Source organism: Muscardinus avellanarius (assembly GCF_963383645.1).
Source record: "Muscardinus avellanarius genome assembly, chromosome: 14".
Classification (NCBI taxonomy): Eukaryota; Metazoa; Chordata; class Mammalia; order Rodentia; family Gliridae; genus Muscardinus; species Muscardinus avellanarius.
Window position 1 is genome coordinate 57,783,237 of NC_137800.1, and position 144,179 is coordinate 57,927,415.

A 144,179-nucleotide genomic window follows, 5' to 3' on the forward strand; every position below is an offset into this window, starting at 1 on the left:
CATAGTATTCAGGAAATGGCATGGGTATTGCTATTAGCTTTTATCCACGTTTAGTATGGTATTTGGATATATTTGCAAAATTAGTTTGGCCAGAAAATCATATGTAAAATTGTGGCCAAGGAAGTTATGATTTTGAAAGAGATTGCTGCCACTAAACAGAAACCAAGTACTTTCCACAAAGACAATAGGAAATATGCCTTGAGGGCAACTCAATAATCAGCAAGACCCCACCCATTAAAGGATCAACGGTATATAAGTGGAAACTTGTTTGAAAGAGGTCACTTCTCACACAGGGGTGCCTCATAATTTGTTTTTCCAGGAGTTTTTCATCATGTTCAGTTGCTTAGGCATTCATAGACCACTTCACCTCTGGTCCAGGGGGCTTGTCTACTGCTCAATATGGCAACAAACTTTGGCATTGTCCACATGGTACTGGTGGCTTTACAGGGGTGCAGGATGCGGGAGTTAAGGGATCATGGAGACTTCTAGAGAGATTTCAAAGGAAGTCCTGGAAGCCAGGCCATGTGTGTCAGGATTGGGATCCTTCCAGGCAGCCCCTCAGAAGGTGATATGTGAAGTTGTGAGAGTGAAGCTGAAGCTACAATGGAAACCCCAGGAATTAGGTGATGCCGGAAATGTGGAATGTCTGCTGAGGAAAGCTGTAGGCTGTGGATAGAGCCAAGCCAAGAGGGAGGGAGGGAGGAAGAGAGGGAGAGAGAGAGAGGGAGAGAGAGAGAGAGAGAGGGAGAGAGAAAGAGGGAGAGAGAGGGAGAGAGAGAGGGAGAGAGAAAGAGGGAGAGAGAGGAGAGAGAGAGAGAGAGAGAGAGAGAGAGAGAGAGAGAGAGAGAGAGAGAGAGAGAGAGAGAGAATGAGAATTTTGGCTATAACCAGTAAAGCCTTAAGGATGGTAGTGTTGGAAATCAGGTTCTCACTGTACTCCTCACCAGGGTTTGTTGTTGCTGTTGCTGCTTATTGTGGGTTATAGTTGTTTAGGGACTTTTCTAAACTATTTTCATAAAGAACATTGCTTGTTTAGTGGTCACTTGGTCATTTGACAGAAGTTTTCTTAAATGATTGGAGATTCTACTACCAAAAAAAAAAAATTGCTCCTGATTTTTATTGATTGACTCTGGATGTATCTGCAGCACTTGTCTAAGCTGTTTATAGTCTGCCTTGACCTTCACTTCTGCTTGTATAGTGCCTAATGTTTAGCCTGGGGTGAAAGCTTTGTATCTTTTCAGTATTTTCTGAGCTTGTGTATAGTCTTGTGCATGTGTGTGATCTGATAGGTTTCCTAGTATATGCCAGAGTTTTTTTTTAAAGCTTCCTCCAGCCTATTGCTTTCTCAGCTTTTCTATTTTTCTTCCACATATCCCCTCGATTATCCTTGCTTCAGGTAGCTAGAGGTTAGTATATTTGCCTTTATTTATTTATTTTTAAAATTTTATTTTTACTGGTGCATTGTAGTCATACATCTTAATGGGATCAAAGACTTGTATAGACATATATGCACACATCACCCAATTAGCCCTTACCCAATCCCCACCCCACTTCCTTCCCATCCCTCCTTCCCATGCTTTGCTTAGTGATTGAGTTTGACATGTTTGTTTAAGCACATCAAGTGCTTTAGAGAGTTTTACCTCTTCCCCCTCCCATTCCCTCATTTAGGTCACCTTATTTGCTCCTCTATAGGGATTTCCTTCTTTATCTAGAGTTCCTCCTGTTACCCATTTCTCCTTAGTATCATATACTAGGGAAATAATCTGATTTCTTATTTTTTGTGGCTGACTAATCTCACTTAGCATAATGTTCCCCAGTTCCATCCATTTTCCTGTAAATGATGTAACTGTGTTTTTCTTTAAGGCTGAGTTAAATTCCATTGTGTACACATCACACAGTTTTGTAATCCATTCATTGGTTGATGGACATCTTGGCTACTTCCATAGTTTGGCAATGGCGAATTGTGCAGCTATGAACATAGCTACACATGCATTAGTTTAGTAGTTTTGTTTCCTTTCTTTTGGGTAGATACCCAGAAGTAGTATTGCTGGATCAAATGGTAAATTCATTCCCATTCTTCTGAGGATCTTCCATACTGTTTTCCAAAGTGGTTGCACTAATTTGCAATCCCACCAACAAGGTTTTACAGTTCCCACTTCTCCACATCCTCACCAGCATTTGTTGTTGTTTGTGTTTTGAATAATTGCCATCCTAGTTGCAGTTAGGTGGAATCTCAGGGTAGTTTTGATTTGCATCTCTCTGATTTCCAATGATGTTGAGCATTTTTTCATGCATTTATTGGCTTTTTTTGTGGTACTGGGGTTCCTGGAAACCCTTCTACCTCCTAGACCTATTTTTATACATTTTTTATTTGGAAACAGGGTCTCTTAAGCCAGTGTGGCTGGCTTCGAACCTGCACAATCCTCCTGTCTCAGCCTCCCAAGTGTGGGGATTACAAACGTGCGCCACCATGCCTGGCGCTTTTATTGGCTATTTGAATTTCTTATTTCGTGAAGTGTCTATTTAATTCACTTGCCCATTTTTGATTGGGTTCTTTGTTTTCTGAGTGCTGAGTTTCTTGAGTTGTCTGTATATTCTAGATATTAGTCCTCTATCAGAGGAGTAGGTGGCAAAAATCTTCTCCCATTTTGTTGGCCCTTGATTGAGGTTCTTGACAGTTTCCTTTGCTGAACAGAAGATCTTCAGTTTCATGCAATCCCATGTATTGATTCACCTTTTAGTTTGTTGTGCCTTTGGGGTCTTGTTGAGAAAGTGTTTATCTGTGCCTATGTGTTGCAATGTTGGACCTATGCCCTCTTCAAGGAGCCTCAAGGTCTCTGGTCTAATTTCCTAGAATTTGATTCATCTTGAATTGTCTCTTGTGGCTATATTTGCCTTTAAATGCTTCTCACAAATACAGCCTAAGTCATTCCAACCTAGTGAAAGTTTCAACTTTTAAAACAACAAAACATAACAAAAACCAAAAGAAAGGCATTGAGCAAATTTTAGGGGGAGTCTCTAGACAGCTGAGAACACAGGAGTATAGTTACTTGAGAACAAGTTCAATATTCCTTTCCCTGACTTAAGCAAGTCATACCAAGAACATGGGCCATCTTTCTTATGGATGTTAGAGAATTGGTTTGGTGGGGTGGGATTGTAGGTGGTAAGTTCAAGTACCAAAATACTCATAGAAATTCAGCAGCTTTTTCTTTTTTCTTTCTTTTTTTTTTTTTCAGATCTGGGGATGGAACCCAGAGGCATTTGACCTCCAAGCTACAACCCCTGCCCAATTTTTTTCTTTATTTTTTTTCTTTTGGTACTGGGGATTGAACCCAGAAGGCATTCTACCCCCAAGCTACATCCCAGTCCATTTTTTTTTTGGTGGTGGTTCTGGGGATGGAACCCAGCAGCTTTCTACCTCCGGGCTGTTTTCCCAGATCTATTTTATATTTTATTTGGAAACAGGGTCTCACTATATTGCTGAGAGCCTCACTAAGTAGTTGAGGCTGGCTTCCAACCTGTACAATACTCCTGTCTCAGCCTTCCAAGCACTGGGATTACAAGTGTGCGCCACCAGGCCTGGCTTATTCTTTATTTTGAAACAGGGTCTCACTGAGTTGCAGAGAGCCTCACTAAGTAGCTGAAGCTATCCAGGAACCGTGGTCCTCTTGACTCAGCCTCCCAAAGACTAGGATTACAAGCATGTTTCACCATGCCCGGCACCAGCTTTTTCTTAAAGTAATGCCCTATTTTTGTTTTTGTTTTTCTGTGGCCATGGGGGTGAATGGGCCACTTGTTTCTTATCATCTGATAGCTGCCCAGTTGTGTTTATAAGCAGGTGTAGCAAGAGAAGAAGTGTCAGTATGAAAGATGACTCAGACTGAAAATTGGGACAACATTTCAAGTGTATTCATTGACTCAAGGAAGTTATGCGGCCTAGCCCAGATTAAGGGGAAATGAACTCACTTCTTAAAGAAAGATATAGTGAAGTCTTATTTCAAAAGACTTGGGTACAAGAAGGAATGAAAACAATGTAACAATTTTTTTTTTTTGTGGTACTGGGGGTGGAACTCAGAGGCTTTCTATATTCCCAGACATATTTTCTATTTTATTTGGAAACAGGGTCTCACTCAGTTGCTGAGAGCCTCACTAAGTAGCTGAGGCTGGCTTCGAACCTGTGTGATCCTCCTGTCTCAGCATCCCAAGTGCTAGGATTACAAGCGTGCGCCACCACGCCTGGCTTAACAATTTTTTTTAAATCTTTAACATCTACATAATTTGTAAAGCAAAAATTTTTTATGATTTCTAATAAAATAAATTGTTAAAAGATTTAGGCTTTTTGTTCTTTGTTCACATATTGAAATCTGGAGGTATATTGAGTGATATAACTTCACAATAAGTGTTCTTATTACTAGCATCTATGCTATAAAACTTAAAGCAGCAAACATTAATATTCACCTATTCTGACAAGCAGACACCCTACCATGTTATATAAAGCTGTGATAATAGATTATTAAATAGAGTTCAGAATAAACAAATTATAAAACATTTCAAGAATTATTCTATACTGCTTTTCTTTTTCCTAGACAGAATCACCTGCTACAGAATTATTTCCTCTCTATCTAGAAATGCATATTGTGGTGGACAAAGCTTTGGTATGTGGTTTGATTTTAAATATTTGGTGTAAATGCATGATTATCCTTAGCTAGAAGGCAACTAAAAGATTCCAGTCTTGTCTAACAGATAGAGCACATTGTAAAAATGTGAAAACTAAAAAGTAAAAGTCAAAATCACTCTAGTTTATTAAAAATGTTTTATTTTAATTTTTTCAATAAGAATTTTAAAGAGCAAATTGATATTTTGATTTTTCACATCTTTCAGAACTTTTCTAAAATGACATTATTTTTAATTTGTAGTCTCACATTATAATGTAGTTCATAGTGATAGTTGCATACATTCACACAGCTATCTCTCAATATTCTCCCATTCCCCATAAATGATATCAAGAACTAAAATTGGTATTGTCACATATGTACATAACAGGGCACAAGTTCACTAGAGCCAGAGGTTATGACATTCTAAGCTCTGGTCCAGCTGGCTAAGCAGTGATGCCCCAGGGATGTCACTGATGTTTTGTTGGTCACAGTTTTGAAGGGGAGGAAACACTGCATCATTCAGGGTCCACTTGGGAAGGCAATAAAGACAGAAGGACAGACGAACATCTGGTCAAGAACACGTTTCTGTGAGAACTGACAAGACAGCCTGTGTATGTTTAGATTGGCTAATTGGGGTTACTTAAGTGAGCTTTGGAATATAGAGGCTGTCCATTTTTGTTTACCTCTCCTGGGCAGAGGAATACCTGCCCTCAGTGTGAGAGTCTGTTCATTTACTTAACAAATTTATTGAGCATCATTTAAGTACCAGGATAAAGCAGCAAACAAAACACACTTTTTTACTCTCATGAATAATGTCATATAATCAATGTGGTAAGTATTAGATGATAATACTATTAAAAGAGGAACAGATTTTTAAGGGAAAATGATGAAATTTGTTTAGTTTTGGGTCTGAGTTTAGTTTTAAATAAATTGAAGGTTCTGTGGAACACTGAAGTCATTGTGTACTACAGAGTTGATGTATTGAATTTGACATGGTTGCAATCCAGAGTTTATTGAAATTTCAGTACTCCCTTTCTATATAAATATATAAATATATATTTATATATATTTGTGTGTATATATGGTTTTATACAGTAGTATCATATTGGTAGTCTTAAGGTTTATCCAAGCTGTTCCACATATCAACACTTTATCAATGCTTTGGTTCCTTTTTCTTGCTGAATGATATTCCATGGAATAAGTATTCTACTTTGTTTAACCATTTAATCACTAAAGAACTTACTCATTACTTCCAGTTTGCAACTATGAATAAAACTGTTAGGGGTGTTCCTGTACATAAAGTGTGACTATCAGTTTTATTATATTTTTTTGACAGATAGGGTCATATAGTAACTCCATTATTGGTTTGAAGGAAGCTGCCAAACTGTTTTTTTCACAGTGGCTGGACCATTTACATTTGTTTTGACAGTGTGAATGATTTAGTTTATGTTCATTTTCTTTGTTAATGTCATATTTTGAACTATTGGACCTCAAATATGCCTCAAATTTTTGACAATAGGTAGAGAGTAAATCTAATAAATATTACATCTTGTGTTCACGTATAAAATTGTGTCTTTCAGTATCATTACTTGGGCTCTGATAGCATAACAGTAACAAATAAAATCATTGAAATGATCAGCCTTGTAAATTCAGTAAGTATTTTTCTTTTCATATCAGAATTGCTTCATTGTTTTAAATTGTCATTTGCATTAATTTGATGTGGCGCCTCAAGTAATTAAGTCATTCATAAAATTTGAGTTGGGATTTGTGAACAATTTTTAGGTTATTGTAAAATAACATAAAATTAATTTGCTTATATTTATTTCTTCTGTTTTTAGATGTTTAACCAAGTTAAAGTTACTATAGTGCTGTCATCATTGGAGTTGTGGTCAGAGAAAAATAAAATTTCTACTATGGGTGAAGCAGATGAATTATTGCATAGATTTTTAGAATGGAAACAGTTTTATCTTACCCTAAGACCTCATGATGTTGCATATCTATTCATGTAAGAATGATGTTTTAGTATTCCTAGGAAAAAGTAGATATCTGTGATAATGATATAACAGTTTAGGAAAATAACCCATTACTGACTATTCATGTTTTGATTATTAACTATGTGTCTTATTCAGACCTTGTCCTCTCTTTCTGGTTGTCAGGCAATAAAAAAATCATTAACAGTTTTTATAATCTCATTAATCTTTTACACATGAAAGATTGAGGTTTTAAGAGGGTGAGTCATTTCAGGACTTCTGTATCCAGTGTTGTATCTAGGAGTTAAACTCAGTTCCTTAACTCTAGATCCCAGTTCTTAACCACTAGATAAAAAGATGAGACTTGTCCTGTGAAGTTTATATTTTGATTATAAGTTTTAACAAAAGTGTGGTAAAATGGGTTATAGATATTTTATTCTAATAAATTTCCTGCATTATTTTAAAATGTTAGTTTTATAATGTAAATAAAAACAATAATTTATAATTATATTTATAGAAGATTTGTTAGCAACAATTAATAAATGTCTTTATATTTCAGTTAACATGTCAATATTTCCTTTTGCATATGTGAGATTAATTTTTTCCTAATATATCAGCTAGCAATAAAGATTGTTACTCTTTTCACTTTTTAGTTGTCTGATGACATAAATTAATGTCATTACCACCTTTATTTGCTTTTTAAAAATAGTGGATTTGAACATCTTTTCAGGGGTTTGTTAATCATTTGTCTCTTCTCTAATTGCCTCTTCAAGTATTTGATTATATCTTTGTAATTTGTGAGGGTATTTTTTTGTGGTACTGGGGTTCCTGGAAGCCCTTCTACCTCCAGGCTACACTCCCAGACCTATTTTTACATTTTTATTTGGAAACAGGGTGTCCTAAGCCAGCATGCACGGCTGGCTTCGAACCTGCGTGATCCTCCTGTCTCTGCCTCGCAAGCGCGGGGATTACAAGTGTGCACCACCACGCCTGGCTTGTGAGGGTTTTTAAATGTTTAGTTATTAATATTTTGTTTAATTTTTGTACCTATTATTTTTCTGTTTGAAAACATTTTCTTTCATGTAACTGTGTTAATCTTGTATTTTTTAACTTTTGAGTTTTCTTTATGCTGAAAAGTCTCAATGGGCTTGGTGTTACACACCTATAATTCCAGTTACTCAAGAGGCTATGGCAGGAGAATTGGGGCCAGACTAGGAAAAAGTGAGATCCTATCTCAAAATAAATAAACAAACAAATAAATAAATAAATAAATAAATTAATGGGTTGGGGAAGTAGAAGATGCCTTGGCTTCAATCCCTAGTACTGCAAAAACAAACATATTCCCTGTTCTAAATTTTAGTCTGCTAGATTTTTTAGGATTAATAATATTAATGTTTATAAATTGAGTCCAATATATATTCATCTTTTATTTTATTATTGGTGCATTGTAAACATACAATTTAATGGGGTACAAGATGGTAGAGCATACATACACACATCACTCATTTAGCCCTTACCCAATTCCCACTCAATTCCCTCCCTCATGCCTTCTCATATTTGGTTTACTAATTGACTTTGATATGTTTATGAATATGTATCATGTACATTAGGGAATTTTCCTCTTCCTCCCATCCTCCTCATAAATAGGTCACCTTATTTTCTCCTTCTTAGTCTAGAATTCCTCCTATGACCTTTTTCCTCCCTATCTTCTGCATATTGGGGAAAGCATCTGATTTTTTACTCTTTGTGACTGATTAATTTCACTTAGCATAATGCTTTCCAGTTCCATCCATTACCCTGAAAATGACATAATTTTTTTCATGGCTGAGTAAAATTCCATTATGTGCATATACCATAGTTTTGTAATCCATTCATATGTTGATGGACATCTTAGCTGGTTCCATACTTTGGCAGTTGTGAATTGTGTGGCTATGAACACAGATACACATGCATTTGATAGTTTTGTTTCCATTCTTTTGGGTAGATACCCAGAAGAAGTGGTATTGCTTGATCATATGGCAGGTTTGTTCCCATTCTGAGGATCTTCCAGACTGTTTTTCAAAGTGGTTGCACTATTTTGCAATTCCACCAACAATGTATTAGTGTTCCCACTTCTCCACATCCTCTCTAGCATTTGTTGTTGTTTGTGTTTTGAATGATTGCCATTCTAATTGGAGTTAGATAAAATCTCAGGGTAGTTTTGATTTACATCTCTCTGCTAATGATGTTGAGCATTTTTTTTCATCCATTTATTGGCCATTGAATTCTTCTTTCTTGACCTGTCTGGTTCCCTTGCCCATTTTTTGATTGGGTTCTTTGTTTTCTTAGTGCTGTATTTCTAGAGTTCTCAGTATAATCTAGATGTTAGTCTTCTGTCAGAGGAGTAGTTGGCAAAACTTTTCTGTCATTCTGTTGGCTCTCTGTTGAGGTTTTTATAGATTCCATTGCTGCACAGAAGCTCTTGAGTTTAATGCAATCTCACATATTGATTCACCTTTTAGTTTCTTATGCCATTGGGGTCTTGTTGAGAAAGTTTTTACCTGTGCTTTTAGGTTGAAGCACTGGATCTGTGTTCTCTTCAAAGATCTGCAAGGACTCTGGTCTGATTTCCAAGTGTTTCATCCATCTTGAATGGATTCTTGTACAAGGTGAGAAAGTAGGATTTATTTCCATTTTTCAGCATATGGTTAACCAGTTTTGCCAATACCATTTGCTGAAGAGGTTATCTTTTTTCCAGGGCATGTTTTTGGCCCCTTTGTAAAAAAATCATTTGGCTGTAAGTGTGCGGATTTGTTTCTGAGTCTTCTATTTTGCTTCATTGGTTCTATGTGTCTCTGTGCGAGTGCCATGCTGTTTTTGTTACTTTGTAGTATATTTATGTATTATATTGCTTTGTAGTATAGTTTGAAGTCAGGTATTGTGATTCTTCTTGCATGGTTCTTGTTGCTGAGAACTACTTTGGCTATTCTGGTTTTTTTTGTTATTCCAAATGAATTAAGAACTGATTTTTCTGTCTGTGAGAAATGACCTTGATAATTTAATGGGTATTGGATTAAATTTGTAGATCACTTTTGAAAGAATGTCAATTTTGATGATATTTATTCTGTCTATCCAAGAGCATTAAAGATCTTTTCATCTTCTAAGTTATTTTCAATCTCTCTTTTTAAGGCTTTATAATTTTTCTTGAAGAGGACTTTTACCTCCTTGCTTAGGTTTATTCCTAAGTATTTTTTTTGGTGATATCCTGAGTGGAAGTGTTTTCTGGATTTCTTTTTCAGTGGATTTATGGCTTGCAAACAGAAAAGCTTCTTATTTTTTTAAGATTGATTTTGTATCCAGACATTTTGCTGAATTTGTTGATCAGTTCTATAAGCCTTTGGTTGAGTTTGTTGGGTCTTCTAAGTATAACATCATGTAATCTGCAAATAGGGATAGTTTTAGTTCTTGTTTTCCTATTTGTACTCCTTTGATTTCTTTCACTTGCTTTATTACTCTGGTTAGAATCTCAAGTACTATAATGAAAAGAAGTGATGGTAATGAACATTCTTATTTTGTTTCTGTTTTTTTGGGGGGATTCTTGCAGTTTTCCTCCTTTTAATATGATGTTGGCTGTGGGCCAATTGTATATTATCTTTTTGATGTTGAGGTATGTTTCTTCTGTTCTGATTCTCTGAGTCCTTTTTAGAATAAATGGGTGTTGGAATTTGTAAAATAATTTTTCTGCATCTATTGAAATGATAACATGATTTTTGTATTAGGTTTTGTTTATGTGATACATTACATAGATATTTTTTTAAAATGTTGAACCAGGCTTTCATCCCTTGGATGAATGCTAGTGGTCATGGTGTATAATTTTCTTGATGTGGTTTTAAATGTGTTTGCCAGTATTTTGTTTAGCAGTTTTGTGTTTAAGTTAATCAGTGATATAGGCCTAAAGTTTTCTTTTCTTGTGGTGTCTTTATTTGGTTTTGGTATTAATGTGATGTTGGCTTCATGGAATGTATTTGGGAGAGTCCTGTTTCTTTTCATTTAATGGAATAGATTGAGAGCTATAGGGATTAGCTTCCCTATATATGTTTTGTAAAATTTACATGGGAAACCATCTAATTCTGGGCTTTTGTTTAATGGGAGGCTCTTTATTGGTGCTTCAATCTTTTTGATTGCTATTGGTCAGTTTAAATTTTCTGTTTCTTCTTGACTTAGGTTAGGAAAGTTGTATGTAACTAGAAATTTGTCAGTTTCTTCTAAGTTTTCCAGTTTTCTGGGGCATAGTGTTTCAAAGTAGTTTCTGCTAATCTTTTGGATTTCCATGCTGTCAGTAGTAACCTCTCCCTTTTTATCTGTAATTTTAGTAATTCGGATTGATTCTCTTTTTCTTTTGGTTATGTTGGCTAGTGGTTTGTCTTTCTTGTTTATTTATTAGAGAAACCAGCTTTTTGTTTTGTTGATTTTCTTTGTTGGTTTTTTATTCTTTACTTCATTGATTTCTTCTCTGATTTTAATAATTTTTTGTCTCCTACTGGCTTTGGGGTTAGACTATTCCTGTTTTTCAAGGGCTTTGAGTTATATTATTAGGTTTTTTTAATTTGGTGATTTCTTTTCTTCTTATGTGAGCACTCAGTTCTATGCATTTTTTTAAACTTAATAGTGCCTTCAAAGTGTCCCTGAGGTTTTGATATGTTTTGTCTCTGCTTTCATTTGTTTCTAGAAAATTTATTTGGTGGTACTGGGGTCCCTGGAAACCCTTCTACCTCCAGGCTATACTCCCAGACCTATTTTATGTTTTTATTTGGAAATAGGGTCTCTTAAGCCAGTGAGGCTGGCTTTGAACCTGCACGATCCTCCTGTCTCTGCCTCCCAAGCATGGGGATTACAAGTGTGTGCCACCACACCTGGCTGTTCCTAGGAATTTTTAACTTTTACTCCTTACCTGTTCTATGACCACTTTCTTGTTCAGCAGTGTGGTGTTCAGTATCCATGTGTTTATGTGGTTAATCTGGGTCTTTTTTTATAGTGGATTTCATTTCATTTCATTGTTGTCTGAAAAGACATAGGGGAATTATGTCACAGTTTTTGAATTTTCCAGTGCTTACTTTGTGGCCCAGAATGTGGTCTACTTTGTACAAGGTTTCATGAGCAGATGAGTAAAATATGAACTCTGCTGTAGTTGTGTAGAATATTCTGTATGTGTCTAATAGGTCCATTTGGTAGATGATGTTCTTTAGGTCTGAGGCATATTTACTGACCTTTTTTCTTGGAGATTGGTCTAATGGTGTGAGAGGAGTATTGCAGTCTCCCAGTATTATAGTATTGGTATGTATGTGTGACTTAATGTCACAAAGAGTTTGTTTTATGAGAGGGACTGCACCTATGTTTGAGGCATAAATGTTGACTATCATTATTTCCTCTTGCTGGATTGTTCATTTTACCAGTAAACAATGACCTGCTTAGTTTGTTCTGATAAGCTTGGGCTTGGAGACTAGTTTGTCTCATAGTTGCTACTCCTGCTTGTCTTCAAGTTCTATTGGCATGAATTACCTTGCTCCAGCCCTTTACCTTTAGTTTGTTACTATCTTTATTTGTAAAGTGTGTTTCTTGCAGTCAGCAGATAGATGGATTCTGATTTTTAATCTAATTTGCCACCTTATATCTTTTTATTGGAGAGTTGAGGCCATTTATCTTCAGTGTGATTACTGAGAGATGGTTTTTGATTGTTAACATATTGAAATTTAAGTTCTGTTTGAGGTAGTGTTTGTTATTCTTTGGTTGTTTGCTGTGTAGAAATTCTTTTTCCTCTGGTTCTGACGTGTATTACTATTTCTTCTTTGCAGTTAATCTCTGTAAGTATTTTCTCTAGTGCTGGTTTGGAAGACATAAATTCTTTCAGCTTCTGTTTGTCATGGAAGATTTTTATTTTCTTGTCTAATTAGAGAGAGAGTTTTGCTGGGTAGGAAATTTGGGAAAGCAAGTTTTTTTTTCTTTCAGAATTTGGAATATGTTACCATAGGTCCTTCTGACTTTTGTGACTTGGTTTGGGAAGTCTAGAGTAATTATAATTTGTTTGCCTCTGAATTTCACTTGGTTTTTTGCTTTTATCACATTTAAGATTTTCTCCTTGGCCTCTTTGTCATTAAGTTTGACTGTTATGTGGCATGGTGAACCTTTTCTTTGATCTTGTCTAAAGAGGTTCTATAAGTTTCCTGTATTTGTGTATCAAACTCTTTTTTATGTTTAGGTAATTTTCTGATATTACTTTGAAGAAATTGTTGATCTCTTTGGTTTTACCTTTTTAAAAATTTTTAATTGGTGCATTGTATTTATACATTACAATGGGGTAAAAAAACTTGCATAGCCATAAATGCACACATCACCCAGTCAGCCCCCATTCAGTCCCCACCAACTCCCTCCCAATTCCTCCCTCCCATGCTTGGCTTAGTGGTTGACTATGATATGAATAAGTACATCATGTGCTTTAAAGAGTTTCCTACTCCCCTCCTCCTATTCCCGCAGTTACGTTGCCTTATTTGCTCATCTATAGGATCTACTTTTTCACCTGGAATTCTGCCTATGACCCCTTTCACCTTAGCTTTCACATATTAGGGAAAGCATCTGATTCCTTATGTTTTGTGACAGATTAATCTTGCTTAGCATAATGTCCTCAACTTCCATCCATTTTCCTGTGAATGCTGCAATTGTTTATTTTTTAATGGCTGAGTAAAATTCCATTGTGTACATATCCCACAGTTTTGTAATCCATTTATCTGTTGATGGACATCTTGGCTGGTTCCATAGTTTGGCTATGGTGAATTGTGTAGCTATGAACATAGCTACACATGCATTATTTTGGTAGTTTTGTTTCTTTTCTTTTGGTTAGATACCCAGAAGTGGTATTGCTGGATCAAATGGTAAATTTATTGCCATTCTTCTGAGGATTCTTCATACTGTTTTCCAAAGTGGTTGCACAAATTTTTAATCCCACCAACAATGTTTTACAGTTTTCACTTTTCTACATCCTCGCCAGCATTTGTTGTTTTTTGTGTTTTGAATGGTTGTCATTCTAGTTGGGGTAAGGTGAAATCTCAGGGCAATTTTGATTTGCATCTCTCTGATTTCCAATGATGTTGAGCATTTCTTCATGCATTTATTTTCCATTTGAATTTCTTCTTTCATGAAGTGTTTATTTAGTTCACTTCCCCATTTTTTGATTGGATTATTTGTTTTCTATTTTAGTAGTTCTGAATATCAAAAGGAATAATTCATGTAATTTTTTGAGAGTAGTTATTTTATTATATGACTATATGCGCTTTTTCTCAAAGTTGAATAGTAATGGTTATTTGGGAAATAATAGTCATTCCTGTAAGATATTTGAGCTTTGCTACAAGAGAGCAATATATTTTTTAGACATATTAGAACCTTTTTTATTCATCAAACTAGTGAGACCCTATTTCCAAATAAAAATTAAACTGAGCTGGGGTGTATCTCAGATTTAGAATGCCTCTGGCTTCAATCTCCAGTGCTAAAAAACAAAACAAAACAAAAAACCCCTTTTTTCATTGCCATTAAAAAATGTTTTTGGTAAACATATTTGAACCAAGGATTTGGTAATTCCATTAAATGTGATGAAAGCAATGAAGCCAAAAGAAATTTGGATCTGTGGGATATTTGTTCAAAATCAGGAATGAGTATTCCAACTTAGTTAAGAATATCTTCAAAATTTGAAACAATTAAGGGTTTAGAGAGCTACATGACCTTTGTGAAAGATTATACTTCTATTCAGTTCAACTGCTCATTTTTATTGGGTTATTTGTTTTCTGGTGTTTTAAAGTTTTTTTTTAAAAATATGTTCTAGATATTAGCTCTCTATCAGAGGAGTAGCTGGTAAAGGTTTTCAGTGCTCTCTTTAGTCTACTGACTGTTTCTTTTGCTGCATAGAGGTTTTTACACTTGATGCCATTCCATCTTTTGACTCTTGGTTTTATTTTTGAGCTTTATATGTCTTATTGAGAAAATCTATACCAATTAGAGAAATTCAAATCAAGACTACACTAAGATTCCATCTAATTCTAGTTAGAATAACAATAACCACAAATACTAGCAATAATAAATACTTGTGAGGAGGTGGAGAAATAGGAACTCTTATAAACACTTTTATATGAACTATGTTAGTACTAACATTATGGAACTCAGCATGGAGTCTTCTCAAAAGACTAGAAATGGAACCACCACAGATACACCACTTCTTGATATCTTTACAAAAGAACTAAGGTTAGAATACCATAATGACACATACATACCCATATTTATAGCAGCAAAATTTATAGTAGTCAATTATGGAACTGACCTGATGTCTGTTAACAGACAAATGGATAAAGAAAATGTGGTATGCATACACAATAAAATTTTATTCAGAAAGTCAAGGGTTGTCTGTTTTCTCTCATATGTGGAAGCTAGAGAAAAATAGGGAATAAAATTGACTTCAGATAAATGATGAGAGGATGAGTAGAATAGTGGAAAGAGAAGTGAGAAAGGGAAAAGAAGAACTTAGGAAGGAAACAGTTCAAATAATGCTATGTCCATATATGAAGGCATCACTAAATGTGATGGGGAGAATGGAGGAAGACAAAGAATGGGATTCAGAGAAAAATACTCCAAGTGCCATTCGCATGTATGAAGGTATCACTTTGAATCTCACCATGATGTATAGTTAAAATGCACCAATAAAAGTTTATATTACAAGATTTTACCTCAATTTGCTTCAGGATTTTATGCACTAAAACTTAATTTACTAGGAATATTCACCTTTAAGTTCTGCATTAAATTAATTAAACTGTCTTTATTTAGTTATAGGGATTATCCAAGTTATGTGGGAGCAACATTTTATGGAAAAATGTGTTCTACTCATTATTCTTCAGGAATTGTACTGGTATGTAATTACTTAATCTCTTGAAAAAAATTAACATTTGAGATTATCTAAAAAGATAGTGTATATTTTATGCAGTTTATATTTAGAAAAGGCATTTGTCTTTCATTACTACTAAAAATTTGAATTTAATAGAAGGAAGTATATTTTGTAGGACAAGTATCTTGTTATAATTATATACATTTGGATGTTAAAGACACAGGCATGCATCATGACAAATGATCAGTAAAGAGATTTTTATAAGCCACACTATTTTTTTTTGCTTATAGACATAAAATTGGAGAAATACTATTACAGATAAGATAAATTTAAAAATAAAAAGGAGAAAAACTTCTGAAATAACAATTCTTTTACTGGCCAGATCATGGTGGCTCACAATTGTAATCTCAGTATTTTGAAGCCAAGGAGGAGGATATCAGATTCAAAACCAACCTCAGCACGTTGGTGAAAGTCAGCAACCTAATGAGACCCTGTTTTGAAATAAAACAAATAAAAGACCTGAAGGTTTAACTTGAAGGTAGAATGTCCCTGTATTCAATTGCTAGCACTAAACAAGTCTTTTTATTTTAATTGATGTCTAACTTTTTAACCTTGTGTATGTGTGACATTTGAGCCCAGGGGCATTCTATTTTTGAGATATACCCTAAGATATACCCTATCCTATTTATTTTATTTTTGTTTAATTTTGAAACAAAGTCTCACCAATTTCCTTGGGGCCTTGCAAAATTGGTTAGGCTGGCCTCAAATCTGTGATTTTTTTTTGTTTCAGTCTCCTGAATACTGGGATTATAGGTATGCACCCCCCTGCCTGGCCTATTTTATGTTATTAATTCCTCCTTTCTTCTTTATGATTAAGTCATATTGTAGATGTTATTTGTAATAGAATTTTATTGTATGGCAGAACTTGGTTTGCTTTTAAGTCATTGCTGTTATGGTGTTTATTATTTTCTCTCTAAGTGTGACTTAAATCTAGCCCTTGGGATACATGGAGTAGGTTCTTTGATGCTGAACTTTATGCCTAGCACAGTTCAGATAAATTGAACATTACTCCATCCAAGATCAACTTATACTCAAATTTTGGAAGATAATTCAACTTTATATGTAAGAAAAAAATCACTTGACTTGAGGTGGCACATGCTTGTAATCCCAGCACTTGGAAGGCTGAGTCAGGAGGATTGCAGATTTGAGATCAGCCTTAGCAGCATTGTAAAGTCCTTTGCAGCTTAGCAAGACACTGTTTAAAAAACTAGGCCTGAGCTATATCTCAGAGATAGAATGATGCCCCTGGGATCAATATCAAGTACAAAAAGAAAAAAAAGCCACCTTGTTGATAATTGGCCTCAAATAAGGACAGATTGGAAAAGAGGTTCTGAAGATCCACTACTGGATATTTATCCTTGTAGCAAAATTAAGAGAAATAAAACCACTGTGAAAATAAACACCCATGAAGGGCCCTAGCATTAGGTTGCTCCCAGACCCTTTCATACTGCATGGTGTTCACAAGCCTTGAGGAGTATTCTCACAAACTACACCTTATATACTCTGCTGTCTATATCAGTACTGCCTCAATTAACAGAGGGACCACACTCACATGAGTCCAGTAGAGAAAGTGGGCCCCCAGGTTCTGACTCAGAATACACAGAGTCATAATTCAGTAACCACAGCCTAAGAAGCTACATGGAAACTACCATGCAGAGTTGACTTGGAATTAAGCTGAACACTATGCAACAAATAAACATCTCAGAACACAAAACACCCTCCCACATTCAGATAGTAGTAAAGAAAAGAAAACATCAACAGAGCATACAAGATCCCTGGGACAATAGTAAAAGACCAAACTTAAGACTCCCAGGGCCAGAGAAAATAATTAAAGGTATACAACAATTACAGAGAAAATTTCTTTAGTGAAATAATAGCAGACACTCCAAATTCTAGGAAAGAGATGGAAAATCTGGTATTGTGGTTGATTTCAAACTCCAAAAAATATGAACAGAATATAACCTTTCCATAAAGTATAATCACTGTTTTCTTCTACTTCCTTAGAAAGTGTTTTTATTATTCTGAAAGGAACTTTGGAAATGAATAAAAAAAAAACAATGAATGGAAACCCTTCTAGAATTTGGGTTTAGATTATTAAAAATGTCATTGATTTTGATGAAATTAAAATGAGGAATATACATTGACATCTAAATTTAAAAATTTGTAGTTTCTTATACATGCATATTCATATTATTGCAACACAGTTCACAATAGCCAAATGTAGCTCCTCCATTAATCAAACTCAGCCTTCTTCCTCTTCTACCCTTCCTTTCTAGCTTTGACATGGTTTCCCCTTCATTATCTGGAGTCCCTCTGGTATCCCTAATACTCCTAGTTTGGGCATATTAGAAAAACAATATGTCTTTTCTCTTTCTGTGCTTGGATGATCTCACATAACATAATGTTCTCCAGGTCTTTCCATCTTCTTGTGAATGTCATGATTTTGTTCTTTTTTATTGCTGAGTAGAATTTCATTGTGTCTATTTCCCATAATTCTGCAATCCATTCATCTCTTGATGGAGACCTAGGTAGGTTCCATATTTTGGCATATTTATGCTGCTATGAACATGGAAATGAATATGTTACTGTAATTCTCTGGTTTCAATGTCTTTGGAAAGACACCCAGGAGTGGTATAGCCAGATCATATGGTGGATCCATTCTCAGTTTTCTAAGTAATCTCCCCACTAATCTCCATAGTGGCTGAACTAGTTTGCACTCCCACCAACAGTATAAGAGAGTCCCTCTTTCACCATATCCTTGCCAGTATTTGTTGTTATTTGACTTCTTTATGCTTACCACTCTAATTGGAGTTAGATGGAATCTCAGTGTAGTTTTGACTTGCATCTCCCTGGTGGGTAGTGATGTTAAACATTTTTTCATGTACTTGTTGGCCATTTGTATCTCTTCTTTTGTGAAGTGTCTATTCAGTTCAGTAGCCCATTTCTTAATGGGGTTATGGTTTTGCTAGTGTAGAGTCTTTTGAACTCTGTATATTCTGGACATTAGTCCTCTATCAGAGTGGTGGCGGGTAAAGATCACCCATTTTGTAGGCTTTCTATTTAGGTTTTGATGGTTTTTTTTTGATGAGCAAAAGCTTTTTAGTTTAATGCCATTCCACTTATTAATTCTTGCTTTAATTTCCTGCACTTTGGAGGTTTTGTTGAGGAAGTTACTGCCTGTGCCTATGTATTGGAGTGTGAGCCTATGCCTTCCTCTATAGCTTCACAGTCTCTGGTCTAATTTCCAAGTCTTTGATCCATCTCTAGTTGATTCCTGTGCACAGTGAGAAGTGAGGATTTAGTTCCATCTTTCTACAAATAGATAGCCAGTTCTCCCAGCACCATTTGTTGAAAAGGCTGCCATTTCTCTAAGCGTATGAGTTAGGCCCCTTTCTCAAAGATCAGTTGACTATAAGTGTGTGTGTTTATTTCTGTATTTTCTAGTCTATTCTATTGGTATGTATGCCTGTTGTTGTGCCAATACCATGCTGTTTTTACTTCTATATTCATCAAGGATATTGGTCTATGATTTTCTTTTCTTGAGGTATCTTTATTTGGCTCTGATATTAATGTGATACTGACCTCATAGAAGGAATTTGGGAGAATTCCATTTCTTTCAATTTCCCAGAACAAGTTGTGAAATTCTGGGATTAATTCTTTACAGAAGGTTTTGTAGAAAATCCATCAGGGCTAAACCGGGTGTGGTGGCAAATGCTTGTAATCCCCGCGCTTGGGAGGTAGAGACAGGAAGATCACGCAGGTTCAAAGCCAGCTGCGCTGGCTTAAAGAGACCCTGTTTCCAAAAAAAAAAAAATAGGTCTGGGAGTGTAGCCCAGAGGTAGAAGGGCTTCCAGGAACCCCAGGACCACCAAAGAAGAAGAAGAAGAAGAAGAAGAAGAAGAAGAAGAAGAAGAAGAAGAAGAAGAAGAAGAAGAAGAAGAAGAAGAAGAAGAAGAAGAAGGTGATTCATCAGGGCCTGGGCTTTTCTTTGATGGCAGAATTTTTATTGATCTTTTTATTTCTTTTTTTGATATTGTTTGTTCTTGATATGTCCTTTTGGTTCAGTTTTGGTAGGTTATATGTACTTAGAAATCTATCAATTTCTTCCATGTTTTCCAGTATATTGGAGTATACATTTTCAAAATAGTTTTTGATAATCCTTTGAATTTCTCCTCTGTCTGTGGTGATATCTCATATCTGATTTTAATTATTTGATTCTCTCTTTCTTTTGGTTAGGTTGGCTAGGGGTTTGTCCATCTTATTAATTTTTTCAAAGAACCAGCTTTTTGTTTTGTTGATTCTTTGAATTGTTTTTTTGTTTTCTATTTTATTTATTTCTGCTCTGATTTTAACAATTTTCTGCCTCCTGATGGCTTTGGGATTAGACTGTTGCAGTTTTTCGAGGTCCTTGAGATGTGTCATTAGGTTGTTTATTTGGTGACTCTCTGTTCTTCTTATATGGGCACTCAATACTATAACTTTCCTCTTAACACCACCCTCAAAGTGTCCCATAGATATTGGTATGTTGTTTCTCTATTTTCATTTAATTTCAGGAATTTATTTAATTCTCCCTTTATTTCTGATCTTACCCACTCATCTTTCAATAGTGTATCATTCAGTATTTATTTATTTATTTATTTATTTATTTATTTATTTATTTGGGTGGTACTGTGGGTAAAACCCAGGGGTCTTTTCTACCTCTGGGCTATACTTCCAGACCTATTTCATACTTTATTTGGAAACAGGGTCTCACTAAGTTGCTGAGATCCTCACTAAGTAGCTGAGGCTGGGTTTGAACCTGTGCAATTGTCTTGTCTCAGTTTTCCAAGCGCTGGGATTACAAGCATGCACCACCATGCCTGGCTATTCTCCATGTATATAAATAGTTTCTTTTGGTCTTCCTGTTGTTAATTTCTACTTTCATTCCATTGTGGTTTAAAAAGATATCTATTAGGTCCAATTGGTTCCTTTAGTTCTGAAGAGTCTTTACTCATCTTTTTCTTTGAAGATCAATCTAGTGCCATGAGTGCTGTGTTGAAGTACCTCATTATTGTATTTGAGTCTATTTGAGATCTGATGTCCTGGAGGGTTAGTTTTACAAATGTGGGTACACCACATTTGGGAAATAAACATCTACTATTGTTATATCTTCTTGTTGAATTGTTCCTTTTAATAAAAGGAAGTTCCATGCTTTGCCTCTTTTGATGCGTTTTAGCTTAAAGTCTGTTTTGTTGGATATCAGCATTGCTACCCCTGCCCATTATTGGTATTCATTAGTATGACATATCTTTTTTCATCCTTGTACTTTCAGCCCATGAATGTCTTTGGCTGTAAGGTGAGTTTCTTTCAAGCAGCATATATTTGGATTTTGTTTTCAAATCTACATAACCAGTCTATGTCTTTTAATTCATGAGTTACATTTTTTGACATTCAGAGTTGTTATTAAAATATGATATTTGTTTTCTGCCATTTTGTGTTCTATCTTATGTTTGATATAATGTTATTTATTCTTTACTTAGTTCCCCCACTGACCAACTTCATCTCTTTTTGGTACTGAAATTTGCTTCTTTATTTTTAAGGTTTATTTCTTTAAGTACTTTCTTTAGTGTTGGCTTTATATTCACAAATTTTTTGATATTCTGTTTATATTGAAATACTTTTGTTTCTCCATCAATTTTGAATAATATCCTGGCTGGATATAGCAGTTTTTGTTTGAAGTTGTTTTCTTACTGGCTGTAGATTACATTATACCTGTCTCTCTTGGCATTCATGAGTTGGGTTGTAAGGTCTGGGGTGGTTTTTATTGTTTTCCCCCTGTATTTCAACCATTCTTTTGTTCTCACTGCTTTTAAGATTCTTTCCTTAGCTTCTATGTTGGTCATTTTGATTATTACATGGCACGGGGGAGGTCCTTCATTGATCTTGTCATAATGGTGTTCTGTATGTTTTCTGTATTTGTATGTCCCAAATTTCTTTCCATGTTTGGAAAATTTTCTGAAATTATTTCTTTGAAGAGATTATGAATCTCTCTTGTCTATACCTCTATCCCTTCTTTAATGCCTTTTATCTGTAACTTAGGGTGTTTTATTTTGTCTGATATTTGTTGGAATATTAGATTTTGTTGCTGTAGTGACTTCAGTATGCTGTTGACTGTCTTTTCAGTTTTGAATGGACTGTCTTTTAACAGTGATATTCTATTTTTCATTTCATCTAACCTTCCAGAATTTCTTTCTATTGCTGTCTCATTTCATTTATTGACTTTTATTTCATTCCAGACCTCTTTCTGATTCTTTCTTCATGTCTCTATGTTCTCTTTTATTTTTCATACACTTGCTGTGAGGTCTTTTATCATATTGAAGATTAGAATTTGGAATTCTATTTCTTGTATTTTTGTAGGTCAGTATTTGTGATTTCCCTCTTTTCCTCTCTATTCATAGTTCTCATATTTTCACTGTTCATGGGCTTTTTTTATGATGTCATTGAATCTTATTTTTTTGTTTATAATTCTGTGCATACTTTGTCTGATTCAATCTTAGTATTAGGAATTTATAGTTGTCAACAGGTTCCTGCATGGTAAACAGTGCCTTTTTCAATGGTGAGGGTGGGTAAGGAGGGAGGACCTGAGGTGATGGGTACAGGAGTCAGGTAAAGTAGAGAATATGTGTAAGTTGGGTAAGAATTTAAGTATAATAAGTTAGGATCTGGTTGAGAATGAGAGAAGGTTAGATAGTAGGATTCTTGTAGTTATTAGAGTATTTAGGTATGGAGATATAAAATAGCTTGAATATAAAACAAGATACAGTAAGGGAAAAAGTTTTTTTTGTGGTACTGGGGATGGAACCCTTCTACCTCTGGGCTACACTCCCAGACCTACTTTTTATATACTTTATTTGGAAAAGATTCTCTCTCTCTCTCTCTCTCTCTCTCTCTCTCTCTCTCTCTCTCCCTCTCTCTCTTTCTCTCCCTCCCTCCCTCCATCCCTCCCTCCCTCTCTCTCTCTTTCTGGTGATACTGGGGATGGAAACTTTCTACCTCTGGGCTACACTCCCAAACATATTTTATATTTATTTGGAAACAGGGTCTCTTAAGCCAACAAGGCTGGCTTGGAACCTGAGCGATCCTCCTTTCTCTGCCTCTCAAGGGTGATGATTACAAGCGTTTCCCACCATGCCTGGTGGGAAAAAAGGTTTTTTTTTAAATTTTTTATTGGTGCACTGTATTCATACATCATAGTGGGATAAAAACTTCTGTAGACATACATGCACACATCACCCAGTCAGCCCTGACCCGATCCCCACCCCATTCCCTCCCCATCCCTCCTTCCCATGCTTGGCTTAGTGGTTGATATCTAGTATTATAGCAATTTATCCAATATTAACGATGATAATCTCACATAACAGTTTCATTTGTCTGATACCAAGCTTTTGATAACTTAAAGATAACATTTCAATATTTCTTTTTGCTTTCTTTCTTACCAGAGAATTTTTTTCTTTTTTTTAGGTGAAACTATCATATATTTATATATTTATTTTTCAGAAAAAAAATCTATCCTAATATGGAATATGGACTCTAGATACCCAAAACAATCTCAAAAAAGAACAAAGCTAGAAGATATATATTTTCTGATTTCAAACCATATAAAGCTACAATAATTGAATCAGTGTAGTACTGTTCTAAAGGCAGATATATAGACCATTGGAGTTAAATAAAAGCCTAGAGATAAATTCTTCCATATATTGTCAAGTTATTTTTGACAAGGTTTCCATGAACATTTGGTGGAGGAAATAAAAATCTTTTAACTAAATATTGTTGAAATATAATAATTACATGAAAAAGAATAAAATTGGACCCTTACCTAACACCTTATACAAATATTGACTCAAAATAGATAAAAGACCTAAATATAGACCTTAAGATTATAAACTTTTAGAAGAAAATCTGGGTCATAAAACCTCACAACACTGAAATTGGCAGCGATTTCTTGGATATGATTTCAATGGCACAGGCAACAGAAGGGTAAACAAATTCCCTAAAAATAAATTAAAAAATTGTTTATCCAAAGATAATGTAAACAGAGTTAAAAGTTACTGATAGAATGGGATAAAATATTTCCAATTGCTCTATCTGAAGGTATATTAATATTCCAACTGAAATCCTAAAAATTAACAACGATAAAAGCAAACAACACCATTTAGAGATAGGTAAAAGACTAACATAAATAAAGAATCTCCACAGATAACTAATCTTAGTTGTCTGTTGGATGGAAAATCTTGTTTCTCTGGTTGTCGTGTGTGTTACCTATTTCTTCTTTATAGTTAATCTCTTTGAGTGCTTTCTCTAGTTTTGGTTTTGAAGACATAAATTCCTTCAGTTTCTGTTTGTCATGGAAGCTTCTTATTTCCCCATCTAATTTGATAGAAAGTTTTGCTGGGCAGGAAATTTTTGGCTGGAAGTTGTTTTCTTTCAGAGTTTGGAATATGTTACTCCAAGCCCTTCTGGCTCTCATAACTTGGTTTGGGAAGTCTGGAGTGATTCTAATCAGTTTGCCTCTGAATGTCACTTGGCCCTTTATTTTATTTTATTTTATTTTATTTTTATTTTTTTATTTTTTTTAAATTTTATTTTATTGGTGCACTGTATTCATACATCATAGTGGGATACAAACTTTTGTAGACATACATGCACACATCGCCCAGTCAGCCCCCACCCGATCCCCACCCCATTCTCTCCCCATCCCTCCTTCCTATGCTTGGCTTAGTGGTTGACATCTAGTATTATAGCAATTTATCCAAAATTAAAAATGATAATCTCACATAACAGTTTCATTTGTCTGATACCAAGCGTTTGATGATTTAAAGATAGCATTTCAATATTTCTTTTTGCTTTCTTTCTTACTAGAGCATATTTTTTTCTGTTTTTTTAGGTGAAACTATCATATATTTATATATTTATTTTTCAGAAAAAAATCTATCCTAATATGGAATATGAATTCTAGATACCCAAAACGATCTTGAAAAAGAACAAAGCTAGCAGATATATATTTTCTGATTTCAAACCATATAAAGCTACAATAAATGAAACAGTGTAGTACTGTTCTAAAGGCAGATATATAGACCATTGGAGTTAAATACAAGCCTAGAGCTAAATTCTTCCCTATATTGTCAAGTTATTTTTGACAAGGTTTCCACGAACATTTGGTGGTGGAAATAATAATCTTTTAACTAAATATTGTTGAAAAATAATAATTACATGGAAAAGAATAAAATTGGACCTTTACCTAATCCCATATACAAGTATTAACTCAAAATAGATAAAAGACCTAAATATAAATCTTAAGACTATAAACTTTTAGGAGAAAATCTGGGTCATAAAACCTCACAACATTGAAATTGGCAGTGATTTCTTGGATATGATTTCAATGGCACAGGCAACAGAAGAATATACAAACTCCCTAAAAAATAAAAGAAAATATTGTATATCCAAAGACAATGTAAACAGAGTTAAAAGTTACTAATAGAATTGGATAAAATATTTCCAAATGCTATATCTGAAGGTATATTAATATTCCAACTAGAAATCCTAAAAATTAACAACAATAAAGGCAAACAATACAACTTAGAGATAGGTAAAAGACTAACCTAAATAATGAATCTCCACAGATAACCAATCTTAGTTGTCTGTTGGATGGAAACTCTTGTTTCTCTGGTTCTGGTGAGTGTTACCTATTTCTTCTTTGTAGTTAATCTCTTTGAGTATTTTCTCTAGCGCTGGTTTTGAAGACATAAATTCCTTCAGTTTCTGTTTGTCATGGAAGCTTCTTATTTCTCCATCTAATTTGATAGAAAGTTTTGCTGGGTAGGAAATTTTTGGCTGGAAGTTGTTTTCTTTCAGAGTTTGGAATATGTTACTCCAAGCCCTTCTGGCTCTCATGACTTGGTTTGGGAAGTCTGGAGTGATTCTAATTGGTTTGCCTCTGAATGTCAGTTGGCCCTTTGTTTTTGTTGCTTTTAAGATTCTCTGCTTGGCTTCCACAGTGGTCATTTTGACAATTATGTGGCGTGGGGATCCTCTTCTCCGATCCTGTCTAAAGGGAGTTCTATAAGTTTCCTGGATCTGTGTATCAACCTCTTGCTCTATATTTGGAAAATTTTCTGCTATTACTTCCTTGAAGAGATTGTTGATCCCTTTGGTATCACTTTCTTTTCCCTCCTCTATTCCAATTATTCTTAGGTTAGCTCTCTTAAGATGGGCCCATATTTCTTCAATGTCAGATTCCTGCTGTCGGATATTTTTTTCTAGATTAGAAACTATGCATTCATTTTTGGATTGCTCATCTTCTAAGAGCGAGATTCTGTTCCCCATGTGGTCTAATCGGTTGTTTGTGCTTTGAATTGAGGCCTTTACTTCATTAATTGCATCCTTTATCTCTTTTTGGCTCTCTCTGAGTTCTTTTCGAAGCACCTCTATTATTTCTACAGTTATTTTCCTGATTTGATCTTCTAGAAATCTTTGATTTTCTGTTTTATCAGGTTCTGATGTTGTGGGGTTGTGCACATTCATTACTCCAGTGTTATTCCTCTTTCCCATGATTTCGGAGGTTTGTGCCTTCTCTGGGTTCTTCCCTTGGGTCACTATGGCTTCACTTAAGGTGCTCTGGATCTCGAGTCCGTATTATCTCAGACCCCACTACTCCTTTACTGGGTTGTATCACAGAGTCTCCGACCCAGGGAGTCGATAGAGGCTGCTTTAAACTATGGGGGGTGCCAGGTTGCACGTTCTCCTATGGTGTGATATCTCTGCCACCACCATTCCCTCACTGGGTCAAGTCCCAGGAGGCACAATACTGCAATTTTCCTCTGTGGCCCGCAATTTGACTCACTGTTCTTGAGTACGCAGATGTAGCTGTACTGGACTCGGTGAATTCACTGCTGCTGCTGCTGCCGGTGGCAATATGGCGCCTCTGCCACGCCCTCGGCCATGAGGCTGGCGTATTTTTTCTTCTCTGGTTTTGATTTCCACTCTGAATCCCTGTAGCGTGTGCTGAGCTCAGCCACTGGGAGCTTTAAATGCTGTCTGCGCCGAAAGATCCCACCTGGCTGTTCCGCAGCGGCTCACCTGGCTGTTCCGCAGCGGCTCACCTGGTTTGCTGTAGCCGTCCGTTGAGATCGCCGCTGCCGCCGGCAGTATGGCGCTGCTGCCGCGTCCTCGGGCGCGTGTGTCTCCTCTGTGTCCCTGAGTTCTGTTCTCAGTCCGCTTTCTCTCTGGAGCCTGGTGGTTTTTTTTTGTTTTTCTGGTGATGGTGTTTTCTGGCTATGAAAGGCGCTCTTTTTGTGGTAATGGAGATTGGTTGTTAGCGGGACTCTTAAGCCCCGCTTTTCTCGGTCGCCATCTTCCCGGAAGTCTCGGCCCTTTGTTTTTGTTGCCTTTAAGATTCTCTGCTTGGCTTCCACATTGGTCATTTTGACAGTTATGTGGCGTGGGGATCCTCTTCTCCGATCCTGTCTAAAGGGAGTTCTATAAGTTTCCTAGACCTGTGTATTGACCTCTTGTTCTATGTTTGGAAACTTTTCTGCTATTACTTCCTTGAAGAGATTGTTGATCCCTTTGGTTTCACTTTCTTTTCCCTCCTCTATTCCAATTATTCTTAGGTTAGCTCTCTTAAAATGGGCCCATATTTCTTCAATGTCAGATTCATGCTGTCGGATTTTTTTTTCTAGATTAGAAACTGCGTTCATTTTTTGAACGATCATCTTCTAAGAGCAAGATTCTATTCTCCATGTGGTCTAATTGGTTGTTTGTGCTTTGAATTGAGGCCTTTACTTCATTAATTGCATCCTTTATCTCTTTTTGGCTCTCTCTGAGTTCTTTTCGAAGCACTTCTATTATTTCTACAGTTATTTTCCTGATTTTATCTTCTAGAAATCTCTGAATTTCTGTTTTATTGGGTTCTGATGTTGTGGGGTTGTGGGCATTCATTGCTCCATTGTTATTCCTCTTTCGAATTATTTTGGAAGTTTGTGCCTTCTCTGGTTTCTTCCCTTGGGTCACTACGACTTCACTTAAGGTTGTCTGGATCTCAAGTCTGTGGTATCTCAGTCACCACTACTCCTTTACTGGGTTGTATTGCAGAGTCTCAGACCCAGGGAGACAATAGAGGCTGCTTTAAACCATGGGGGGTGCCAGATTGTGCGTTCTCCTATGGTGTGATATCTCTGCCACTGCCTCCCCCCCACTGGGTCAAGTCCCTGGGAGTCAGTACTGGGATTTATCCTCTGGGGCCCACAATTTGACTCACTGTTGTTAAGTACGCAGATGGAGCTGTAGTAGACTCGGTGAAATCGCTGCTGCTGCTGCCGGTGGCAATATGGCGCTGCTGCCATGCCCTCGGCTGTGAGGCTGGCATATTTCTTCTCTGGTTTTGAGCTCCACTCTGAGTCCCTGCAGCGTGTGGTGAGCCCAGCCACTGGGAGCTTTAGATGCTCCCTGTGCTGAAAAATCTGCTGAATCCTGCCGGGCTGATCCGCAGCTCCTCTCTGGAGCCTGGTGCCTGCCGCTCCTCTCTGGAGCCTGGTGGGCTGTTGAGTGCGTTGGTCTGTAGCCATAGCCATCCGGTCAACTCACCACTGCCACCGGCAGTAAGGCGCTGCTGCCGCGTCCTCAGGTGTGAGGCCAGTGTATCTTCTCTGTGGCTCTGAGCTCCGTTCTGAGACCCCCTCCTCTCTGGGGTTGGTGATTTTTTTGTTTCTCTGGTGATGGTGTTTTCTGGCTATGAAAAGCAATGATTTTGTGGTAATAGAGATTGGTTGTTAGCGGGGCTCTTAAGCCCCGCTTTTCTCGATCACCATCTTCCCGGAAGTCTAATTTTTTGTAACTTTTTTTTATCTCTTATGGATGAAATCAACTGCTAAATAAAATTAAACTCCAGCTTTCTTCTCTTGGAATTATTTACTTTTTTTTATCTGAAAAATCTCTTTAGTTGGTTTTAGTTTTTATTTTTAAATGTGTATAATTGAAGAACATTGCTATTTTATTAATAAAAATACTTTTATTTTGCCTCCACACTTAACTGTCAATTTGGCTAGCTATAGAATCCTAATTCTAATTCTCCTGCTTTTATATTTAGAAGATTCATGTGTTGTATTTTTGCCATGTCATTATTAAAGAAGAGGAAGAAAACTGAGAGAATATGTAAGAAAATTTGAATGAGTGAGGAAGGAGAGAAATCAATAAGGAATTCAAACACAATGATAATGTACTAATTGTAAATTAGGTATTCTAGTGAGTGTGTGATTTTTGGAGTTGAGGTGCTCAGGGAGTGATCAGAAACAAAGCAAATGATCAGGGTGTGATATGCAATTAATTAGATGACAGAGGAGTTATAGTTATTTCTAAAATTTTTTATTGGTGTATGGTAGTTGTACATCTTAATGGAGTATAGGATGATAGAGGCACGCATGCACACTTCACACAATTAGCCCTTACCCCATTCCCACCCCATTTCTTCCCACCTCCCTTTTTCTCATGTTTGGCTTATGATTGATTTTGATATGCTTGTTAATATACATTATATACATCAGGGAATTTCACTTTTCTCCCTTCCATCCCCTTCAGTTAGATCACTTTATTTGCTCATCTCTTGTCTCTCAGTTGAGATTCTTAATAGTTTCTTTTGCTGTAAAGAAGCTCTTCAATTTAATGAAATCCCATGTATGGATTCACCTTTTAGTTTCTTGTGCCTTTGGGGTCTTGTTGAGAACGTTTTTTTACCTGTGCCTATGTGTTGAAGTGTTGGACCTATTCCCTCTTCAGAAAACCTCAACATCTATGGGCCTAATTTACAAGTCTTTGATCCATCTTGAATTGACTCATGTGCAGGGTGAGAAAGTGGGGTTTATTTACATTTTTTTCATATGGTTAACCAGTTTTGCCAACAAATTTCCAGTGTGATTGGCAACACCACCAAATAGTTTGCAGTAATTTTCCATTTTTCTTTTGGCTTTTGTAAACAAGTAATGATGCTATGTGCATCATTAATCCTACAATTTTAAGCTTTGGTAGTGGTAGGAGTCTATGAATTTTCTCCAGGGATGTCATATTACTTGTGATTTATCATATGGGAAGCAGTTTGGGCTTTTGCATGGCCCTTCCTATAATAATAATTCTCACTCAATTAGTTAGGGGATTAATTGTGTAGGTTTTCTGGTATTTCTATTTCAGCCATGATTATAGGATTTAGAATAAAATAGGATATTTCTGTTGTTCTTTTGTATTCACTGTTAGACAAACTTGAAACAAGTTTTTGTTGTTCATCTGACTTATATAACCTGCAGTTTTGCAAGTTGATTGCAAAATCTTTATCATAGCTATTGATTCTTTAGTAATTAAGCATTTTGATCTTTCCCAAAACTTGGATTCCACCTGCATCTTATCCTATGCCAGTTTTGGTGATAATTTAAGTAATCATGATGACATTGAATACCATAAATTATCAGTGTTTTATTTCTTCTTTGGAAGAAATTTATGTGTACACCAGTTCAATATGTGATCAGCTGAATCCAAGAATTATTTCTAGAGGATTTTTTTTCTGTTTTCTGTGATTTCTCCTGGTACCAGTCACTGTCCCAACAATGGTCCTAGCAGAAAGCAGAAAAGACACTGTTATTGGTTCATTTAGTTATGTGGTCCACTTTATGATCTGGAAGATTATATTAACTATGCTAAATAAATATAAGAGCTCTTATAAGAAATCAAGTGAATTTAAGATTATGGTTTGTGTAGTCAAATTCTAATGGAAATTTTTTTCATCAAAAATAGCTCTCTTATTTGAGAGTAATGTGTGCATATATACCTGTACCATCTTGTATCCCATTAAGATGTATGACTACAATGCAACAATAAAAATAGCTGTTTTTTCTGGGGGTGGTGGCATAACTTGTAATCCCAGTTACTTGGGAGGCTGCAGCAGGAGGATTGCAGGTTTGTGAGAAGCCTCAGTTACTTAGTGAGGCCCTCCACAACTTAGTGAGATCCTGTTTCAAAATTAGGAGTAAAAATAGGGCTGGAAGTGTGTATCTTGGACGTGGAGGCAGAATGCTCTGGATTCAACCCTGAGTTGTGAAAAAAAATAGCTCTCTTATGTAGTTGTGGTAGCTACCTAAGAAACTTGTTAGGTGTTCAATTGTTAAATTATAGCAAACATTGTCATTGATTCAATATACTTATATCTCAGAAAAATATTGTAAGAACTTTAGTTTCCTAACAGTTCAAGAAACCATATATCTATATCATTAAGTAGTTAATACAAATGCTCAAAATTATTATTATTATTATTTTAATTACCATTCAATGAAATCTCCTTCCTTTGAAATTTTTTGTTGTTATTACAGTATCCCAAGGATATAACTTTGGAGGCTTTTTCAGTTATTATCACCCAGATGCTGGGGCTTGGTCTGGGAATATCATATGATGATCCAGAGAAATGTCAGTGTTCAGAATCCATCTGTGTAATGAATCCAGAAGCCATGTATGTGTATTTTAAAGCAATTCATTTATTGTTTGTGTTTATTTTGTTTTAAATGTAGTATGTAATGGTAATTTCTGAATTTACCAATGTTCCCGAAACAGGCATTGGACAAGAAGTACAGCATGTGTCATTAGTCCTATACAATTTTCTGTTTGTGAAAAGAGCCTATGATAAGTATGGCCTAGCCATTACCAAATAATTACTAAAAGTCAGAAAAGTGAGACTAAGAGCTGGGTAAGGTGGCACACACTTGTAATCCTAGTCCTTAAGAAGCTGAGAGAGAAGGACTGCAAGGACTATGACAGACTCAGCAACCTAAGGAGACTCAGCAACATAGTGAGACCCTGTTTAAAAACAAACAAACAAAAAAATGAAATAGGGTTGGAGATGTGGGTTGTTGGTAGAATGTCCCTGGGTTCAACCCACAGCAACACACACATACACACACACATACACACACATACACTTGTGCTAAGACATTTTTGAAAATGCATTCTTTTTATAGTTGTTCCTAAGTATCACCTAAAGTTTAACTCTTAGGTTCTGTGAATGAAACAAACTCAAACTCATATACTTAAATATACATACATAATTATAAATGATCTCATAAAAGAATATATAATATATATGGCATATTCATATATAGCTATTATATAGTATATATCATACACATAAATAATATATAGCATATGTAATATATGCTATACTATATACACTATGTTCTAAATATTATAAATATTATAATGCATGGCATATTTTGTTATAATGTATAAATAGATAAATTATATATATATACGTGTATAGTATAATACTATAAATAGTGTAATGTATATGTACATTGTAGTACATATAGTGTATATAGTACTTTTTTTTTTGGTACCAGGGATTGAACCCAGGGCATTCTACCTCTGAGCTACATCACCAGCCTGATATTTTATTATTTAGAAATAAAGAATTATTTAGTATCTCACTAAGTTGCAGAGGGCCTCCCTCACAAAGTAGCTGAGGCTGTCTGCAAATCTGTATCCTCTTGTTTTAGCCTCCCAAATGCTGGGATTACAAATGTGCACTACCACACTTGGCTTTATGTAGTACACATATAGAATAGGATACATAGATACAATATGTGTATACATATACATATATATTATATATATCCTATATAGTATGAATATGTATTATATAAATATATAGTATATGAATATATTATCATATATTGATTGTGTTATATCTCTCTATATATTATATGCTATACATATGAACAAAATATGAGAATTAAAATGTTCATTGTCTATTTGGCATATTAATTTCTTATACATTTACTCAATCCCTTTTGCCCTTCTCATATTCCTCTCCACAATTGCTTTCCACTATTCTACTGGTCTCTTTTCTTATTTTTTTAAAGTACTTTTTGTTTCCTATTTTCTTTCTAGAATTCACATATGAAAGAAAACATATGATCCTTAACTTTCTGAGACTGGCTGATCTCACCTAGAAAAATCTTCTCAAATTCCACCTATTTTCTTGCAAATGACATAATTTGTTCTATGTATTTTATGAGCAAAGTTTTGTTGTGCATTGATACCACATTTTTGTTATCTACTCATCTGTTGAGGAACATTCAGTTTGGTTCCATAATTTGGCTATTTTAAATTTAGATGCTAGAAACATGAGTATGCATGTATGACTATAGTATCTTAACTTTAATTCTTTTGGAAAGATGCAGAGGTGTAGTAAAGATGGGTCACATGATAGTTCTATTTTTTTTGTCTTTTGAGAAACCTCCATGCTGATTTCCATGGTGGTTTTACTTATTTATGATTCCAGCAACAGTGTATATATGAGTTACTATTCCCATTTCCCTATATACTTGCAAGGATTTACTATTGCTTGTATTCTAGATGATTGCTATTTCAACTTAAATTAGATGAAATTTTAGTGTGGTTTTTATTTGCATTTGCCTGATTGCTAATAATATTAAAATATTTTTATACATTTATTTATAATTTCTATTTATTTTTTGAGAAGTGTCTATTTATTTAAATTGCCTTTTAAAAAAACATAGATTACTTTTTAGTGTTAATGCTTCAAATTTTTTAATGTATTTTAGTCCTCTATCAAAGAAGTAACTGGCAGTGCCAAAAATAAAATAAAATGAAGGGAATAATGGTAGGCCATGTGGGTACACTAATTCCTTTACACGGGTGGTTCTTCATTAAGCAGCAGCAGCAGCAGCATCTGAGAAGTTATTAGAAATGCACATCCTCAGGCCTCACCGCAGACCCACTGAATCAGAAACTGTGACGGAGAGAGGGCCAGCCATCTGCTTTACCAAGCCCTCCAGGTGATCAGATGGATACCAGTTTGAGAACCACTACCCCTCAGGAAATCCAAATGCTGCTAAAACGATTGACTTCTAGCAAGAAACAAAATAATGGTTCTTCAGTGTGTGGGTTAAAAGCCAAAGTTTAGATCTAGAATGGCAAGAATATTAAGGTAAAACGTTGGAGCTCACCAAGTGCTGTGAGCATGCGTATTCCTGTCACTCTGAACTTCATTACATGTGAGATTACAATGCACCAATAAAAGTATATTTTTAAAAAGAAAAAAAAAGAAGTAACTGGCAAAGATGTTTTACTCAGGGCTCTCTATTCAGATGCATTTCTTTTTATGTGCAATATCTTTTTAATTTGGTGCCATCCCATTTTTTATTTTTTATTTTTATTTTCTGATATTGGAATGTCTTGTTGAAGAAGACTATAAGAGCTTATATGTTGGATAGTTGGTTCTATACTTCCTTATAGTAAATAAACATTTTCTGGTTTAATTTCTAAGTCTGATTCATCTTGAATTGACTTTTGTAAAGGGTGAGAGCTAGAGGTCTAGTTTTATTTTTCTATATTTGGGTATCTAGTTTTCCCAACACCATTTGTTTAAGTCTTTCTTATCCAGTGTATGTTTTGGCACATTTGTCAAGGACCAACAAATAAGTGTGAGAATTTGTATATGTATTTTCTACTCAATTCATTGTTCTATGTGTCTATTTTTGTGCCAGTGTCATTTGGGTTTGCTTACTATATCTCTGAATTTTAATTTAAATTAGTTATTATGATTCTTCCAGCATGGTTCTTACTACTTGGAATTGCTTTGGCTTTTTAAAATCTTTTGTTCTTTTATATAGATTTGGGACTGATTTTATGGCTCTGTGGAGAATAAGATTGGTATTTTGATTGGAATTGCATTGAATATACACATCACTTGTGCTAGTATAGCTATTTACAATATTATTTTGCCAACCTAAGAACATAAGAGATCTTCCTATTTTCTAAGGTGTTCAGGATTCTATCATTTTCATTGTAGTTGTTCCTTACCTCCTTGATTAGATTTATTTTGAAGTACTTTATTTTATTTTGTTATTGTGAATGTAATTGCTTTTTGGGTTTCTTTTTAGTGGGTTTGTGATTCCTGTATAGATCGGCTGATTATTTTTTAAAGTTGATTTTCTATTTGGCTACTCTGCTGAATCTGTTTATCAGTTTTAAAAGTCTTATGGTTGAGTTTTTGAATCTTTGAAGTATATTATCATATCATATGCAAACAGATAATTTTAACCTTTTTTATCTATTTGTATGCCTATAATTTCCTTCTTAAATTTTTTTTTATTGGTGCATTGTAGCCATACATCTTAATGGGATCAAAGACTTGTGTAGACATACATGCACACATCTCCCAATTACCCCTTACCTAATCCCCACTCCATTCCCTCCACATCCCTCCTTCCCATGCTTGGCTTAGTGATTGACTTTGATATGTTTGTTTAAGTACATCATGTGCTTTAGAGAGTTTCCCCTTTCCCCCTCCCATACCCTCAGCTAGGTCACTCTATTTGCTCCTCTATAGGATCTCCTTCATTTAGAGTTCCTCTTGTTACCCATTTTCCCTTAGCATTTGCATATTAGGGAAACATTCAATTTCTTCTTTTTTGTGACTAATCTCACTTAGCATAATGTTCTCCAGTTCTATCCATTTCCCTGTAAATGACATAATCATGTTTTTTTTATGGCTGAGTAAAATTCCATTGTGTATATATTCCAAAGTTTTGTAATCCATTCGTCAGTTGATGGATATCTTGGCTGTTTCCATAGTTTGGCAATGGTGAGTTGTGTAGCTGTGATCATATATACACATGCATTATTTTTGTAGTTTTGTTTCCTTTCTTTTGGGTAGATACCCAGAAGTGGTATTGCTGAATAAAATGGTAAGTTTGTTTCCATTCTTTTTTTTAAATTTTATTTTATTGGTGCACTGTATTCATACATCATAGTGGGATACAAACTTTTGTAGACATACATGCACACATCGCCCAGTCAGCCCCCACCCGATCCCCACCCCATTCTCTCCCCATCTCTCCTTCCCATGCTTGGCTTAGTGGTTGACATCTAGTATTATAGCAATTTATCCAAAATTAAAAATGATAATCTCACATAACAGTTTCATTTGTCTTATACCAAGCGTTTGATGATTTAAAGATAGCATTTCAATATTTCTTTTTGCTTTCTTTCTTACTAGAGCATATTTTTTTCTGTTTTTTTAGGTGAAACTATCATATATTTATATATTTATTTTTCAGAAAAAAATCTATCCTAATATGGAATATGAATTCTAGATACCCAAAACGATCTTGAAAAAGAACAAAGCTAGCAGATATATATTTTCTGATTTCAAACCATATAAAGCTACAATAATTGAAACAGTGTAGTACTGTTCTAAAGGCAGATATATAGACCATTGGAGTTAAATACAAGCCTAGAGCTAAATTCTTCCCTATATTGTCAAGTTATTTTTGACAAGGTTTCCATGAACATTTGGTGGTGGAAATAATAATCTTTTAACTAAATATTGTTGAAAAATAATAATTACATGGAAAAGAATAAAATTGGACCTTTACCTAATCCCATATACAAGTATTAACTCAAAATAGATAAAAGACCTAAATATAAATCTTAAGACTATAAACTTTTAGGAGAAAATCTGGGTCATAAAACCTCACAACATTGAAATTGGCAGTGATTTCTTGGATATGATTTCAATGGCACAGGCAACAGAAGAATATACAAACTCCCTAAAAAATAAAAGAAAATATTGTATATCCAAAGACAATGTAAACAGAGTTAAAAGTTACTAATAGAATTGGATAAAATATTTCCAAATGCTATATCTGAAGGTATATTAATATTCCAACTAGAAATCCTAAAAATTAACAACAATAAAGGCAAACAATACAACTTAGAGATAGGTAAAAGACTAACATAAGTAATGAATCTCCACAGATAACCAATCTTAGTTGACTGTTGGATGGAAACTCTTGTTTCTCTGGTTCTGGTGTGTGTTACCTATTTCTTCTTTGTAGTTAATCTCTTTGAGTATTTTCCCTAGTGCTGGTTTTGAAGACATAAATTCCTTGAGTTTCTGTTTGTCATGGAAGCTTCTTATTTCTCCATCTAATTTGATAGAAAGTTTTGCTGGGTAGGAAATTTTTGGCTGGAAGTTGTTTTCTTTCAGAGTTTGGAATATGTTACTCCAAGCCCTTCTGGCTCTCATGACTTGGTTTGGGAAGTCTGGAGTGATTCTAATTGGTTTGCCTCTGAATGTCAGTTGGCCCTTTGTTTTTGTTGCTTTTAAGATTCTCTGCTTGGCTTCCACATTGGTCATTTTGACAATTATATGGCGTGGGGATCCTCTTCTCCGATCCTGTCTAAAGGGAGTTCTATAAGTTTCCTGGATCTGTGTATCAACCTCTTGCTCTATATTTGGAAAATTTTCTGCTATTACTTCCTTGAAGAGATTGTTGATCCCTTTGGTATCACTTTCTTTTCCCTCATCTATTCCAATTATTCTTAGGTTAGCTCTCTTAAGATGGGCCCATATTTCTTCAATGTCAGATTCCTGCTGTCGGATATTTTTTTCTAGATTAGAAACTATGCATTCATTTTTGGATTGCTCATCTTCTAAGAGCGAGATTCTGTTCCCCATGTGGTCTAATTGGTTGTTTGTGCTTTGAATTGAGGCCTTTACTTCATTAATTGCATCCTTTATCTCTTTTTGGCTCTCTCTGAGTTCTTTTCGAAGCACCTCTATTATTTCTACAGTTATTTTCCTGATTTGATCTTCTAGAAATCTTTGATTTTCTGTTTTATCAGGTTCTGATGTTGTGGGGTTGTGCACATTCATTACTCCAGTGTTATTCCTCTTTCCCATGATTTCAGAGGTTTGTGCCTTCTCTGGGTTCTTCCCTTGGGTCACTATGGCTTCACTTAAGGTGCTCTGGATCTCGAGTCTGTATTATCTCAGACCCCACTACTCCTTTACTGGGTTGTATCACAGAGTCTCCGACCCAGGGAGTCGATAGAGGCTGCTTTAAACTATGGCGGGTGCCAGGTTGCACGTTCTCCTATGGTGTGATATCTCTGCCACCACCACTCCCTCACTGGGTCAAGTCCCAGGAGGCCCAATACTGCGATTTCTCCTCTGTGGCCCGCAATTTGACTCACTGTTCTTGAGTACGCAGATGTAGCTGTACTGGACTCGGTGAATTCACTGCTGCTGCCGCCGACGGTGGCAATATGGCGCCTCTGCCACGCCCTCGGCCATGAGGCTGGAGTATTTTTTCTTCTCTGGTTTTGATTTCCACTCTGAATCCCTGTAGCGTGTGCTGAGCTCAGCCACTGGGAGCTTTAAATGCTGTCTGCGCCGAAAGATCCCACCTGGCTGTTCCGCAGCGGCTCACCTGGCTTGCTGTAGCCGTCCGTTGAGTTCGCCGCTGCCGCCGGCAGTATGGCGCTGCTGCTGCGTCCTCGGGCGCGTGTGTCTCCTCTGTGGCCCTGAGCTCTGTTCTCAGTCTGCTTTCTCTCTGGAGCCTGGTGGGTTTTTTTGTTTTTCTGGTGATGGTGTTTTCTGGCTATGAAAGGCGCTCTTTTTGTGGTAATGGAGATTGGTTGTTAGCGGGACTCTTAAGCCCCGCTTTTCTCGGTCGCCATCTTCCCGGAAGTCTTTTTTTTTTCTTCTGTTTCCATTCTTCTGAAGATCCTCCATACTGTTTTCCAAAGTGGTTGCACTAATTTGCAATCCCACCAACAATGTATTAGAGTTCCCACTTCTTCACATCCTCACCAGCATTTGTTATTGTTTGTGTTTTGAATGATTGCCATTCTTTAAAAAATTTTTTTTATTGGTGCATTTTATTCGTTCATCATAATGGGATAAAAAACTTGTGTAGATATACATGCATACATTGCCCAGTTAGCTCCTACCCAATTTCCACACTATTCCCTCCTCATCCCTCCTTCCCATGCTCAGTTTAGAAATCGACATCGATATGTTTGTTTAATTACATCATGTGCTTTAGAGAGTTTCTTTCTCTCCCCCTCCCATCCCTTCAGTTAAGTTGCCTTATTTGGTCTTCTATAGGATCTCCTTTTTCACCTAGAGTTCTTCCTATGACCCATTTCTCCTTAGGTTTCACATATTAGGGAAAGCATCCAATCTAGAAAAACAGAGAACTAAAAAAACTCAACACTAAAAAAACAAATAATCCAATAAAAATTGGGCAAGTGAACTAAATAAACACTTCCTGAAAGAAGAAATTCAAATGGGCAATAAATCATGAAAAAATGCTCAACATAATTGGCAATTAGAGAGATGCAAATCAAAACTACCCTGAGATTTCACCTAACTCCAACTAGAATGGCTATCATTCTAAACACAAACAACAAAAAATGCTGGTGAGGATGTGAAGTGGAAACTCTAAGAGTTTGTTTTATTAAAATAGCTGCACCTATATTTGGGGCATAAATGTTGATTATCATTACTTTCTTTTGCTGGATTGTTTCTTTTACCAGAAAAAAATGACCTTCTTTGTTTCTTCTAATAAGCTTGGGCTTGACATCTATATATATAACATTATATATATATAATACATAACATAATATATATATAATATATAACATTTATGGCCTCTACTCCATTTTCCTATGGAGCCCTGTTTGCTCTATAAAATCTGAGCATAGTCTTTACTGTCTTCTTTCTAGGCACATTCAGGAAATTTCAGCTTCCTTTCAAAAACCAGTTCCAAAGACTTACAATCCACATGATAAGATTTAGAAAGAACAGTGGCCCCCATCCTTAGTACCAGTTTCTTTCTTGGTCAACATTCTTATTGTTATAATTTAAAATGACTGATCATGCAACTTATAGAAAGGAAGATATTCTTGCTCATGGTTATGGAGATTTAGGAGTTCAGTTCTTATGAGGCCAAGTTTGTGGAGCTCAGGGAGTGGGGGCAGGTAACAGAGAGGAAGGATACAAACATCTATGCACATCATAGAGGCTGGAAGGAGAGAGGAGAGAGGAGAGATAGAGAGATAGAGATAGAGATAGAGAGATAGAGAGATAGAGAGATAGAGAGAGAGAGAGAGAGAGAGAGAGAGAGAGAGAGAGAGAGAGAGAGAGAGAGAAGAGGAAGAGACATCATGTAATCTCCAAGGCCAAAACACCAGGAATCTCTCCTTAGTCAAGCCCCACTTCTGACATTGCTACTTTGTTTCCATGAGGGCTATGAGGATAGGGGGATATTCTAAATAAAAACCATATGCATATTTGGAATCAATGTTGTATCCTTGGAATAACTTCCTTTCTTCCTTCCTTTCTTCTTTTTTTTCTTCTTTGTACCCAGGGTATTCTACCTCTGAGAGACACAGTCATACCTATTTTATTTTATTTGTTTTCATACATTGATGAAGCCTTCTCTATGTTGCTCAGGCTGGCCTCAAGCCTGCAATCCTCCTGTCTTAGCCTCCCAGGTATTAGGATTATTGGTGTGTGCTACCACACATGGGTTTTGAGTGCAAATTTCTAGACATTAATTTATTTTTTAAAGTATGTTAACCAGGGCTATTTTTCTGAAATTTTCTTTTCTTGAGTTATCTTTATTCAGTTTTGGCATCGAGGTAATTCTGGCCCTATAGAATGAGTTCAGAAGTATCTCTTTTTGTAAAATAATTTCAAAAATATTTGGCTTAGTTCTATAAAGTTCCTGTAAACTTCAGCTGGAAATCTGTCTGGCCCAAGGATTTTCTGTTTTTGAAGGCTTTTTATTATTGCATTAGTCTCTTTGGTTGTTGTCAGTCTGTTTAGGTTTTCTATGTGCTCTTGGTTTTATTTAAGTACTTCGTATGTGTCTAGAAATAGGTCAATTTATTTTAGAAATTCCAAATTTTTAAACATTGGTTTTTAAGACACTTTGTATTTATTCTCTGGATTTCCCTATCACCCTTTTTCACCTCTTATAACTTGAGTCATTTCCCTTTTTTTTGTTAGGTTAGCTAAAGGCTTATCAACCTTTATATTTTTTAAAAAAGTAATATTTAAAAAATTGATCTTTTGTATTATTTTTATTCCTTATTAATTAATTTCTGATCTTATTTAAGTTACTTATTCCTTCTACTGTTTTAGGGGTTAATTTATTTTTTTTAGATAATTGAGATACTTCATTTTTTTCTTTGCACATTTCATATAATTTTATTGGTTCAGTATAGTCTCACATCATAATGTAAATCATAGTGAAAATGACATACATACACACAGCATTTGGTAGGCTTTCCCCAACTCCTTTTCCATTCCCTCTTACCCCCATACAGGGTATTGAGTTTGAAATCGGTATTCTCTTATATGTGAATAATACCAATGGAAGTGATTCCTTCAGTGATCCTCTCTCACACCTCTTCCCTTTCACCTACGATACCTTTTCACTCCACTTAAGTTTCTCCTCCATTACCTAAAATCCCTCTAGTATCCCAATTACTTCCTAGCTTCCATATATGAGAGATAACATATGACCCTTTACTTTCTGTGACTGGCTGATCTCACTTACTATAATATTGTCTAGGTAGATACATTTTTTTCCTGCAAATGACATTATTTTGTTCTTTTTTTGCTGAGTAGAATTTCATTGTGTGTATATCCAATAATTTCGTGATTTATTAATCTGTTGATGGACACCTATGTTGGTTTCATAATTTGGTTATTATGAATTATGCTGCTATAAACATGGATATGCTCTGATACTATGAGGTTCTTGTTTCACTTCCTTTGGGAAGATACCCAGGAGTGATATAGCTGGATCATATGGTGGAGCCATTTCCAATTTTCTAAGGAATCTGCACCCTAATCTCCATCTCCATAGTGGCTGCACTAATTTGCAACCTCACAAAGTGTAGAAAATTTTCTATTTTCCCACCTCCTCATCAGCATTTATTGCTATTTTACTTCTTGATGATTGTCATGCTGATTTGGGTTAGATAGAATCTTAGTATAGTATTGATTTGCATCTCCCAGATTGCTATTGGTGTTGAAAAATTTCCAATGTATTTATTGAACATTTGTATTTCTTCTTTTGTGAAGTGTCTATTCAGTTTACTTGTCCATTTTTTTATTGGGTTGTTTGGTTATTTAGTGTTACATTTTTTGTTTTATTTTATTTTCGTGGTACGAGGAATTGAACCCAGAAGCATTCTACCTCCAAGCTACACCTCCAGACTGATTTTATTTCTTATTTATAAACAAGGTCTCACTAGGTTCTGAGAACCTCACTAAATTTCTGAGGCTGTCCTTGAACCTGAGATCTTCCTGTCTCAGCCTTTCAAGTACTAGAATTATGAGTGTGTGCCACCACACCTGGCAGTGTTAAATATTTTAGATATGTTGTGTATTCTAGATATTAGTTCTATATCAGATAAATAGCTGTTAAAGATGGTCTCTCATTCTGTAGGCTTTCTTTTTAGACTCTTGATGGTTTCTTTTGATGAGAAGATTTTTAGCCTAATGCCAATTTATTATTTCTAAATTCTTGAGCTTTGGGGTCTTATTGAGGAAATGTCTACTTGTGACTTTTTGTTGGAGTATTGAACTTATTTATGCCTTCCTATAGTACTTCAAAGTCTCTGACCTAATTTCCAGCTCTTTGATCCATCCTGAATTGAGTCTTATTCAGGATGAGACAAAGGAATTTAATTTAATTTAATTTAAATTTTCTACAAATATCAGTTTTTCCAACACCATTCATTGAAAAGGATCTATCCTCCAGAAGATGATTTTGGTACCTTTGCTGAAAATATTTGGCTATAATAAGAGTGTGGATTTGTTTCTGTATCTTTTCTTCTGTTTTGTCTATGTGTCTGTTTTTGTGCCTGTACCTGATGTTTTTATTACTATAGTCCAGAATTGTGAGGTACATCATCAAGTTGTTGTTTTGGAATCTTTCTGGTTGTTTTAATGTGAGCACTCAGAGCTATAACATTTTCTCTTACAAATAGCTTCAGAGTGCCCCAGAGATTCTGGTGAATTGTGTTTCTATTTTCATTTGATTATTGGAATATTTCAATTTTTACTACTTCTACAATTCATTCTTCACTCAAATATGCATTATTCAATTTAATATATAAATTATGTATTTATATAATTTTTGTGGAAGTCTTTGCTACTGAGTTCCACTTTCAGAATACTATAATCTGAAAAGATGCTAGGAATTATATCAGTTGTTTTTGAATTTGTTACTAGTTGTTTTGTGATGTAGAGTGGTCCATTTTTTAGAATATTTCATAAGCAGTTGAGAAGAAAATCAAGCTTGACAAAATACTATGTTAATGTCTGTCAGTTTCACTTGATTTATAAATTCCTTGGGTATGAAGAGTCCTTACTGTAATTTTTTTTTGGATGACCTATGTAATGTTGATAGAGATGTAGTGAAGGGCCACAGTATTTTGATATTAGAGTCTGAGTCTTAATGTCAAGTAATGTTTGTGTTATGTAAGTTGGCACAATGATGTTTGGCACAAAAATGTTTGCTGTTGCTCTACTTGTGGATTATTCAGAAGTGATCTGTACCTTCTAATAAATTTTGGCTTAAATTCTAATCTGTCAGGTATGAGACTAGCTACCCCTGTTTGTTTTCAGACTCCATTACATAAGTTTTTTTTTTCATTCTTTAACCTGTGAGCATCTTTGCCTATCAGGTAAGTTTCTTGTAAGAAAAATATAATTGTATTTTCATTTTTAATACACTTAGCCAATATATGTCTTTTAGTTGGTGAGCTGAGACCAATTACATTCTGTATTATTCAATATTATTTTGAGATACATCTTCTGACAGCAAGTGTGGTGGCACATGCTTGTAATTCCAGCATTTGAGAGGCTTAGACAAAAGAATCATGGTTCACGAACAGCCTCATTTATTTAGTAATGTCCTTTGAAATTCAGTGAGACCCTGTTTCAAAATAAAAATAAAAAATAGGTCTGGGAATATAGCTTGGATTAGAATGTTCCTGGGTTCCATCCCCAAAACTGCAAAGAGAGAGATAGAAAGATAGAAATAGATAGATATATAGATAGATAGATAATAGATATATAGAGAGATACATCTTCTGATTTATTCAGTTGTAGTTCTTGTTTATTGAGTTGTTCTAATGAAATTCATTTTTTTCTGGATCTGAGTTTTATTATTTTTTTTGTATTTTATTTACTTAAGTGTTTTCTAGTACAGGATTAGTAGTCATGAATTATTTTAGTCTTTTTATCTAGAAATATTTTATTTATCTGTCAAATAAAAAAATGGCTTTGCTGGATATAGAAATAATGGCTAGAATTTATTTTTGTTTAGAGTCTAGAATACATCATTTCAAACCCTCTTGGCTTTTAGTGTTAGAGTTTAAAATATTTAATTTATTTGGGAAAGAATAAAAAACTAAAGAACATCTAGAGGTACAGAAAAACATCTAGAGGTACAGAAAAAAATGGAGAAAAAATAAAGTCAATATGGGAGGGATAGGAGGTAAAACAGATTTTTACTACATATCCAGTCTGACTCATCCTATAAAATATTTTCTATTGTGTCTTTATTACTGTTATATGGATGTAACTATATAAAAATTTTATGAATGTATCTCTGAGGCCTTTAAGGAAGTTCAACACTTAGCTTGATACAATTTGTTTAATAAAAGTTTACTGATATGCCAGACATGGTGGCACCTGCTTGTAATCCCTGCGCTTGGGAGGCTGAGACAGGAGGGTTGCACAGGTTCGAAGCCAGCCTCAGCTACTTAGTGATGCTCTCGGCAACTTAGTGAGACTCTGTTTCCAAATAAAATATAAAATATGTCTGGGAGTATAGCCCAGAGGTAGAAAGCCCCTGGGTTCCACCCTCAGTACCATCAAAAAAATTTTACTCATAATTGTGTATACATTTTGTATTTGAAGTTATATCCACTCAAGTAATTTGCTTAGTTTTAAATTGGGTTATTTTGGGGGTTGTTATTGATTTGTACTTATTTTTTAATTAAGACATGTAAATGACATCATATACTTTCTCAAGAATGAGTGTGCAAATTTATTATGACTGCTAATCTAACATTTTGAAATTAACTTATATAGTATATGTTTTCAGAATTATAATGCCAATGAAATCATATAAATTCACCTTTAGGAAATTCAGTGGAGTAAAGACTTTCAGCAGTTGCAGTTTGAGTGACTTTAAAAGTTTCATTTCAAATGTGGGGGCCAAATGTCTTCAGAATAAACCGCAAATGCAAAGAAATCCAGTTTGTGGCAATAGAAGAGTGGAGGGAAATGAAGCCTGTGATTGTGGTAATGAGCAAGTAAGTCTAATAACTAGTAAAATTACTTAATAAATTTATTTAGTTAATTTCTTTTTTTTAATTTATTTTTTTATTGGTGCATTATATTCATACAACTTATTGGGGTAAAAAACTTGTGTGTATAAACATGTACTCATCGCTGATTTAACCCCTACCCAAATACCACCCCATTCCCTCCCCGTCCCTCCCTTCCTTGCTTGGCTTAGTGATTGACTTCGATATGTTTAAGTACATTGTGTGCTTTAGAGATTTTTCTCTTCCCCCTCCTTTCTCTTCCTTTAGGTTATCTTGTTTGCTCCTCTTTTCTCCCTAACTCTCACATATTAGGGAAAGCATCTGATTTCTTATTTTTTGTGACTGACTAATCTCACTTAGCATAATGTCCTCCAGTTCCATCCATTTCCCTGGAAATGACGTAATTGAGTTTTTTTTGATGGCTGAGTAAAATTCCATTGTGTACATATCCCACAGTTTTGTAATGCATTCATCTGTTGATGGACATCTTGGCTGGTTACATAGTTTGGCTATGGTGAATTGTGCAGCTATGAACATAGATACACATGCATTAGTTTGGTAGTTTGGTTTCTTTTCTTTTGGGTAGATACCCAACAGTGGTATTGCTGGATCAAATGGTAGGTGTGTTCCCATTCTTCTGAGGATTCTCCATACTGTTTTCCAAAGTGGTTGCACTAATTTGCAATCCCACCAACAATGTCTTAGTGTTCCCACTTCTCCACATCCTCGCCAGCATCTGTTGTTGTTTGTGTTTTGAATGATTGCCATTCTAGTTGGAGTTAGGTGAAATCTCAGGGTAGTTTTGATTTGCATCTCTCTGATTGCCAGTGATGTTGAGCATTTTTTCATGCATTTATTGGCCATTTGAATTTCTTCTTTTGTGAAGTGTCTATTTAGTTCATTTGCCCATTTTGTTATTGGATGCTTTGTTTTCTTAGTGTTGAGTTTCCTGAGTTCTCTGTATATTCTAGATATTAGTCCTCTATCGGAGGGGTAGGTGGCAAAAATCTTCTCCCATTCTGTTGGCTCTCGATTGAGGTTCTTGATAGTTTCCTTTGCTGAACAGAAGCTCTTCAGTTTCATGCAATCCCATGTATTGATTCTCCTTTTAATTTGTTGAGCCTTTGGGGTCTTATTGAGGAAATGTTTGTCTGTGCCTATGTGTTGTAGTGTTGGACCTATGCCCTCTTCAAGGAGCTTCAAAGTCTCTGGTTTAATTTCCAAGTCTTTGATCCATCGTGAGTTGACTTTTGTACAGGGTGAAAAAGTGGGATTAACATCCAATTTTCTGCATATGGTTAACCAGTTTTGCCAACACCATTTGTTGAAGAGGCTATCTTTTTTTCCAGTGTATGTTTTTGGCCTCTTTGTCAAAAATCAATTGGCTGAAAGTGTGTGGACTTGTTTCTGGGTCTTCTATTCTGCTCCATTGGTCTATATATCTGTTCTTTAGCCAGTACCATGCTGTTTTTATTACAATGGCTTTGAACTATAGTTTAAAGTCAGGTATTGTGATTCCTCCTGCGTGGTTTTTGTTACTGAGAACTACCTTGGCTATTCTGGGCTTTTTGTTATTCCAGATAAATTTAAGGACTGATTTTTCTATGTTTGTGAGGAATGATCTTGGTAGTTTAATGGGCATTGCATTAAATCTGTAGATCACTTTTGGGAGGATGGCCATTTTAATGATATTTATTCTGCCAATCCATGAACATGGAAGATCTTTCCATCTTCTAAGATCTTCTTCGATTTCTTTTTTCAGTGTTTTAGAATTTTCTTTGTAGAGATCTTTTACCTCCTTGGTCAAATTTATTCCTAGGTATTTTATTTTTTTGTGGGAGATCCTGAGTGGAAGTGTTTTCTGAATTTCTTTTTCAGTGGATTTATGGTTGGTGTACAGGAAAGCTTCTGATTTTTTAAGATTGATTTTGTATCCAGATACTTTGCTGAATTTGTTGATCAGTTCTATAAGCCTTTTGGTTGAGTTTGTTGGGGTTTCTAAATATAGTATCATGTCATCAGCAAATAGTGAAAGCTTAAGTTCTTCTTTTCCTATTTGTACTCCTTTGATTTCCTTTTCTTGCCTTATTGCTCTGGATAGAGTCTCTAGTACTATATTGAAGAGAAGTGGTGATAGTGGACATCCTTGTCTCGTTCCAGTTTTTAGGGGGAATTCTTGAAGTTTTTCCCCATTTAATATGATGCTGGCAGTGGGCTTGTTGTAGATTGCCTTAATAATGTTGAGATATGTTCCTTCTATTCCAATTCTCTGCAGTGTTTTTATCATAAATGGATGTTGAATTTTATCAAATGCTTTTTCAGCATCTATTGAGATGATCATGTGGTTTTTGTCTTTGATTCTGTTTATATGATGAATTACATGGATTGATTTTCGTATATTGAACCAGCCTTGCATCCCTGGGATGAACCCTACCTGGTCGTGATGAATGATTTTCTTGATGTGGTTTTGAATACGTGTTGCTAGTATTTTGTTTAATAGTTTTGCATCCAAGTTCATCAGAGATATAGGTCTGTAGTTTTCCTTCCTTGAACTGTCTTTATTCGGTTTGGGTATTAGTGTGATGTTGGCTTCATAGAATGTATTTGGGAGAGTCCCGGTTTTTTCTATTTCCCGAAATAGTTTGAGTAGTATTGGGATTAGCTCTTCTGTAAAGGTTTTATAGAATTCACTTGAAAAACCATCTGGTCCTGGGCTTTTCTTTGATGGTAAGCTCTTTATTGCTGTTTCAATCTCTTTGATTGTTATTGGTTGGTTTAAGTGTTCTATATCTTCTTGACTCAGTTTAGGAAGGTTGTATTTATCTAGGAAGTTGTCGATTTCCTCCAGATTTTCCATTTTGTTGGAGTATAGTTTTTCAAAGTAGTTCCTGATAATCCTCTGGATTTCTACACTGTCAGTAGTAATGTCTCCTTTTTCATCCCTTATCTTCATAATTTGGGTTGATTCTCTCTCTTTTTTAGTTAGGTTGGCCAGTGGTTTATCAATCTTGTTAATCTTTTCAAGAAACCAGCTTTTGGTTTTGTTGATTTTCTGTATTTTTTTATTCTCTATTTCATTAATTTCTGCTCTAATTTTAATAATTTCCCATCTTCTGCTGGCTTTGGGGTTCAATTGTTCCTGCTTTTCAAGGGCTTTGAGGTGTGTCGTAAGGCTATTTATTTGAAGATTTTCTGTTTTTCTTATGTGAGCACTCAGTGCTATAAATTTTCCTCTTAATACTGCCTTCAAAGTGTCCCAGAGGTTTTGATATGTTCTTTCTTTATTTTCATTTGTTTCTAGAAATTTCTTGATTTCACCTCTTACATCTTCTATGACCCATTCTTCATTCAGAAGTGTGGTGTTCAGCCTCCACATGTTTATGTTGTTTCTTTGGGTCTTCTTATAGTTGATTTCTAGTTTCATTCCATTATGGTCTGAAATGACACAGGGAAGTATGTAACATTTTTTAAATTTGCTAGTGCTCATTTTGTGTCCCAGGATGTGATCTATTTTGGAGAAGGTTCTGTGAGCAGCTGAGAAAAATGTGAACTCTGCTGTAGTTGGGTGAAATATTCTATATGTGTCCAACAGGTCCATTTGGTTAATGGTGTTCTTTAGTTCTGAGACATCTTTACTGACCCTTTGTCTGGAAGATCAGTCTAGTATTGTGAGAGGTGTGTGGAAGTCTCCCAGTATTATTGTGTTGGGATTTATGTGTGACTTCATGTCACAAAGAGTTTGATTTATGAAAGTAGCTGCCCCTATGTTTGGGGCATAGATGTTGATTATTGTTATTTCCTCTTGCTGGACTATTCCTTTTACCAGTAAAATGTGACCTTCTTTGTCTCTCCTAATAAGTTTGGGTTTGAAGTCTAACTTGTCTGATATCACAGTTGCTACTCCTGCTTGTCTTTGAGTACCATTAGCATGGATTACCTTGCTCCAGCCCTTTACCTTGAGTTTGTTCCTATCTTTACTTGTAAGATGTGTTTCTTGTAAGCAGCAGATGGATGGATCTGGCTTTTAATCCATTTTGCCACTTTATGTCTTTTTATTGGGGAGTTGAGGCCGTTTACATTCAGTGTGATTATAGAGAGATAATTTTTAATTTCCAACATGTTAAGATCTTATTTCTGTTTGAGATACTGTTTATTCTTCTTTGCTTAGTTGTCTGCTGGATGGGAATTTTTGTTTCTTTGGTTCTGGCATGTATTACCCATTTCCTCTTTGCAGTTAATCTCCTTGAGTACTTTCTCTAGCGCTGGTTTTGAAGACATAAATTCCTTCAGTTGCTGTTTGTCATGGAAGCTTCTTATTTCCCCATCTAATTTGATGGATAGTTTTGCTGGGTAGGAAATTTTTGGCTGGAAGTTGTTTTCTTTCACAGTTTGGAATATGTTACTCCATGCCCTTCTGGCTTTCATGACTTTGTTTGGGAAGTCTGGAGTGATTCTAATTGGTTTGCCTCTGTATGTCACGTGGCCTTTTGTTTTTGTTGCCTTTAAGATTCTCTCCTTGGCTTCCACATTAGTCATTTTGACAATTATGTGGCATGGGGATCCTCTTCTTTGATCCTGTCTAAAGGGAGTTCTATAAGTTTCCTGGACCTGTGTATCAACCTCTTGCTCTATGTTTGGAAAATTTTCTGCTATTACTTCCTTGAAGAGATTGTTGATCCCTTTGGTTTCACCTTCTTTTCCCTCCTCTATTCCAATTATTCTTAGGTTAGCTCTCTTGAAATGGGCCCATATTTCTTCAATGTCAGATTCCTCCTGTCGGTTTTTTTTTTCTAAATTAGAAACTATGCGTTCATTTTTGGAATCGTCATCTTCAAGAAGCGAGATTCTATTCTCCATGTGGTCTAATCTGTTGTTTATACTTTGAATTGAAGCCTTCACTTCATTAATTGCATCCTTTATCTCTTTTTGACTCTCTCTAAATTCTTTTCGAAAGTCCTCTATTATTTCTAGAGTTATTTTCCTAATTTGATCTTCTAGAGATCTTTGGATTTCTGTGTTATCAGATTTTGATGTTGTGGGGTTGTGGGCATTCATTGCTCCATTGTTATTTCTCTTTCCCATGATTTTGGTAGTTTGTGCCTTCTCTGGGTTCTTCCCTGAGTCACTACGAGTTCACTTAAGATGTTCTGGATCTCGAGTCTGTGGTATCTCAGTCACCACTACTCCTTTTCTGAGTTGTATCACAAAGTCTCAGACCCAGGGAGTCAATTGAGGCTGCTTAGACCATGGGGGGTGCCAAGTTTAGTGTTCTCTAGCGGGGAGTTGTGACTATGGTATGATATCTCTGCCACTGCCACTCCCCCACTGGGCTGCACTGCTAAAATCTCCGACCCAGGGAGACTATCTGCGCAAGTCCCTGGGAGTGCAGTACTGGGATTTCTCCCCTTGGGGCCGCAATTTGACTCACGTTTGTTGAGTGCGCTGATGGAGCTGTAGTGAACTCGGTGGATTCGCTGCTGCCGCCACTGGCAATATGGCACCACTGCCACGCCCTCGGCCGTGATGTGGCCTATTTCTTCTCTGGTTTTGAGCTCCGCTGAGTCCCTGCCAGGTGTGCTGTGCCCAGCCCTTGGGAGCTTTAGATGCTCCTTGCACCGGAGAAACTGCTGACTGCCGCCCGGCTGTTCAGCAGCGGCTTACCTTGGCTGGCTGTCCACCCCTCCTCTCAGGTGTCTGGTGGCTGGTTGTGTGGGTTGGTCTAGGGCCGTCTGGTGAATTCGCCGCTGCCGCCAGCAGTAAGACGCTGCTTCTGCATCCTAGGTCGCGAGACCAGAGTACCTCCTCTCTGAATTTGAGCTCTGTTTTGAGTCTCCCTCCTCTCTGGAGCCTGGTGCTGCTAGGGGAGATGTAAGCTGCGCCGCTCCGGCTGCTCTGCGCTGTGGCTCAGGCTGCTACGCACCACGGGTCTGGCCGCTCTGGCCTCTCCGGCTGCTCTTCACCGCGAATCCGGCTGCTCCGCACTGCGGGTCTGGCCACTCCAGCCGCTCCGGCGGTTCCACGAAGCGGTTCTGGCTGCTCCGGCTGTTCTGGCCGCTCCTCTCCGGCTGCTCTGGCCGCTCCTCTCTGGCTGGTCTGGCCGCTCCGCTCGGCTGCTCCGGCCGCCCCGCTTTGCGCCGTGGCTCTGACTTCTCTGCGCTGTGACTCTGGCTGCTCCGGCTCCTCCGGCCGCTCCGCGCCGCGGCGGGCGCGGCCCTTCGGGCTGTTTTTTTTCTGGTGTCTTGTTTTTCCAGCCCTTTTTCTCTCTCCCTTGTATTTACCGTTTTTATTTCTTTGCTGGTGGTGTTTTCTGGCTCTGAAAGGCACTGGTTTTGTGGTAATAGAGTTCGATTGTTAGCGGGACTTGTAAGTGCCGCTTTCCTCGGTCGCCATCTTACCGGAAGTCCTATTTCTTTTTTATAAGTGTTATGAGTGCCATGCAGAATAGTGACTGTGAGTAAGATGAAGTGCCAAGACATCCTGCTGCCTTGGCATCTATGTGTTGAGAACCCCCACTCCACATAGTTAATCGGCAAAAACGCCCCGAGAAGGAGGTATCGTCTCTGGCCAAAGTACCCCCCACTTTTAGATACCCTTCACTATTATTTCTTTTAACTTTCTACACGAATTGCTCCAGTGATGTGAAATTAGGACTATAAAAAGAAACTGAGTCCGTGGAGATAAACTTTCTAATAATTTTTCTAAACGTTCTTGGCTCTGCTCAACAATAAACTGGCCAGAATTCAGGTACTGTGATAAGCACCCCAGCTGCAGCAATCACAAATGGCCTCTGACCTTCATCACTATCTATCACTCCGGCAAAAGTAGCTCAGTTCAAAATAATTATTCACCCTTGAAATCCTGCCTAGAGACAGAGAAAAACTTTGCGTGTGACCTTAAAGAAACAACTTAGCTGCCCGAATACAATAGACCCAAAGAAAAACACTGTTAACTTTTACCTCAGTGTAAGCACTCCAGGAGATAGAAAAAACTGGCCGCATAGTTAAAAATGAATATTACAAAATAAAGGACAGACATTCTAAATATATATGTATGAAGGAAAAGAAATACCGTAAGAGTAAGAAAAGTATTTTTGCATGAAGAAGAGCTTATCATAAGAAAGTCCCAACTGGGAAAGAAAGGAATTAGAAAGTTAGAAGCAGGTTGCAGAGAGTTTGTGACAGGGAAGTGGATTCTTTTAATAGGCTTGTTGTTTAAAGAAGAGTGCTCAGCAGTTAAGGAAATACATCTGACAATTAGAACAAAGAACCTTGTGGTGTTGTTTGTGATATTCTATCTGCCAAACTGTGTTGTGAGTATGCTTAAGCTTTCAGATTTAAAAAGATGCCAACACTGAATCACCACATCTCCCCGCACTCGCTATATGAACTGAGCCCAAAAGATGGAAAGTTCCAGGAAAAGTTAAAGAAGATTCCCCTGAGAAGCTCCCAAGCCTTGACTATCCTGGGAGGCTGCCACCTGGAGCTGCTTATCTGCAAGACCTTGGAGAGAAACAGAAGTTAATTCTTCAAGGGCCAACAGCCAGCTAAAAGACCTCCCCCCTTTCTCTTAACTTTACTGGTGAAGTGTATAAATTTCTTGGGGTTTTCATAATAAAGTGTCATTGGCTCAAGAAGCCTTTGTCCACTCCAGGTTCCTTTTCCAAAGCGTCGTAACTAAAAACTTAAGGAATTCATAGAGGGGAAAAGAACCGCTGCAGATAAGGATCTGCAGAACGCCGCCTGCCTTTTGACCCATCTTTCTGAGGCCCCCGACCGCTAGTGGACTTGCCCCCCACAGGACTGAACCCGCCGGTAACAATGAAGCACATACACAGAAATGCGGTGTCTATTTGGACTTTTGGACAGTTTTTTTCTAGTTCTGTGAAGAATGCAGTTAGTATTTTGATGATGATTGCATTGAACTTGTTGCTTAATTCTCCTAATATGATTATTTGAACAATACTGATTATCCCAATCCATGCATATAGGAGAAATTTTCATCTTCTACTATTTTCTTTAATTTTTCTTATGTGTTTTGTAATTTTATTGTACAAGCCTTTTGCCTCCTTATTTAGGTTTATTCCGATATACTTTTGAAGATTGTAAATTGAGTGGCTTTCTTGGTTTCTTTTTTAAAATCTATTTTTTTATATCACAACACAATAGATTCCCCCAAATAGTATAGCTTATTCAAAAGTATGCATATTCTAAATTTTAGTGCATATTTCCGGGTTATTTTCCCTAATTTTTAGCAGCTCATACTTAAATAAATTCTGAAAGTGAATTATTATTATTAGTTATGTATACTTCTGGCTTTTAAATTTTGTGCTAATCTAATAGGTAAAATAGGCTATTGTTATTCTTTAAATTGCACTCAGTACTTTTTAAAATTTTGGTAAGAACATTTAACCTGGGATCTAGCTTCCTAATAAAATTTTTGTGCACAATACAGTATTGTTAAATATAGGCATACTGTTAATAAAGCATATCTAGATAGATATAGCTTTGGAAAATGATTCTGTTACAGCATGTTTCTTCTCTAGGAGAATAGCTGCCCATTCTCTGACCTCCATATTTACCTTCCATCACTGTTTATAATTCTTTGCTTTTTCTCTCTTTGAAATTTCAGAAATTATGTTATTTTCTCAACACCATTGAATCCATGTTTCTCTTGGTCAATCACAGTTTTTATGTTGAATGCTTTTTCATGCCATTTCTGAACCCTAGTTTTCTATAATCCTTGAATATTTCACCAATATTCTTTATAAGAAATTGTTTTTATTATTGCACTGCAATTATACATCACATTGAGGCTCAATATGATAAAAAATATACCCACATACAGCTTTTGGTGTATTTCTTTCCACATCTTACTCACCACTCTCCTCATATGTGTTAGTCAAATTTGTATTGATACCTTCACATATTGCCACAGTATTATTTGAACTATTTCCTTTTTCAGTCCTGCCTTGTTTACTCCCATACTGCCTTCTACAATCTTTTACAACTCTACAGTTCTCTCATTCTCTGCATTATTTATGGAAATCAGGAAATACAGAACTCCCATAAAGCCAAGCATTGTATGTTTCCTCATAAAATAAAGGGTCATATGTTTCAGTAGTTTATTATTGTATTATAAAAAGGTTATTGATTTTTCTATGTTAACTTTTATCCTGTTACTTAAAATTTTTTTTAAATCTGTTTTAAAGACTTTTGGTGGAATCTTTAGGCATTTGTATATATAAAGTCATATCACCAGCAAAACCAGGATAATTTGATTTCCTCTGTTTCCTATTAGTATCTATTGTTTCTTTCCCTTGCCTAATTGATCTGGCTTAAGTTTTAAGTACTATATTCAGTGGGAATTGGGTAAGGGCTAAATGAGTGTTGTGGTCATGTATGCCTCTACCATTTTGTACTCCATTAGGATGCATGCCTACAATGCCTCAGTAAAGTTTAAAAAGTACTATATTGAGTAACAGTGGTGAGTCTTATTTAATATTTTATAGAAAATATTTTCAATTGTTTCCATTCAGTGTCATTATGGTTTGAATCTGGAATGTTCTCTATGCTCATGTGTTGAAGTCTTGATGTTCAGAAGTGGGGTTTGGGAAAACTTATTCTACCTTGAAGAAGTTGTTCTTATCAAAGGATAAGTTGATCAGTTGGTTTATAATTGAATGATTTATTGGCAGGTAGTGTGAACTGTTAGTAGATTATTGTGGGAATGTCTTATAAGGGTATATCTTGTCTCTGGTCCCTGAATCTCCCTCTTCCTCGCTGCGAAGTTTAATTCTGCCTTACCCACAGCAAAGGGGCCAACTTTTAAAATTTCTTCTAGATTTTCCAAATATTGGCACATGATTTATCTTACTGTATCTTTTCCCACTGCAAAAGGGCCAAATAACCATGGACTAAAACCTCTGAAACCATGGACCATTGTAAATATTTCCTTCTTTGTATTTGTTTTGTATTTATTTTGTAATTGTAATAAAAACTAACAAAATTATAATGTTGGTATGATATTTGCCATATGTTGAGATATTCTTATTGTTGAGATATCCTTTGCTTAGGTATCTTTCTATACCTAGATTTTTCAAGGCTTTTAATCATGAAGAGATGTTGAATTTAATTGAAGGGCTTCTCTCCATCTATTGAGAAGATAATATAATTTTATCATTGAATATTTATAAAATATATTACATTAATTGATTTGCATGTATTGAACTCCTTTTGTATGCCTAAAATAAAACCATCATGATCATGATGTATAATATTAATATGATGTTGGATTTAATTTGCCAATCAATATTTTATTGAGATTTTTGCATTTATTTTCATCAATAGTATTTGTCTATGTTTTTTTTAAAGTTATTATTATTATTATTTTTTTGGTGGTACTGGGGTTCCTGGAAGCTATTCTACCTCCGGGCTACACTCCCAGACCTATTTTATTTTTGGAAACAGGGTCTCTTATCATTTTTCAAAACATTTTCTAGAGATTCTCTGAATTTAAGTTTCTTCCACAGTATTCTGCTTTTCACCTCTAACTTGATTTATTTGGTTAATTTAGTAAAGGGCTGTAAATTTCACTTATTTTTTCAAAGAACTAACTTTTTTGATATTTTGTATTGTTTAGTGTATTTCATTTTTTTGCTTTGATCTTTAGTATTTATTTCCTTCTACTGATTTTGGATTTTTTAAATTGTGTTTCTAAAATCTTGAGATGTATCATTAGATTATTTGTGTGGTGAATTCTTCCTATTTTTCACGTGTAGGTACTTATAGCTACAAAATTTCTTCCTATAGGTTCTGGTGGGTTGTGTTTTTATCTTCATTTGATTCTAAATTAAAAAAAATTCCCACTGACTTTGTCTATGGCCCAATGCTTTAAAAAGCTGCATTGTTAAATTCTCATGCATTTGTATAATTTCTGAAGTCATGCTTTTGATTTCAAATTTATTTCCATTATAAGCCTATAAATTGCAAGGGATTATTTTGTATTTGTGAAAATTTCCCTTATGACCTAAAATGTAATCTGTTTTGGAGAAAATTATGTACTGATGAAAAGAATTTGTATCTTGCATCTGTTGGATGAAATATAAGTCTATTTGAACTCTAGTATTATTTATTTATTTATTTATTTATTTTTGCTTTAAGCCACATGCAGTTTTATTTTTTATATATTTTTTATTTATATGTGGAACATATTGAAAATTGTATACATTTAGACAGTGCTTGGTTCCCTCTTCTCCCCCTTGTTTCACCTCCCCCCTAACAGTGAGTGTCCAGGTTAACCATGTTATATTCATATTTTTACACATATTTGGCTTTAGCTCCTCCATTGATCAACCTCAGCCTTCTTTTTCTCATATACTTCCATTCTAGCTTTGCTGAGATTTCCCCTTCATTATCTTGTGTCCCCCTGGTATCCTCAATACTTCCTAGTTTGGGTATATTAGAGAAAACATAAGTACTTTCTCTTTCTGTGCTTGGCTGATCTCACTTTCCATCTTCTTGCAAATGACATGACTTTGTTCTTTTTTTATAGCTGAATGGAATTATATTATGTGTATTTCCCATAATTTTGTAATCCATTCATTCATTGATAGAAACCTAGGTTGGTTCCATATTTTGGCTATTACAAATTTTGCTGCTATGAACATGGGCATGCATATGTTACTGTAGTTCTGATTTCAACCCCTTTGGACAAATACCCAGGAGTGGTATAGCAGGATGATATGGTGGATCCATTTCCAGTTTTCTAGGGAATCTCCACACTGATCTCCATAGTGGCTGAACTAGTTTGCACTTCCAGTACTGGGCATGGAACCCAGGGTCATTCTACCTCTGAGCTATACCCCCAACCCTATCTTTCATTCTTTATTTTGAAACAGGGTCTCACTGAGTTGCAAAGGGCCTCACTATTACCTGAAACTGTCCTTGAACCACATTCCTCCTGTCTCAGCCTCCCAAATGCTGGAATTATAAGAGTGAGCCACCATGCCTGGCTCCTCTAGTATAATTTAACACTAATATTTCTTGGTTAATTTTCCATCTGGAAGGTCTATTTATTTTTTAGAGTGGGGTATTTCAGTTATACACTGCTATTTTATTGATAAGTCCTATAGTATCTGTTTTATAGAGTCAGGTGCACCCATTTTCCATGCAATATATTTACAAAAGTCATATGTCCTTGAGAGATTATTTTATTTAATTAGAATACTTTTATTTGGACCAATGGGTGCCCCACCATTGAGTTACCTCTCTAGCCATTTTTACTTTTCATTTTAAGACCAAAGTATTGCTCAGGTGCACTACAGTCTCACATCCATAATGTGAATTATGTTGACAGTGGCATATATTCACACAGTACTTGGTGCCTTCTTTCTCGCTATCCTTTTTCCCTCCGTCCCAATAGTGACTGTCCTAAATATTCACATGTATACACATATTCAAATTTAGCTTTACCATTAATTAACCTCAGCCTTCTTCCTCATATACCCTTTCTTTTGGGCTTTGCTAAGGTTTTTCCTCCATTATCCAGAGTCCCTTTGGTATCTGTAATAGTCCCTAGCTTGAGCATATTAGAGAAAACATATGTCCCTTCTCTTTCTGTGCTTGGCTGATCTCACTTAACATAATATTCTCCAGGTCTTTCACTCTTATCACAAACGACATAATTTTGTTCTTCTTTATTGGTGAGTAGAATTATGTTGTGTGTATTTTCCTGTAATTTTGCAATCCATTCACCTGTTGATGGAGACCTACATTGGTACTATATTTTGGCTATTGCAAATTGTGCTGTCATGCATATGTTACTGTAGTTCTCTGATTTCAACCCCTTTGGAAAGATACTCAGAAATAATATATCCACGTATGGTGGAACCATTCCAAGTTTTCTAAGGAATCTCCACACTTATCTACATAGTGTCTGAACTAGTTTGCACTCCAACCAACAGTGTAAAAGGAAAAGTTTCTATTTCCCCACATCCTCACCAGCATTTGTTGTTATTTGATTTCTTTATGCTTGCCACTCTGATTGTGGATATATGGAATCTAAGTATAATTTTGATTTGCATCTCCCTAATGGCTAATGATGTTGAACATCTTTTTTCTGTGTGTGTGTGTGTGTGTGTGTGTGTGTGTGTGTGTGTGTGGTACTGGGGTTCCTGGAAGCCCTTCTACCTCTGGGCTATGCTCCCAGACCTATTTTTATACTTTATTTGGAAACAGGGTTTCTTTTGTCTCTGCCTCCCAAGCGTGAGGATTACAAGCGTGCACCACCACGCCCGGTGTTAAACATCTTTTAATGTATCTATTGACCATTTGTATCTCTTCTTTTGTGAAGTGTCTATTCAGTTCAGTTGCCCATTTCTTGACTGGGTTATTTGTTTTGCTAGTGTAGAGACTTTTGGGCTCTTTGTGTATTCTGAATATTAGCTCTCTATCAGAGTAGTGGCTGGTAAAGATCTCCCATTCTCTATGCTTTTTCTTTAGGTTCTTGATGGCTTCCTTTGATGAGCAGAAACTTTCTAGTGTGATGCCATCTCACTTGTTAATTCTTGCTTTAATTTCCTGAACTTTTTAGGTCTTGTTGAAAAAGTTACTGCCTCTGTGCTTATATGTTGGAGTGCTGAGGCTATGCCCTCCTCTAATAGCTTCACAGTCTCAGGTCTAATTTCTAAGGCTTTGATCCATCTTGAGTTGATTCCTGTGCATAGTGAGAGGTAAGGATTTAGTTCCATCTTTCTACAAATGGATAGCCCATTCTTCCAGCATCATTTGTCTATTTTTTGACAAGACTGTCTTCAGCACATCAGTTTGGTCCCTTTGTCAAGGTCAATTGACTATAGGTGTGTGGCTGTTTTTGTTTTTGTATCTTCTGTTCCATTGGTCTGTATGCTTGTTGTTGTGCCAATACTATGCCGTTTTTACTACTATTGCTCTGTAGTATAATTTGAAGTCAGGGATTTTGATGCTTCCTGCAAGGTTTATTGCTGAGGATTGCTTTGGCTATTCTGGGCCTTTTTTCCTCCATATAAAATTCATGACTAATTTTTCTAGTTCTATAAAGAATGTCATTCATATTTTGAAGGGAAATACATTGAATCTGTAGATCAATTTTGGCAGAATAAACATTTTGATGATATTTATTCTGCCTATCTATGAGCAAGGGAGATCTATCCATCTTCCAAGGTCTTCTTCAATTTCTTTCTTTTAATGTTTTATAGTTTTTATTGTAGAAGTCTTTTACATCTTCAGTTAGATTTACTCCTAAGTATTTTAGGTTTTGGGTTATAGTGAGTGAAATATTTTTCTTTATTTCGTTCATTGTGGATTCATTGTTGACATATATAAAAGCAACTGATTTCCTTAGATTGATTTTTGTATCCTGCAACCTTGTTCAATTGGTAAATCAGCTCCAGTAGTCTTTTGGTTGAGTTCTTGGGTCATGTATATAAAGAACATGTCATCTGCAAATAAGGACAGTTTTTAATTCCTCTCTTTCTATTTAAATTTCTTTGATTTCCTTCTCTTTTCTTATTGCTGTGGCAAGAGTCTCAAGGACTATATTAAAAAGGAGTAGTAATAGTGGACATCCTTGTCTTATTCATGATTTTAGAGAAAATTCATGTAGTATTTCCCCATTCAATAAGATGTTGGCTTTGGGTTAATTATACATTGCCTTAATAATGTTGAAATACGTTGCTTCTATTCTAATTTTCTGCAGTGTTTTTAACATGAGTGGATGTTGGATTTTGTCAAATGCCTTTTCAGCATCTATTGATATGATCATGTGTTTTTTGTTCCCAGTTCTATATATGTGGTGAATAACATGTATTGATTTACATATGTTGAACCAGCCTTGCTTTTCTGGGATTAAATCAACTTGGTCGTGGTGTGCAATTCTCTTGATATGTATAGCTAGTATTTTGTTTAGAATCTTTGCATCTATGTTCATCAAATATATTGGTGTGTTATTTTCCTTTATTGAGGTATCTTTCTTTATTTGGGAGATCAATTTAATTCTGGCTTTGTAGAGGAAATTTGGGAGAATTCCATCTCTCAATTTCCTGGAACAAGTTATGAAGTATTGGGATTAGTTCTTCACTGAAAGTTTTTTAGAATTCAGCTGGAAACCCATCAGGGCCTGGGCTTTTCTTTGATGGCTGGAGGAAAGCAAAACACAGAAAAATGATGAGAGGAAAAAATAAAAAATAGTATAAAAAGAAACAAGAAAATATAGCAAAGACAAATCATATTAATGCAGTGCATTTTATTTTTTATCTATTCAATAGTGCTTTAAAAATTATTGGTGCATTGTAGTCATATATCTCAATGGAGTACAAGATGGTAGAGGTATACATGCACTCATCACTTATTTAGCCCTTATCTACTTTGCACTCTTAACCAATTCCCACCTGATTTTCTCCTCTTCCCTTCTTCTCAAATTTGGCCTCCTGATTGAATTTGATATGTTTTTGAATGAACATCATGTACATTAAAGAATATCCATCTTTCCTCTTCCCATCTCCCTCACTTAGGTCACCTTATTTTCTCATCTATGGTTTATTCTTTTATGTCTAGAGTCCTTCCTATGACCATTTTTCTCTCTAGCTTCTGCATACTAAGTAGAGCATCTAATTTCTAACTTTTTGTGACTGAATAATCTAATTTAGCATAATGTTCTCCAGTTACATCCATTTCCCTGTAAATAATGTAATTTTCTTCTTTATGGCTGAGTAAAATTTTATTGAGTACATATTCCATAATTTTGTAATCCATTCATCTGTTGATGGACTTAATGGATGATTGTATAGTTTGCCAACTGTGAATTGTGCAGCTATAAATATAGATATGCATGCATGAGTTTGGTAGTTTGGCTTCCATTCTTTTGGGCAGATACCCAAAAGTGTTATCGCTGTATCATGTAGTAGGTTTGTTTTCATTGTCTGAGGATCCTTCATACTGTTTTCCAAAGTGGTTGCTCTAATTTTCAGTCCACCAACAATATAATAGAATTTTCACTTCTTCCCATCCTTGCCAACATTTGTTGTTTATGTTTTGAATAATTGTAATTCTAATTGGAGTTAGATAAAATCTCAGGGTAGTTTTGATTTGCATCTCTTTGCTAATGATGTTGAGCATTTTTTTCATTTATTGACCATTTGAATTTCTTCTTTCGTGAAGCATCTATTTAGTTTACTTGCCCATTTTTGATTGGGTTATTTATTTTCTTAGCTGTGAATTTCTTGAGTTAAATATTAGTCCTATATCAGAGGAATAGTTGACAAAAAAATCCTCAATTCTGTTGGCAGCAGATAGATGGATTCTGTTTTTAAATTCATTTTTCCACGTTAGGACTTTTTATTGGGAAGTTGAGGCTATTGATATTCAGTGTAATTATTGAAAGATTATTTTTAATTTCTAACATTTTGAGTTTTAACTTCTATTTGAAGTAGTGTGTGCTCCTCTTTGCTTACTTGTTTGATGGAAATTATTGTTTCTATTGTTCTGGTGTTTATTAATTATTTCCTCTTTGCAGTTAATATCTTTGATTATTTTCTCTAGTGCTGCTTTGAAAAACATAAACTCTTTCAGCTTCTGTTGGTTGTGGAAGAATTTTACTTCCAACTATGAGAGATAATATTTTCTGGGTAGAAAATTTTGGGGTACAAGTTATTTTCTTTCAGAGTTTGGAATATGTTGCTCCAGGCCCTTCTTGCTTTCATAACTTGGTTTGAAAAATTTGAAGTGATTCTAATTGGTTTTCCTATGAATGTCACTTGTTCTTTTGCTTTTGTTGCCTTTAAGATTATTTTCTTGGCTTCTACATTAGTTGGTTTGAGTGTTATGTGGCTTGGTGAACTTTTTTATCTTATCTTGTCTAACGGGAGTTCTATAAGTTTTCTGTACCTGATTATCAATCTTTTATTCTATGTTTGGGAACTTTTCTGATATTACTTCTTTGAAAAGATGGTTGATATCTTTGGTTTTTCCTTCTATTCTTTCTTCTATGTTTATTATTTTTAAGTTAGTTCTTATTTTATTTTTTTGTGGTGGTACTTGGGTGGAACCCTTCTACCTCCGGGCTACACTCCCAGACTTATTTTATATTTTATTTGGAAACAGGGTCTTTTTTTTTTTTTTTTGGTGGTACTGGGGTTCCTGGAAGCCCTTCTACTTCCGGGCTACACTCCCAGACCTATTTTTTTACATTTTTATTTGGAAACAGGGTCTCCTAAGCCAGCGCGTGTGGCTGGCTTTGAACCTGCGCGATCCTCCTGTCTCTGCCTCCCAAGCGCGGGGATTACAAGCATGCACCACCACGCCTGGCGAACGCTTGTAATCCCCGTGCTTGGGAGGAGGAGACAGGAGGATTGCGCTGGTTTGGAGCCAGCCTCACTGGCTTAAGAGACCCTGTTTCCAATGAAAAAATATATAAAATAGGTCTGGGAGTGTAGCCCAGAGGTAGAAGGGCTTCCAGGAACCCCAGTACCACCACCAAAAAAAAAAAAAAAAAAAAAAAAAAAAGGTTCCATATCTCTTTGATGTCTAATTTATGCTGTAGAATTGTTTTTCTAAATTATGTATTGTGCATTTATTTTTGGAGTGTTACATCTTCTAAGAGCGAGATTCTATTCTCCATGAGGTCTAATCTATTGTTCATAGTTTGTATTGAAGTCTTCTATGATTGCATCCTTTATTTTCTTTTAGTCTCTCTCTAAATTATTTTTGAGAATTTGGTGTCATTTCTACTGTTAACTTTCTGGGTTTTTTTCCCCCTGGCATTCTCTGCAATTCTGTGTTGTTGGGTTCTGTTATTGTGGAGTTGTGTGGGATCATTAATTCCTTGTTATTCCTCCTTTTTATGATTTCAGTTTTTTTTTTAGTTTGCATCTTTGTTGCTTTTGATAGCTTTCTCTTACTCTGTAGATATCAGCTGGTATATACAAGAGCAAATTGTGTTGTATTCAATGGTGAAAGTTGAGTGAGGAGGAAAGTAATAATGTCTTAAATGCAAAATAAAGTCACAAATAGAATTAAATAAGATGAGAATATGAGTTTGGTAGATAATGTATAGCAGAGATTAGAGATAGTTAATATGAAGTAGATTTCTAGTAATCAATTTAGAGTATTTATGTATAGTGATATAAAGTGGGGTTAATATAAGACAAAGAAAAGAAAAAAGAAATAAAGAAAAGGGAAGAAAAAAAAGAGTAGATATACATGAAGAAAGAAGCTTGTGAAATGTGTAGGGAAGAGAGTAAACAAACAAGCAGACACACACTCACAAAAAATAAAATAACAACAAAATATACAATTCTATAAATATATGAATTACTGAGCAGATTTGGCCTCTATAGTTCTCCTACGTCTGTTTAGACTCTATCATCCATTTAAGGTTCACATTATAATAGATTCTTGAGTATGTTCCAATCACTGTCATTTGCTCTGTAATCTATAGTAGCGATGTCAGTATACAGCCTGATTTTTGGTCTCCTTCAGTAATTGGGACTCTGGCCTGGTGTCTCTGTCTGTGCGGGTGTTGAGTGCCACTGGCACCTTTACTGCTATGAGCCTGGGTCTCTGAGCTCTCAAAAAGATCTACCTTTGAGAATCTCTCAGTGTATGCAGGATCCTAGTATCAATGGTTCTGGAACTAGTGTTAAGTGCAGGTCTCCACACTTTATGCTGATGCTGCACCTGAGTGTCTTCTTGCCTTTGTAGGTAGCAAGTGCCACTGGGACCAGACCCAGTTTATATGTAGGAGACCCCATTATTCACAGGTAGACCTGGGTTGGTCTAACTTCTTCCCAGTCACCTTGATTGGGTGATCTGTGATGATCTCTGGAGGTCCTACTAGGGTTCTATGCCCTGGTAACCGTGAGATTTTTGCCTGATTGGATCTGGGGGATGTCTGGTAATCTGTGCCTCTGCTATATCTGATAGCAGATTCAATCCTCACCTTCATCTGGGTGAACCACAATGTCTCACGCCCTGGGAGTCTATCACTTGCTGTGTGAGTCCCTAAAGTTGCACTGGGTGATCTTCTGCTGGGACAGATGGTCACTTACAGTGTTGTTGAGCACCACTCTGGATCTGGGGAGGGCATGGTCAGCTAGCTGTGGTCTATGCAAAAGGAGCTGACCGCTTACAATTTAGATGATTTATAGCCACTTATGTCATCTCAAGTCATTGGATTTTTTGCCTGCCATCTCTAGCAGTCTTAGCACAGTGAGAAAAGATGTTGCTCATGTTGCTCATGCAGTACCCATAGCCACAGCTATTGGAAGCAGGTGGGGTATGTTTCTGCTCTCTGATCTGCCTTCCAGCTTTTTTTCTGCCACCTTTAAATTCTCAGTGCTCTGTTCAAATTTATACTATTTTTTTCTTTTGTCAGAATGCTATTTTTACAGTGATAGAGTTCAAGTGTCAGTAGGACTGATAGGTGATGCTTCCCTCAGTCACCATCTTCCTGGAGGTCCTCTGAACCGCATTTTAAAAAATAAAAATAAGCCTAGCATGGTGGTACACTCTTGTACTTGGGAGGCTGAGACAGGAGGACTGCAGAGTTAAGGATAACTATAGTATTTTAGGGAGGCCCTCAACAATTGAGTGAGTCCTCATTTCAAAATAAAACATAAAATAGGATCAGAGGTGGAGGTAATCAAGAGCTAGAATGCCCCTGGGCTCAATCCCCAGAAACACACACACACACACACACACACACACACACACACACACACACACACAGCAATGCCAAATATTGGGGGGGGGAACTATCAAATAAACACATCAGACAAAAACAGTAAAATAAAAAATTAACATTAAATTATCTAAAATTTCTCCTAGATAAGGTATTTGAAATTGAGTGATTTCTTTCTGGGCCTTCCAGACCTTCATTCTTCCAGGTTTTTTTTAATTTTTATTTTTTTTTTATTGGTGCACTGTATTCATACATCATAGTGGGATAAAAACTTTTGTAGACATACATGCACACATTGCCCAGTCAGCCCCCACCCGATCCCCACCCCATTCTCTCCCCATCCCTCCCTCCCATGATTGGCTTAGTGGTTGACATCTAGTATTATAGCAATTTATCCAAAATTAAAAATGATAATCTCACATAACAGTTTCATTTGTCTGATACCAAGCTTTTGATGACTTAAAGATAACATTTCGATATTTCTTTTTGCTTTCTTTCTTACCAGAGAATATTTTTTTTCTATTTTTTTAGGTGAAACTATCATATATTTATATATTTATTTTTCAGAAAAAATGTCTATCCTAATATGGAAAATGGACTCTAGATACCCAAAACGATCTTGAAAAAGAGCAAAGCTAGAAGATATATATTTTCTGATTTCAAACCATATAAAGCTACAATAATTGAAACAGTGTAGTACTATTCTAAAGGCAGATATATAAACCATTGGAGTTAAATAAAAGCCTAGAGCTAAATTCTTCCCTATATTGTCAAGTTATTTTTGACAAGGTTTCCATGAACATTTGGTGGTGGAAATAATAATCTTTTAACTAAATATTGTTGAAACATAATAATTACATGGAAAAGAATAAAGTTGGACCCTTACCTAACACCATATACAATTAACTCAGATAAAAGACCTAAATATAAATCTTAAGACTATAAGCTTTTAGAAGAAAATCTGGGTCATAAAACCTCACAATATTGAAATTGGCAGTGATTTCTTGGATATGATTTCAATGGCACAAGCAACAGAAGGGTAAACAAACTCCCTAAAAATAAATTAAAAAATTGTTTATCCAAAGATAATGTAAACAGAGTTAAAAGCTACTGATAGAATGGGATAAAATATTTCCAAATGCTATATATGAAGGCATATTACTATTCCAAATAGAAATCCTAAAAATTAGCAACAATAAAAGCAAACAATACAATTTAGAAATAGGTAAAAGACTAACATAAATAATGAATCTCCACAGATAACCAATCTTAGTTGTCTGTTGGATGGAGACTCTTGTTTCTCTGGTTCTGGTGTGTGTTACCTATTTCTTCTTTTTAGTTAATCTCTTTGAGTATTTTCTCTAGCGCTGGTTTTGAAGACATAAATTCCTTCAGTTTCTGTTTGTCATGGAAGCTTCTTATTTCTCCATCTAATTTGATAGAAAGTTTGACTGGGTAGGAAATTTTTGGCTGGAAGTTGTTTTCTTTCAGAGTTTGGAATATGTTACTCCAAGCCCTTCTGGCTCTCATGACTTGGTTTGGGAAGTCTGGAGTGATTCTAATTGATCTGCCTCTGAATGTCACTTGTCCCTTTGTTTTTGTTGCCTTTAAGATTCTCTGCTTGGCTTCCACATTGGTCATTTTGACAATTTATGTGGCGTGGGGATCCTCTTCTCCGATCCTGTCTAAAGGGAGTTCTATAAGTTTCCTGGACCTGTGTATCGACTTCTTGCTCTATGTTTGGAAACTTTTCTGCTATTACTTGCCAAGACATCCTGCTGCCTCGGCATCTATGTGTTGAGGACCCCCACTCCACATAGTAAAAATCGGCAGAACGCCCCGAGAAAGAGGTATCGTCTCTGGCAAAAAATATCCCCCACTTTAGATATCCTTCATAACTATTATTCTCTTGGTATTCTTTTAACTCTCTACACGAATTGCTCTGATGATGTGAGATCAGAAATTGAGTCCGTGGAAATAAACGTCCTTGGCTTTGCTCAATAGTAAGGAAAAAACTGGCCAGAACTCAGATGCTGTGATAAGCATTCCAACTGCAGCAATTACAAAGGGTCTCTGACCCTCACTATCACTAACTTAGGTTAAGCTATTAACTCCGGTAACCGATAGCTCAGTTTAAGGAAACTTTGTTTACCCTTGAGATCCTGCCTAGAGACAGAGAAGATAAAATTTTGGGTGTGACTTCAAAGCAATTTAACTGATGAACAACTTAGTTGCCAAAATACAATAGAGCCAAGGAGAAAGATTGTTGACCTTCACGCCCAGTGTGAGCGTTCCCCGAAACAGGGAGAATGCCGCATGGCTAGAAATGAAAATGCCAAAATAAAGGACAGATATTCTAAATATATATGTATGAAGGAAAGGAAATACCGTAAGAGTAAGAAAGCACTTTTTCATGAAGAAGAGCTTATCATAAGAACGTCCCGACTGGGAAAGAAAGGAATTAGAAAGTTAGAAGCAGGTTGCAGAGGGTTTGTGATAAGAAATGGATTCTTAGAGACCAATAAGCCTTTAATAGGCTTTTTGTCTAAAAAAGAGTGTTCAGCAGTCAAGGTAATACATCTGACAACTAAATCCAAGAGCTTCACAGTGTTATTTGTGGTGTCTTATTTGCCAAGCTGTGTTGTGAGTTTTTGTAAGCTTTCAGACTTCAGAAGGCAAAGCGGATGAGATCTGAGAGACGCCCATCGCATCTCCCTGGACGCCACATCTCCCCATGCTTGTCATATGGATATAGATGGAAACTTCAAAAAAGAAAGCAAAAGAAGATTCCATGAGAAGGCGTATTCTCCAAGCCCTGGGCCTTGGGCGTGCCTGTATTACCTTTGGAATTTACCTTTGGACCTGCCCTGCTGCGATATCGGAGGAGTTAATCTCCTAAATGCTGGACTAGTCATTTACTTTGTTTATATGTAATTTACTATTGTTTTGCTGTGATTGCCCCCCTTCCCTTTCTTTTTTCTCCTATTATTAATCTCACTGGTGAAGGGTATAAATTTCTCTGGGTTCCTGTAATAAATTGTCATTGGCTCAAGAAGCCTTTGTCCACCTCAAATTCTTTCCCAAGCGCCGTACCTAAAAACTTAGGGAATTCATAGAGGGGAAAGAATTGCTGCAGATAGCCTTCTGCAGAACTCCACCTGCCTTTTGCCCCATCTTTCTGAGGATTTGACCGGGAGCTGACAATAACGACCCAACTGAGATTAGTCGGCAACAATTACTTCCTTGAAGAGATTGTTGATCCCTTTGGTTTCACCTTCTTTTCCCTCCTCTATTCCAATTATTCTTAGGTTAGGTCCCTTAAAATGGGCCCATATTTCTTCAATGTCAGATTCCTGCTGTCGGATATTTTTTTCTAGATTAGAAACTATGCATTCATTTTTGGATTACTCATCTTCTAAGAGCGAGATTCTATTATCCATGTGGTCTAATCAGTTGTTTGTACTTTGAATTGAGGCCTTTACTTCATTAATTGCATCCTTCATTTCTTTTTGGCTCTCTCTGAGTTCTTTTCGAAGCACCTCTATTATTTCTACAGTTATTTTCCTGATTTGATCTTCTAGAAATCTTTGATTTTCTGTTTTATCGGGTTCTGATGTTGTGGGGTTGTGGGCATTTATTGCTCCAGTATTATTCCTCTTTCCCATGATTTCGGATGTTTGTGCCTTCTCTGGGTTCTTTCCTTGGGTCACTATGACTTCACTTAAGGTTTTCTGGATCTCGGGTCAGTAGTATCTCAGACCCCACTACTCCTTTACTGGGTTGTATCACAGAGTGTCTGACCCAGAGAGTCGATAGAGGCTGCTTTAGACTGTGGGGGGTGCCAGGTTGCACGTTCTCCTATGGTGTGATATCTCTGCCACCGCCCCTCCCCCACTGGGTCAAGTCTCAGGGAGTACAGTACTGGGATTTCTCCTCTGTGGCCCGCAATTTGACTCACTGTTCTTGAGTACGCAGATGTAGCTGTGCTGGATTTGGTGAATTCGCTGCTGCTGCCGCCGGTGGCAATATGGCGCCGCTGCTACACCCTCGGCCGTGGGGCTGGTGTTTTTCTTCTTGGTTTTGATTTCCACTCTGAATCCCTGCAGCGTCTGCTGAGCTCAGCCACTGGGAGCCTTAGATGCTCTCTGCGCCGAGAAATCCCGCCTGGCTGTTCCGCAGCGGCTCACCTCGGCTTGCTGTAGCTGTCCGGTGAACTCCCCGCTGCCGCCGGCAGTAAAGCGCTGCTGCCACGTCTGTGGCTCTGTTCTCAGTCCGCTTTCTCTCTGGAGCCTGGTGATTTTTTTGTTTCTTTGGTGATGGTGTTTTCTGGCTATGAAAGGCGCTGATTTTGTAGTAATGGAGATTAGTTGTTAGCGGGGCTCTTAAGCCCCGCTTTTCTCAGTCGCCATCTTCCCGGAAGTCTCCCAGTTCTCTTCCAGGTTTTCTGAGATATAATAAGTGTAATTTCTCAGCTGGGTGTCCTGAGTTTCCTTGGGCCTGTAGAAAGCAGCCACAGTAGCTGTCTCTGTGCTGTGCCGGAGCATTGTATATTTAGTTTTTCCCCATTTTGTTCAACATTCTGCTTCCAGAACTAAGTGGGACCCTTCTTTTTCATGAACGTGAGTGGCATTGATTATTTAATGGAGTCTCTGAGAGATCTCTGTAGTGGCCAAGGGAGTGGCCTCAGATTGCCTGTGGACCAGCAGTCAGCTATCTCCTGGCCTTGGACTGTGGCCACAATTTTGCTTATGGTTGTTGTGTGCACTGATCTGGAGCTGTTGTGGGTGTGGTGAACTCGCTGCCACTGCTGGAAATAGGTGCTGTTGTCATGCCCTCGGCCGTGAGGCTGTCATATTTTTTTTTGTGATTTTGATCTCTGTTCTGAGTCCCTTGAGGGCATGATGAGCTTGGCAACTGGGAGTTTTAGACGTTCTTTGCGCTGAAAGAACTGCTGATTTACAATCGAATGATATGTGGCTGCTCACTTTAGCTCCTTGTTTACCTTTCCTCTCTGGAGCCTGTTGCTGTGAGGAAAGATGGTGATGGCGTGGCTTCCCCTGCCATAACGTAGGCTAGTTTCTTTTCTCATCCCTGGTTGTTCTTCTAGTCTTCTTTTTCTCTGTCCATTGTATTTACAGTTTTTATTTCTCTGCTGATAGTGTTTTCTGGCTATGAAAAACGCTGATATTGTGGCAATAGAGATGAAGTGTTAGCAGGACTCATAAATGGTGCTTTTCTCATAAGTCGCCATCTTCCCGGAACTCTTCTAGGTGTTCTTGATGAGAATCTATATTGCTGCTATCTGTAGGTGAGATGAAGCTGTAGGAATTTAATCCTTTCTACAGCTACAGGCTTAGGCATGCTCTGTATAAAATGACTGACAAACACACATTTCCACAAAAAAGAATGCAGCACACTTCTCAAGTATTAGCCTGCTTTCAGCTCCCGCCTCAGCTCAAATGACTGATTTTATCCAATGTTTTTAAGGCATTTTAGTCAGATTCTAAACCTACCATGGTTTTGTGCATGCAGGTTAGGGATCATGATTTCTTTCTTGCTTTCTGTTTCAGTAACTGTACTTTCTGAATCTCTTCAGGTCTCTGGACAGTTTGACATTGTGTCTTGGTGTGATACCTCTGTCACTCACCACAAAGAATAGCTATTCTTTCCCTGTTTTGATTCTGAAATGCTGAGATTCCAGGAACTTCAGCTTGCTTTCTACTCCACCTTCTTGACTCAACTCTATTTTTGGCAAATATTCTTCATGCTGAGGCTGTCAAACTCAACATTACTTTCTTAAGATTCATGTTTGCTTTTCTGTCTTTTTTTTAAAACTTCAGCCTATATCTGCCCATATAGCTGATATATACATTTTGGGTAGATATTATATAGTTAAGTCTTACTCGTATACATAAGAATAATACATGCCTTAATTTGTGCTTGATCATTTTTACTTATGTGGTCATTAATATAGTTGGTTTCATAGATATTATTTTAGTTTCTTCCCTTTCCCCCTGCTTTCCTGTGTACTGAGCAAATTTTAATATTCTGTTTCATCCCCTTAACTGTGTTATTAGTTATATCCACTCTCATTTTTAGTCATTTTTCAAGGGTTTACAATATGTATCTTTCATATATTTTAGACCACCATCACACTGATATAGAACTTCACTTTTATAAATTTTGTATTATTATGATACATTTTACTTCTGTGTTATTAACCCTATAGTATGTTACTATTATTTTTACTTTATGTAGTTAATTTTACTTTAAGGTATTTTTAAAAAGAAAGAAGGAAAGAATGTTCTTATTTGTTTACCTAGAATATATTATTTTAAGAATGCTTTATTCTTTTGCGTGAACTTGAATTTATACCTTGAATCATTTTTTCTCAGCCTGCAAAACCTCCATTAGCAATTTTTGCTGTGAAAACTAATTGGCAAGAAATTTTCCATTTATTTTTCTGAAAATTTTGTATTTACTACTAGTAAATATTTGAGAGATAGGTTTATTGTTTGTAGAGTTATATACTGACAGATTTTTGTCTCTTTAAAAATGAATTCTGTAGGCTTCATTTTCATTTCTGAGTAGAAGTTAGTAAGAATGATTACCCTTCCTTTATGCATGAAGTGGCTAATTTTTCTGGCTGCTTTATTCTTATTTTTTTTTTTTAGCAAATGACTATGAACTCCATAGGTATGATTCTATTAATATTTTTCCAGATTAGAATTGGATATGTTTCCTGGGTATATAGGATTTTAGTTTATTTCACTGTTGGTAAAATTTCAGCAATAATTTCTTCACACTCCCTTTCACCTCAAGTTTTGCTTTTCTTTGTACTGGAGAGTGAACTCAGGGGCATTCTACCTCTACACTATACCTAGACTTATTTTATATTTTATTTTGAAATAGTTTCTTGATAGTTTGCTGAGGGCTTTACTAAACTGGTGAGTATATTCACAAATCTGCAATCTTCCTGTCTCAGCCTCCTGAGTAATGGAATTACAATCATGCATCATTTCACTCAGCCCCCTCCAACCTCACTTTTTGAACTCCAATTGTACATATATTAGGCTGCTTGATGTTGTCCCACAGTTAATGGGAGCTCTAATCTTTTTTGAATTATGGTTTCTTCAATTACATCTAAGTTTTTCTTCAGGGTCTAGTATATATTAAGTTCATGTAATAGTGACTGCTATGTGCACTCCAGAACTGCTTCCTAAAGTGACTCACCATTCAGCAATAATTTTGTCCATTAATTCAGTGACTTCAAATGCCATATTTATCTTTTTATTCACTGAAGTCATCATGGTTTGCTTGGAAAATATGCCCTGGTAGAAAGCTGGTGTCTTACAAGTTGCTTCATTTGTTTCCTTTTTTAAATTTTGGATCTTCAGTTTCTGGAAAATGTTACCTTATTTTTTTCTGGTTTTCAATGGATAGGAAGGTAAATGGAATATCACTGCACTATAACCTCAAGTAAAAGTCCTACATTAGTTATTTTTAGTGTTTAGAGATGCTAAAATCAGTAAATGTCCATAATGTTCATTTTCTTCCTCAAATTTCAAAAATTAAGCTCAACAAATGTAGGAACGTTCTAAAAAAGTTTTTTATTATTGTCCTATTGTATTTTTACCCATATGTTCCATTCTATTATAGCAATGTGGACCTGATAATTGCTGTGACTTTGCAACATGTAGTCTGAAGGCAAATTCAACGTGTCTTACAGGAGGCTGCTGCATCAACTGTCAAGTAAAAATTAAAGCTATTAATGTTTGACATGCATATTCAGTCATGTGCAGGATATATTGAAATGCTTAGAACTATAGTTTTAAGTCAGAATAAGTGGCCTATTAAATAAGAAAAAGGATAAATTCAAAATCAGATTGCTGATTTTGTAAACACTTATTAGGTGTTATGGCCTCTGTCTAGTGTCGATATTCCCACTGACTTGATGCTGTTTTGCTTTTAAAGCCTTGATTGAAAGCTATTGTAGAATTCCTTAATTCCTTAATTCACTGAAAGGGATAATCTCTCTCCATCCAATATTTGTATTTTTATAAATAAAAATGTGTTACTGGTTGTGATAAGTAACTGTACAAATGTAGTTGAAAGATAAAGCAATTTCCCCTATACATAAGGATGAAACTCAATGGAAGTTTCTAAATAGTACATGCAGCAAAAATTTAAACTATCAGCTTATTAAAAGATGATAGACTGAAAGATGATATTTTAGTTTATGTGGTATAGATGTTGAGTGCTGTTCCCTATTTTCCTTTCTTGTTCTGATTGTAACACGTTTCCCCTCAGAGAATATCTCTGTCAACTACCATGAATCCTTTTATTGACTGTTTAGAATTGACACAGTTTTACATTTTTTCCTTCAATTATTTTATGTGGTTGCACTCTTACTGCTATAATCTTTTAGTTTCAGCTTGAAACAATCAATTAAGAAGTATAAGATAATACTCATTTAAGATTATTTGTAAATTATTTTTAATTCTAAAAATACAAATAATTAACTAACATGTAATTCAGGAGAAAATTTGCAGTTAGATTACTTCTTTAGAACCTTTTTTTCTAACCACTCTTCTATTTTGAACTCCATCCATTCTCAACTAGGTTTCACATTGTCATAGAATTTGTATTAGTATTCCATAGTTACAAATTTAATGAGCATATCTTATTTAAAATTGACGCAACTAAAAATACTCCAAAGGAATATTTTTTCAAAGCTAAAAGTGATGTTTTATTCCTTATAATAAAAGCACAAATAAAAATTTGGTTTTCATCATATGTGATTTTTATTATATTTTCCTCTTACTTATGTCTCATCTTGTGATTTAATCAATAACATTCAGTTCATTTTGGTGAACACAATTATTTATACAAAAACATATTAATAGAAACCAATGAACCAAAAGTACAAATAATTGACACAATTTTTTTTTTTTTGGTGATACTGGGTTCCTGGAAATCCTTCTAACTCTAGGCTAGACTCCCAGACGCATTTTTATATTTTTATTTGGAAACAGGGTCTCTTAAGTCAGCGATGCTGGCTTCGAACCTGCATGATCCTCCTGTCTCTGCCTCCCAAGCGTGGGGATTACAAACATGCACCACTATGCCTGGCTAAATAATTGACACAATTTTGAAATAAATATTTTAAGTTCAGCAATATCACATGTACTGATTTTTTTATATTTTAATTTCTCTTAGCTTGCACAATTAAATTACCTATGTAGACCCATACAGCATCCTGAATGTGATATCCCTGAGTTTTGTAATGGAAGTTCACCAGAGTGTCCACCTGACATAACTATACAAAATGGTCATACATGTAAAAATCAGTATATGTGTTATGATGGAGACTGCCATGATCTTGATGCACGGTGTGAGAACTGGTTTGGAAGAGGTAAATTTTTTATTACTTTATTACACTCTACTTTTAGATTATAGAATGCTAAGTCATGAACACTGTGGCTACATTATAATGTATTATGAGGTTTATGTGTATTTAGTTTTTGTCCTCCTGTCTTTGATCTCAACATTTTTATTAACTTTCAACATATTGCTATTATTTTTGTCACACAGAATCAATTTTTTCCTGGAGTGTTTACATTTTATAATTATTTTAGTATTTATTTATTGTGGTACTGGGAATTAAATCCAGGACTGTTTTACCTCCAGGCTATAACCCCTACACCTATTTTTTTTATTTTTGAAATACAGTCTTGCTAAGGTTCTGAAGGTATTGCTAAGTTGCTGAGTCTGTCCTTGAACTTGTGATCCTCCTGTCTCGGCCTCTCAAGTACAGGTAGAGGCATGTGTTACCATACCCGGCTTATATTTATATTTAACTGATACATTAAGTACAGAAAAATGCACATATTAATAGAGTACTCTGTTACACTTTTACATGTATACATTGCATAATGTTTAAATCACATTAAGCATACTTATCTTCTCAAATTTCTTAATTGTGAAATCTTTTAAAATCTTTTCTTCTAGCCTTTGAAAATGTATAAGTACATTATTGTCATCTACATTTACCCTATTATGCAATTTTATTTTTAATTATTTGAGGCACTTTCATATGGTTTTCCATAATTATTGTACTGATTTACATTTCATTAACATGTAACTATTCCCATTATCCACATCCTAACCATCAATTGTTATTCTTAGTCTTTTGATAATAGCCAGTTTTACCGTGGTGAGGTGATTTCTCATTGCAGTTTTGGTTTTCATTTCCCTGATGATTAGTGATGCTTGCACATTTTGTCATTTATCTATCGGCCATTTGTATATCCTCTTTTGAGAAATTTCTTTTTAGGTTCATTGGACATCACATTTTAAATTTGTGTTATTTTTTCTATTCAGTTTTTAGTGTTCTTTATACATTTTGGATAGCAACCCTTATCAGATGTACAGATTGTAAATGTTTTATTTCATTCTATAGTATATCTCTTTATTCTGTTTGTTTTCTTTACTATGCAGAAGATTTTGTTTGATGCAATCTGATTTATCTATTTTATTTCATTTTTGTTTTCTGTGCTTTTGGAGTCTTGTACAAAAATCCTGTGCATTCCAATGTACCAGACCATTTCCTGTATGCTTTATTCTAGTAATTCTTGTCTTATATTTGTCTTTTTAAATTTATTTGAGGTAGTTTTTATAACTGTTGAGAGAAAATAATTCAGTTTTATCCTTATGCATGTGAGTATCCAATTTCCTTTTTTTTTTTTTCCAATTTGTGTTCTTAATACCTTTGTAAAATATCATTTATTGTTGATGGTGAGTTTATTTCTAGGCTCTTTATTCTGTTGGCATTTGTCTCTGTGTCTATTTTTTCCAATTCTATGCTGTTTTGATTACTTACAGTTACATAGTATGTTTTGAAGATTGTAGTGCAATGCCCCAGGTGGTCCCCCCCCCCCCTTTTCTACCCTCAACATGGCTGTGACTACTAGGGATAGTTTATGGTCCCATGTAAATTTTAGGATTGATTTTTCTAGTTCTTTTAAGAATGTCATTGGTGGGGCAGTAGGGATTGCATTATATCTATAGATTGTTTTGGGAAAATTTTTCCCCCGGTGATATTTAGAAGAATGTGTATTCTTCTGCAGCTCTTGAATAAAATGTTCTGTAGATGTTTGTAAGGTCCACTTGCTCTAGAGTGAATTTTAACTCTGGCTTTTTTCTTTTAATTATCTATCCATTGCTGAAAGTGGGATGTTAAAGTCCTCAGCTATTATTATTTTATAGTCCCCAACTATTATTATTAACTAGTACAGTATGGTTTTATGCTCTTGTTGGCCTGGCCAAATTCACATGCTCTTTAACCCTGCTATCTATTGATGGTAGATCTTAGAGCGTCTGGATCATGCCAAGGGAGTTGAGAGGATCTGAGTTTTCAGGGATTTTTGGACAGTTGACCAAGATACTTTTACTTCTAAGAACTTGAATATATAATTATATATGTAAGGTTGTTAAGTTTATTGAAAGCTATCTTTGTGATGTTGTGGGTAAAGGTAATCCTCAATGAAATAGAAAGATGAATTTGGAGTGTAAACAAAAAAAAAAGAAGAGAGATAAGATTTACTTGTATATATTTCTTCAAGACCAGTATAATAAATATATTTCATTTAGATTGTCTCTTATTATTCTTATAATTTTTGGTGTATATTATGGACTTATTAGAAAGTGATTATCATTTTAGTTGGTGTTAGAGCAGTGATTTGTAGCATCTTAAATATTAAAAAGAAATTTGCATGCCAGGCATAGTGGTGCATGCTTGTAATCCCAGGACTTGGAAGAATGAGACAGGAGGGTCAGCCTCAGCAATTTTGGAAGATTACCCAGAGACCTAGAAAGACCATGTTTCAAAATAACAACTGAAAAAATACAGCTGGGGTTATAGTTTAGAGATAAAAAGTACCTAAATTTAATATCTAGTAACACACACACACACACACACACACACACACACACACACACACCATAAACAAATATGCAACTCAAAGCTCTCAGATTTTTAGTAAGTTTTTGCTTACTTAAGTATCTGCTAAGACTGTTACTGAAGTTGTGAGGAAAAGACTTATACTTTCACCTCTCATTCTCACTTTTTGAAAAATTTAAATTGCTTCCATTTTCAAGGTCTTTATTACATATAAAATTGATATTTACTGTGTTTGTTTTTTTTTTTTTTTGGTGGTACTTCCCGGAAACCCTTCTACCTCCGGGCTACATGCACAGACTTATTTTTATACTTTTTATTTGGAAACAGGGACTCTTAAGCCAGTGTGGCTGGCTTTGAACCTGCATGATCCTCCTGTCTCTGCCTCACAAGCATGGGGATTACAAGCGTGGGCCACCATACCTGGCGATATTTACTGTTTTATTTTATTTTATTTTTTAGGGGTTTAAAATTTATTGGACAGACCTGTAGGGTAAAGATGAGGACCATCATAAATTTTTTAAATACATAAAGCCTCATTTTTTATTAAGTACTGTTTTATTTATTTTTTATCTTTTTTATTGGTGCAATGTATTCATACATCATAATGGTATATAGAAAATAATTTTGTAGACATACATGCACACATCGCTCAGTTAGCCCCTCCCCGATCCAAATCCCATTCCCTACCCAACCCTCCTTCCCATGCTTGGCTTAGTGGTTGACATCTAGTTTTATAGCAATTTATCCAATATTAATGATGATAATCTCACATAATAGTTTCATTTGTCTGATACCAAGCTTTTGATGACTTAAAGATATCATTTCAATATTTCTTTTTGCTTTCTTTCTTACCAGAGAATATTTTTTCTTCTTTTTTTTTTTTAGGTGAAACTATCATACATTTATTTATTTATTTTTAGAAAAAATCTATACTGATATGGAATATGGACTCTAGATACCCAAAACAATCTTGAAGAAGAACAAAGCTAGAAAATGTATATTTTCTGATTTCAAACCAAATAAAGCTACAATAATTGAAACAGTGTAGTACTATTCTAAAGGCAGATATATAAACCATTGGAATTAAATAAAAGCCTAGAGATAAATTCTCCCATATATTGTCAAGTTATTTTTGACAAGGTTTCCATGAACATTTGGTGGAGGAAATAATAATCTTTTAACTAAATATTGTTGAAAAATAATAGTTACACGAAAAAGAATAAAATTGGACCCTTCCCTAACACATATACAAATATTAACTCAAAATAGATAAAAGACCTAAATGTAAATCTTAAGACTATAAACTTTTAGAAGAAAATCTGGGTCATAAACCTCACAACATTGAAATTGTCAGTGATTTCTTGGATTTGATTTCAATGGCACAGGCAACAAAAGGATAAATAAACTCCCTAAAAAGTAAAAAAAAATATTGTATATCCAAAGACAATGTAAACAGAGTTAAAAGTTACTGATAGAATGGGATAAAATATTTCCAAATGCTATATCTGAAGGTATATTACTATTCCAAATAGAAATCCTAAAATTAGCAACAATAAAAGCAAACAATACAATTTAGAGATAGGTAAAAGACTAACACAGATAACCAATCTTAGTTGTCTGTTGGATGGAAAACCTTGTTTCTCTGGTTCTGATGTGTGTTATCTATTTCTTCTTTGAAGTTAATCTCTTTGAATATTTTCTCTAGCGCTGGTTTTGAAGACATAAATTCCTTCAGTTTCTGTTTGTCGTGGAAGCTTCTTATTTCCCCATCTAATTTGATAGGAAGTTTTTCTGGGTATGAAATTTTTGGCTGGAAGTTGTTTTCTTTCAGAGTTTGGAATATGTTACTCCAAGCCCTTCTGGCTCTCATGACTTGGTTTGGGAAGTCTGGAGTGATTCTAATTGGTTTGCCTCTGAATGTCACTTGTCCCTTTGTTTTTGTTGCCTTTAAGATTCTCTGCTTGGCTTCCACATTGGTCATTTTGACAATTATGTGGCATGGGGATCCTCTTCTCTGATCCTGTCTAAAGGGAGTTCTATAAGTTTCCTGGACCTGTGTATCGACCTCTTGCTCTATATTTGGAAAATTTTCTGCTATTACTTCTTTGAAGAGATTGCTGATCCCTTTGGTTTCACCTTCTTTTCCCTCCTCTATTCCAATTATTCTTAGGTTAGCTCTCTTAAAATGGGCCCATATTTCTTCAATGTCAGATTCCTGCTGTCGGATATTTTTTTCTAGATTAGAAACTATGCGTTCATTTTTGGATTGCTCATCTTCTAGGAGCGAGATTCTATTCTCCATGTGGTCTAATCGTTTGTACTTTGAATTGAGGCCTTTACTTCATTAATTGCATCCTTTATCTCTTTTTGGCTCTCTCTGAATTCTTTTCGAAGCACTTCTATTATTTCTACAGTTATTTTCCTGATTTTATCTTCTAGAAATCTCTGAATTTCTGTTTTATCGGGTTCTGATGCTGTGGGATTGTGGGCATTCATTGCTCCATTGTTATTCCTCTTTCCCATGATTTCGGAAGTTTGTGCCTTCTCTGGGTTTTTTCCTGGGTCACTATGACTTCACTTAAGGTGCTCTGGATCTCGAGTCTGTGGTATCTCAGTTCCCACTACTCCTTTACTGGGTTGTTTCTCAGAGTCTCAGACCCAGGGAGTCAATCAAGGCTGCTTTAGACCCTGGGGGGTGCCAGGTTGGGCATTCTCCTACGGTGTGATATCTCTGCCATTGCCACTCCCCCACTGGGTGAAGTCCCTGGGAGTCAGTACTGTCAGTACTGGGAGTCAGTCCCTGGGAGTGCAGTACTGGGATTTCTCCTCTAGGGGCCGCAATTTGACTCACTGTTGTTGAGTGAGCTGATTGAGCTGTAGTGGACTCTGTGAATTCGCTGCTGTTGCCGCCAGTGGCAATATGGCACTGCTGGCATGCCCTCGGCTGTGAGGCTGGCGTATTTCTTCTCTGGTTTTCAGCTCTGCTCTGAGTCCCTGCAGGGTGTGCTGAGCCCAGCCCCTGGGAGCTTTTGATGCTCCCTGCGCTGAAAATCTGCCTAATTCCGCCCGTTTGTTCCACAGTGGCTCACCTCGGCTCGCTGTCCACCGCTCCTGTCTGGAGCATGGTGGGCTGTTGAGCACATTGGTGCCATCTGGTGAAGTTGCCGCTGCCACTGGCAGTAAGTCGCTGCTGCCGCATCCTCGGCCATGAAGCCAGTGTATCTCCTCTGTGGCTCTGAGCTCTGTTCTGAGTCCCCCTCCTCTGTGGAGCCTAGTGCTGTGAGGAAGATGGCGGCTCTGCCGATCCACGCCATGGCTCCGGCCACAGCACTGCAGTCTGGTTTCTTTCTGGTGTCTCATTTTTCCAGCCCTCTTTTTCTCTGTCCCTTGTATTTACATTTTTTGTTTCTCTGCTGATGGTGTTTTCTGGCTATGAAAGGCACTGATTTTGTGGTAATAGAGATTGGTTGTTAGCAGAGCTTGTAAGCCCCTCTTTTCTCCATTGCCATATTTGAGATCCGGTTTTAAAATAAAGAATCTTAATTTCTTATTTTTTGAAAGAAAACAACTTCAGTTCAAAATTTCCTACCCAGCAAAACTATTTCTGAAATTACATGGGAAAATAAAAATCCTCCATGACAAACAGAAGCTGAAGGAATTTATGTCTTTCAACCCAGCACTGAAGAAAATACTCAAAAGATTAACTGCAAAGAAGAAATAGGTAATACACAACTTGGGGGTCTTATTAAAGAAGTCTTTAGGGTGCCTATGAGTTAGAGAGTTGGTTCTATGCCCTCTTCTAATAGTTTAAAAGTCTCTGGTCTATTTTCTAGATCATTTATTCATCTTGATTTGACTCTTGGGCAAGATGAGGGGTTGGGATTTTTCTACATATGGTTAACTAGTTTCCCCAGCACCATTTGCTGAAAAGTCTATTTTTTCTTCAGCATCAGTTCTTGGCCCCTTTGTTGGAAATCAAGTTTCTATAGGTTTGATGGTTTGTCTCTGCATCTTCTATTCTGTTCCATTGGGGTGTGTGTGTGTGTGTGTGTGTGTGTGTGTGTGTGTGTGTGATGTGCTAGTACCACACTGTTTTTTATTACCATTGGTTTGTAGTATAATTTTAAGTTGGGTACTGTGATGTCTCCAGTGTGGTTTTTGTTGTTAAGAATTTCTTTGTCTACTCTGAGTCTTTTGTTTTTTCATATAAATTTTAAGAGTGCTTTTTTATTTCTGTCAAGAATGATATTGGTGTTTTAATGATGGTTGCATTGAGTCTGTACATTGTTTTGTTATTATGGCCAATTTGGTGATGTTTAGTCTACTTATCCAGGAGTGTGGGAGGTCTTTTGGTAGTGTGGTTATTTTGGTGATGTTTAATCTACCTATCTGGGAGGTTGAGAGGGCTTTCCATCCTCTCATGTCTTCTTCTATTTATTTCTTCAGTGTTGTGTAGTTTTCACCTAGGGGTCTTTTACTTTCTTGATTAGAGCTATATCTACGTGTTTTATTTTTGTAGCTATTATGAATAGAATTGTTTCTGTATTTTATTTTCAGTGGATTGATAATTTGTGCATGGAAAGATTATTTTTTTTCTTTTTGACAGTAGCAGAAAATGAATCCAAGGAATTTCACCTGATAAGTAAACATTCTATCACTGAACTACATTTCAAGCCCTTTAAAGCATTTTATTTGAGAATCTTTCTGAGCTGCCTAGACTGGCCTTGAACATGTCATTGTCCAGGTTCAGCCTCTTGAGTAGATGATATTACAGTTCTGTGCCAGTGTACCAACCCCAAACATAATCTTTTGTATTACCTTCAAAACCAAACTGAGCTAACCAATTTTAGCTGGGGATATAGCCCAGTTGTAGAGTGCTTGCCTGGAATTCAATCTACAACAACAACAACAACAACAACAACACACATGCACAACACAGAATTAAGAGAGAATAATGAGATAAAAGTATATAAATTATGAAAGGGGCAGATAAACAGAAATAAATTTTATATTAAAAGATGAGGAATTAAACAAGAATTAACAGTGACTAAGTAAATACAGCCTTACTTCTCATAATAATCTATTGAAGTAAATATTACAATCTACTTTCATAGATGAAGCATGTAGATTTAGGAAGTTTACTTTGGAGAAAATAATTTTCAGCTTAGTATAATGACTCCTAAAATTTTCCTGGTGTATATATACCTTGAATAATTACTTCACTTTGAGTTGCTATAAGACTAATTAACAAATGATGAAAAATCATTCCTGCAGTTCTCTTACATAGTTAAGGTTAAAGGATTTTGAAGATGTCATTAAGATCCATAATTGGTAATCTCTGAGTTAATCAACAGGGAAATTATCCTGACTGGGTTTGAACTAATTATGTGAGGTCTTAAAAGATGTGAGTTGCCAGAAAGGTTCTCCTGGTTTGGAAGATATAAGTTTTATTATTGTGAGAGGGCCATGTGTCTAGGATATGAGGGGGCTTTCTAATAGCCAGGAGTTATTGCTGACAGCTAACTAGAAAATAGGGGCCTCAGACCTATAATCTAAAAGTTCTGATCTCTACCAACAACAAGAGAGCTCACAAAAGGATGCAAATCTCAGACAATACTGCACCTCCAGCCATATGCCTTGATTTCAGAGTGAGACCCTCAGGGGATAAGATACCTGTATCTTGCTAGACTTTTAATCTGTAGAAACTGACATCATAATTTTAGGCCTGGGCATGTGGCTCATTGATAGAACACTTGCCAGGTATGTTCAAGGCCCAGGGTTCAATTCCTAGTATTGAAGTAATTAAATAAATAGATAGGCATTGCTTAATGCTATCAAGGCTCTTTGATTTTTTTGCATAGCAATAATGAAAACAATGTAGTAATAAAAGAAGAATAGGTGAATATTTAGGTTGGTAATTCTCTTAATTTTGCACTACCTGAAGGTAGGGAATTTCTTTTTTTCTTTTTTTTTATTAATGGCACTGGGAATTGAACTCAGGGGCATTCTACCTCCACACTACATCACTCCAGCCCTATTTTATTTTTATTTTTTAACAGGGTCTTGCTAGGTTGATGAGTTTCACTACTAGCTGAGTTTGTTCTAGAACCTGAAATCCTCCTGCCTCAGTCTCTCAAGTACTGGGATTACAGGTATGCACCATTATACTTGGCTTAGTGAAGTTAATTCTAATTGAATAGAAATTATTGATTTTATCATGGACCTATTTTTATGAGTTATCAAGACTAACTTTTTTTCAAGACTGATTTTTGGTATTTTCTGTGTCTCAGTCATCCTCACTGTTATAATCCAATTTATAATCCAATCCAAATGACTGACCTCACAATTTTGAGAAAGGAAGATTTATTTACTCACAGTTTTTTGGACTTCCTTGGTTCAGTCCATTTGAGACCAAAATCTGAAGCTCAGAACATGGAGATGGGAAGCTGAATAGATAATAGATAGATAGATGATAGATAGATAGATGATAGATAGAGAAACATGAAAGCTCTACTCTCACATAATTGAGGTTGGAGGCAAGCAAGCAAGCAAGCAGGGGCATTTAAAGACAAAAGCACAATCCCCAAGGCTAGATACCCAGAGACCCATCTCCTCCAGCCACACCCAACCAGCCGAGATTACTGCTTAGATAAACCATCAGATTTATTTTTTTGATTATATTACAACCCTCATGACCTACCTGTATCAACCCTGAGCTCTTCAGGGGCATTCTCTAGCTGACCATTACAGTTGCCTGTTGCCTTCCTTTACAGAGCCCTTTCCTAGTTTACAACTTTACAACTCTCTTCACCTCTCTTTCTATAACTTCACTAGAGAAACTTTTGATTTAGATAATAATGAAGAAAGAGGTAAAGAAAACATATACTGTATAAAGTTATGGAGGAAGATGTAAAACTATATGCTTCAACCCAAATATATTTCTATCTTTGACAGGTTCACAAAATGCTCCATTTGCCTGCTATGAAGAAATACACTCTCAGTTCGATAAGTTTGGGAACTGTGGTAGGGAGAGAAACAGGAATTTTATATACTGTGGATGGAGGTATGTTATAAAATAATGATAATATTTTTATGTTGTATAAGTTTTCTTTTTTATTTTTCTTTCTCTTTATTATCACTAAAACCATTTTAGTGGTTTTAAGTATCACATATGTATGGAAGTGAATCACAAACCAAAGTCTCCATGCCTAACACCCTTGCTACAGGCTACAAAATTTTTTTTTATGGTACTGGGGTTCCTGGAAGCCCTTATACCTCTGGGATACACTCCCACGGGCTACACTCCCAGACCTATTTAAAAAAATTTTTTTTATGTGGAAACAAGGTCTCTTAAGCCAGCGAGGCTGGCTCCGAACCAGCGCAATCCTCCTGTCTCCGCCTCCCAAGCGTGGGGATTACAAGCGTGTGCCACCACGCCCGGCCCAATTTTTTTTTCTAATTTTAAACATTTATATGTTGATGATAATTCACCTGCTAAATCTAATATAAAACACAAAATCATTATACTCACTATAAATTTTCTCTCCAAACATATTCAAATTTTCTTATAAAAACAACATCCCTATCTGTTTACTTGCTTTCTCAAGATGAAGACTTCCCAGTGTTTACAACATTAAGATTAATTTCTCCTGCTTCTGAAGAGCTAAGCTCTTTGATATTTTGGTCATGAGTTTATGTTAATATACTGGGATAAACTAGTTAGAAAAACATACTCATACCATCATGGAATTGGTAGATTGATAAACAAGCCATGTAGTTTTATGTTTCCTCCATCTGCTTTTACTATTAATTTTGCTTAGAAAATCTCATTCTTCCTGTTGAAAACACTAATTTGTATATTTTCACACAGATGACATATGCTGTATGAAATTTTCCGTAACTGCCAAGTTAGAATATATTCCTCTGTATTTTATGTAAGAACTTATTTTACTTGTAGCATTTTTTTTTTTTTTTTGGTGCTACTGGGGATGGAACCCTTCTACCTCTGGGCTACATTCCCAGACCTATTTTATATTTTTATTTGGGAACAGGATCTCTTAAGCCAGCTAGGGGCTTTAAACTGGTGCGATCCTCCTGTCTCTGCCTCCCAGGTGCGGGGATTACAAGCGTGTGCCACCACACCCAGCTACTTGTAGTATTTTTTAGTGTGATCTCTATCATATTTAATATAAGATCATGAAGTCCTTTAGGGTAGAGGTAACAAACTTATTAATCATCCTATGTAAAGGGGGATGTAAAATTTTGGAGTGAATTTATTACCTGATGGTTAATATTTAACTCAGAAAATAAAAGACTATAAAGACCATTGAAAGATAAGTCTAGATTAGTAAATTTATACATTTTAAACTTTATATGTTAATACCTATGCATTAAATTTTCCTTAAGCACAATGTCATAGCCATTTTTAACTTTATATGTTAATACCTACACATTAAATTTTCCTTAAGCACAATGTCATAGCCATTTTTTGGTCAAAGTAAGCAATCAAAAGCATTTCTAATAAATGCCCATATAGAATAATTATATCATTTATTATGTTTTCAGGAATCTCATCTGTGGAAGATTAGTTTGTACTTACCCCTTTCGGACTCCCTACCATCGAGATGGTGGTTCTGTGATTTATGCATTTGTACGAAATAACACATGTATAACTGTGGATACCATTGATACACCAGGAGATGAATTTGCAGTTAAAAGTGGTGCACAGTGTGATACTGGAAGGGTAAATTATTTAAAATATATTTTTTTGTGTGTGGTACTGGGGTTTCTGGAAGCCCTTCTACCTCCGGGCTACACTCCTAGACCCATTTTTTAAAAATATATTTTTATTTGGAAACAGGGTCTCTTAAACCAGCGAGGCAGCTTCAAACCTGCGGTTTCTTCCTGTCTCTACCTCCCAAGCGTGAGGATTACAAGGGTGCCCCACCACACCTGGCTTTAAAATTTTTTAAAATATTGAATCATATTACTTTAATCAGTATTTTTATTTATATTATTATTATGTCTAATGTTTGCAACAGACTTTATTAAAGGTTGAGAAATTGGAAATATTCAGAATTGCAGACACAGAAACAACTTCATTAAATATTAAACATTTTTAAGAATCAGCCAACCAATATATGGAATTTTCTTTCACTTCTTTTTTTCTGTGGCTTCGCAGGGTCACCTAGTTTCCCTGGCTATTCCCTCCCCCATCTCTCATTAATATTTCTCCTCCTCTACCTTTCTTTTCTCATAGTTCTTCAACTTCAGCTCAGCTGTCAGCGTGTCCAACCTCCAAAATTAGACCTGTGACCACCTTAGATCCACTATGGTGCTCATTACAACAAAATATATTTACTATTAACTGTATTAAGAGTATGATTACCCCCTCAGATACAATATAGTACTCACCAGAGCAAAACATGTCTTCTTATAAACTGGATTTATCTTCTTTTGAAGACAGTTTGTGCTTGTTTTTGGCCATTTACTTTGTTTAAATAATAACCATATTTATTAAAACAATTTGGTACAGCTTTTTTTTTGTATTGGGGATGAAACCTAGGGGCATTCTACCTTTGTGCTATACCTTCAGCCCTATTTTTTATTTTGAAACAGGTTCTCACTAAGATGCAGAGGGACTCACTAAGTAGCTGAGGCTGGACATGAACTGCTATCCTCACATATCAGGCTCCCAAGTACTGGGATTAAAAGCCAGTGCCACCATACCTGGATTGGTACAGAATTTTAAAGTCTCAAGAAAAAATTAGTAGTATATGTCTTTGCATTATCATCACTTTTTTTTTTTTTTTGGTTTAGGGATTGAATTCAGGGGCACTTTGCCTCCTAGTCACATAGCTAGCCCTTTTCATTTTTATTTTAAAACAGGGCTTCACTGAGTTGCTGAGGGTCTCATTCAGTTTCTCAGGCTGTTCTTGAAGCTGTGATACTACTGTCTCAGCCTTCCAATTAGTTAGACTCAGGCATGTGCCACTCTACCAGTCTATACTTATTTTTCCATTTATTTTTAGAAGTTTATGATTCAATATGATTAAACATCATAGTATCAAATTGATACACCCATATGTGAATAAAATATCTTCTTTGGTGTGTAGTAAGGATCAAACCAGTGGGCATTTTAACTTAGAGTCATACCCCCAGCCCTATTTTGTATTTTATTATGAAACTAAGTTGCTGAGACTAGCCTTGAACATTTTATCCTTCTTCTCAGCCTCAAAGAACTGGGATTACAGATATATACAACCACACTTCACTCTGAACACAACATCTTTTGTCGTGCTTCTCTACTAACTCTATTATGCTATCACCTTCCCCTCCCCATATATTCTGGTACGGTTGTCAGTGACACCTTTTTATATGGATATAATATTATTTGACCCGTATTCTTCCTCCAGCCTCCTTCATGCCCACTTGCTCCCTCTCTTGATCCCTTTCTGCTCTTCTACTTGCCTTACTCTTTACTATCATGTTCCTTTTCTTTACTATTTTCTCTCCAGCTTCCACATATGAAAGAAAACATACAACCAATGTATTTCTGAGACTGGCTGGTTTTACTTAGCATAATGTTCTCTAGCTCCATCCATTTTTCTGCAAATGTCATGATTTTGTTCTTCTTTAAGGCTGAGTGAAGCTTCATCATGTCTATGTACATTTTCTTTAACCATTCATCAGTAGATGATGGAAAGCTTAACTTCATTTTTATAGTAAAATGTAAGAATGGATTATAGATGGAATTTATAAATGATAAGAAAGCAGAATGTAAAGATTTGTAAATTTCTCAGCTTGGTCATTTAAAAAATGAAAAGGCCTATTTGAGAGAAAATAGCAAAAGTTTATCAGGTGAATATTTGGCAAAGTTATCAGTCTTAGGTAGACCATCATGGCCTAGGATCATTGCAAACACCCACACATTAAACGTTTTTAAGAGTTAAATTGTTTAGCATTAGAAGAGGTTTTATGAGGCTGTTTCTTTGGAGAGCATTGTACTATGGTTTAATGTTTAAAAGGAAATAATGTTCCCATTAATTATCTCATTCTAAACCTGGAAACAAACTTAAATGCTACTTATTTTTTGTAAAGTAACTTTTTTTTAAAGAAAGAAAGGAGTGTTATTGTACTCAAGAAAATTGCAACTCAGGAAAATTAATATTTCTCTAAGAAATGGAGTTACTTAGTTCTTTCATTATTGTTCTTTAAAATAAAATAATAAGGCTGGGCGTGGTGGCGCACGCTTATAATCCCTGTGCTTGGGAGGCTGAGACAGGAGGATTGCACAGATTCGAAGCCAGCCTCAGCTACTTAGTGAGGCTCTCAGCAACTTAGTGAGACCTTGTTTCCAAATAAAATATAAAATAGGTCTGGGAGTATAGCCCGGAGGTAGAAAGCCTCTGGGTTCCATCCCTAGTACCACCAAAAATAAAAAATAAAAAATAAAATAATAATTATATGACAATTACTTTTAGATTTTTATTATATTTCATGATAGAATACAATATATATTTTAATAAATCATATTTTATTAAATACTGAGAGGACACAATAGCTCATAATTTATAAAAGTGGACACATGTCATAATTATATGAATTTTATTATTTCAATGAAAAATTTTGATATATGCAGTAAATACATTCTTTTTTTTTTTTTTCCAGTACTGGGTATGAAACCCAGGGGCATTTTACCTCCAAGCTACACTTCTAGCCCTATTTTTTATTTTTTATTTTAAAACACTGGGTTGCAAAAGGCCTCACTAAGCAGCTGAAGTTGTTCATAAACTGTGATCCTCCTGTCTTAGCCTCCCAAATGCTGGGATTACAAGCATGCCCCACCATGCCCAGTAGGACATTCTTTTAGGTATGTGTGTAGAAATAGTTTTGTTAGATTTCATGGTGTTTTAATAAAAATGGGTTCTTTGGTTATGATTTGCCTTGTTTTATGATTAATCTTATTTTATTGAAATTTCCCACTTCTCTGCCCTGAGTCATTAAAAAATATTTAAAACAATGAAACTGGGGATGGTGGTACATGCCTATAATCTCAGTACTTGGGAGGCTGGGACAGGAGGATCACAGTTTTGTGGCCAGCCTTAGCAATTTGAGGCCCTTCACAACTTAGTAAGATTTTTTTTTTTTTTTTTTTTTTTGGTGGTACTGGAGTTCCTGGAAACCCTTCTACCTCCGGGCTACACTCGCAGACCTATTTTTTTTTAATACATTTTTATTTGGAAACAGGGTCTCTTAAGCCAGCATGTCTGGCTTCAAACCTGCCTGATCCTCTTGTCTCTGCCTCCCAAGCATGGGGATTACAAGCATTTGCCACCACGCCCGGCTAGTAAGATGTTTTTTAAAAATATAGAATAAAATATAGTTGGACATGTAGCTCAGATGTTGAATGCCCCTGGGTTCAATCCCTAGTACATCAACAACAACACACAAAACAATGAGCTTTATATTTTGGTGCAAGTTTAGTTTTGCAGCAAGACTTAGTGGCAGTATAGAGAGTTCCTATATTTTTTTTTGACCCCAGTTCCACTGTTCACAACCCACACCAGAGAAGTTCATTTGTTACAATTGATAAGCCTTATAGGTACATTATAATCATTCAAAGTCCATTAGAGTTACCTCTGAAATCCCTAAATTTTAGGTATTAAGTAACATACAATTAATAAATAATTATTGCATAGGCCAAAGAATTATTAAAAAACATAAAAGTATTTAAAACTAAATGAAAGTAGAACTTATCCAAATTTGAGGAATGCTGAAAAAGTAATTCTTAGGGGGATTACCTGTAATGTTATTATGGGTAGATACCTTATAATTAAAAACTTCTTGTGTGTGTGTGTGTGTGTGTGTGTGTGTGTGTGTGTGTGTGTTTGCATTTTTTAGGTGTGTGTAAATCGTGTATGTGTTGAAGCAAGACCTATTCAGAGCACGTCATATTCGTGTACAAGTCAGTGCTCTGGACATGGAGTAAGTAAGCATATATTTCCTCGCATTAGTTCCCTCTTGGGTGCTTTTTAACACTACTCACTGATTTGTTTGTGCTTATTGGGTTACTGTGTTCCAGACCATCTTGCTCAATGTATAGCTGAATTCAGCTATAATTATTATTAGAGAACACCTCTGAGTTGAATTGAAATGCCAATGATATAATTTATTGTTATATCTGATTTATTTTTGTTCTTTCTCTTTTTTAGTTTTTATTTCAGTTTTGAAATACTTTTATAGATGCATTAGATTCTCATAGTGATGGTGACATAGAGGCATACAGAACTTGTTGGACTTCCCCCAGACTCATTTCCCTCTCCCTCTTTCCCCATACATAATATTGAGATTGGCATTGGTATTCTCACATATGTAAATAACATCAGTGGAAGTATTTCCTTCATTAATTCTCCCCCTTTTCCTAGACCACCTCACTCACTCCATTAAGTTTTCTCCTCCATTATGTAAAGTCTCTTATATCTCAATAGCTTCCCAGCTTCCCCATATGAGAGAAAACATGACCTTTCACTTTTTGTGACTGGTTAATATCACTTAACATAATGAGCTTCATGTTCATTTGCCTAAAAATGACATAATTTTGTTATTTATTGCTGAATATAATTTTGCCTAGAAAGCTCAGTGGAGCAGCCCGTGCCAGTCTTTGAGATCTACCTCCTCCCCTCTTCAGCACCTGGAGGGCCCAGGCCAAGTGGGCGGTGAGCATGTGTGATAGCTACCACCATGGGCAGCCTGAGCCCTGGAGCATGTAATGTGGTGTGGGAAATGGAAACAAAGGAGCTGAAGCCCACCCTAGATTAACTCATGAATGGTCAGAAGCTTAAAAGCAGCCTATCCAAGTTCTATGGGACCTTCAACCACCTCAAGGGGCTGCTGGACAAAGTTATTAGCAGAGTACAGAAAGACATATACAATGACACATTAAATGGACATACAAACAAAAGGAGTGCCAAATTTCCTAATGCTGTGGAACCTATTGTTTGATTACAAGGAATTTTATGTGCTTGTAAAAAATACTCAAATTTTAATTTTGTTGGGAGACTCCTTGGGCCAAGATGATTTACTATTAAATAGCCTGAAGCAGAAACAGGATGTAAAATAATGGCCAAAGGCAAAGAATCAATTAAGTATAAAAATAAGGAGCAAAATAGAGGCAAATTTATTTGGGAGTACCGAAATAAAGATTTACGTATACTAATAACTGTGGAAGATGCTCAGAACAAAGCAGAAATCAAACTGAAGAGAGCAGTTGAAGAAGTGGAGAAACTACAGTTAACTGAAGCAGAAGAAAGCCTGAAGAAGATGCAGCTGATGGAGCTTGTAATTCTGAAAGGCACCTACAGAGATGCCAACAGTAAATCACCAACAGCCCAGTAAGCTCTAAGAATCATAACTGGACCTAAGCTTGTCTACCCACCAGTTGCTCTGCTTACTCAACCCAGCTGGTTTCACCATAATGCCTTTTATCAGACAAATATAGAATACTGTCATGCCAAACAGAACTCCTTACCCAACTACTGCAATAGTTCCTCCAGGGTCCGAGGTTGGTTGATCTATACACTTTATGAATAGACCTATAGGTTGCCACCAGCTGCATCAATTCTTGAGTATCTTAGTGAAGCCAAAGGTGTATTAGAGGTGTGGTTTCTACTGAGGTTCAAAGGCATGGATATGCGCGTCCATCCTTACCAAAGGATTATGACTGCAGACCAGCATGTCACTGGCAACTAACCTATGATTTTCTGACCTCCAAACTTCTCATACAATGATTATCTGACCATACTTGCCTGCTGATCACTTAACTAGTAATTGCCTTTGCTTGCATCTTACCATCTGACCAAAGAACAAAGACAGGAATTGTGAGTATACAACTGAGCATTTTTTTTCCTGTTTAAATGAAATTGATTCTAGAACCTGTATTGAATAGAAGTAAAGCAATAAGTCCCAATTCATCCCACAGCACGGATCATCATCCAATGTTCCACCAATGGTTAGAAGTCCTTTTTTATTTTTTATTTTTGGTGGTACTGGGGTTCCTGGAAGCCCTTCTACCTCCAGGCTACACTCCCAGACCTATTTTTACATTTTTATTTGGAAACAGGGTCTCCTAAGCCAGCGCGTGTGGCTGGCTTTGAACCTGCGCGATCCTCCTGTCTCTGCCTCCCAAGCGCGGGGATTACAAGCCTGCGCCACCATGCCCGGCTAAGAAGTCCTTTTTTAAAAAGAGGAGACAAGGGGTTTTCCAAGATGGCGATGGAGAGATGCAGCATTTCTCACTAGCTGAAGCAAATTAAGTTCAACTACTGAGACAGAAGTGTCTTACTAAGGAAAAAATTAAATGTACAATCCAAAACAGACTTGGGGAGTACGGCAAAGAAATCCAACAACTGAACTGCAAGATTCACCACAACACACAAAGAAAGCAGAAAGTGAGCTGAAGACACAGCGGCCGGCGGAGTGCAGGCGCAGGTGCAGGCCCAGGTGGCCGCAGGGCCACTGGCCCAAATGGGACTCTTGGGTCCTTAGCATTCCCAGGGAGGCTCTAAAGGCTGAAAGTGACCAGAAAGTTCTAATACCTGAAGTTGCGAGCTAACTGGAGCTCCTGAGTGGCACTGTTCGTCCACCAAAGGCGGCCCCGCAGACACACCCAGAGATCTGCAGGGACTAGGAAGTGGACCTGCTTACTGTGGGAGCAGAAAGTCAGTGGGATACGGAAGAGCTGCCAGAGCTTCAGAGCCACAGACTGGACTGCCAGCGTGAATTTAGAGGAGCCACAGACCCGGCGAGCACACAGTGAGTGCGATAACTGTGAGTGCCAGTGTGCGCAGAGTGGGCCACTTCAACTCCGGGATCAAAGAAAGGCACTTAAGGCGTGATACCTGCACGGGGCCACAAGGGGACACTCCAAGCAAATACAGGATAGTGGCATATACACTATATTAGTAGCATAGTAGGACTGTTATCTCTTTTTTATTATTTTTCTATCCTTTTGTATTTTAATTTTTATTATTGTGGTTTGGTATTGTTTGTTTTACTTTTTGGGTCTTTTGGTTTGTTTTGGTTTTTGGTTTTCTGGGGGGATAAGTTTTTGGTTCCTTCTTTTTTTTTTTACTTATATATATGGTGGTTAGAGTTTTGTTTTATTTTAGTTTATTCTCATACTGTTTATTCTCTTAATCTTTTCTGTTCTTTCTGGGTGGTATCTTTCCTTTCTTTGTCAAAGTTGCTGTCTATACATGATGTGTAAAAGTTAGCCTTTGTACCTTATTTTGTTTCTTTATCGGTTTGTCTTTGCTCCTTTCTCCCATCCCGTCTACAAAGTCTTCAATTTAGGCTATATACTATCTTCCCTCAAAACGTTCTCTCTGTCCCCTAAATGTATCTAACAATTTCTTTTACTTTTTCCAGTCCATTAGAGTATAAATATTCTTTATTTTACTTTATTATTATTATTTTTTTACTCTTTATTTATTTTTAAATTTTTATTGGTGCAGTATATTCATACATCCTATTGGGGCAAAAATCATGTGTGGATATATATGAACATATCACCAATTTAACCCCTACCCCATTCCCACCCTATTTCCTCCCCATCCCTCCTTCCCTTGCTTGGCTTAGTGGTTGACTTCGATATCTTTAAGTACATTGAATATTTTAGAGTATTTCCTTCTCCCCGCCCCCAATCCTCTCATTTAGGTTGTCTTGTTTGCTGCTCTATAGGATTTCCTTTTTCATCTAGAGTTCCTCCTATGACCCATTTCTCCTTAGCTTTCACATATTAGGGAAAGCATCCGATTTCTTATTTTTTGTGACTGACTAATCTCACTTAGCATAACGTCCTCCAGTTCCATCCATTTCCCTGAAAATGATGTCATTGAGTGTTTTTCTATGGCTGAGTAAAATTCCATTGTGTACATATCCCACAGCTTTGTAATCCATTCATCTGTTGATGGACATCTTGGATGGTTCCATAGTTTGGCTATGGTGAATTGTGCAGCTATGAAAATAGATATACATGCATAGTTTGGTAGTTTGGTTTCCTTTCTTTTGGGTAGATACCCAGAAGTGGTATTGCTGGATCAAATGGTATATTTGTTCCCATTTTTCTGAGGATTCTCCATACTGTTTTCCAAAGTAGTAGCACTAATTTTCAATCCCACCAACAATGTTTTAGAGTTCCCACTTCTTTGCATCCTTGTCAGCATTTGTTATTGTTTGTGTTTCGAATGATTGCCATTCTATTTGGAGTTAGGTGACATCTCAGGGTAGTTTTTATTTGCATCTCTCTGATTTCCAATGATGTTGAGCATTTTTTCATGCATTTATTGGCCATTTGAATGTCTTCTTTTGTGAAGTACCTATTTAGTTTGCTTGCTCATTTTGTTATTGGGTGATTTGTTTTCTTAGTGTTGAGTTTCTTGAGTTCTCTGTATATTCTAGATATTAATCCTCTATCAGAGGGGTAGGTGGCAAAAATCTTCTCCCATTCTGTTGGCTCTTGGTTGAGGTTCTTGGCAGTTTCCTTTGCTGAACAGAAGCTCTTCAGTTTCATGCAATCCCACGTATTGATTCACCTTTTAGTTTGTTGTGCCTTTTGGGTCTTGTTGAGAAAGTGTTTATCTATGCTTATGTTTTGCAGTGTTGGACCTATGTCCTCTTCAATGAGCCTCAAGGTCTCTGTTTTGATTTCCAAGTCTTTGATCTATCTTGAATTGACTCTTGTGCAGGGTGAGAAAGTGGGATTAATTTCCAGTTTTTGGCATATGGTTAACCAGTTTTGCCAACACGATTTGTTGAAGAGGCTATCTTTTTTTCCAGTGTTTTTGGCCCCTTAGTCAAAAATCAATTGGATAAAAGTGTGTAGACTTGTTCCTGGGTCTTCTATTCTTTTCCATTGACCTATGTATCTGTTTTTGTGCCAGTACCATGCTGCTTTTATTACAATGGCTCTGTAGTATAGTTTTAAGTCAGGTATTGTGATTCCTCCTGTGTGGTTTTTGTTGCTGAGAACTACTTTGGCTATTCTGGGCTTTTTGTTATTCCAAATAAATTTAAGGACTGATTTCTGATGTCTGTGAGGAATGATCTTGGTAGTTTAATGGGCATTGTGTTGAATCTATAGATCACTTTTGGAAGGATGGCCATTTTAATGATATTTATTCTACCATTCCATGAACATGGAATATCTTTCCATCTTCTAAGATCTTCTTCAATTTCTTTTTTTAATGTTTCTTAATTTCTTTGTAGAGACCTTTTACCTCCTTGGTTAAGTTTATTCCTAAGTATTTTTTTTTTGTGTGTGTGTGGGAGATCCTAAGTGGAAGTTTTTTTTTGAATTCCCTTTTCAGTTGATTTATGGTTGGTGTACAGGAAAGCTTCTGATTTTTTAAAATATTGATTTTGTATCCAGATACTTTGCTGAATTTTTTGATCAGTTCTATAAGCCTTTTGGTTGAGTTTGTTGGGTTTTCTAAATATAGTATCATGTCATCTGCAAATAGTGAAAGTTTGAGTTCTTCTTTTCCTAGTTGTACTCCTTTGATGTCCTTTTCTTGCTTTATTGCTCTAGTTAGAGTTTCAAGTACTATAATGAAGACAAGTGGTGGTAATGGACATCCTTGTCTTGTTCTTATTTTTAGGGGGAATTCTCAAAGTTTTGGTGGTGGGCTTATTGTAAATTTCCTTTATGAGGTTGAGATATGTTCCTCCTATTCCAATTCTCTGCACTGTTTTTATCATAAATGGATGTTGGATTTTGTCAAATGCTTTTTCAGTGTCTATTGAAATGATCATGTTATTTTTGTCTTTGATTCTGTGTATATCATGAATTACATGGATTGATTTTCATATGTTGAACCAGCCTTGCATCCCTGGGATGAACCCTACCTGATCCTGGTGTATGATTTTCTTTATGTGTCATTTCAGACCATAATGAAATGAAACTAGATCAACTATAAGAAGACACAGAGAAACAACATAAACATTTGCTAGTATTTTGTTTAATAGTTTTTCATCCAAGTTCATCAGAGATATAAGCCTGTAGTTTTCCTTCCTTGAACTTTCTTTATTCGGTTTGGGTATTAGTGTGATGTTGGCTTCATAGAATGTATTTGGGAGAGTCCCGGTTTTTTCAGTTTCACTAAATAGTTTGAGGAGTATTGGTGTTAGCTCTTCTATAAAGGTTTTATAGAATTTATTTGGAAAACCATCTGGTCCTGGGCTTTTCTTTGATGGTAATCTCTTTATTGCTGTTTCAACCTGTTTGAGTGTTATTGGTTGGTTTAAGTGTTCTATATCTTCTTGACTCAGTTTAGGAAGGTTGTATTTATCTAGGAAGTTGTCAATTTCCTCCAGATTTTCCATTTTGTTGGAGTATAGTTTTTCAAAGTAGTTTCTGATAATCCTGGGTTTCTACACTGTCAGGAGTAATGTCTCCTTTTTCATCTCTTATCTTCATAATTTGGGTTGATTCTCTCTTTTTTTAGTTAGGTTAGCTAGTGGTTTATCTATCTGGTTAATTTTTTCAAGAAACCAGCTTTTGGTTTTTTTGATTTTCTGTATTGTTTTTAATTCTCTATTTCATTAATTTCTGCTCTAATTTTAATAATTTTCTGTCTTCTACTGGCTTTGAGGTTTGATTGTTCCTTATTTTCCAGGGCTTTGAGGTGTGTCGTTAGGTTATTTATTTGAAGATTTTCTGTCTTTCTTATGTGAGCACTCAGTGCTATAAATTTTCCTCTTTATATACTGCCTTTAAAATGTCCATTAGGTTTTGATATGCTTTATCTTTATTTTAATTTGTTTCTAGAAATTTTTTGATTTCACCTCTTACATATTCTATAACCATTCTTCATTCAGAAGTATGGTGTTCAGTCTCCAAATGTTTATGTTGTTTCTCTGTGTCTTCTTATAGTTGATTTCTAGTTTCATTTCATTATGGTCTGAAATGACACAGGGAAGTATGTAACATTTTTTAAATTTGCTAGTCCTCATTTTGTGTCCCAGGATGTGATCTATTTTGGAGAAAGTTCAATGAGCAGCTGAGAAAAATGTAAACTCTGCTGTAGTTGGGTGAAATATTCTTTATGTGTCCACCAGGTCCATTTGATTAATGGTGTTCTTTAGTTCTGAGGCATCTTTACTGACCCTTTGTCTCGAAGATCAGTCTAGTGTTGTGAGAGGTGTTTTGAAGTCTCCCAGTATTATTGTATTGGGATTTATGTGTGACTTCATGTCACAAAGATTTTGATTTATGAAAGTAGCTGCACCTATGTTTGGGGCATAGATGTTGAAAATTGTTATTTCCTCTTGCTGGATTAATCCTTTTACCAGTAAAATAAGACCTTCTTTGTCTCTTCTAATAAGTTTGAGTTTGAAGTCTAACTTGTCATAGTTGCTACTCCTGCTTATCTTCGAGTTCCATTAGCATGAATTACCTTGCTCCAGCCCTTTACCTTGAGTTTGTTCCTATCTTTACTTGTTAGGTGTGTTTCTTGTAAGCAGCAGATGGATGGATTCTGATTTTTAATCCGTTTTGCCACTTTATGTCTTTTTATTGGGTAGTTGAGGCCATTTACATTCAGTGTGATTATTGAAAGATGATTTTTAATTCCTAACAAGTTAAGGTTTTGTTTCACTTTTAATTACTTTTTGTTCTTCTTTGCTTAGTTGTCTGCTGGATGGAAGTTATTGTTTCTCTGGTTCTGGCATGTATTACTTGTTTCTTCTTTGTAGTTAATCTCTTTGATTATTTTCTCTATTGCTGGTTTTGAAGACATAAATTCCTTCAGCTTCTGTTTGTCATGGAAGCTTCTTATTTTTCCATCTAATTTGAAAGATAGTTTTTCTGGGTGGGAAATTCTTGGCTGGAAGTTGTCTTCTTTCAGAGTTTGGAATGTGTTACTCCAGGCCCTTCTGGCTTTCATGACTTGGTTTGGGAAGTCTGGAGTGATTCTAATTGGTTTGCCTCTGAATGTCACTTGGCCTTTTGTTTTTGTTGCCTTTAAGATTCTCTGCTTGGCTTCCACATTGGTCATTTTGACAATTATGTGGCTTGGGGACCTTCTTCTCTGATCCTGTCTAAAGGGAGTTCTATTAAGTTCCCTGGATGTGTGTATCAGACTCTTGGTCTATGTTTGGAAAAATTTCTGCTGTTACTTCCTTTAAGAGATTATCAATCTGTTTGGTTTCACCTTCTTTTCCTTCCTCTATTCTGATTATTCTTAAGTTAGCTCTCTTAAAATGGGCCCATAATTCTTCAATGTCAAAATCCTGCTGTCAGTTTTTTTTTCTAAATTATAAAATATGTGTTCATTTTAGGAGTGTTCATCTTCTAGAAGCGAGGTTCTATTCTCCATGTGGTCTAATTGATTGTTTATACTTTGAATTGAGGCCTTTGCTTCAATGATTGCATTCTTTATTTCTTTTAAACTCTCTCTATGTTCTTTTCAAAGGTCCTATATTATTTCTACAGTTATATTCCTGATTTGATCTTCTAGAAATCTCTGAATTTCTGTGTTATTAGGTTCTGATAATATGGGGTTGTGGGCATTCATTGCTTCATTGTTATTCCTCTTTCCCATGATTTCAGAAGTTTGTGCCTTCTCTGGGTTTTTCCCTGGGTCACTATGACTTCACTTAGGGTGCTCTGGATCTCCAGTCTGTGGTAATCTCAGTCACTACTACTCCTTTACTAGGTTGTATCACAATGTCTCAGACCCAGGGAATTAATTAATGCTGAGCAAGACCTTGGGGGTACCAGGCTGGGTGTTTTCCCATGGGGAGATGTGACTAGGGTGTGGTATCTCTGCCACCACTACTCCTTTACTGGGTTGGACTGCAAAATCTCAGACCCAGGTAGATTATCAAAGCTGTGCAAGTCCCTGGGGGTGCAGTACTGGGATTTCTCCTCTAGGGGCCACAATTTCACTTACATTTATTGAGTGCGCTGATCTGGAGCTCTCGCGGGTGTGGTGAACTCATCATTGCCTCTGGCAATTTGGCACTGCTGCCACTCCCTTGGCAGGTGTGAGGCTGGTGTATTTCTTTTCTGGTTTTGAGCTCTGTTCTGAGACCCTGGAGGGCATGATGAGCTTGGCCACTGGGATTTTTAGATGGTCTTTGCGCTGAAAAAACTGCTGAATTACACCGATATGATCCGCAGCTGCTCACTTCAGCTTCTTGTTTACCTTTCTTCTTTGGAGCCTGGTGGGTTGTTGAGTGCACTGAACTGGAGCTATTGCAGGTGCGGTAAACTTGCCACTGCTGCTGGTGATATGGTGCTGGTGCTGCACCCTCAGCCATGAGGCTGGCACATTACTTTTATGGTTTTGAGGTCTGTTCTGAGTCCCTTTCTTCTCTAGAGGCTGTTGCTGCATGGCAAGATGGCGCCGGTGTGGCTCTGCTGTTGCAATGTGGGTTGGTTTCTTTTTTGGTGTCTGGTTGTTCTTTTAGCCTTCTTTTTCTCTGTCCCTTGTATTTACAATTTTTATTTCTCTGCTGATGGTGTTTTATGCTTATGAAAAGTGCAGATTTTGTGGCAATAGAGATCAATTGTTAGTGGGACTCGTAAACGCTGCTTTTTTCAGTCCTATTATCTATATTTAGTGTAGTATATGTGATTTTCTTCATATCAAACTAGAATTTGTACTTGGTTTGTTGTGGTTGTCATAATAGTGCTACCTCTTCTCAATCCTAGCTTTAGATGTTAAGTAAAATGTAAAAACATGCTTTATTTAATTTTATTTTTTTCTTGATTAATTATGATTAGTCTAATTGAGTTCAGACTGAATTTTTTCCTTTGATATTATCTTTTATCTTGTAGATCTTTTTAATATTCTTTCAGTATTTAGAGTTCTTAAACTTTTCATTGCCTTTTTTATTGGTACACTATAGTTTCACATCATAATGTGGATCATTTTGACAATGGCATACATTTATACATTCATACAATACTTGGTGCCCTCCAACTTTTGCTTTCTTTCCCCCTCTTCAACAGTGACTGTCCAGGTTAATCATGCTACTTTCATACTTGTACATATATTCAAATGTAACTCCTGCATTAATCAAACTCAGCCTTCTTTCTCTCCTACTCTTCCTGTCTAGCTTTGCTGAAGTTTTCCCTCCATTATCTGGAGTTCCTCTGGTATCTCTAATACTCCCTAGTTTGGGCATATTAGAGAAAATATGTTTTTTTTCTTTCTGTGCTCAGTTGATCTCACTTAACATAATGCTCTCCAGGTCTTTCCATCTTCTTGCAAATGACATGATTTTGTTCTTCACAGCTAAGTAGAATTCCATTGTGTGTATTTCTCATAATTTTGCAATCCATTCATCTGAAAACATAAAATATTTTTAAAAGTAATTGAAGAAGACATTGGAAGATGGAAAGATCTTTCTTGCTCATGGATAGGAAGAATAAATATCATCAGAATGGCCATTATGCCAAAAGTGATCTACAGATTCAATGCAATTTATATCAAAATACCAATGACATTCTTCTTCTTCTTTTATTTTTGTGGTATCAGGGATGTAACCCAGGGGTATTCTATGTTCAAGCTACATCCCCAGCCCTATTTTTTGTTGCTTTTATTTTTTGAAACAAGGTCTCACTGAATTGCAAAATGTCTTGCTATGTAGCTGAGGCTGTCTGTGAACTACGATCCTCTGGTCTCTGTCTCCCAAATGCTGGGATCACAAGTGTGAGCCACCATGCTTGGTACCAATGATGTTCTTCATTTTCTTTCAATTATAGTTGTTCTTGGCTTGGTTGCTGCCATAATCATCGGCATCTTGATCTGTCTGGATGTGAGAAAATCACAGATGTGGCACTAGAGAGAATATCCAGAGCTCTCAGAATTCTGTCATCTCCTCAGAGTGGCTTTCTGAAACCTTCTGGACTAATACTGTTTCTTTTGAAAATTTCACTTCTTGTGTGTGGATGTTAGAACCTGAACATTTGGCTGATATTGAAAGTACTGGAAAGTGGAGACAGAGAAGTGTTGATAATCTGTGTGTAGTGAAACAGCTCCCAGCTTTGGTTGCCCCCCCATTTGGCAACCAAAGGATGTCTTTGGACTAGGAAACAGTGTCTGTTGGCAGCAGCAATGCATGGCTCCAGCTCTCACTTACTGTGATCATTCTGCTGCTTCACAGGAGTGACTCTAAGAACTATGTCAGCACTCCCTGAGTCTTCTTAAAGTTTTTTTAAATTGTAGAGTGTTAAATGTCTTTTGTTAATTTTTAATAATAATCCCATATTTTATCATATCTTTTGAAAATATTTTTGCCCAGCCTATGGCTTTTCTTCTCATTTTTCTGACAGCATTTTTTACAGAGAAGAAAAATTAATTTTATAAAATCAAATTCTCAGTTGTTTCTTTCCTGAATTCTTTAAGATCTAGAACAAGACAGAGATGCACAGTTTTACCATTTTTATTCAATACAGTATTAGAGAGCTTATTTGGAGAAATTATACAGGAGAAAGAAATAAGGTACTTAAGATAGAAATTTTAAGTTATCACTGTTTTCAGCTGATATGATTCTATACATAGAAAAACCTAAAGACTCCACCAAGTGGCTATTAGAATTATAAATTTAGTAAACCTACAGAATGCAAAATCAATAAACAAAAAATCAGTCACACTTTTATACACCAGTAACAAAATCGCTGAGAAATAAATCATGGAAGAATGCCTTTTATTATAGCTACAAAAAAGGTATGAAGCTGGCTGTGGTGGTGCACACTTGTAATCCTAGTACTTGGGAGGCTTAGGCAGGAGGATCAAAAGTTTGTGGCCAGCCTCAGCTACTTAGTGAGGCCCTTTGCAACATAGTGAAGCCCTGTTTCAAAATAAAGTATAAAAAATAGAGCTGAAAGTGTATCTCAGAGATAGAATGACCCTGGGTTTATTACCTAGTACCACAAAAACAAACAAATACAACCCCCCAAGAACAAACAAAAAACAAAAACCCCCAAAACTTAGGAATAAATTTAAGAAAGGAAATGAAAGACCTCAAACATGAAAATTATACACTGATGGAAGAAATTGAAACACACACACACACACACACACACACACACCCTTCCCTTTTAACAATTAATATTTTAAAAAGGTTTATTATCTCCAAAATATTTTACAAATTAAATTCATTCACCATCAAAATACCAACATTCTTTATAGAACTAGAAAAACAACCTTAAAATTCATATTGAAACACAAAAAATCCTGAATAGCAAAAGAAGTTTGGAGTAAAAACAAAGCTGACAGGCATTCTGATACCTCCATTTAAGACATACTACAGAACTATAATAATCAAAACCAAATGCTTACTGGGGTACAAATGGACACATAGACCATTGAAACTGAATGTAGTACCCAGAGATAACCCCAGGAACTTAAGAGTCAACTGATACTTGACAAAGGCATAAAAAAAACATACACTGGAGAAAGACAGCCTTTTCAATAAATTGGTAGTAGAAAAACTGGGTGTGTGTGTGTGTGTGTGTGTGTGTGTGTGTGTGTGTAGAAGATTGAGACTTAGCCGGGTGTGATGGCGCACACTTGTAATCCCCGCGCTTCTATCTCTCAGCCTACCATAAAAATGAAATAAAAATGGATCAAATTTCTAAATGTAAGACCTGAAACTATGGAACTAATAGAAGGAAACATAGCAAATAATTCAAGATGTTGATATCAGTGATTTTTAAAAAATAAAATCTGAAAGCACAAGCAACTAAAGCAAAAATATCAAACTAATCAGCTATATTTTTACATCAAGGGAAACAACTAATGAATAGACAACTTACAGAATAGAGAAAATATTTGTAGAATACTCATCTGATTAAATATCAATATCCAGAGCACATTGGAGACAGAAACCTCAACAACAAATGCCAAACAGTCCAATTAAAAATGGCCTAATTATTTGAATCTGTCTTTCTCAAAATAAGAAATACAAACATATATGAAAAATTCTCAGTATCATTAGTCATTGGGAAAGACAAATTGAAACCACAATAAGATATCTTATCCCAGTAGAAATGGTTGTGATCAAAAAGGCAAAAATAAAAAAAAACAAATGCAACAATGTAAAGAAAAGGAACTTTTATACAGTGTTGGTGAAAGTCTTAATTAGTGAGCCTAAGAATAGCATGAATATTTTCAAGAACAAGAAATAAATCTTCTGTATGATTTAAGACACTATATGTTGAAATGAAGTGAAATCACTATGTCAAAGGAGCATGTATGTATGCCCATCTTTATTCCAGTACCATTCCAAAAGATACAGAGTCAAACTAAATTCCTATTAAAAAACAAATGGATAAACCATAGCCTCTCATAATAAAGTCTAGTTCAGACAGATTCCCTACCAAATTGTATAAAACATTTAAAAAGCTCAAAGTTTCTCCAAATTTTTGGTGAAATGGAGATAGAATCCTCCAAAACTCATTCTATGGAGCATCATCTTAGTACTAAAAATATAGTCCCCCCAAAACCCATTATAAATCAATATTGTTGATGAACTTATGTGCAAAAATTTTAAGCAAAACACTAGCAACATGTATTCAAAACCACACTGAGAAAAGTATACACCATAACCAAGTCGATTTTATTTCAGGGATGCAAGGCTGGTTCAACATACACAAATCAATAAATGTAATCACCATATAAATAGAAATAAGAGCAAAAATTTCATGATCATCTCAATAAATGCTGAAAAAGCATTTGATAAAATTCAACAGCCATTTATGTTAAAAACACGGCAGAAAATTGTAAGAGAAGGAACTTACACAAACACCATAAAAACAACATGAAATAAGCCTAAAGCTAGCATCATATTGAAGGGAGACAAAGCTACAAGAACTATCTTTAAAATAAGAAAAAAGACAAGGATGCACACTATCACCACTCCTTTTCAATAGAGTATTTGAAACTTTAGTCAAAGCTATAAGACAAGAAAAGGAAATCAAAGGAATACAAGTAGGAAAAGAAGAACTAAAAGTATCTCTGCTCACAGATGACATGATCCTATACTTAAGATTTAAAAAACTCAATCAAAAGAATTCTGGAGCTGATAAACAAAACAGCAGGTTATAAAATCAATTTACAGAAATCAATAGATTTTCTATACAGAAATCATGAATCTACTAATATAGAAATCCAGAAAATAATTTCATTCATTGCCGGGCGTGGTGGCACACGCTTGTAATCCCCGCGCTTGGGAGGCGGAGACAGGAGGATCGCGCAGGTTCGAAGCCAGCCGCGCGCTGGCTTAGGAGACCCTGTTTCTAAAATGAAAATGTAAAAATAGGTCTGGGAGTGTAGCCCCGAGGTAGAAGGGCTTCCAGGAACCCCAGTACCACCAAAAAAAAAAAAAAAAAAAAAAAAGAAAGAAAATAATTTCATTCACAATAACCTCAAAACAATAAGATATCTAGGAATAATTCTTATAAAGAAGGTAAAATAGTTTTATAATTATAACTATAAAACTCTAAAGAAATAAATTGAAGAAGATCTTAGAAGATGGGCAGACTTCCCACACTCTTGGATAGGCAGAACAAATATTGGCAAAATGGCCATTTCATCAAAAGTTATCTACATATTAATGCAATCCTATTAAAATGCCAATGCCATTCTTCATAGAGCTAGAAAAATCTGTTCTAAAATTCATATGGAAAAAGAAGACCCAAAATAGCCAAAGCAATTCTCAGCAATAAGAACCATGCATTAGGTATCATGATATCTGACTTCAAACTATACTATAGAGTTATAGTAATAAAAACATCATATGGTACTAAAACAGATACATAGACCAATGTAATGTAATAGAAACTTCAGAAACAATTCTACACACAGCCAAATGATTTTTGAGAAGGGTGCCAAACACATACACTGGAGAAAAATAGCCTTTTAAACAGTGTTGGAAAAACTGGTTATTCATTTGTAGAAAAGTATAATTAAACCCCAACCTCTCACCCTGAACTCAATATAGATATAAAACCAAGAAATTAGACAAGAAACTTTGCAGTTCCTCAAAGACAGCATAGAACGAACACTGCAACATATAGGCACTGGTATTAATTTCTTTAATAAGACCCCCCAAACACAATAAATTAGAATGAAATTCAAGGAGTGGGATGGCATTAAATTAAAAAGTTTCTGTGCAGCAAAGAAAACCACCATGAATCTTAAGAGAGAGCGGAAAGAATAAGAGTAGATCTTTGTTAGCCAATCTTCTGGTAAAGAACTAATATTCAGAATATACAGAGCTTAAAAAACTCAGCACTAAAATAATAAATGAACCAGTCAAAAAATGGGTTAACTACACAGACACTTCAGAAAGAAAGAAATACAAATGGCTAATAAATGTATGAAAAAAGTTTAACACCATTCACCAGAGAGATGCAAATCAAAATTATTGAGATGAGCCGGGCGTGGTGGCACACGCTTGTAATCCCCGCGCTTGGGAGGCAGAGACAGGAGGATCACGCAGGTTTGAAGCTAGCCCCGCGCGCTGGCTTAGGAGACCCTGTTTCCAAATTTAAAAAATGCAAAAATAGGTCTGGGAGTGTAGCCCAGAGGTAGAAGGGCTTCCAGGAACCCCAGTACCACCAAAAAAAAAAAATTATTGAGATGCCACCTGACCTTAGTAAGAATGGCAAACATAAAAAATACAAGCAATAATAAATGCTGGTAAAAACTGCGGGGAAATTGGAACTCATACATTTTTGGTGGGATTGCAAATTATTACAGCCACTTTGAAGATCAGTGTGAAGACTGGTAATGGAACCATATGATCAAACTCTATCACTTCTGGGTATCTTTACAAGGAATGGAAGGCAGAATATTATAGTGATACCTGTGTACTTATGTTTATAGCAGCACAATTCACAAAACGACCATATTATGGAACAAGTCAAAGTATTATCAAGAGATGAATGGATTACAAAATTATGGGATAAACACTCTGGAATTCTACTCAGCCATAAAGGACAAAATTATGCCATTTTCAGGAAAATGAGTGACACTAGAGAATATTATGCTAAGTGAGATGAGCCAGGTACAAAAAATGAAGGGCAGTATATTTTCCCTCATATGTGGAAGTTAGAAAGAACTTGGGATACAAAAGGGATTCCAGAAAAAGGAGGAGAAATCCCAGTGGAATGATGGAGCAGGTCTATAGAAGGGATGCAGGTGGGGGTGAGAGATTTGATAAAGAAAGCACTTCAATTGACAATGTGAATTTTAATACCATGTATAAGAAAGAGGAGAGAGTGTGGTGGGAGCTGGGAAAAGCACACCAAATGCTTTGTGCATGCATGTCTCTATCATTCTAAACTTCATTATGTTATATGACTATAATGCACCAATAACAATTTAAAATAAAACATGGTATATATGCATAATGGAGTATTATTCAGTCATAAAAAGTATGAAATTCTATTTGTAGCACAATGGATAGATCTGATGGACATTATGTTAAGTCAAATAAGGCAGGCACAAGCAGACTTATATTTAATGCTCTCTCTTTTGTGTAGATTCTAAAAACGGTTGATCCAAATGTAGAATAGTGGTTAATAGAAGATGGGAAGGGTGGAAGGGGAGAGAGGATGGAGAGAGATTGGCTAATGAATATTAAAACACAAAATATATAGAAGAAATAAATTGTAATGTTCCATATTAAAATGGTATGATTACATTTTACAATAATCTCATATAATTTTTTTGGCCATGATTTTTTAATTTAATTTTAATTTTTTAATTTTTTAATTGGTGCAATATATTCATACATCATATTGGGATAAAAAAAAACTTTGTAGACATACATGCACATATTGCCCAGTTAGCCCCTACCCGATCCCCACCCCGTTCCCTCCCCATCCCTCCTTCCCTTGCTTGGCTTAGTGGTTGACATCTAGTATTATAGCAATTTATCCAAAATTAAAAATGATAATCTCACATAACAGTTTCATTTGTCTGATACCAAACTTTTGATGACTTAAAGATAACATTTCAATATTTCTTTTTGCTTTCTTTCTTACCAGAGAATATTTTTTTCTTTTTTTTAGGTGAAACTATCATACATTTATTTACTTATTTTTCAGAAAAAATCTATCCTAATATAGAATATGGACTCTAGATACCCAAAACGATCTCAAAAAAGAACAAAGCTAAAAGATGTATATTTTCTGATTTCAAACATTATACAGCTACAATAATTGAAACAGTGTAGTACTGTCATAAAGGCAGATATATAAACCATTGGAGTTCAATAAAAGCCTAGAGATAAATTCTTCCATATATTGTCAAGTTATTTTTGACAAGGTTTCCACAAACATCTGGTGGAGGAAATAATAATCTTTTAATTAATATTGTTGAAAAATAATGATTACATGAAAAAGAATAAAATTGGACCCTTACCTAACACCATATACAATTAACTCAGATAAAAGACCTAAATATAAATCTTAAGACTATAAGCTTTTAGAAGAAAATCTGGGTCATAAAACCTCACAATATTGAAATTGGCAGTGATTTCTTGGATATGATTTCAATGGCACAAGCAACAGAAGGGTAAACAAACTCCCTAAAAATAAATTAAAAAATTGTTTATCCAAAGATAATGTAAACAGAGTTAAAAGTTACTGATAGAATGGGATAAAATATTTCCAAATGCTATATATGAAGGCATATTACTATTCCAAATAGAAATCCTAAAAATTAGCAACAATAAATGCAAACAATACAATTTAGAAATAGGTAAAAGACTAACATAAATAATGAATCTCCACAGATAACCAATCTTAGTTGTCTGTTGGATGGAGACTCTTGTTTCTCTGGTTCTGGTGTGTGTTACCTATTTCTTCTTTTTAGTTAATCTCTTTGAGTATTTTCTCTAGCGCTGGTTTTGAAGACATAAATTCCTTCAGTTTCTGTTTGTCATGGAAGCTTCTTATTTCTCCATCTAATTTGATAGAAAGTTTGACTGGGTAGGAAATTTTTGGCTGGAAGTTGTTTTCTTTCAGAGTTTGGAATATGTTACTCCAAGCCCTTCTGGCTCTCATGACTTGGTTTGGGAAGTCTGGAGTGATTCTAATTGATCTGCCTCTGAATGTCACGTGGCCTTTTGCTTTTGTTGCCTTTAAGATTCTCTGCTTGGCTTCCACATTGGTCATTTTGACAATTATGTAGCGTGGGGATCCTCTTCTCCGATCCTTTCTAAAGGGACTACTATGAGTTTCCTGGACGTGTGTATCGACCTCTTGCTCTACGTTTGGAAAATTTTCTGCTATTACTTCCTTGAAGAGATTGTTGATCCCTTTGATTTCACCTTCTTTTCCCTCCTGTATTCCAATTATTCTTAGGTTAGCTCTCTTAAAATGGGCCCATATTTCTTCAATGTCAGATTCCTGCTGTCGGATTTTTTTTTTTCTAAATTAGAAACTATGCGTTCATTTTTGGAATGATCATCTTCTAGGAGCGAGATTCTATTCTCCATGTGGTCTAATCGGTTGTTTATACTTTGAATTGAGGCCTTTATTTCATTGATTAAGTCTGTTATCTCTTTTTGGCTCTCTGAATTCTTTTCAAAACACCTCTATTATTTCTACAGTTATTCTTCTGATCTGATCTTCTATAAATCTCTGAATTTCTGTTTTATCAGGTTCTGATGTTGTGGGGTTGTGGGCATTCATTGCTTCATTGTCATTCCTCTTTCCCATGATTTCAGAAGTTTGTGCCTTCTCTGGGTTCTTCCCTGTGTCACTACTACTTCACTTAAGGTGCTCTGGATCTCGAGTCTGTGGTATCTCTGTCACCACTACTCCTTTACTGGGTTGTATCTCAAAGTCTCAGATGCAGGGAGTCAATCGAGGCTGCTTTAGACCATGGGGGTGCCAGGTTTGGTGTTCTCCTGCGGGGAGTTGTGACTATGGTGTGATATCTCTGCCACTGCCACTCCCCCACTGGGTCAAGTCCCTGGGAGTGCAGTACTGGGATTTCTCCTCTAGGGGCCACAATTTGACTCACTGTTGTTGATTGCGCTGATGGAGCTGTAGTGGACTTGGTGAATTCGCTGCTGCTGCTGCCAGTGACAATATGGCACCACTGCCACACCCTCGGCCATGAGGCTGGCGTATATCTTCTCTGTTTTTGAGCTCCACTCTGAGTTCCTGCAGGTTGTGCTGAGCACAGCCCCTTGGAGCTTTAGACGCTCCCTGTGCCGAGAAATCTGCTGAATTTCACCCAGCTGATCTGCAGCTGCTCACCTCGGCTCGCTTTCCGCTGCTCCTCTCTGGAGCCTGGTGGGCTGTTGAGTGCATTGTTCTGGTGCTGTCCAGTGAGGTCGCTGCTCTCGTCGGCAGTATGGCGCTGCTGCTGCGTCTTCAGCCGTGAGGCCGGTGTATATCCTCTCTGGCTCTGAGCTCTGTTCTGAGTTCCCCTCCTCTCTGGGGCCTGGTGCTGCAAGGGAAATGGTGCCCGTAGCCGCTCCGCACCATGGCTCTGGCTGCAGCACTGCGGTCTGGTTTCTTTCTGGTGTCTCGTTTTTTCCAGCTCTCTTTTTCTCTGTCCCTTGTATTTACATTCTTTGTTTCTCTGCTGATGGTATTTTCTGGCTATGAAAGGCGCTGATTTTGTGGTAATACAGATTTGTTGTTAGCAGGACTCGTAAGCCCCCCTTTTCTCTGACATCTTCTTCCTGGAAGTTCTCTTATATAATTTTTGAAGAACTAGAAGACAGTAGCATAATGGTGCCAAACAAAAAATAATAAGACTATTGAAATTCTAATTACCTTCATCTGATCAGTACATGTTGTATGCATTGTTGAAATAGCACCTTGTACTCCATGAATATGTAAAATTCTCACGTGAATAAATTCAAAATTATAAATTAAATATAGGCTTCCACTGACTAAATATGAAAATATGAGGCAACTTGGCAATTGATATAAATAATAATGTTATTAAAAGAAATATACTTTTATTTTAATAAATAGGTAAAAATTTAATAGTAAATATAAGTATTACATGATATTTATAGTAATATTATTTACTATATTGACAACAACTACATAAATGGATAGGAGGAAGGAAATGTTCAATAATTAAGAGTAAATACTAAAACTAGTGAATGAAAGTTCTATATGGAGTGATATATTTAATTTCAAAGTTATCTTCCTAAAAATTACTAGCAAATAAAAATGGCAGCTTAGAAAATTTATAGTGAAAAAATTATAGTGCTTAAACCAAGTGATTGGAGTGATAACAGAATGTTGAAATAACCTGACATCTTCTTGTAAGAACGTCATTTTTGTGAAGTATGTTGTATATATTTTTGAAGTAGCACCGTGTACTCCATGAATATGTACAATTCCCCTTCCAGGGGAAGATAATGTTCTTATATATAGATATAGATTCAATTTAAGAACCCAGAAATTGAACAAATTTTATATTATTTTGAGAGTTAGCATAATTTAGTGGCCAAGGGAAGTCCTGTGAAATCAGACTTAAATGGTTTAAATTCTGGCTCCCTTAGTTACTAGTTGGTTGACTTAAATGTGTAGGTCTCAGTTTCTTCATTTGTAAAGTGGAAATAAAATTAGTCTGTACTGCACAGGGATGTTGTGAGGATTTAATGAGTAAATCCATACAAAGTTCTCAGAACATAGATTCACAGATAGTGAGCACAATAAATGTGCCAGCTTGATTTTAATTAGTTGCAATTCTCACTTACCCTATTAATCACTTCCTAATGTTACATCGTATCTAAGTATTTGATGCCTTGTTAGATCACAAAAATATTTTACTTAAAAATCAAACAAATGAATGTAAGCAAAAAAAATCTCTGTCCTAGGTAAAGTCTTTTGTTGGTAAATGTTTAGCAGCTAGTCTGGGCAAGAGAAAAGTTCTGTTTTGGAGGGGCAAATATTTCAAGTTATCAACACAAAATCACTTAATGCAGAGGTTCGAATAGATACACATGACCAGCTCTGAAAGCTCACATTATAGCTTTTTTTATTGGTTTTTTTCATATATGCCTTAGTCTAAGAAACTAAGTATTTATTTTGTGGGAATTTCTCTTTAAATAAATAACACAAAAATGAAATTATAGTAGGTTAAGAGGAAAAAGTAAATTTGATGATCTAGCTCAGAGTTTCACTTTAGTGCAAAAATATTATGCTAAGTAAGATCAGCCATAGAAAGTCAAGGACTATATTTTCTCTCATATGTGGAAGTTAGAAATAAAATGTGAAACATAAGGGTATTTAAATAATATGGAAAGACATGTAGAGTAGAGGGAGGTGATTGGGGGAAAGACATAGGGAGTGGAAGAGAAAGGACTAAAGAAGGACACAGTTTAAATAATATTACAGCAATATATGAAGGTATTACTACCAATCTTTTTTTATAATAGTATTCTTATTTTCTCCAGATATTTATGTATTTATTTCTATTCAGTAACATTGTATTCACCATAGAACCTTAGTGTGCAGATGTTTTATTTTATTCACTTTAAGGACTATATTTTTATTTTTATTTTTTCCTTTTTTATGTGCATCATATTGAAAATGGTATACATTCAGACTGTGCTTGGTGCCTTTTCCCCCTCCCACTTCCTCTTCCACCCTCCCAATAATGAATGTCCAGGTTAACCATGCTACATTCATACTTTTACACATATTAGGATGTAGCTTCTTTATTAATCAACCTCAGCTTTCTTCCTCTTCTACCCTTCAATTTCAGCTTTGCTGAGGTCCCCCCCCACCAATATCTGGAGTCTCTCTGGTATTCCTAATAGTCTCTAGTTTTGGCATAATAGAGAAAACATATATTCCTTCTCTTTCTCTGCTTGGCTGATCTCACTTTACATAATGTTCTCCAGGTCTTTCCATCTTCTTGCAAATGTCAAGATTTTGTTCTTATTTATAGCTGAGTGGAATTCCATTATGTGTATTTCCCATAATTTTGCAAAACAACCCAATCAATATATGGGCAACTGAATTGAATAGACACTTCACAGAAGAAGAGATACAAAAGGCCAATAGATACATGAAAAGATGTTCAACATCATTAGCTATTAGGGAGATGCAAATCAAAACTATGCTGAGATTCCATCTAACTCCAATCAGAGTGGCAAGCATAAAGAAATTAAGTAACAACAAAAGCTGGCAAGGATGTGAGAAAAGGGAAAATCTTTTACACTGTTGGTGGGAGTGACAACTAGTTTAGCCACTGTGGAGATCAGTGTGGAGATTCCTTAGAAAACTGGGAATGGATCCACCATATGATTCAGCTATACCACTCCTGGATATCTTTTCAAAGGGGTAGAAATCAGAGAACTACAGTAACATTATGCATACCCATGTTCATAGAAGCACAATTCCCAATAGCCAAAATATGGAACCAAACTAGGTCACTATCAACTACTTAACATGGGTTAGTGAGGAGGAGAAAGGAGCAGAATGGGATGTGGAAGAAGATATACCAAGAGCTGTGTGTATGCATGATTTTATTAGATTGAAACTCTTTTTGGTGTGTAATCACAGTGCACTGATAAAATAATTTTAATGAATAAATAAAATTAACAACTTTAAAATGATTTTAGGTGTGTGATTCCAGAGGTATGTGCAACTGTACTGAAGGTTACCTGCCTCCAGATTGCAGCGCAAGTTCTAAAGGGTTCTCTTTATTGCCGGTGGAAGAGGGCAAGTACCTGACTATCTAAGTCATTTCATAAAATTCTCAAATTATCTTCGATAAAATAATGTTATATTTTTGTCCCTTAAAAATAAACTAATATAGCCAGGCGTGGTGGTCCATGCTTGTAATTCCCACGCTTGGGAGGCAGAGACAGGAGGATCGTGCAGGTTTGAAGCCAGCCATGCTGGCTTAAGAGACCCTGTTTCCAAAAAATAGAAAAGTATAAAATAGGTCTGGGAGTGTAGCCTGGAGGTAGAAGGGCTTCCAGGAATACCAGTACCACCAAAAACAAACAAACAAAAACCAAAAACCTTAATGATTTGTTAGATAATCAGATTTTTCAAAGAATGGGACCAAATATGCTTTCTTAATTTTTCCTTTTTCTCTTAAATTATGATGATTGAAACTAAATATCTTTAAAATTTTGTATTTACTGATATTGACTTTCTCTTTTAGAATATTTTTTAACCTGCCCTTTCATCCGTATGATTGATTCTGAGATTTCAATTCTAAAAAAATATCATTTGCTATCTAATTATTTTACTATGCTTCTGTTACAGAATAAATTAAATAGAAGATAAAATTTTATTCTAAAGTTTATATGAGTATAGTTTATAAATTGCTGCCTATGACATGACAATAGGACACCAGCACAATGTTCTGTTTGTTCACTATGACTTTAATTTCTGTGATTCATGCATCCATTGAGTTAGCATTTGTGTGTGTGTGTGTGTGTGTGTGTGTGTGTGTGTGTGTGTGTGTGGTTCTGGAGATTGTAACCAGGGTCACTCTACTTCTGAGATAACACTCCCATATTATTTTATGTTTTATTTATTTATTTATTTTGGTGGTACTGGGGTTGTTCCTGGCTACACTGCCAGACTATATATATATATATATATATATATATATATATATATATATATATATATATATATATATATATATGGAAACAGGGTCTCTTAAGCCAGCAAGGCTGTCTTCAAACCACTGCGATCCTCCTGTCTCTGCCTCCCAAGCATGGGGATTACAAGTGTGCCCCACCATGCCTGGCTTATGTTTTAGTTTGAAACAGGGTCTTTCTAAGTTGCAAGGGCCTCACTAAGTTGCTGAGGCTGGCCACGAACCTGCAATTTTCCTGTCTCAGCCTCCCAAGAACTATGATTACAAGTATGTACCATCATGCCCAGCTGAGTTAAAAAATATTTGACTCTTAATGCCAATGCATAGTAAGCTAGAGAAATCTCTTCATAAGGCTTAGAGGCTAACTTTAGGTCTATATACTCAGTGTAAAAAGTGAAAGAATTAGGTTTAGTAATTAAGCCTATTATATTACATATATTTGGTTTCAATGACATTCTACCTGTGAGCTAGACACACAGCCTATTTTTGTTGTTGTTGTTGTTTTGAAACAAGGTCTTGCTAAGTTGTTGAGGCTGGCCTTGGACCTGTGATTTATCTGTTTCAGCCTCCCAAGTACTGGAAATATAGGTGTGCATCGCCACATCCAGGTATTCAAATTTGCTAATTTTATGTTAGTGCTCTTTTAGTAGTACTACAATGACTCTCTCTCTATAAAAGTACAGCCATGAGGTAAAAAAAACCCAAGAATTTACTAAATATAAGTGGGATATACACAAGTACAATGAAAAACTTTGGTAGTCTAGTTCTTTGAAAATCTTATAACAATGCAAATTTGAATAAACTTATGATCACACCATTTTATGTTATATATTGTTGAGTATTTTGACCCACTTACAGTATCATAATGAGATTTTTTAGTAGCTTCTGTATAGTGTACATACTCTAGCACTTTCTGGAGCTTGGTTATAATGTTTTTAGAAAGAAAAGTTTCAGGTACTATTTAAAATTATTTTATAGCTATTATTTTATGTTCCTTAGGTAATAAAATTTAAAAATATTTTAATGAATTTGTTACAGCATGAAAGTAAAATAAGATAGTTTAATTTTTAATGTACTTTTGATTTTTTAGGATTAATTGTGAAAAGAGCTTCTGAGAAGACTGAAAAGAAGTGGCTCCTAAGTTTCTTTGTTGGTTTACCCGTTATTACCATAGCAACCATAATAGTTATTGTATGGTATAGACTGAAAAAACAGTCCAGCAATGAAGAGGAATCCTTAAGTAACAAGTAAATTAAATTTGTATTCTGATGTTAGTCTTTAGTAGGACTTGGGTATAAAGATATGTAAGTCAACATCATGAGGAACAATAATGTTTTACATTTTACCAGAATTTTGAGCACTACATCAACATTTCATGTAATTGATTAAGGTTTTGTGAATATCCCATTTTAAAAGTGCAAGGGTTTGGTAGTATAGTTGAATAACCTTCCAAAGTCATTGTCCTACTATTTGAGAGAAGAAACAACTTAAATATATCTATATCTCTAGTTTCAAATGCCCTAGATATTATCAAAGATAATCTATGTTATCTACAGGAATACCAGAAATTTTTTTTAATTAAAAATGCAGTTTCCACATATCTCTTCATCTAGTCTTACTTAATAATATCTTATATTGCATTTTTATAGCCAGGAAATTAGTACTGTTACATGCTAGGAAATTGGTATTGGTACACTATTTGTATTTTTACTTTATTAGTTCACTATAGTCTTACATCATAATGTGGATCATATTGACAATGGTATACATCTGTACAGTACTTGGTGCCCTCCTTCCTCCACTTTCCCTTCTCTTCCTCCCAACAATGAGTATCCAGGTTAACTATGCTACATTCATACTTATATACATATTTGAAATTAGTTCCTTTGTTAATCAACCTCAGCCTTCTTCCTCCCCTATCCTTCCTTTTTAGCTTTGCTAAGATATACCCTCCATTATATGGAGTCCTGCTGGTATCCCTAATACTCCCTATTTTGGGCACATTAGATAAAACATATGTCCCTTATATTTCTGTCTTGGCTGATCTCACTTAGCATAATATTCTTCAGGTCTTCCCATCTTCTTGTAAATGACATGCTTTTGTTCTTTATTGCTGAGTAGAATTCCATTTTGTGTATTTCCCAAAATTTTGCAATTCATTCATCTGTTGATGGAGACCTAGGTTGGTTCCATATTTTGGCTATTGGGAATTGTGCTGCTCTGAACATAGGTATGCATATGTTACTATAGTTCTCTGATTTCAATCCCTTTGGAAAGATACTCTGTAGTAGTATAGCAGGATAATATGGTGGATCCATTTCCAGTTTTCTAAGGAATATCTGCACTGATCTCCATAGCAGCTGAATTAGTTTGCACTCCCACCAACAGTGTACACAAATTCCTCTTTCCCCACATCCTTAGCAGCATTTGTTGTCATTTGACTTCTTTATGCTTGCCACTCTGATTGGGGTTAGATGGAATCTCAGCATGATTTTGATTTGCATCTCCCTGATGGCTGATGATGTTGAACATTTTTTATGTATCTATTGGCCATTTGTATTTCTTCTTTTGTGAACTGTCTATTCAATTCAGTTGCCCACTTCTTGATTGGGTTATTTGTTTTGCTAGTGTAGAGTCTTTCATGTTCTTTGTATATTCAAGATGTCAGTCCTCCATCAGAGTAGTGGCTGGTAAAGTTCTTGTCCCATTCTGCAGGCTTTCTCTTTAGATTATTGATGGGTTCCATTGATGAGCAGAAACTTTTGGGCTTGATGCCATCCCATTTGTTAATTTTTGTTTTAATTTTCTGAGCTTTGGAGGTCTTGTTGAAAAAGTTACTATCTGTTCCTATATGTTAGAGTTTTGAGCTTATGCCCTCCTCTACTAGCTTCACAGTCTCTTGCCTAATTTTAATTTTTTAAAAATCTATCTTGAGTTGATTCCTTTGCATGGTGAGTGGTAAGTATTTAGTTCCATCTTTCTCTAATGGGTAGAAAGTTCTATCAGTATCATTTGTTAATAAGGCTGTCATTTCTCCAGCATATGAGTTTGGATCCTTTGTCAAAGATCAATTGACTCTAAGAGTGTGGATTTGTTTCTGTATCTTGTATTCTGTTCCATTGGTCTGTGTGTCTGTTGTTGTGCCAATACCATGTTTTTTTTTTTTTTTTTTTTTTTTTTTTACTACTATTGCTTTGTAGTATAAGTTGAATTCAGGGACTGGGAAACCTCTTGCATGATTCTTATTGCTGAAAACTGCTTTGGCTATTTTTGTTTTTTTCTTTCACCATATGAAATTCATGGCTGACTTTTCTAGGTCTATGAAAAATGTCATTGGTATTTTGATAGGAATTGCTTTGACTCTGTAGATCACTTTTGGCAGAATGGCCATTTTGATATTTATTCTGCCTATCCGTGAGCAAGGGAGATCTTTCCATATTCCAAGGTCGTTTTCAATTTCTTTCTTTAATGTTTTACAGTTTTCATAGTAGAGTTTTTTACTTCTTTGGTTAGGTTTATTCCTAAGTATTTTTTATTGGTTTTGAGGTTATAGTGAATGGAATTGTTTTCTTTATTTCTTTCATTGTGGATTCATTGTGGCATATAGAAAAACAACTAATTTCTTTAGGTTGATTTTGTACCCTGCATCTTTGCTGAATTGTTAATCATATCTAGTAGTCTTTTTGTTGAGTTCTTTGGGTCTTCTAGATATAGGGTCATGTTGTCTATAAACAAAGATAATTTTAATTACTCTTTTCCTGTTTGAATTCCTTATCATTCTCTTATTTCTGTGGTAAGAGTCTCAGGGACTATACTGAAAAGGAGTGGTGATAGTGGGCATCCTTGTCTTATTCATGATTTTAGAGGGAATTCTTGAAGTTTTTTTCCATTCAATATGATGTTGGCTTTGGTTTTATTGTATTAATGATGAGATACATTTCTTCTATTCCAATTCTCAGCAGTGGTTTTTTTTTTTTAACATGAATGGGTGTTGGATTTTATCAAATGCATTTTTTTTTTAGCATTTATTGATATGATGAGGTTTTGGTTCTCAGTTCTATATATGTGGTGAATAACATGTATTGATTTGTATATGTTGAACTGGCTTTGCTGTTCTGGAATGAAACCAACTTGGTCGTGGTTTACAATTCTCTTGATATGATTTTTGTTACAGTTGGGGGGGAGTGTTCCTAGGGATCTCTGTTAGGCTCCTGGAAACTGTTACTGTATCTGTGGGTCCTTGTCCTGAACTAGGATAAATATAACACTAGTCTAAACTCTTGCTGAAAATTTAAATGAGTTTATTATTACAAAAATAGAAGTATAGAAGACATTTTACAGTTTTATACTATCCTGGGACTATATAGGGGGGTGGCCCAAAATGAAGTCACCCATAATTCCTGGATACAGAGTATTTTATAGCCAGTCTTCTGACATGACTAGATCTCTGTGATACAACCCAGTAAAGGAGTAGTGGGGACTGAGATACCACAGACTCGAGATCCAGAGCACCTTAAGTGAAGTCGTAGTGACCCAAGGGAAGAACCCAGAAAAGGCACAAACTTCCAAAATCATGGGAAAGAGGAATAAGAATGGAGCAATGAATGCCCACAACCCCACAACATCAGAACCTGATAAAACAGAAATCCAGAGATTTCTAGAAGATCAAATCAGGAAAATAACTGTAGAAATAATAGAGGTATTTCAAAAAGAATTCAGAGAGAGCCAAAAAGAGATAAAGGATGCAATTAATGAAGTAAAGGCCTCAATTCAAAGTACAAACAACCGATTAGACCACATGGAGAATAGAATCTCACTCTTAGAAGATGATCGTTCAAGACATGAAACATAGTTTCTAATCTAGAAAAAAAAAAAAAACCCAACAGCAGGAATCTGACATTGAAGAAATATGGGCCCATTTTAAGAGAGCTAACCTAAGAATAATTGGAATAGAGGAGGGAAAAGAAGGTGAAACCAAAGGGATTTTTTTTTCTAGATTAGAAACTATGTGTTCATTTTTGGAATGATCATCTTCTAAGAGCGAGATTGCTGTAGCTGTCCGGTGAAGTCGCCCCTGCCGCCGGCAGTATGGCGCTGCTGCCGCAGCCTCGGGTATGAGGCCAGTGTATCTCCTCTGTGGCTATGAGCTCTGTTCTCAGTCCGCTTTCTCTCTGGAGCCTGGCGATTTTTTTGTTTCTCTGGTGATGGTGTTTTCTGGCTATGAAAGGCGCTGATTTTGTGGTAATGGAGATTAGTTGTTAGCGGGGCTCTTAAGCCCTGCTTTTCTCGGTCACCATCTTCCCAGAAGTCTTGAAAATTTTTCCAAGCAGAGAATCTTAAAGGCAACAAAAACAAAGGGCCAAGTGACATTCAGAGGCAAACCAATTAGAATCACTCCAGACTTCCCAAACCAAGTCATGAGAGCCAGAAGGGCTTGGAGTAACATATTACCAACCCAGCAAAACTTTCTATCAAATTAGATGGGGAAATAAAAAGCTTCCGTGACAAACAGAAACTCAAGGAATTTGTCTTCAAAACCAGCGCTAGAGAAAATGCTCAAAGAGATAAACTACAAAGAAGAAATAGGTAACACACACCAGAACCAGAGAAACAAGATTTTCTATCCAACAGACAACTAATATTGGTTATCTGTGGAGATTCATTATTTATGTTAGTCTTTTACCTATTTCTAAATTGTATTCTTTGCTTTTAATGTTGCTAATTTTTAGGACTTCTAGTTGGAATATTAATATACCTTCAAATATATTGTTTGGAAATATTTTATTCCATTCTATCAGTAGCTTTTAACTCTATTTACATTGTCTTTGGATATACAATATTTTTTATTTTTTAGGGAGTTTGTATACCCTTTTGTTGCCTGTGCCATTGAAATCATATCCAAGAAATCACTGCCAATTTCAATGTGAGGTTTAATGACCCATATTTTCTTCTAAAAGTTTATAGTATTAAGATTTATATTTAGGTCTTTTATCTATTTTGAGTTAGTATTTATATATGGTGTTAGGTAAGGGTCCAATTTTATTCTTTTTCATGTAATTATTATTTTTCAACAATATTTAGTTAAAAGATTAGTATTTCCTCCACAAATGTTCATGGAAACCTTGTCAAAAATAACTTGACAATATATGGAAGAATTTATCTCTAGGCTTTTATTTAACTCCAATGATTTATATATCTGCCTTTAGAACAGTAATACACTGTTTCAATTACTGTATCTTTATATGGTTTGAAATCAGAAAATATACATCTTCTAGCTTTGTTTTTTTCGAGATTGTTTTGGGTATCAAGTCCATATTACATATTAGGATACATTTTTTCTGAAAAATAAATAAATAAATGTATGATAGTTTCACCTAAAAAAAAAGAAAAAATATTCTCTGGTAAGAAAGAAAGCAAAAAGAAATATTGAAATGTTATCTTTAAGTCATCAAAAGGTTGGCATCAGACAAATGGAACTGTTATGTGAGATTATCATCATTAATATTAGATAAATTGCTATAAAACTACATGTCAACCACTAAGCCAAGCATGGGAAGGAGGTATGCGGAGGGAACAGGGTGGGGATCAGGTAGGGGGTAACTGGGCGATGTGTGCATGTATGTCTACAAAAGTATTTTCTTTATACCATTATGATGTATGAATACAGTACACCAATAAAAAATAAAAAAATAAAAATAAATAAAAAAAGAAAATTTGAATTTATGTTCATCAAAGATAGTGGTCTGTAATTTTCTTTTCTGCAAGTAGTTTTATTTTGTTTTGGTATGAATGTGATCCTTGCCTCCTAGAAGGAGTTAGGGAAAATTTCATTTCTTTTGATTTCATGGAACAAGTTGTGAAGGATTGAGATTAGTTTTTCTCTGAAGGTTTTGTAGAATTCAGCTTGAAACTATCTGGACCTGATGATTGTCTTTGATGGCAGAGTTTTTAATGCTGCTTCTGTTTCTTTGTTATTGGTTGGTTTAGGCCTGCTATTTTCTCTTGTTTCTAATTAGGTAGGTAATATGTGCTTAGAAATCTAACAATTTCTTTTTTTTCCAGTCTACTGGAGTATACATATTCTTTATTTTATTTTATTATTATATTTTTACTCTTTATTTATTTTTAAATTTTTATTGGTGCAGTATATTCATATATCCTATTGGGGCAAAAAACTTGTGTGGACATATATGTACATATCACCAATTTAACCCCTACCCAATTCCCACCCTATTCCCTCCCCATCCCTCCTTCCCTTGCTTGGCTTAGTGGTTGACTTTCATATCTTTAAGTACATTGAATATTTTAGAGAATTTTCTTCCCCCACCCCCAATCCCTGGTTGTCTTGTTTGCTGCTCTATAGGATTTCCTTTTTCATCTAGAGTTCCTCCTATGACCCATTTCTCCTTAGCTTTCACATATTAGGGAAAGCATCTGATTTCTTATTTTTTGTGACTGACTAATCTCACTTAGCATAATGTCCTCCAGTTCCATCCATTTCCCTGAAAATGATGTCATTGAGTTTCTTTTAATGGCTGAGTAAAATTTCATTGTGTACATATCCTACAGTTTTGTAATCCATTCATCTGTTGATGGACATATTGGCTAGTTCTATAGTTTGGCTATGGTGAATTGTGCAGCTATGCACATAGATACACATGCATTAATTTGGTAGTTTGGTTTATTTTCTTTTGGGTAGATACCCAGAAGTGGTATTGCTGGATCGAATGGTAAATTTGTTCCCATTCTTCTGAGGATTCTCCATACTGTTTTCAAAAGTGGTTGCACTAATTTTCAACCCCACCAACAATGTTTTAGAGTTCCAACTTCTCCACATCCTCACCAGCATTTGTTGTTGTTTGTGTTTTGAATGATTGTTATTCTATTTGGAGTTAGGTGACATCTCAGGGTAGTTTTTATTTGCATCTCTCTTGTTGCCAATGATGTTGAGCATTTTTTCATGCATTTATTGGCCATTTGAATGTCTTCTTTCATGAAGCATCTATTTAGTTCACTTGCTCATTTTGTTATTGGGTGATATGTTATTTTAGTGTTGAGTTTCTTGAGTTCTCTGTATATTCTAGATATTAGTCCTCTATCAGAGGGGTAGGTGGCAAAAATCTTCTCCCATTCTGTTAGCTTTTGTTTGAGGTTCTTGACAGTTTCCTTTGCTGAACAGAAGCTCTTCAGTTTCATGTAATCCCACGTATTGATTTGCCCTTTAATTTGTTGTGCCTTTGGGGTCTTATTGAGAAAGTTTTTATCTGTGCCTGTGTTGCAGTGTTGGACCTTTGCCCTCTTCAAGGAGCTTCAAGGTCTCTGTTTTGATTTACAAGTCTTTGATCCATCTTGAATTGACTCTTGTGCAGGGTGAGAAAGTGGGATTAATTTCCAGTTTTTGGAATATGGTTAACCAGTTTTGCTAACACCATTTGTTGAAGAGGCTATCTTTTTTCCAGTGTAAGTTTTTGGCCCCCTTGTCAAAAATCAATTGGATGAATGTGTGTAGACTTGTTTCTGGGTCTTCTATTCTTCTCCATTAGTCTTTGTATCTGTTTTTGTGCCAGTACCATGCTGTTTTTATTACAATGGCTCTGTAGTATAGTTTAAAGTCAGGTATTGTGATTCCTCCTGTGTGGTTTTTGTTGCTGAGAACTACTTTGGCTATTCTGGGCTTTTTGTTATTCCAGATAAATTTAAGGACTCATTTTTCTATGTCTGTGAGGAATGATCTTGGTACTTTAGTGGGCATTGCATTAAATCTGTAGATCACTTTTGGGAGGATGGCCATTTTAATGATATTTATTCTGCCAATCCATGAACATGGAAGATCTTTCCATTTTCTAATATCTTCTTTGATTTCTTGGAGTATAAATTTTCAAAATAGTTTCTGATAATCCTTTGAATTTCCCTACTGTCTTTGGTAGTATTTCCTTTTTCATTTTCAACTTTAATGATTTGAATTGATTTTTTTCTTTCTTTTGGTCAGGGGTTTGTCAATCATTAATCTTTAAAAAAAAACCCAGCTTTTTCCTTTTTCTTTTTTAAATTTTTTATTGGTGCATTATATTCATACATCACATTGTGTTAAAAAAAAAACTTGTGTGGACATACATGTACACATCACTGATTTAACCCCTATCCAATTCTCACCCCATCCCTCCCATCCCTTCTTCCCTTGCTTGGCTTAGTGGTTGACTTTGATATGTTAAAGTACATTGTGTATTTTAGAGAGTTTCCTTCTTCCCCCCTTTCATCCCCTGATTTAGGTGTCTTTTTTGGTCCTCTATAGGATTTCCTTTTTCATCTAGAGTTCCTTGAGATTAGTCAGTCACAAAAAATAAGAAATCAGATGATTTCCTTAATATGTAAAATGTAAGGGGAAATGGGCCAGCTTTTTTTCTTGATTCTTTGAATTTTTTATTCTGTATTTCATTTATTTCTGCTCTGATATAAATAATTTCCTGTCTCCTGCTGTTTTTCTTCTGTTCTTTTTATGTTGGCACACAATGCAACTTTCCTCTTAACACTGCCTATAAAATGTCCCATAGATTTTGATTTGTTGTGTCTCTATTTTTATTTAATTCCAAGAATTTCTTTATTTCTCACCTTATTTCTGATATTACCCACTCCGAATTCAATTATGCATCATTCATTCTCCATGCATTTAAATAGTTTCTTTAGGTCTTTCTGCTGTTGATTTATACTTTCATTCCATTGTAGTCTGAAAAGATGCAGGGAATTATATAACATCTTTTGAATTTGTTGTTGCTTGCTTTGTGGCCCAGGATGTGATCTGTTTTGGAGAAGGTTCTATGGGCTGCTGAGAAGAAAGTATATTCTGCTATTCCTGGTCGAACTATTCTGTATATGTCTATTAGGTCCATTTGGTTTATAGTTTTCTTTAGTTCTGAAAAGTCTTTACTCATCTTTTGCCTTGAAGATTTTCTAGTGGTATGAGTGGTGGTTGAAGTCTCCCAGTATTGTCTTTAGGTCTACTTGAGATCTGATGTCCACAAGGGTTTGTTTTACAAATGTAGGTGCACCCAGATTTAGGTCATAAACATTTACTATCATTATATCTTCTTGGTGAATTGTTCCTTTTAAAGGAATTGCCCTGCTTTGTCTCTTCTGAAGTGTTTTAGCTTAAAGTCTATTTTGTTGGATATCAGTGTTGGTACCCCTGCCCATTTTTGGTCTCCAATAGCATATCTTTTTCCATCCTTTCACTTTTAATCTGTGAATGTCTTTGGCTTTGTGTTTTTTGCAAGTAGCATATATTTGGGTTATGTTTTTAAATACACATTTCCAGTCTATGTCTTTTGATAGGTAAATTAAGTTCTCTGAAGTTTAGAGGTATTATTGAAATATGATTTTTGTTTCTTGACACTTTGTGTTCTATCTTCTGTTTGGTATAATTTTATTTCTTCTTCACTTAGTTGTCCTTCAACTCTTCTCTGGTTCTGAATTTTTGCTACTATTTTCTTCTTTATGGTTTATTTCTTTAAGTATTTTCTCTAGGGTTGGCTTTGTGTTCATGAATTTTTTGAAATTCTGCTTATCTTGAAACACTTTGTTTTTCCATCAATTTTGAATAATAACTTTCCTGGATACTGCAATTCTTGTTGGAAGTTGTTTTCTTCCAGGGTCTGGATCACATCATACCAGTCTTTCCTGGCATTCATGACTTGGGTTGTATAATCTGGTTTGATTTTTTTACTGTTTTGTCCCGGTGTGTTACCTGTTTTTTTTTTTTTTTTTTTTCCTCACTGCTTTTAAGATTCTTTCCTTGGCCTCTATGCTGGTCATTTTGATTATTACATAGTATGGGGAGGTCCTTCTTTGATCTTTTCTTGACAGTGTTCTCTGTGTCTCTGGAACATGGATGTACAAATCTCTTTTCATGTTTGGAAAATTCCTTGAAATTATTTCTCTGAGGAGAGTACAAATACCCTTGGTCTGTGCCTTTCTCCCTTCTTCAATGCCTTTTATCCATAAGTTAGGACATTTAATATTGTCCCATAGTTGTTGAATGTTTAGGTTTTGTGTTGTGATGTCTTCCCTATGCTGTTCACTGTGGTTTTGGTTTTGAATGAACTGTCTTTTAAAAGTGATAATCTGTTTTCCATTTCATCTAATCTTCCAGAATTTCTTTCTATTGCTGTCTTCATTTCATTTATTGATTCTTTCATTTCATTCCAAGCTTCTCTCTAGTACTTTCTTAATGTCCCCATTTCCTCTTTCATTTCCTGTACATTTATTGTTAGGCCTTTCATTATACTGAAAATCAGGATTCAGAATTCTCCTTCTTGTTTTTCTTGTAGGTCAGTTCGTGATTTCCCTTAGTTTTTCATTGTTCCTAGCTCTCCTAATTTCAGAGTTCCTGGGTTTGTTTTCCTTATGTCTTGGCATCTTCTTACTTTTTTTTTTTTTTTTTTTGGTGGTGGTACTGGGGATGGAACCCAGGGGCCTGCTACCTCCGGGCTACACTCCCAGACCTATTTTATATTTTTTATTTGAAAACAGGGTCTCTTAAGCCAGCTGAGGCTGGCTTTGAATATGCATGATCCTCCTGTCTCAGCCTCCCAAGTGCAGGGATTACAAGCATGCGCCACCACACCCGGCTTGTGTGTGACTTTTGATAATTTGTTTAATCCAACCTTAGCAGTAGGGTTTTAGAGGTGTCAGCATGTTTGTGCACTTGTAAACAGTGCTTTTTTCAATGTTGGAAGTTGTGTAAGGGGGAGAGCAGCTGGGGTGATGGGTACAAGAGACTGGTAAAGTAAAGGATGTGATTAAGTTGAATAAGAATTTAAGTATAATAAGGTAGTATATAGTTTAGAATGAAAGAAGGTAAAATAGTAGGATTCTTGTAGTTAGTATAGAGTATTTAGTTATGGAGATATAAAATAGCTTGAATATGCCAGGTGTTGTGGCACAAGCTTGTATTCCTCGTGCTTGGGAGGTGGAGACAGGAGGATCGCGCAGGTTTGAAGCCAGCTCTGCTGGCTTAAGAGACCCTGTTTCCAAATAAAAATATACACTCCTCTGGAGTGTAGCCCAGAGGTAGAAGGGCTTCCAAGAACCCCAGTACCACCAAAAATAAATAAATAAATAAATAAATAAATAAATAAATAAATAAATAAAATAGCTTGAATATAAGACAGGAATATACAGTAAAGGAAAAATGTTTTGAGAGAAGAGAGTTGATAGGCTAGAGGGAGGAATCTTGTACAAAGAATGGGAGAGGGAGCCATGCATATAGTAACAAAACATGTAACCCAAACTAACAATTATAAATCAAAGACAAAAAAACAACCAAAAAAAGGAAAAGAAAAAGAACAAAAAGAACTAACAATAATGTGAAAGATAAAAGAAACAATTCTGCTAATTTACATTTATAGGACCCAGCCTGTATTATGTCTGTATGTCTGCTCATTGTAGTAGATTTTATAGTATTCCAATGTCTCTCCTTTTCTCTGTAGCATATTGTCAGCCTTTGGACCCACTTTATGAGTGTTTGTACCTCTCTCTTGCCTCTCACCACTTTGTGCTCAGGTCTCAGGGCATCAAGTGTCACTCTAAATGTGTTCTGTGTAAGCTTAGGGTTCTGTGTTCTCCCACACTGGGCTCTGAGCTTTCTGGCTCTGGGCTCTGCACTTTCTGCCCTAGGCTCTGTTGTCTTTGGCACTGTGCTCTGCACCTTCATGCTCTGGCCTCTGCTCCCTCTGGTTCTGGGATCTGCACCTTCCATCCCTGGGCTCAAAGCTCTCTGACCCTGGCTCTGTACTCTCTGGCCGTGGTTCTGCATTCTCCACCCCAGGCTCTGTGATCTCAGGCCCTGTGCTTTGCTCTTTCAGACCATCAGCTCTTTTCTTTCTGGGTATGGTTTCTGCATTTTCCAGGCCTGTGTTCTGTGCCTTCTGACCCTGGGAATTGTGTCTCCTGGTCCTGTGCCTGTGCCTCCCTACCTGCAGTAGCAGAGGGCATGGAGTGTAATCTTGAAGCATCCCCTGTGACTCTATGCATGTGCTGTGCCCTGAGCACTGTGGCCCTTCCTATGTCTCTGGACATTCTAATTGGACTACGTCAGGGATGGGCTGCCATATCTTAGCCTTCCAGGGTTCCTGTGACTGCTCTGGGTGGTTATTTACTGAGTATAGCAATGTGGCTACTTTGCTGTCTTGCAAGTGATGTCTCTGGAGGGCACAGTATGCCACTGTGGGTGCTGACCTTTGGTGAGTTCATGGGCTTTTGATCTTTTTCTGTGTCCCTGAAGCAAGATTCTGTTCGCTTAAGATGTTGAAGGCCTGCTGCCATTTTTTGCACCTCAAGTTCTTGGATTACTTGTCAAAATTTCTTGGTGCTGTGAAACTGAGCTGGCAGTCAGGGTTTGGCTGGTAGCCTAGGATGGCATTGGCTGCCACATTAGGTCAGTCACACACTTGGGCTCTTTGTAGTGGATCTTGTGTTCAGAATATTAGATTTTCTTCTACCATATTATCCTTTTTTTGTATTTTTGTTTATAAATATCTTCTGCTTTTTTTGTCAAAGCACTGTCTTCTTGGCAGTTGAATTTTATTTGCTACAACTACTGAGATGTGATGAGTCCCACAGTCACCATTTTTTTCCTGTACACTATTTTTTAATAAATTAAATGCTTTATTTAGATTTTCTGGTATTTGTATGTGCACATTTGTGCATGTCTAGTGTTGCAACATTTTGTCATATGAACTGTTTATCAACACTACAATTATCACTATTCCTATTTGAATTCCTGTAGTTTTGTTCTAGTTCCAGTTTTCTTTGTTCCCCTAACTTTACCAATATATGATTGGCAATAAAAAATTGTGTATATTTAAACATATGACATTGTGATTGAATGTATATATCCATCGTGAAACAAACAGCATATTCATCACATCACATAGTTTTGGTACATATGTATATTGTATAATGCTTTAATAATATTTAACATCTATATTCTCAAGTATTCTTTATTAATTTATAGTGACAACTTTAAAAATATTTTCTTATATCTATTTGAAATGTACACTACATTTTCATTATCCATAGTCACCTTACTGTGCAATAGCATATTAGAACTTCTTATTCTTATTTAACTATAACCTAGTTCCATGGATCACCTTTCTCCATTTCCCCCTCTCCCTTCCCTTTTTAGCCTCTGGTAACTACTATTTTGATTTTAATTTCTATGACACCCAGTTATTTACATATTTATTTATGCTTGCATGTGTGTATGTACTTGGGATTGTACTCAGGGACATTCTATCTCTGAGGTACACTCCCACTTTATTTCTTGCTTTTGAAATAGAATATTGCTAAGTTGCACAGACTAAGTTGCTGAGACTGGCCTCATACATAAAATACTCCTGTCTTAGCCTCTAAAGTACTGAGATTACAGGCATGTGCCACATGCCCAGCTGAGATTAATTCTTTTATATTTTACATGTAAGTGAGATCATGTAGAACTTGTCTGTTTTCCTTAAATCTTGTTTTGTTGAATAATTTCTCAGTTGATAGACACTTAGGTTGTTTCCATTTCTTGGCTATTGTGAAGAGTGATGCACTGAACATGGTAATATAAGATCTAATTAGAGCCATGTTGAAACTCATTTTCCAATTTGTTGTAGTCACTTTTATTCTATCTTATGGTCTTCTTTTATGGTTAAATCATTTACTATAGCACTGTATTTTGATTGGTTGCCTATTTTTTTGGTGTGTCTGTTATAAATCTTTGCTTCATGGTTATCACAAGGCTTAAAAAATCTTTTGATTATGTTACTTTGAAATGATAACAACAGGAGACGGCAGCGCTCCCGGTCTGGGCTCGGCCTGCATAAATGCTCCGCACCCCTGGCCCGCCCTGGAGTCCGTGTCCTGCCGCCTGCGGGCCCCGCGGAGCCCTTGGCCGGGGTGCGCTGGGTGCGCATACAACTGCAGCCGCTGGCCCCGCGCACAGCCAGGAGTCCAAAACTACCTACCTGGAAGACCTTCCACCACTCCCTGAGTATGAATTAGCACCATTCAAGTTAGTAGAGGAAGTGGATGATGTTTATCTCATTCGAGCTCAAGGATTGCCTCGCACTGTGGAAGATGTGCTTAACTTTTTCTCAGACTGCAGAATCCACAATAATGAGAATGTAATACATTTCCTCTTAAATAGAGATGGGAAACGAAGGGGTGATGCCTTAATTGAAATGGAGTCAGAGCAAGATGTGCAGAAAGCCTTAGAAAAGCACCACATGTACATGGGTCAGCGGGACGTGGAAATATATGAAATTAATAATGATGTGGATGCCTTAATGAAGAGCCTATAGGTCAAGTCTTCATCTGTGGTGAATGATGGTGTGGTTCGTTTGAGAGGACTTCTGTATAGTTGCAATGAAAAACACATTGTAGACTTCTTTGCAGGCTTGAATATAGTAGACATTACTTTTGTGATGGACTGTAGAGGGGGAAGAAAAACAGGAGAAGCCTATGTGCAGTTTGAAGAACCAGAAATGGCCAACCAAGCCCTGTTGAAACACAGGGAAGAAATCGGTAACCGATATATAGAGATATTTCCAAGCAGAAGAAATGAAGTCCGAACACATGTTGGCTCTCATAAGGGAAAGAAAATGGTATCGTCTCCTCCTGATAAGTATATTAGTGAGCCAGAAGTGGTCTTTGAAGAGCATGAAGTAAATGAGGATATTCCACCCAGACAGCATTTGAAAATGAGGAGATAGAATTGCCTAAGGAGATATCAGAAAATCTTCCAGAGGCTGTTGATTTTGGAACTACACCTTCACTGCATTCTGTCTACATGCAAGGATTGCCTTTCCAAGCTAATGCCCAAGATATTATAAATTTCTTCGTTCCGCTGAAGCTTGTGAGAATCACCATGGAATACAGCTCAAGCGGAAAGGCCACTGGAGAGGCTGATGTGCACTTCCATACCCATGAGGACACCGTTGCAGCTATGCTCAAGGGTCGGTCCCATATTCAACATAGGTATATTGAGCTGTTCCTGAATTCCTGTCCAAAAGGAAAATAAGATTTCCAGGGATTCCAGATAATAAGGATGAAGCAAAAAGCATTTCATTTGCACATCTTTCTTGGACATGGGTTATAAAGTGCCAGTTTATTGGCAGCAGCTGCTAGAGAAAAGATTTTGGGTCTATTGTTTCTAAGAAAATTTATAATGGTCTGTTTAGAAAGAGAAAGATTTAATTGGGATTATGAAATAGATCAAAGATTTAAATTTTCATTTAATCTGTACAGGATCTGGTTAAGAAAATCTGGTCTTTATTTTATGTAATTAAGTAGTTTGTTTTTATAGAGAATATGTTACCCATTGTAAAGACAACATATTTTTATTCAGTGCTAGTCTTTAAAATCTTTTTCCCACTTAAAAAATAAACTGCTCAAGGTTTTGATTTTTGCCTTTGAATTGAGAACTCTGATATAAAATTTTCTGTGGAATAAAGTAATGTTTTATTATAATTTTTTTGGTGGTATTGGGGTTCCTGGAAACCCTTCTACCTCCGGGTTACACTCCCAGACCTATTTTTAAATTTTTATTTGGAAACAGGGTCTCTTAAGCCAGCGCGGCTGGCTTCGAACCTGCATGATCCTCCTGTCTCCCCCTCTCAAGCGCGGGGATTACAAGCAGGCGCCACCATGACAGGCTGTAATGTTTTATTTTAACCACTGACCAAAGCCAGGAAGGTTTCAACCTTTTAACTAGTACGGTTTGGCAAAATAGTTTTAATTTTAGCTGTATTTGATTAGAGAAGGGATAGCAATTAAAATACCACAGGTTAGTGATTGTAATGACAATTTGGCAGTTTTATGTTTTTAGAAATATTTTACCTTTCTATACCTTGTGACTAAATGCGTTTGACACTGGTGCCTGTCCATCTAAGGGAGATGTCTAGTTTTAACTTAAAAGTTGCCTGAAACCCCCTACCCCACTTCTTTTGGTTTTGAGTAAATCTTAAGGGTATTTGTTGGAATCAAAACTGAAAAGTGATATGTCAGAGTAGTCCAGGCTGGTAAGGACATTAATGGCTTCACTTGAATTTAAACCAGCTCCAGTTAGGGAAAAATATCCAAGTCTCATTCGCTTTTTCAGTGGGGTAGCACATCCCATATTTTGGAACAAGTAGGGGTGCCTTGCTTTAAATAAAAAATAGGATTTAATGTATAATTTTGTGAAGGGTTTATGAGTAAAGCTGTACTCTTGTCATATTATGGCAGGAATTTCTGCTTTAATATTAAACAGCTTTTTATTTAAATATTGGACAAATGGCTGGCTTCAAAATGTAGTCATTAATAAACTAACTTTACGTGCACCTGTGTAGGAGAATCAAAGGCCTGTATGCTTTATTTGCCTTGTTCCTGTTCTCAGGGTGACAGCTGCCACCAGGAGAATTAATTCTAGTTGTTGAAATTGAATTTCCCCAGATTTAGGAGAGGTGATATCTAGAAGAGAGATTATGTCTTCTCTCACTTAATATATAATTGTCTTTGATTACCAGCTAAGATATGAAATCATTGTACTGTAGTCAGTAAATGAAGGCTTATTTCAGGCTGAACAAAAAAGAAATGATAACAACATAATGTGATTATATAAATAAGAAAAAAGATTATAAAAGAAAGAGAAAATATACTAATAGAAGATCTATATTTGCACTTCATCACTCTTTTGAAATTTTGATGTTCCAGTTTACATCTGTCTAAATTGCCTATCTTAAAATATTAATCTAGTTGTTATTATTTTTAACTGTTTTAAAATTTTCATAATAAAGATACAATAGTTTATGCACCATGTTTATCATTTTAGAGCACTGCAAAACTGTAAAGTTATTCTTATCACTTAGTTTATATATGTGTTTCTTTTACTCATATTTTTTCTTCCAAGTTAAAGAACTTTTTTTTAGCATTTCTGGTAGAACAGATCTGGTGGAGATATGTTCTCTCAGGCTTGTTTGTCTGGGAATGTCTTTACTTCTTTTTTTATGAAGGATAGCTTTGATGGATCCGTTTTTCTTGCTTGGCAGAATTTTTCCTTCAGTTCTCTGAAAAACCTCATTCCATGTTTCTACTGGCTTGTAAATTTGGTCCTGAGAAGTCTACTATGAGGTAAACTGGAACATCTTTCTCTTACTTGTTTTCTTCCTATTAATGCCTTGAGAATCTTCCCTTTATCTTAACTTTTTTTTCTTTTTGCGGGTCTGGGGATGGAACCCAGAGGCATTTGACCTCCGAGCTACACCCCCTGCCCTATTTTTTATTATTTATTTGAAACAGGGTCTCACTGAGTTGCAGAGAGTCTCACTAAGTAGTTGAGGCTGTCTGCGAACTGTGATCCTCCAGTCTCAGCCTCCCAAATGCTGGGATTACAAGTGTGCGCCATCATGCCCGGCTTATCTTAACTTTTGAGAGCTTGACTATAATATTTCTTGGGTTAGATGAGGGAGGCTGTGTAAAAATCTAGGTCTGGGTCTCTGAGTTCTCAAGAAGGACCTGTTCTCTGATATTCTCTCAATCTATGCAGATGGCTAGTATCACAGACTGGGTTTAGTGTTAAGCACAGGTTTCCACAATATCCACCAATGCTGAGCTCAAATGTCTGGCCCACTGGGACCAGACCCAGTTCACACTCTCCACATATAGGCCCAGATTGGTCTGAGCTCTCCTTAGTTACCATAAGTGGGTGGTCTGAGATGGTTTCTGGAAGCCCTACTAGGTCTCTGAGCCCTGGGGACTGTAGGCCTTTTTGCCTGATTGGCATGGGTGGGTGCTGTATGTTAATCTGCACCTCTATTAAATCTGTCAGCCAGGGTGAACTGCAAAGTGTCAGACACTGAGTCTACCACTTGTTGCAAGATTCCCTACAGCCTTGCTGGGAAGTCTCCTGTGGAGACGGCTGGTTCACTTATGGTGTTGTTGAGTGCTGCTCTAGATCTCTGGAGGACACTGTGAGCTTGGCTGCCAGTGCTGCAAGTCATTTTCAGTGTCCATGCAAAAGGAGCCAATGGCTTACAATTCTGATGAGCTGTAGCAACTTACTTTGTTTTAAATCATTGGATCTTTTGCTGGGAGGTCTCTGGATGTGCAGTGCCAGCAGTGCTGGATACAAAATGGTGCTGCTGTGCCCCCATGGCCACAACAAGAGGCAGGCAGGGTATTTTTCTGGTCTATAATCTGCCTTCTAGCTTTATTTTTGCCATCTTTTCAATTTTTGGTGCTCTGCTCAAATTTATACTGGTTTTATTCTTTTATCAAGACAATGTTTTCATGGTGATAGAGATAGAGTGTCAGCAGGACTCATATGTGCTGCTTCCCTCTGTTGCTATCTTCCCAGAAGTCCACCAACCTTTTTTTTTAGAGGAACTACATGAATTTACTTTTTCATCAAAAGCATAGAAGTGTTCTATTTTCTCTCTACTCTTGCAAACAATAGCTTTGGTATCAGGACAATGTTGGTCCTTCAATATGGGTTGAAAAGTTTTTTTTTTCCCTCTTAAATATATTTGAAGAATTTGAGAGGGAATGTATTTTTTGAAATCTGATAGAATTTGTCAGTGAAACCATCTGATCCTATGCTTTTGCTTGTTTGGAGATATTTCTATTTTTTTTTACTTTTACTGGTGCATTTAGGTGTCCAAAATTATTGTTATGTCATATTCACTCTTGAATAATAAGTTTAATGGGTATCAAATTTTAGGTGGATAATAATTTTTGTCATCTCTTTGATAAAATGCCATTGAATTCTGTCATGAACTGTGGTTGGTGGGATATCTAGTTAGATAATTAATTTTTCCTTCATAATTATATTGTGTTTTCTCCAAAGGAAAATTCTCAGCCATATATCTTCAATTATTGATTTTTCCTCAGCAGTCTTTTATCTCCTCTGAAATTCCTATGTTAAGATCTCCAATGGAGCCTCCATGGTATTGGTAGTAGTTCTGCTATTTCTTTTGTTCTCAAATTTTATTAATTAATTTTTATTGGTGTATTGTAGTCATACATCTTAATGGGGTACAAGATGGTAGAGGCATACATGTACACATCACTCATTTAGCCCTTCCTCAATTTCTTCCCCATTTTCACCTCCCTCCTTTCTTCTCATAATTGGCTTAGTGATTGACTTTGGTATGTTTGTAAATGTACATTAGGAAGTTTCCCTCTACCCCTTTCTTATCCCACTTAGTTAGGTCACCTTATTTACTCATCTGTGGTTTATCCTTTTTTGTTTACAGTTCCCCTTATGACCCATTTTCTCCTAGATGTTTGTGATTTTCCTCCTTCTCTTCTTTTTTATTTCTTTTTGAGACTAAATAGCACTATAGAAAGCTGGGGTATAATTTATATATAGCAAAATCAATAATTTTTAGCATGGGCTTGAGTTTATCAAGCACAAATACCAGCACAATAAAATATAGAACTATTTTATCACCCCTAATTTTTTATTGCCTAGCCCCCACCTCTGGAAACAGGTTGATCTGTTTTTTTTGCTCATATTTTTGCCTGATTGTTTTTAATCAGATAGTAGACAGTCTTTTAAAAAAATTTATTGGTGCATTGCAGTCATACATCATAATGGAGTACAAGATGGTCGAGGCATATATGCACACATCACCCAATTAACAATTAACCAATTCCTGCCCCATTCACTCACCCTCCCTCCTTCTCATGTTTGGCTTAATGATTGACTTTGATATGTTTGTTAACATACATTATGACCATTAGAAAATTTCCCTCTTCCACCCTTCTATCCTCTCAGGTCACCTTATTTGCTCATCTATAGTATATCCCTCTTCATCTAGAATTTCTCCTATGACCTATGAAAATGGAGTTTCTCCATTTTCTCCCGAGCTTTTGCAGGTTAGGGAGAGCATCCGATTTGTTATTTTTTGTGACTGACTAATCTCACTTAGCATAATGTTCTAATTGTGCTTTTCTTTATGGCTGAGTAAAATCCATTGTGTACATATCCCATAGTTTTGTAATCCATTCATCTAATCTTCTAGAATTTCTTTCTATTGCTTTCTTCATTTCATTTATTGACTCATTTCATTCCAGACCTCTTTCTGATTCTTTCCTAGTGTCTCCATTTCCTCGTTCATTTCTTGTACACTCACTTTGAGGCCTTTCATTACATTGAAGATCAGGATTCAGAATTTTCTTTCTTGCATTTCTTGTAGGTCATTATTCATGATTTACATTATTTCTCCACTGTTCCTAGTTTGCATATGTTCAGGATTCTCAGGCTTGTTATTCTTATGTTTTGGCATCTTGTCTTTTGTGGATATTATATTTGATCCAATCTTAGTAGGAATTTAGAGTTGTCAGAGGTAAGTATAAGAGTCTTTGTTCTCAACAGCTAATTCTGGGCTGATCTCATGTCTCCCCATTCACCATGATTGGGAGGTCTGTAGTGATCCCAGAAATTCTACTAGTTGGGTCTAGTGTTAAGCCTAGGTCTCCCCCCACACTTTCCACTGATCAGAGCCTGAGTCTGTCTGAGCCTCTGCTATGTCCAACAGCATACTTTACTCTCACATTTTCAAGTTGTAACACAAGGTCTCAGATCCAGGGAGTTTATCAGGACTGCAGGAGACTCTGGAGGTGCCGGGCTGGGTGATTTCCCACCAAAGTGCAACTTCACTAATGGCGTTATTGAGAGCTGCTCTGGATCTCTGGAGAGTGTGATATTCTCAGCCGCCATTACTCCTTCACTGGGTTGAACCACAAAATCTCAGACCCAGGGAGTTTATTGCAGCTGTGTGAGTCCCTGGGGGTGCAGCGATGGGAGTTCTCCTGTGGGGACCAATTTCACTTACGATTTCAGTGTGCACTGGTCTGTATCTCTGGTGAGCATGGTGAGCTCAGACACTGCTGGTAAGATGGCACTGCCACAGCACTCTCAGCCATGAGGGTTGTGGATTTCTTTTCTGGTGTTGAGCTCTGCTCTGGATTCCTGGAGGGCTTGGTGAGCTCAGTCACTGGAAGTTGTAGTTGGTATTTGTGCAGTAACAACTGATGACTTACAATCATGGATCTGCAGCTGGTCACTTCAGGTCCTTTTTTCTTTTTCATCTCTGGAGTCCAGAGCTGTGAGGTAAGATGGAGCTGGTAATGTGTCCGCTGCCACAAGGTGGGCACTTATTTTTTTCTGTTCTCTGGTCAGTCTTCTTATCTTTTTAATTCTCTGTCCCTTGCATTAATCATTTTTATTCCTCTACTTATAGAATTTTCTGACTTTGTAGAATGCTGTTTTAGAGACTATGGAAGATGGGTGTTAGCAGGACTTATAAGTGCTGCTTCTCTCAGTCACCCTTTTCCTGGAAGTCCTTTGATTTATCTTAAATTGACACTTGTTCAGGGTGAGAAAATGGGGTTTATTTCCATTTTTCTCCATATAGTTAACCAGTTTGGCCAACACCATTTGTTGAACAGGCTATTGTTTTACAGTGTAGGTTTTTGGTCTCTTTGTCAAAAATCAATTGGCTGTAAGTGTGCAGATTTGTTTCTGAGTCTTCTATTATGCTCCATTGGTATATGCATCTATTTTTGTGCCAGTGCCATGCTGTTTTTATTGTAATGGCTTTGTAGTATAGTTTAAAGTCAGGTATTGTGATTCCTCCTACATGGTTTTTGTTGCTGAGAACTACTTTGGCTATTCTGGGTTTTTTGTTTTCTACAAATGAATTTCTTTCTTTTTTCTTTTTTTATTGGTGCATTATATTCATACAACTTATTGGGGTAAAAAACTTGTGTGTACAAACATGTACTCATTGCTGATTTAACCCCTACCCAATTCCCACCCCATTCCCTCCCCGTCCCTCCCTCCCTTGCTTGGCTTAGTGATTGACTTTGATATGTTTAAGTACATTGTGTGTTTTAGAGATTTTCCTCTTCCCCCCTCCTTTCTCCTCCTTTAGGTTGTTTTGTTTGCTCCTCTATAGGATTTCCTCTTTCAAGAGTTCCTCCTATGACCCATTTCTCCCTAACTCTCACATATTAGGGGAAGCATCTGATTTCTTATTTTTTGTGACTGACTAATCTCACTTAGCATAATGTGCATCCATTTCCTTGAAAATGATGTAATTGAGTTTTTTTTGATGACTGAGTAAAATTCCATTGTGTACATATCCCACAGTTTTGTAATCCATTCATCTGTTGATGGACATCTTAGCTGGTTCCATAGTTTGGCTATGGTGAATTGTGCAGCTATGAACATAGATACACATGCATTAATTTGGTAGTTTGGTTTCTTTCCTTTTGGGTAGATACCCAACAGTGGTATTGCTGGATCAAATGGTAGGTTTGTTCCCATTCTTCTGAGGATTCTCCATACTGTTTTCCAAAGTGGTTGCACTAATTTTCAATCCCACCAACAATGTTTTAGAGTTCCCACTTCTCCACATCCTCCCCAGCATCTGTTGTTTGTGTTTTGAATGATTGCCATTCTAGTTGGAGTTAGGTGACATCTCAGGGTAGTTTTGATTTGCATCTCTCTGATTGCCAGTGATGTTGAGCATTTTTTCATGCATTTATTGGCCATTTGAATTTCTTCTTTTGTGAAGTGTCTATTTAGTTCATTTGCCCATTTTGTTATTGGATGCTTTGTTTTCTTAATGTTGAGTTTCTTGAGTTCTCTGTATATTCTAGATATTAGTCCTCTATTGGAGGGGTAGGTGGCAAAAATCTTCCCCCATTCTGTTGGCTCTCAATTGAGGTTCTTGATAGTTTCTTTTGCTGAACAGAAGCTCTTCAGTTTCATGCAATCCCATGTATTAATTCTCCTTTTAATTTGTTGTGCCTTTGTGGTCTTGTTGAGGAAATGTTTGTCTGTGCCTATGTGTTGTAGTGTTGGACCTATGCCCTCTTCAAGGAGCTTCAAGGTCTCTGGTTTAATTTCCAAGTCTTTGATCCATCATGAGTTGACATTTGTACAGGGTGAAAAAGTGGGATTAATATCCAATTTTCTGCATATGGTTAACCAGTTTTGCCAACACCATTTGTTGAACAGGCTATCTTTGTTCCAGTGTATGTTTTTGGCCCCTTTGTCAAAAATCAATTGGCTGAAAGTGTGTGGACTTGTTTCTGGGTCTTCTATTCTGCTCCATTGGTCTATGTATCTGTTCTTTTGCCAGTACCATGCTGTTTTTATTACAATGGCTTTGTACTATAGTTTAAAGCCAGGTATTGTGATTCCTCCTGCGTGGTTTTTGTTGCTGAGAACTACCTTGGCTATTCTGGGCTTTTTGTTATTCCAGATAAATTTAAGGACTGATTTTTTCTATGTCTGTGAGGAATGATCTTGGTACTTTAATGGGCATTGCATTAAATCTGTAGATCACTTTTGGGAGGATGGCCATTTTAATGATATTTATTCTGCCAATCCATGAACATGGAAGATCTTTCCATCTTCTAAGATCTTCTTCAATTTCTTTTTTCAGTGTTTTAGAATTTTCTTTGTAGAGATCTTTTACCTCCTTGGTCAAGTTTATTCCTAGGTGTTTTATTTTTTTGTTGGAGATCCTGAATGGAAGTGTTTAGTGAATTTCTTTTTCAGTGGATTTATGGTTGGTGTACAGGAAAGCTTCTGATTTTTTAAGATTGGTTTTTTATATAGATACTTTGCTGAATTTGCTGATCAGTTTATAAGCCTTTTGGTTGAGTTTGTTGGGTTTTCTAAATATAGTATCATGTCATCTGCAAATAGTGAAAGCTTAAGTTCTTCTTTTCCTATTTGTACTCCTTTGATTTCCTTTTCTTGCCTTATTGCTCTGGCTAGAGTCTCTAGTACTATATTGAAGAGAAGTGGTGATAGTAGATATTCTTGTCTCGTTCCAGTTTTTAGGGGGAATTCTTTAAGTTTTTCCCCATTTAATATGATGTTGGCAGCGGGCTTCTTGTAGATTGCCTTAATAATGTTGAGATATGTTCTTTATATTCCAATTCTCTGCAGTGTTTTTATCTTAAATGGATGTTGAATTTTATCAAATGCTTTTTCAGCATCTATTGAGATGATCATGTGGTTTTTGTCTTTGATTCTGTATATATGATGAATTACATGGATTGATTTTTGTATATTGAACCAGTCTTGCATCCCTGGGATGAACCCTACCTGGTCATGGTGAATGATTTTCTTGATGTGGTTTTGAATGCATGTTGCTAGTATTTTGTTTAATAGTTTTGCATCCAAGTTCATCAGAGATATAGGCCTGTAGTTTTCCTTCCTTGAACTGTCTTTATTTGGTTTGGGTATTAGTGTGATGTTGGCTTCATAGAATGTATTTGGGAGAGTCCTGGTTTTTTCTCTTTCCCGAAATAGTTTAAGTAGTATTGGGATTAGTTCTTCTATAAAGGTTTTATAGAATTCACTTGGGAAACCATCTGGTCCTGGGCTTTTCTTTGATGGTAAGCTCTTTATTGCTGTTTCAATCTCTTTGATTGTTATTGGTTGGTTTAAGTGTTCTATATCTTCTTGACTCAATTTAGGAAGGCTGTATTTATCTAGGAAGTTGTTGATTTCCTCCAGATTTTCCATTTTGTTGGAGTATAGTTTTTCAAAGTAGTTTCTGATAATCCTCTGGATTTCTACGCTGTTAGTAGTAATGTCTCCTTTTTCATCCCTTATCTTCATAATTTGGGTTGATTCTCTCTTTGTTTTAGTTAGGTTGGCTAGTGGTTTGTCTATCTGGTTAATTTTTTCAAGAAACCAGCTTTTGGTTTTGTTGATTTTCTGTACTGTTTTTTTATTCTCTATTTCATTAATTTCTGCTCTAATTTTAATAATTTCCTGTCTTCCGCTGGCTTTGGGGTTCAATTGTTCCTGCTTTTCAAGGGCTTTGAGGTGTGTTGTAAGGCTTGTTATTTCACGATTTTCTGTTTTTCTTTCTTTCTTTCTTTTTTTGGTGGTACTGGGGTTCCTGGAAGCCCTTCTATCTCCGGGCTACACTCCCAGACCTATTTTTACATTTTTATTTGGAAACAGGGTCTCCTAAGCCAGCGCGCGCGGTTAGCTTCGAACCTGCGCGATCCTCCTGTCTATGCCTCCCAAGCGCGGGGATTACAAGTGTGCGCCACCACGCCCGGCGAGATTTTCTGTTTTTCTTATGTGAGCACTCAGTGCTATAAATTTTCCTCTTAATACTGCCTTCAAAGTGTTCCAGAGGTTTTGATATGTTGTTTCTTTATTTTCATTTGTTTCTAGAAATTTCTGGATTTCACCTCTTACATCTTCTACGACCCATTCTTCATTCAGAAGTGTGGTGTTCAGTCTCCACATGTTTATGGTCTTTCTCTGGGTCTTCTTATAGTTGATTTCTAGTTTCATTCCATTATGGTCTGAAATGACACAGGGAAGTATGTAACATTTTTTAAATTTGCTAGTGCTCATTTTGTGTCCCAGGATGTGATCTATTTTGGAGAAGGTTCCGTGAGCAGCTGAGAAAAATGTAAACTCTGCTGTAGTTGGGTGAAATATTCTATATGTGTCCAACAGGTCCATTTGGTTAATGGTGTTCTTTAGTTCTGAGACATCTTTACTGACCCTTTGTCTGGAAGATCGGTCTAGTGTTGTGAGAGATGTGTTGAAGTCTCCCAGTATTATTGTGTTGGGATTTATGTGTGACTTCATGTCACAAAGAGTTTGATTTATGAAAGTAGCTGCCCCTATGTTTGGGGCATAGATGTTGATTATTGTTATTTCTCTTGCTGGACTATTCCTTTTACCAGTAAAATGTGACCTTCTTTGTCTCTTCTAATAAGTTTGGGTTTGAAGTCTAACTTGTCTGATATCACAGTTGCTACTCCTGCTTGTCTTTGAGTACCATTAGCATGGATTACCTTGCTCCAGCCCTTTACCTTGAGTTTGTTCCTATCTTTACTTGTAAGGTGTGTTTCTTGTAAGCAGCAGATGGATGGATTCTGGCTTTTAATCCATTTTGCCACTTTATGTCTTTTTATTGGGGAGTTGAAACCGTTTACATTCAGTGTGATTATAGAGAGATAATTTTTAATTCCCAACATGTTAAGATCTTATTTCTGTTTGAGATACTGTTTATTCTTCTTTGCTTAGTTGTCTGCTGGATAGGTATTCTTGTTTCTTTGGTTCTGGCGTGTATTACCCATTTCCTCTTTGCAGTTAATCTCCTTGAGTATTTTCTCTAGAGCTGGTTTTGAAGACATAAATTCCTTCAGTTGCTGTTTGTCATGGAAGCTACTTATTTCCCCATCTAATTTGATGGATAGTTTTGCTGGGTAGGAAATTTTTGGCTAGAAGTTGTTTTCTTTCAGAGTTTGGAATATGTTACTCCAAGATTTCTGGCTTTCATGACTTGGTTTGGGAAGTCTGGAGTGATTCTAATTGGTTTGCCTCTGAATGTCTCTAATTGGTTTGCCTCTGTCACTTGGCCCTTTGTTTTTGTTGCCTTTAAGATTCTCTGCTTGGCTTCCACATTGGTCGTTTTGACAATTATGTGGCATGGGGATCCTCTTCTCTGATCCTGTCTAAAGGGAGTTCTATAAGTTTCCTGGACCTGGGTATTGACCTCTTGCCCTATGTTTGGGAAATTTTCTGCTATTAATTCCTTGAAGAGATTGTTGTTCCCTTTGGTTTCACCTTCTTTCCCCTCCTCTATTTCAATTATTCTTAGGTTAGCTCTCTTGAAATGAGCCCATATTTCTTCAATGTCATATTTCTGCTGTCGGTTTTTTTTTTTCTAAATTAGAAATTATGCGTTCATTTTTGGAATGATCATCTTCAAGAAACAAGATTCTATTCTCCATGTGGTCTAATCTGTTGTTTATACTTTGAATTGAGGCCTTTATTTCAATGATTGCATCCTTTATCTCTTTTTGACTCTCTCTGACTTCTTTTTGAAAGTCCTCTATTATTTCTAAAGTTATTTTCCTCATTTGATCTTCTAGAGATCTTTGGATTTCTGTGTTCTCAGATTCTGATGTTGTGGGGTTGTGCACATTCACTACTCCATTGTTATTTCTCTTTCCCATGCTTTTGGAAGTTTGTGCCTTCTCTGGGTTCTTCCCTGGGTCACTACGAGTTCACTTAAGATGCTCTGGATCTCGAGTCTGTGATATCTCAGTCACCACTACTCCTTTACTGGGTTGTATCACAAAGTCTAAGACCCTGGGAGTCAATCGAGGCTGCTTAGATCATGGGGGGTGCCAAGTTTGGCGTTCTCTAGCAGGGAGTTGTGACTATGGTATGATATCTCTGCCACCGCCACTCCCCCACTGGGTTGCAGTGCTAAAATCTCCAACCCAGGGAGACTATCTGCACAAGTCCCTTGGAGTGCAGTACTGGGATTTCTCCCCTAGGGCCCGCAATTTGACTCACAGTTGTTGAGTGCACTGATGGAACTGTAGTGAACTCGATGGATTCGCTGCTGCCACCACTGGCAATATGGCACCACTGCCACGCCCTCAGCCTTGATGTGGTGTATTTCTTTACTGGTTTTGAGCTCCGCTTTGTGTCCCTGCCAGGTGTGCTGTGCCCGGCCTTTGGGAGCTTTAGATGTTCCCTGCACTGACAAAACTGCTGACTGCCACCTGGCTGTTCAACACCTGCTCACCTCAGCTCGCTGTCCACCCCTCCTTTCTGGAGCCTGGTGACGGGTTGAGTGTGTTGGTCTTCAGCCATCCGGTGAACTCGCCACTGCGGCTGGCAGTAAGGTGCTGCTGTTGCGTCCTCAGCCGTGAGGTTGGCGTAGTTCTTCTCTGGTTTTGAGCTCCACTGAGTCCCTGTGGGGTGTGCTGATCCCAGCCCTTGGGAGCTTTAGACGCTCCTTGCACCGAAGAAACTACTGACTGCCGCCCGGCTGTTCAGCAGCGGCTCACCTCGGCTCGCTGTCCACCCCTCCTCTCTGGAACCTGGTGGCTGGTTGAGTGCGTTGTTCTAGGGCCGACTGGTGAACTCACCGCTGTCTCCGGCAGTAAGGTGCTGCTGCTGCATCCTAGGCCCTGAGGTTGTGTACCTCCTCTCTGGATTTGAGCTCCGTTCTGAGTTTCCCTCCTCTCTGGAGCCTGGTGCTGCTGGGGAAGATGTAGGCCACACCGCTCCTAGATGTGGCTCCGGCTGCTTCACGCCGTGGCTCTGGCCACTCCGGCTGCTCCGTGCTGCATCTCCGCCCACTCCAGCCCCTTCGCGCCGCGGCTCTCGATGCTCTGCGCCATGGCGGGCGCGGCACTTCGGTCTGTTTTCTTTCTGGTGTCTTGTTTTTCCAACCCTTTTTTCTGTCCCTTGTATTTACAGTTTTTATTTCTTTGCTGGTGGTGTTTTCTGGCTCTGAAAGGTGCTGGGTTTTTGGTAATAGAGTTTGATCATTAGTGGGACTTTAAGTGCCGCTTTCCTCCATCGCCATCTTCCCGGAAGTCCTACAAATGAATTTAAAGACTGCTTTTTCTATGTATGTGAGGAATGATCTTGCTAGTTTAATGGGTACTGTATTGAATCTGTAGATCGCTTTTGGAAGTATGGCCATTTTGATGATATTTATTCTGCCTATCTATGAACATGGAAGATCCATTTATATTGTAAGTTCTTCTTTGATTTTCTTTTTCCATGTTTTATAATTTTCTTCATAGAGATTAAGTTTATTTCCAACTATTTAATTGTTTTGTGAGAAATCCTGAGTAGAAGTATTTTCTGAATTTCTTTGTCAGTGGATTTATGGTTGGTGTACAGAAAAGCTTCTGATTTTTTAAGATTGATTTTGTATCCAGAGACTTTACTGAATTTGTTGGTAAGTTCTTTAAGACTTTTGGTTGATTTTGTGAATCTTTTAAGTATAGTATCATGGCATCTGCAAATAGTTAAAGTTTGAGTTCTTCTTTTCCTATTTGTACTCCTTTGATTTTTTTTCTTGTTTTATTGCTTTGGTGAAAGTCTCAAGTACTACATTGAAGATATGGTAATGAACATCCTTGTCTTATTCTTGTTTTTAGGATACATTTTTGCAGTTTTTTTCCTATTTAATATGATGTTAACTGTGAACCTTTGTAGATTGCCTTTATGATGTTGAGGAATATTCCTTATATTATGATTCTCTGCAGTGCTTCTAGCATAAATGAATGTTGTACTTTATCAAATGCTTTTTCAGCATATATTGAAATGATCATGTGATTTTTGTCTTTGGTTCTCTTTCTATCATGAAATACATGGATTGATTTTCATATTTTGAACCAGCTTTGCATCTCTGGGATGAACCCTATCTGGTCACAGTGTATAATTTTCTTAATGTGGTTTTGAATGCATGTTGCTAGTATTTGTTTAGCAGTTTTGCATCAAAGTTCATTTTCACTATTTATGTTATGTGATGAAACTTTTCTTTGATTTTTTTTCTAAAGAGGGTTTTATAACTTTCCTATATATGTGTGTTGACTTCTTGCTTTGTGTTTGAAAATATTTTTGATATTACTTCTTTGAATAGATTGTTGATCCCTTTGGTTTCACCTTCTTTTCCCTCCTCTATGCCCATTATTTTTAGGTTAGCTCTTTTAAAATGGGCCCATATTTCTTCAGTGTCCAATTCATGCTGTCAAATTGTTTTATCTAAGTTATATACTATACATTCTTTTTTGGAGTGATCATCTTTTTGGAGTGAGATTTTATTCTCCATGTCATCTAATCGATTGTTTATAGTTTGAATTGATGCCTTCACTTCAATGATTGCATTCTTTATTTCTTTCAGACTCTCTCTAAATTCTTTTTGAAAGTCCTGTATTATTTCTACAGTTACATTCCTGATTTGACCTTCTGGATATCTCTGCAATTCTGTGTTGTCAGGTTCTGTTATTGTGGTGTTTTGGGAGCTCATTGCTTCCTTGTTATTGCTCTTTTTCATGATTTTAGAAGTTTGTATCTGTTGCTTTTTTATAGACTTCTCTCAGTTTCTAGTTGTCAGCTGCTATATCCAAGGGCAAGTCATATTGTATTCAACAGTGAAGGTTGAGTGAGGAGAGAAGTAAAATCATAGATAGAAGAATAGGGTAAAGCCTCAG